Raw genomic sequence first — 105,514 nt, forward strand, 5'->3', positions numbered from 1 at the left:
AGCCTATGCCAACATTCCCGTGAGTTTCTCTCTATTTCCTCTCCATATGAAAAGACACCTCTACCCCTTTGTTTAAAGGAGGAGAGAGATAAACACATGGGAGTGGTGGGTACAGGAAACTGCTTCCCAATTTTGAAATAACTGAGTAGCAGCCGTTTTAAAATTTTTATATTTCATATGATTTCACTCTTGCTTTTTAATGAACACATGGTTAATTTGATAGGTAAAATAGTAATTACATGTTAAAAATAAAAACACCATCCTTATTCTTCTCGTAATGGCCTCACCACCACCACCACCCGACCCGCCACCATTGCCACCACCCGCCCCCACCACCACTTCAACACCACCACCACCGCCACTACCACCACAACCACTACTTCCATGGCCACTGCCACTACCCCTTCATTGCTATCATCACCCTTCCCAAAGAAATATAGAGAATCTATTCTCGTCAATTGAACTACCAAATTGTTGTGCATGTCAACCTCTTTCCTCTGGTCGTGTTTTTGGATTGTGCTGCTGTTATTACTGCTCTGAATGGTTCTTCCTCTTCTATTGATTGGGTTGCAAAGGTTACTCTAGTGGACATTGTTTCTATTTTGGCTTCAAGCTAGAATGCTTTCTTTCAGTTTATTCCTAGGACCTCTAATAAAGAGGCTCACTTGTCGGTCACGGGGGCTCTTTGATGGGGTATTTCTCGATTTTATGGCAGACTCAGCCACCCATTCTTGTATCTGCTATTGCTAGAGGAGGCTCTGACTTTTCTTTTTAATTTCAATGCAATTTTCCCTTGATAAAAAAAATACAACTATTAAATGGATTTATTATTCTTGAATTATTTCATACTGATACAACCAAAACAATTTCAATTTTCTTTGACCAAAAATCTATTTGTGATCTAATTTTTAATAATAGACTTACCCAAACAAACAAATGTATTACAAAGTCCCCAAAACAACATTCTATTGTGTGCTGCTATTTTGTTTGTTGACAATTTTGTCCCCAACAATCGACGTTGCAACAAAAAAAATTTTTTGTTTGGATTGCAAGTTTGCAACCAACAATCGATGTTGCAACAAAAAATTTTTTTTGTTTGGATTGCAAGTTTGCAACCAACTAAAACCACTCAAATGTCAAAGAAAACGCTTCCTTCTTTCCTTGAGCACAATCTTGATGGCAAATCCCATTGTAATATTGCGTGTAATATTCCTTCCCTGTGGAAAAAGCTATTCCCTTATCGGTAGATTTTCTGAACCAGAGAGAATTAGGGTAAAAGGCACGATCGATCAATTGAGTAGTCAACCAAAGAAAGACATCTTCATCTCGAACTGTCGCATTGCACAATTTTAGGGAATTGGAGAGGATTATTTTTCACCAAAGAATCTCTTGCTCTCGATGATCTAAACAAGTCCGTCAATATAACATTACTACAAAATTGTTTACCCAAAAAAACAAAAAATTTCGTACAAAATCATTTTTTATGACCTTTTATCCATTGGTCATACCAGTGTATCCATATCAAATTGATTAAAAATTGGGATCGGCCTCGGGCCCTCGCAATATCGATCCGATCCAACCAATATAAGCGGATCTGATCCAAGAGTACAAACCATGAGAGGCCCGTCCTCCCACTTCAGAAATTGGTTGGGAATTGAAATAATTGAACAATTCCAATTGGAAACAGGAATCAGCCGACCTCAAATTCCAACTAATTTTGGAATCTACCAGGAAAGGAAGGGTCTTTGATCTCCATTTTTGGTCGAATTCTTTCTTTCAGTAGTAAAATAGCAATAAATAAATTAATAAAATTATCTCAAAATCTTCAAAATCTATATAAGTCTCTTGAATCAAAAACTCCAAAAAATAATTTTATCTATAGAAATCTTTACCTCATCTATTCGATTCCAATTTCCTCAGTTTCAAGTTTGTTTCATAATAACAGTATTATTGTGGGTCTGGAATTTTTATCGTCTACGATTTCCTGCCCGATACAGTTCCTACAGTCCTCTAACAAAGGGGGGGGGGGGTTGGACCCCCCAGGCAGAGTGTTTGATCAAGGGGTGGAATGGTCATTTAGCCCCCCCTTGTTAGAGAATTATAGGAACTATACCGGGAAGGGAACCGTAGGCAATAAAGATCCCTAGATAAATAGGAAATGTTATAGACACAGGTGGTGTGAGGTGTAGTAAGATCGAATAATTATCACCTCCAATTCCTCCAGTTCCTCTAATAGGGGGAGTGGATCCCATCTGGGATAGTGTTTTCAGGTAGGGGATAAGGTGGTCATTTCCACCCTCATATAAGGAATTGGAGGAATTGAAGATGACAACGAATTTAAAGGGACAACGTTTCAATAAGACCTAGGAACTCGACACATGGAAGAAACGATATCCAACGGTGCCAAACTCGATTAACTCGATTTTATTTTCTTTTTTCGTTGAATTTAGAATCATTGGATGTTACGCATTCCACGTGTTGAGCTACCAGGCCCTAATTGCACCTCACTGGCCGAAGAAGGCGCTGGAGAGGATTTATTTCCAACAATAAGTAGCCGTCTGCAACGATTGCGACTGAAAATCATTCACACCAGCAACCTCTATTCAACACAAACATCACTCTCTTAAATCAGAATATCCTTTTTGGCTCCTCTGCTCACCAAATCCCAACATAAAGAAAATAATCCCCCCTGCCCCCCTCCCTCCCCTTCGTTTCGCCCGCATTTGTAGCTTAAAATATCCATCTTTCACTCATGTTTCACTCTTAACCCTTCCTTAATAAAGGTTTCTTCATTAATCATTCATTATATATAGAAGAATAAAATAGGAAAGAGCATTGAAAGATACTCCTCACTCACAGCAGCTACAAAAGTTCTTAGATTTCATAAAAAAATAAAAAGTGAAAGCTTACTCGTATCTTGCCGTTCTGTAGCGAGGGGAATAGATAGAAACAGAGGCAGCAGCAGCTTCTTGGGTGGTTTCCATCTGAGGTGAACGGAGAGGAACTCCATAGAATACATGAAAAATTTTAGGGTTAAGGTTAGGGTTACTAGAATTAACGATCAAAGGTCAAAAGATTCAAAAAAAATGTGGGGAATTATTCTGTAATCTGTAAGAGGTGATGACGTCAGCACATGAGTCATGAGCTCATCCGGACACGAAACCGGTATTCCAAACCAGTTGAGGAACGTGATCCAAACCGTTCTTGGTAGCGGACCAGGTGTCAACATGATATTCCTCGTTGTGTTGCGAGTTACACGCACTGCGAGACAGCGTGTGTGTGTGGCGTACAGGGAACTGAGTCTTTCTTACTGTGGGGGGCCGTTTATGCGTTTGAGACTTGAAAATTGAAACCGAAGAAGAGAAGAGAAAGGGAAACACAGAGAAATCCTCCACTTACGGGGAACTTGTCTTCACAGAGCTCTCTCCCCTCACTTGTCATCTTTTGTTTTGACAGATAATTAGAAGATTAAATCTTGATTAATTACAACGGTCTAAGGAGAAAGTAAAAGATCTAAAGAAGTGAAGCAGAAGAGTTCTACTAGTCTGCCTTTCTTTGCTTTCACTGCTGTTTTTCTGACTTTGTTTTTAATTCATTCAAAATGGCGAGCTCAGTCGAGAAGGAAACTCAGACGGGTGCCCAGGACGAAGTTGTCTCAGTAGAACTCCCTGCTCCTCCTGGCTGGACAAAAAAGGTTTCAACTTCTCTGCATCTTTATGCACTGTTTGTAATTGTGCTTTCTCCTGTGCCCTTGCAGTAGTCAACGTCTCTTTGAATTACTGATTTCTTTGTTTAAATTTCACCTTTTTTAAAAAAAATTATGTGGAATTCTTTCTGGGTATTCGAATTTCCTTAATATTGTCTACTTGTTACTGAAATTTTGAGAGAGTAGTGAGAGTTTACTTGCTAGGGTTTGTAAAGGAGTACCCTACTTTCTTTTTTTTTTTGTGGCTTTTTCTTATGAATTTCTGCTACAGTTTTCTTTTCTAGTTTTGAATTTTGCTGGTTTTTAAAATATTTTCTGACTTTATGGTTGGAATTGCTAAATTCATAGCGTGCTAGCTGCTAGGGTTTTAAAACGTCATACCGACAAGAGGGAAGTGTAAGTAGTTTTGGTTTCTCTTCCTGAAGCTTCTTGGGCTGAATATCTACTCTATTAGCTGAATTGTATTCCCTTTGGCTTGACTGGTGTGAAAGAATTACTATTTGAAATGTGAGTTCTGTTTAGCAAAACCACAGAATTACATTATGTGAAGTTCTTCTTAGAGTGTAGCGTTCTTGCTAAAACATTTCTTTCTTTCCACAGCTTACTATGCCTTTCCCAGTTTTGTATCTCTTTTGTAAAATGTGCACCCCCCCCCCCCCCCCTTTCTCTCTCTTTTAAATCATGTCTACAATTAATAATATCTCCCTTTCATCCGTTGTGGTCGAATTTTAGTGGAAGTTTCAATCAAATCTGGTTAAGATTTTGTGTTGTTCCTTTATGTCCTGTTATTCAAATTTTAATGTCTTAGGAGTTAGACTTAAAAGCAAGTACCAGCTACTACTTGAATATTTGCTTGGGAACACCATATAATGTTCGAAATTCTGAAATTTGTATTGTCCAGATTGTGTTATTATTATGAGAGTGTGAATATGGATGTAGCTCTATAAGTCCATTTATAAAAATCCTCTTTTTGATGTTCTTTAGTTTGTTAACCTCTCTCAAGTTTGAGTGTCTCGTCTCATCAACTTATGAAAAGCTATGGCCAAGGATTGACCTACCTTTTGAACATTTATTTGGGTGGACAATGACGTTCTGAGGTCAAGACACCACTCCTTACATCTCCACACATAGCAGTAGGTTAAAGATCAGGTTTGACATTTTGGCTGGTAGAGAAATGCTAGTGAAGTTTTTGGATATATGAGTGAGTAAAGTATCATAAGGTGAGGTTGTGAGATGCAGCGGGAGCCCTCTGATGTTAAAATTTAACTCGTAAAGTGAATTTAAAGTTTTTCTTATTGTTTTAGATTGTTGACATTGTTTTCCTTTAAGCACATGCATAAGAAGAAGTCTGATGAAATACCTTTTGCTTGCATGAGGAAGAAGCTTTTGCGATTGGTGGTTGCTTTAGAGGTTGAAGAGTGTTTGATTGATGTAGAGGGCTATTATTTCCAGCAATATCTAGTTCAGCCAGGATTTGCAGCTATGAGGCTGAAAACAAAAAGATTAAGCTTTCTCAAATTTTATTACATCATATTTTTTATCGATATCCACAATCTATATTACCTATAAACGTATTATATAAAAATGTAGTAAGAGTAGCTTGACCTCTCTAATCTTTGGTGGATGTGTCAAAATATCAATGCTTCTCTAGAAGGTATGCTTATATATATATATATGTATCTATATGTATGTCTTGCCAAACCTAGATGGAATTGTGCAATGGATGTTGAGATGGAGGCATTTCAAAGTGAGGTAAGGAGTTGGTTCGATGTCGCTGGGTTTTTAGTTTAACCTATATAGAATTGTTGAACGATTGAGGGCCTGATTGGTTGCTAAAGGTTATACATAGACTGATGGTGTGGATTATTTTGAAACTTTTTCTCCAATTGCTCGGTTGAATTTGTACATGTTCTTATATCTCTCACAGTAAACCTTGACTGGCCTTTGTTTTAGTTGGATATTAGGAATGCTTTCTTGTATGGTGGTCTCCATGAAGAGGTGTATATGGAGCAACATCTCAGATATGTTGCTTAGGGGGAGAATGCTACTAAATTATGTAAACTCCATAAGGCTATTAATGGCCTTAAGCAATCTCCAGGGCTTGGTTTGACAACTTTATTAAAGTTGCTATTGAGTTTGATTTAAAGCAATGCTATTCTAATCATTCAGTTTTTGTTCATAGACAAAATTCTGGTGTAGTTATTTTAGTAATCTATGTTGATAATATAATTATTTCTGGCAATGATTTGGTTGGTATTGAAGATGTTAAGCACCTGATTAAGCATTTTCAGATTAAAGATTTGTACTTCCCTAGTATTGAGGTTGTGAGGAGCAAGAAGGGTGTTAGCCTATCTCAACAAAAGTACGTACTAGATCTTTTCTCAAGAAACTGTAATGTTAGGTGCTAAACCTGCTGATGCACCTGGATCTGCATTTGAAGCTGGGTATTGGTGATGGTAAGACCTTTGAAGACAAGCACAAGCACAGAAGGCTGGTTGGCAAGCCTATAAATTTGACAGTTAATAGGCTAGACATTTCCTTTGTTGTTGGTGTTATTAGCCAATTCATGGAGGAACCAAAACAGGTACAATGGAATGCACCTTGTAGAATACTTCGGTATCTCAAAATTCTCCAATTAAAGGACTTATTTATCAACCTCATCAGAATTTGGATATCATGGGATATTCTGATGCTGATTGGGCAAGTGTTGAAGAGAATAGGAGATCTACTGGTTATTGTACCTTTGTTGGAGGAAACTTGGTAATATGGAGAAGGAAGAAACAAATCACTGTGGCTAAATGTGGTGCTGAAGCTTAATATAGAGCTATGGCTCATACAACTTGTGAACTCATGTGGGTGAAATTTCTCATGAAAGAACTTGGATTTTGTGTTAAGAAACCAATGGAAATGTTCTGTGATCATCAGGCAACAATTTATAGCCAATAACCCAATTTTTAATGAGAGGACAAAACACATTGAAGTTTACTATCACTTTGTGAGAGATGTTCTGATACGTAAGATCATTTATACTCCATTTGTTAGTTCGTCAAATCAACTGCGTGACATCTTTACTAAAGTTTTGTTTAAGAATGTGTTTATGACTTTGTGTTTCAAGCTGGGCATGGGTGATTATATGCTCCAGCTTGAGGAGGTGTGTTAATATTCTTAATAGTGCACAAGGGTATATTTGTACCTAAAAGTTTTCAACAGTGAATTTTTTGTAGTTTCAGGTTTAAAAAATATAAAGTGAGAGGTTGACCTGGATAGAATGAACCCTATTATCTCTTTGCTTCTTTTCTTTTCGTCTCCTCCTCTCTTCGATGAGTGGTTTACTGTTTAGTAAAGCAACAGAAATTTTAATTACTTAAATGGATTTTCTTATTGACACCCCTTAAAAGAAGTTGTGTACCCAGTGCACAAGGCTACCGCTACTGCGGGTCTGGGGAGGGTCGTAATGTATGCAGCCTTACCCTCACTTCGCAGAGAGGTTGTTTCCCGACTCGAACCTACGGACACTAGGTCGCAATGGAGCATTCTTACCGTTGCACTAAGGCCCGCCTTCAAGGTGTCAAATAATTAATAATTTGTATCCTTATTGTTTTGCCCTCTTAGTAAAACACGTTTCTTTAAATGATGGTAAAATCACGTTATTCACATGTGTACTCAAAAAGTGTGCGAGACCATTACACCTCTTTGAAAATGATAATGTTAAGTCACTTTCCAATAATTTTGAAAATCCTCTTTTAGCCTCGACGTAAAGAACTTTCAGGAATAAGACAAGGGGGTTATTAAAAGAAGGTTACATGTTCCAAATACACCTATACAGTTGTCATTCAGATAATCCCCTACTTAAAAGACAGACTAAGATATTTGGAAATAGGATTGGAAGTTTATAAATGATTGGAAAAGGTTCGTCTTTCAGAGGAGGTATCAATTCCTCTTTTATCTCTTTTGGATGATATACTAGATTGTGCATTCTTTCTTTTTTATCTGTTGTTTCTTCTTGCATTACCATCCTTCCTTAGCTTTCTTGCTTGCCATATGGTCAATATTACCCATAAAACCCTATCCTTTTTCTTTTCCTTTTGCTTTTTTGGAATTGAAGTAAATAGTAGCAGCTTGATACTACTGGCTTATATGATGCATAAATGCTACCCCTGTGAAACTACCACCTGGGGGGGGGGGGTGTACAATTTCTTTTTTTACTTGTGAATTATAAGATGATTCATACAACAGGATATTTCTAATTTCCATGCTGGATCTCCAAAAGGGTATGTTGATCTTTATGTTGGGGGTGATAAATCTGGTCACAAAGGTGTACTTTGAGGTTTATGTGACCCTTGGCTGTTGCAAAACAGAATCTCGAATTGGTCTTTTGATGCACTATTTAGAAATATTAAGAGGTTCTCATGGGGTAGGAGACAAATACATTTCTGTCTAAATGGTTTTAGAGGACATGGCATCTCTGCCAAGGATTCAGTGGGTTAGTTTCATTATGAAAAATTGCTTCTAATTTTATTTTTGTGCCAGGGTAGTATTCTGGCCATTGGAGAAGTGTGCTTTGGGAAGAGTACTGTTGGTATGGCACTCTCATGTTTTTGTTGTCGAAGTTTATCTTATGTCATTGAAGAACTTGTCTCGCCTATTTTTTATTTTTTAAGTCAATGGGATTTAGATCTTCATATGTGGTTGCTTAATTTTTTTGACACCCTTCTTCGGTTGATATGGATGTAACAGTTTCTCCTTGAAATCTTGAATAAGCTTGTAAATAAATACTGAAGGGATTGCTGGGTGATGACCTGCTGGAAAACTTTATACTTAGTTGCAAACTCAATATTAATTTACCCCCTTCTCCACAAGGAGGAGAAAAAGGGAAAGGAAACCTCTATCCCCAATCATAAATACATAAGAATTCCTAAGTAACCAGGATCCGTTTCTTTGTAGTTGGTTTTATTTAAACAGTTCTTTTGAGTAGAAATTAGTGTACGACTGATTTAAAAAATAAAAATATTGTATTTAAACAAATTTTAATTTCTAAACCCTCCCAAATCTAATCAAAAGCACAATGACTTGCATAGCTCCAGTTAAAAGACACTGCAGTCTAATGTTACTGCTAGATTTTTCCTAAACATATCCTGCTTGTGGAAACTGAACTTTGAAACATCCCATAAACCTTCCTGGATTATTAAAAGGGAGCTCCTATGTCTCATTCATATAGAATAACTTGATTCTCAATCTTGGCTTCTTATATGTCAACATCACAAATGGGAATTGTGTCAGTAGTAGCAGTGATGCAGTATCGCTTCCGTGGACCGGGTTGAATCCGATCCAATCCCAGACTGAGAACTGGGTCCAGATTTGGTTGGGTCTTGTAGGATAATTAAATATTTATTTTCTATATTTGGATGATATGTGATCTTTTTATTTTTTGGAAGTTTAGATACGTAGGATATTTGGTTTCCCAGTTTGTGTTGGTCTTAGTTTCCTAGTTAGGAGTATCTAATTTTTAGGAGTCTTTTTTTTTTTTTTTTATATATATATAGGTAATGCAATGGAGTATAATGTACAGTTGATTTGAGAATGGAATATTGGAGTTGTTTGTGAGGTTGCCTGCTTGGCTTGACAGCCAGTGGCTGTGGTTCTTCTTCCTCTCCACCCCTGCGTGATCCTCTTCCTGTCTCTCTTCTTTTCTTCTTTATTCCCCTTCCTCCCTTCCTCTGTGGTATTTGCATTCTCAACCATGAGTTCAGTTCATCTGATTCTCATCATATCGGATTGGAACTTAAAGGAGGTAATCCCTGTATTAGAAACAACCCACCTGGTTGAGTTGGGATCGACATCTGGTTTCAGTTGATTGTTGTAATCAGAGCCTCAAACCTCATTCTTGATATTCCGCCTGATTTGATCTCAGAAGTCCACTTTTAACATGCAACTTGGGAGTTGGGATTGATGTGGTCTTGAATCAATAGGACTGGGATTTGAGTTTATTCCTAGATTCCCTACAGATTTGGAGTCCTAGAAGAGGGTCTGGTTTGATTGCAGGAGGACCTCCCATCTTTTTTTATTTTTATTTTTTTAATAGTGTTCGTAGTTGAAAACAACCTCTCGGTTGTTATTCAGTCCCATTTATATTTTGTTTTCCCTTCTCTCTTATCTCTGTTTTGTCCTTTTATTTATGATTAGTTTTGTCCTATTCTATCTTTTTTCTTTTGTAAGGTTGAAGACATCCCTTTCCCCCACAATATAAAATTCCTTTGTGGTTATTTCCTTGATTTCCCTTATTACCCTTTCCTCCCTTCTTTTGTTATTCTTATTTATCCTTTAGTTTGTTTTCCTTCCAAGTTTATCTTTACTCTATAAGTACTAATTCACTTTAAATCCTCTCTCTTTTTACAAACCAGGGGGGTGATCTGTTATGCTGGGCTTCACAGAGAGAATAATAGAAGAATTAGAAGGAGGGGGGAAGAGGGAATTCACGTTCTCACACACTCACGCAGAGCTTCACTGAGAAAATATCATTAATCAAATCTGAGTTCTCATAGCACGGTTACATCTATTGAAATAAAAGAAACCCAACAAGAAAGGAAACTAACTTTAACTTGGAAACTCAAATGAATAAGGAAACTAAATCTTAGTAGCTTTGTAAAACTGAAAGAAGAATCTTACATAGCTGACCCAAACAATTAAAAGACAAAATAAATAACTAATTACTTAATGCCAACCGTTGTTGGACCAAAAACCCTTGGACTGGTTCTGTTTGGGTTTGGGTCTCCAGATCATATCATGCTAGTCCAACCAGCCAAGTGATATTGCATCAATTCTCCTCCTCTGGAAAGAACTCGACTCCGTCGAGTTTGGAAAAGGACCAAGAAGGCCGTCTGAAGGAACACGTTGGAGGAGGAATGATCTCGCTACTTTCTTGAGATTTAATTTCAGGGTGATCCTTAGTGGAAAGAAGCTTCATGGTTTTGTTGCCGTGCTTGAAGGAGTAAGTATTCACAAACCCGCAATGTTGTGCCTTCTTATCAAACAACCACGGTCGACCAAGAAGAATATGACAGACCTTCAAGGGGAGGACGTCACACTATACTGTATCCACAAATTCACCAATAGAGTAGGTGAGCAAACACTTATCTGTAACCTTGAGATTAGTGTTGTTCACCCATGCAACTTTGTAAGGAGTTCGGTGTGGCTCTGTCTGCAATCCTAATTTACAAACAGCTTCTTCAGAGATGACATTAGTGCAACTACCTCCATCAATCACCAGACTACATAACTGGTCGTTGCACTTCACACGAGTCTGAAAGGTACTGCTGTAGTGCCAATCTTCATCCTCAGTGACTTTGTGAGTAGTCAAAACAGGACGAAGAACATAAGAAGGATATCGCTACTCATCATTGTCATTGGTGTCGACTTCACTTGGTCCAAGTTTTGGCGGTAATTCAACTCAACATCAAAGTGCTTTTTTGGAACATAAGAGATAAAATGATCCTTATCAATGTAAGCCACCAAGCGGTTGGGACACTAAGTAGTAACATGTCCGTATCCTTTGCATGTAAAACACTAAATGGCAGCTTTTGGCATTATAGAAGAGTTGTTGAAACCACGCCGAAGTGGAGAATATGGCTGGATAGGTCGTGAAGATGACCTGTCTAAGTCATGCTAAGATGGAGAATAGGGTCGATTAGGCCGTGAAGATGCCATAGATGAACCAGTAGTCTGTGGTTTGCTAAATGAACCAAACTAGATTGCCACTCCACCTTTGATATATTTATGGTTCTGCCATTACCTTCCTACTATTGGCTATTTTGCATTTGGGTAGGGGCCCATGGCGAACCTAAACAGGGTTTGTGGAACTCTGGATCACATCAAGCAGTTTACTGGGGCTTGGTGGACCACATAGTAGAAGCATCTGCTTTAATCGCCTGGATTTCAGGCTTGAATTTTTTAGTTTCAGCTTGTTTTCTTAGCAGTTAATCCTAGCTTTTGGATTAGGGGCATGGATGTGCACTTGTTACATAACCATGATTCAAGATATTAGTAGCAACCTCCTTTGTTGAGATCCTCTTTTTAGTCTAATTTATTGGAAATTGATTTCATTATTTTGATTCTTGTTTTGGAGAGTTCATGTTGAAAATTTAATAAATTTGGTGATAGGCAATGATATGATGATAGTATCTATTTATGGAATATATGACAAGGCAACTTGAGAGCTTGAACCCCTGATGGCTCTTCATGGGAAGAAATAAGTTTCTTCTACTTGGCGTGATCCTGTTTACGATATCTTTTACTTCCCTTTTTGGTACACACCAAAATGAGACAGTCATGGACTATGAAATGCTCTTTATTGTGATACCATTTGCTTTATAGACTCAAACTGCTAAGCAATTAGCAGATCTATATAGTTATTTGGATAGAATTAAGATTAGGAAAGAATTTATTGTAGGAAGAAAAGGGAGGATTGATCAGCCAGCCAGACACTGAACATACTGATGGAGGATGTCATAAGAGTATATACTGTAATAATAGGTTACAGGAACTTATTACTGACATGTTTACGTTCACAGTGTAAAAATGCCCTTGATGACTTAGTATTATTTGCAATTTGTCTCTAATTTCCCATTTCAATCATTACTTGTTTTAGCAAACTGCATTTCCCTCCCTATCTAATAATTTGAGGCCTGTCTTTGCTCTTTTGTGGTGGTCTGCAGTTTATGCCCAAGAAAGGAGGGACACCAAAGAAGAATGAGATCATTTTCATTGCTCCAACCGGGGACGAGATCAGTAATAAAAAACAGCTGGAACAATACCTCAAGTCACACCCTGGTGGTCCTGCAGTATCCGAGTTTGATTGGGGAACTGGTGAGACACCCAGGAGATCCGCAAGAATCAGCGAAAAGGTCAAGGCAACTCCACCACCGGAACCCGAGCCTCCAAAGAAACGAAGCAGGAAATCACCTGCAGGTTCGAAGAAAGAAACTAAGGAGACAGAAGAGAAGAAAGAAGATAATATCATGCAAGATGCTGAGATGTCTGAAAAGAATAATGAGGAAACAAAGAAAGAGGATTCTGTTGGCAAGGAAATTCAAGGTGGGAATGAAGACAAAACTCATGAAGATACACAGCCAACCAAGAAGTGTAGTACTGAAACAGAAGAAGATGCACTGGAAGGAACCCCAGTTGAGAAAAAGATTGAAAATGACACTGAGGTAATCAAAAAAGATACTACAGGTACAGAAGCTGAGTCAGCTGAAAAGGTCCAAGAAGAGAAGGAAATTCAAATGTCAGATGCAGCAGCAGTGGCCACCATGGATGATGCTAAAGAAGAAATTAAAATGGAGGAACAGGTCCCAGAAAAGGTGGTGCAGCCACAAGCAGCAGCTGAGAAAACTGATGGACCAGATCATGGGGAACAAGAGAAACCAGAGGAAATGAGCAGTGAAGTGGAGCCAGGAGAAAAAGAGAAACTCAACAAAAGTGCAGCTGAAACTGTGGAAGAGATCAAGGAGAAACAAGCAGCGAATGGAAACAATGAGGAACAAATCTCGACAGTTGAAGAGAAAGGCAAGAAGACGGAGGGGGAAGTGATGGAGAATGGCAGCCGAAACAGTGAGGTTGGTGAGTCCAAGCCTCGAGAGGTTAATCAAATGGGGCGAGTTGATGCCCAGCAGCCTCCTACCCCCTCAGCAGTGAGCTGCTGAGTGTCTTTCTCCCTTTACTGTCCATGGCCTCTTCTGCCCCTTCTTGGGTTCGTTTGGATGACTGTAATATTAATGTTGATGTTGGATCTGATTTATACATGTACCTTGGTAGGGTAGGCCTTTGATGCAGCAAGTAATGTTGCATTTAGTTGATGTTAATTGTACCTTTTTTGGTTCCTTGTAAGAGATGTTAATTGTACTTTGTAGTGATCCCTGTAATAGTAGGTTTCTGACACATCTGATATGTTCTGCTATAATTGTGTATCCAGTTAATTCGCATGGTCCCATGTAGCCTTCTGTGTTCAGGTGGTTTCATAACAATCTCCTTTGTTCTCTTTTTCCAAAAAAAAAAAAAAAAAAAAGGTAAATGGCTCTTGGGGCATCCATAGTTTATAGAATAGTTCGACCCAATGCTTTATTTCTGTCCTAACCTTCCCTGTTATTGTAGTCTGCTCCCGATGAGAGAAAACTCGCCTTCTTATGACACTACTTCGGAGCCTCAGATCCCTGTCTCCGCCACTATGACCACCACCGTTCACCACCACCACCCAGCCCCATCTCACATCATTATCCCCACGTGACCACCCACTCCCCTTTGTTCCTCCCCAAACTCCACTCCCCTCCCTGCTTCCCTACCCTTCCTTGCAACCTGGCCTCACCCTCCCAAACCTGAGTTTTCCTTCTTTCGCATACAATTCAGCATCGTTATGACAAGGGTTATTCGATCCACCAGAGAACCAACTCCGAACAACATCAACAGTCTCTCTTTGAGACTCATCGACCCATCAACAATCTGTCTCCAAACTACCACATTAACACCAGTGAATTCACCTCTCCAGACTCCAGTGCCCTCAACATCGCTGAGTTGGCCTAAATTCCTAACTTTCCTGAAATCTTTCCCACAGTACCAACAACACCAATCCTCTTGTCAGTTGCACTTCTCCAACAAAGCTCCTTTATGGAATGCCCATCAACCATATGTGGGCGAGAGAAGGGACAACAAAAGCAGTGAGAGTAGAGGCCACGTTGTAGGCTTCTGGTTGACGTTGATTTTTTTATGCCAATGGCGCCATATCTTGGTGGGGGCGACTGCTGCAACACATGTTACCAAAGGCACCCTAGCCCATGAGTGCCACCACCTGTGACACGAGGGATACGAGACACGGATGACCAATACCACCCCCACCCCAGCCTCTGCCCTACCCTGCAACCTCAACCCCACGTAGCATCGCAACCCCACCCCACCCTACCATCCCATGCGCTAGTCAAGCCTCACCCTCTTCCCTGCGCAACCACCCCCACCCCCTCCTCTCCCTTGTGCTGTTGCACCCCGCCCCCATCCCCTCTTCTTTCCTGTGTTGTTGCAACCCCACGCCACCATACTTATCCCTAGCCCCTGCAGTTGTAACCCTCCCCCACCATCCCTGTCCCTTTCGCCCACACCCCCACCCCACCCGGTCTCCTCGCCCTGCTCCCTTTCAATGTCACCCTCGCCCCAACTACCACCCACCTCTTTGAAACCCCTAACCCCCTTCTTGCATAACACACCCCCACCCCTCCCCTCTCGATGGTGATGCAACAGGGAGCAGAGGGAAGGGAACGGGACAGAGAGCATGGAAGGGAGTGGAAGGGAGGAGTAAAATTGGAATTATGGTAAAATAAGGAACTTCAAATGTAATATTATTCAAATGAGATACCTCAAATGTAACAATGGTGAAATGTGAGGTACCCAGAACATTAAATTTTAAACGTTCAGTACCTAGGTGCATTGCCAACAAATGTCATTTACCCAAAAAAAAAAAAAAAAAATCTCTTTTGTTGTTCCTCTTGATATGAAGTGTATCTTCATCAGTTAAAAGTATGCATTTTTCCCACAAAATGCCATCGTTGAGAAGGTTCAACTAAGTTGATATTCAACCTACTGGAGGCTTCTGCATTCAAGGAATCTTTTGTTCAGCCGCCCAAAATAATGCCATGGGTTTTTCATTCCCACCAGAGGGCCCTGCAGTAAAAGTTCTACTGGAATGTTCTTAGGTTGGGTATATTTAAGCTGTACAGAATTCGTGAAACCAAGCCATTCTCCATGCTTGGCTACTTAGTTAGCAGAACTCAAGCCAATTGCAGAATCTAACCATCCAGTCTAGGAAAGCTCCTAGGTGGATTCATCAACAAATCTGATGCATTGATAGCACAGGTGAGCAGTCTGCATTATTATTTCAGTATTGCACAAGGAATAAACTCCATAACTTTCGTCACTCAGCCATAAAAATGAGCTTTAACATACAGTATTTTCCACACATGGATTGGTAGAAGTTTTTCATCACAACAAAACAATGGAAGTAGTGCAATCCTGAATGGGTTCATGAGAAGTCTAATAATACATGAATATATTCTCAAGCTGTTGTTTGACGTCCAAAACATAATCAGCAAATCTGGTAAAGCTTGTTGGTGATTACAATTTACAACAGCCAGACCATGAGCAAGTCAAGCAAGCAACTGAAACTTGTACAAAAACAAAAGAAATACGTCGGTTGACCATTAGACATTTGAATTAAAAGGTTGTTTATGGTTCAAGAATGTGAAGAAATCCAAAGGATAATTGAAAATCCTCTAGGAAAAGGACGGGAAAAAGAATTAACAAAAGTAAGAATCCTGCTTCCTATCAAAGGCCTTTAAGCTGTTCAACCAGTCCAGTCAGCGCAGTCCATTTCTCCAGTGCACTGGCAGAAGATACAAAAGCTCTTTTGGAGGATTCAATGTCATTTTGGATGACTGCACAGGGAGGAATTCAGGACAGAACATTACAGATGAAATATCAAAGTATTACGATAGTAGAATTGCACCTGAGAATGGTAACCTCACCTGATGAAATTAAGGAAGCCAATGACAAATTGAATGAATCGACTACAGTCTTTTCTTCAGGACTGGAGCTCAGCTGTCACATACAGGTACATAAGCAAAGCATAGTTGCAAATTTGTAGAAGAATAATGTGAGATTGAACCATCATGATAAACCTATAGAACAATATATAAGAAGTGTAAGTATTGAGAACTGTCACTGACCTTGGAGAAAGCTACATTGACCTTTCGAACCCATTCTGCATCTGTACTTGACCCGAGAACTGAACTTGCTACTGAGAGTTCATTATTGTCTATGGCTTGACCCACTTTACTGAGCTTGTACACAACCTCTTGCAGATAAGCTACAGCATATAATTTAATTTTGAGCGATCAAGGCAAAATCATAGAAGTCAGACCAGTTCTAGAGGTTGGCTGAAGAAAGCATGAGTCCTTTTAAGAGGTGAGAGTTGTTATTGTTTAACCTACTCGTCATGGTTCAAGAAGTACTGCAGTAGTGCCCAAGGAGAGATGATTCTAGATTAGTTTTTTCAGAAAGTTCCTTCTTTTGTTTTTTGGTATTACACCTTTGGGGATGGGGAATTAAGCTAGAGTATGCGAAACGGTATCAGTGCTCACGCCACATACTGTGTATGCAGCCCAAGAGACTCGAACTCTGAGGCTATTCCGTAGAGTGGCAGTGCAAATGCCAATTCACCCAAGTGGTTATTGGTGTTTCTTAGAAGAAAGTTATTGCATTGGGTTCTCTTGCTATGACTCTCTAGCTTCTGAATTCCAGTTTAAATAATGATGGAATTAAGATGTTTGCATATCTTATAAAAGATTTAAAGTAGAACTTATGATGTACTCCGAGAAACATGCTTGAATGCCTGAACAGTTAATCTGTTTTGTAACATAATAAGACAAATTTGTATCTTGATAGGAGTTCCCCAAGAAAAACAAGAATAAAGACCAAAAATTTTGAAGCAGTGAACATGAATAAGATACTCCCTTTAGAAATAAAAAAGGCAACAATGGGACTGGACTACAAGTGGGAGCAGGAAGCAGGATATAAGGGGAAGGGAGAAGGCATACCTCTTGTGTTGGTGGTTTCACAGCAATTGTTAACAATGACAATGTAATGAAGATTCAATCAAAATCACTTACATGTGTAACAAATGGGAAGAAACATTTAGAAATGGATTTCAAACTTGAGTTCCTATATCTGCGTATTGGATAGGGACTGAAGGAGGCTTCTTGCCCAAAGCACATCCATTGCCTCCATTATTTCATTTGTACTACAAATTTGATCTACCATGCTTTACACTGTCACATTTGCAGATCTGGGCTGCCCATTTCTCTTCCCAGACTGGTGAGGACTGGAACTCAGATTTTACAGTGGATATACGCAATCCCACCCAACCAAACTACAGGATTAACACTATTATATTACCTCATCCTTCTCTAGTTCCTTAAGCAATCTCCCTCTACCAATCTTGTTTTCCAAAAGGTAAACAAAGAAATTTAAAAAAAAAAAAAAAAAAAAAACCACTGCCATCCATACCTTTGCTATGAACCTTAACTCATCGTATATCAAAAAAGGGTAGAAAACTGTGCTACCCTTTAGGTCAATTTATCAGGGTTGAAAAGGGGCAAAGATTTCTTGCGTCTCATTCATCAAATATTGAAGCCAGTATTTTTTTTTTGTTGGGGGAGGGGGGTGGGGGTGGGGGTGGGGGTTGGGGGGAGGGGTTCCATACGTAAAACAATGTTAAACTCAGAATTGATACCACATTTTACGGAGTTGGTTTCTCTCAACCAATTTCATCATCAGAAGAAATATCTAAACAACATGCCCCGTTAATCAGTTAATACTTGAGAATTGCGATCTCAATGGAGCACCCAGTGGATAAATCGAATTTTAGATAACAAGAAACAAGCATGAGTATCCATCCACCAGAAGAATCATAAGAGCAGGTTTTACATACCCAGAAGAGCAAAAGGAAACCTAAGGGGGAAAAGAAAGAACCGTTATCAAATTAAACCCAGTTGACCCTTCCATATATGCATTTCCATCACCAGAAGGACGACTCCTAAAGTACCAATCCCGGTTTGTAAAGTGTAATCCATTACAATCAAGTATCACCTTTCATAATTGGGTATAAGTATAACAGACTGACCAATCATACCTAAAAATAAAACATACAAATTGAGCTCAAGAAAAGAAAAGAAAAAAGGGGAGGGGGGGGGGGGGCTATTTGCAGTCAAAATGTGTCTAGTTCTTTAAAGAAACAAAGTGGATTGAGGAGCCAAACCTGTTTCTGCTTTGGATGCCTTGATGACTTCTTGCTTCTCAAGCCTCTTTTTTCGGTCTTTCTTGACCCTTTCCAAGAGCTCCACGTCATCGTCAGCCTCCAAGATAGCAGCGTTGGCATGGGAGAAGCCAGAAAGGGAGAAAGTGGAGGCAGTAAGGCAGATAGCGAGGCCTCGTCTTGTGAGAGTTGAAGAAAGAATTTGGAACTCAGAGGCTTCCTTGCAGAGAGCAACAATAAGAGAGTAGTGACGGTTCACATTGTGTTTGAGAGAATAAATGGTGGCCGGAGCTGCTGTTGTTGTGGTCGTCGCTGAAGAAGAAGAGGTTAATAGAGAAGTTGGGGGAAGTGAATTTGCAGTAGAGAGGAGGATCTTTGCCATTGTTTTTTTCGGTGGGAAAATAATAGATGAGGGAGGTATCAGGAATTGGAGTAAGAGGATAAGATTACTTACTTTTGAGTGTTCGTGTTGGTTCCTTGTCCCCTGATTTGCAGTAAATTTTCAAATGATTGAGGATGTTTTAGTAATTAAACTAGAAAAGGAAAATGGTCAAGATGGCGATTGATTAGGGTGCACGAAATTTTTTTTTCATTTTTTTTTTTTTGGGGTAGGAACGCAAAACTTCGAAAAGGCTCCTGTCCTGCAGTGGAGCTGGAGCGTCCAGCCCAGCAAAATTATAGCAAAAATAGGGGTGGGGTGGTTATTTCACAAGGGCTGCAACAGGTCGGGTTGGGTCGGGCTTTTTAAAATCGTACCACAAACTACCAAATGTGCCACACACTTCTTTATATCGGTAATACCTTCTATTATTTAATAAATAAAGAATTTTCTTCAGGGCCATCAAGGTTAAAAATCAAGATCAAAATCAAGGTCGGGCTGAGCCCGAGGTCTCAACCCTGACCCAACCCGACCCTAACTCAGGACCAAGAATTTCTGGCCCTAACCCGCCCTCAAGACCAAAAATCTTAGCCCAGACCCTGTTCGGGCTCAAGGCGGGTTAGGGCCGATAGGGCCAAACTTGCAGCCCTAGGCTGGACACTCCAGCTCCCGCCACTGCAGGACAGGAGCCAAATCCGCGAAACTTGGTTCTAAATTCTAATAGAGGTTAAGAGGGACGTGGTAGGAATTATTGAAATCTACGGTGTAATTGAAATGAAGAACAAAGATTAGAATGAGAGTAGGGGTGTCAATGTGGAACCAGAGGTCCAGAACTGAGAATAGAAACGGAACCAATCCGCTTGGAAGATCCACCCATTAATTTATTGATCGGATTTTAGATCTAATATTTGGAATTGATTAACTTATTGGTCTAGGCTGGTTCTGTCCTGATGCTCCTAATGGTTCTAGAATCGATAGACCATTTATGAGCCACTAGAATCGAAACCATTAAGGAACTGTTTCAAAGTTAAAAGAGACACATCCCTAACACTTATTATATATAATCCAAGGTTTGTAGAGGATTAAAAGGTGCGAAGCTTATAGGGATTTATCTCAAGCAAGGATTTCTAGGTCCAATTGATGAATTTAGGCCCATCTTATCTTATATTAGAAGCACAACATTTCATCTCTCAGGATACCTTGGCAGAGAAAGTGGCATGTATATTTTTTAAGGACCACACGATACAGTGTATTATCTTAAGGTACAAGGTTTCATGCATAGCCGTGTATGATGTACGATCGTGCGCCTCAACTATTGGATTAGGTTAAGGATGCATGTACAATATATGAAGGTGTCCATCCATTGGTTGAAAGCACAACCTTGCATAAAACCTCTCCCTTCATCTTAATACAAAAACAAATGAAATAATAAAAGCAAATGTTTCAAAATGAGAATTTTGGACAATATTAGAATGGCTGGAACTGATTAAAAACCGAAACCAGCCCACCCATTAGTTAACGCTATTGGATCTCAGGTTTGGAAAATTAGCTTATTGGTCTGGTCCTGATCCCTTAGGGTCGGACCTGTTAAGGAACCGGACTGATTGCCTAGAACTGGACCAATTTACACCCTTAAATGAGAATAACAAAATTGACTCTGTAGCACGGTATAGGAGTTTAGACTTTAGATTGGGTGCTAAGAACTTTTTATTTATTTATTGGTGGAGCAGCATGTAGTGCTCTAGTTTATGGGTGTCTACTAAGACAATAAACAATCTGTATCATTCACTTGTGGTGACATCTTTGTGCAGTTTTAAGATTTTAGAACAATTAAAATTTGTGAAATGGATTTATACACTAGCATTGTATATTGGCATATATATACTATGTGAGACGATGTATAAATAATTAGGTGTCGTATACATCATTTTTACTTCAAATTTTTTACTTACTCTTCCTTATCATAGAAACAATGGAGATGGAAAGAAGACCGAATTTATGATTGAGAAATCTCAAAAATGAACTTGCAGGCAGTCAAGTTAGGTGAATCGAACTAATTTCGATCTGTCGATTTAGTTCAGGGCATCAAGAAACTCAAGAATCAGTCAGAATTGGCATTTAGGCTGATCAATTCCGCCTATTTCAATTCAATTTTTAAAAGTATTGGTCTACTCTCATTTTATTTTTGTTTTTCCGGTTAAGTATTTGTAGTTATTTTTTTTAAATGGTAAAGGAAAATAATAGTAACACAAGATACTTATTAAAAAAAAAAAAAAAAAAATAGTAACACAAGAAAAGCTTATGTACATCTAACTGAACTGTTTCTCTTCATTTAGAGTTAAGAAATAAAATAGAAACCCAACCTCTCCCTTGTAATTGGATCAAAACTGTCACCATATATAATAATTGGTTAATCCACCACTGCTAGCCTCTTATAGTCTCTTTTAGATCTACTTCTATGGAAGAAAATAAGGGTTCCTAGACAAACTGCTCCCTCTTTGCAGATTTTTTTTTTAAAAATAAATAAATTCCATTCTTACTAAATTTATTTGTTGACCAGATATGTCTAGGAATAGATTAAGAATAGTTTGAATGGTAGATAAATCAGTATTAGAGGTTCTACAAACGATAAATTTGTCATTAGCAAAAAGAAGATGAGTAATTTTCGAGGCATTCCAACTCAGTTTAATTCTTTTATACCTATTTAAATTCCTATAAATAAACCTTCCACAACCTAGATAATCCTTCCATAGAAATAATTTCTAGTTTTTTTTTTTTAATTAAAAACTTACTTTGTAAATCTTAACATCTCACTTGGTTGTCCGTGATAGATTTTAGGGTGCATATGGGTTGGGCCTGGGTCCATGTTCAGCTCAAAGCCTGACCCAGTAGTACAAATTTAGGCCTGACCAATGTCATGGGCTGGACCATTAATAAGACCCTTACTCAGATTATTAGAGTATGTTTAAAGAGTATATGAGTCTGATCATTGCCTTCCCCCTCTCCCCACCCCCCTCCCCAAAAAAAAAGGAAAAAAAAAAAAAAAAAAAACGTGTCAAATATAGTCTTGATACATATGTTTTAACAAAGATGGCCTCAATTAAACACAATTTAAAAAGAGTATAAAATACTAATCACTTATGTCTTCACCTGCTTAATTTATTCTCAAGCAGGTTTACACTTAATGGTTAACAGGCAAAAACAGGTTTACACTTAATGGTTGTCAGCATACTACAAATAATGGTTCTCTATCTCATCCTCTTTGAGAATCTTTCTCCTCTCAGTGGGTCCTCACCAAGCTACCTTACTCCTGAAGAAATATAGAAATAGAAAACAAGAAACTGGTCCAACTCTACACTAGCTCCTAACACCCTTAGCTACAACCCTTAAGCACAAAGCTTGGAGGACTCACAGGTAAAGGCTTATATTCCTGATCACTTTTGAGGGGAGAAAAGATTCTAAAGGTAACTAACTCACTATGTTCTTTGCCTTGTATAATGCAATCTTATTCCTGACACGTGGAAGAAAATTTTTCCAAACTACCTCCCCTAGACAAGAGTAAAGGTATGAAGAATTCAATTCCAAAAAAAAAAAGAAAAAGGTATAAAGAATTTATATACTTCTATATAGTTTTAAAAACCTTTAAAGAAAAGGAAAAACAAAGATTCCATCTAAGCATGTCAAAAATATTGTAAATAGCATGTGTTTTATATGTACTTCAAGTGCATAGGTATAAAATCCCCCAAAAAATGTTCAGTATTTTCTGTATTTTTATTTTCAAGAACAACAACTGAAGTTTCTTTTCTTTATAAATTTTTTTTTTCTTTGTCAGATTTGTTTGACCTTTCCACTAGACCCATAACTAGGGATGTAAGTGGATAATCGAAAATTAGTATTTGGTTCATGTTCGCATCCATTTAGAAGAATTCACATTCGAAAAATAGGTTTACGGAAACTAACAGAATCAATTTGAAAGCTAATCGGATGCATATACGAATATTTCAATTTCAAATCGAATATTATCTGATCTGTTTAGGTCCGGTTTTATAATATTAAAAGATCCTTATTAAATCATGGTGTATTACAAGTAATTGAAAAAATTAAATATAAAAATAGATTCAAGAGTCTATCTATGTAAATCAACTCTAGTGCAGTAGTGATTTAGTCCTTCAAGATTCTTGGTCCTACTGATTGTACATTGGACCTATAAGTAGGAATGTAGCAGAAAAGACATATACAGTGCATGCAAGTTTGGAAGTCCATTAGAAAAGAAGAAGAATCTTATGATCTTATCACAAACGATTCAACATAAAAGGTAGAATCGATATCAGTTGCATGGATTATATATACCTTTATTAGTTGGCATTGGAAAAAGGATCTCAAACTCATCAACTAAGTAAATAAAAAGACAAGCCTTTTTAAGTGTAACTCCACTAATCCATGGTACCCCAGATCGATCATCTTAGTCATTAAGCAAACTCCTATGAGAAAAGAACGCGGTTTCAAGCTTTTCTCAATAATTAGTATAAAAGAATATGATTAGAGCATGGATATTTAAACTTCTTTTGTCAACCTAATGGTTTCTTATTTTCTTAATCTCTAAGCTAATCCAACAACTAAAGGACCCTCCAACAGTCCAATTTGATTATGTTTGTCTTCTTCAATTAATGAATATCATTTATCCTTAAAAAGAGTTTGAAAGGGAAAACCTTTTAATTAAATAGTGTTTAGTGATCCACCAATCCCTGTGAGACAACCCAACACCCACCTCATCATCACAAGCAAACAAATTTCCCAAGGATAAAACTTGAGTTGAAACTCAGTGGCTTCCTTTGTTAGGTTGTTAGGTAGGTAGTGGACCATCTAGCCAAAGGCCATTCAATTCATATGTAGCCTTAAACATCTAATTAACAAGGAAGACTATGTGAACCAATGCAATCTCAAGCACCTACGGCTTTAGGAATTGGTATCGGATATGGGATCGGTCTTCGTTGATACTAATCCGGATCAACCCGTATCAGACAGATTCACCTCTGGTTTTAAGTTTTAAAAAAAAAAAAAAAAAAAATTTATTTTTTAACCTTTGGTCCATACCTCCAAAATCGGTATCATCAACTATCGATACCAATATGGATCGAGCGATTCCAACAATCTAATACTAATTCCTTGATCCGTGATATGAAATACATACCTTAACTGCATTGAGTATTGTAGAAGACAATGAGGACAACTCTCCTTCCAACTTGCTTTGAGAGTGACATTTTATTTAGTATACCTATGTTATAGGAAAACTCTAAATCGAATTAACTGTTTAAATGACACCTCTATAGATAAATGTATAACTTATAACGATCTTTTTTTGATTGCCTCCTATTTTATTTCAAAAGTTCTTTAAATCATGAACAAATATAAAAAAGTTTTCAAAATAATTTAAAAGTGACTTATCATTTTATTATTATCAAAAGCTACCATTATCTTCTACTCAAAAATAAAAAAAATATCATTATCTTGCATATTTTCAAATACACATGTAAAATGGTAGGATTTCCTTTTTACCTTTTTTATCCATCAATCTCATTGTTGATGCTTTCAGTGGTCCAATAGTGATGTAAACATTTGGTCATGTGGTCCTTGAGATCCACATATGGTCCATCTCAAGTCTAACTATTTATTACATGCTTTCATAAAGTGTATACCTTTAAGCATCTAGGGCAAGTTACTAATTAATACTATTCCCTGCCCCATCCAAATACTATATTTGTCTACCTTTTTTCCAAAACACTGGGGCTAATAGAAGGTGCAATATAATTAATTTAGGGAAAAGGATCCCCACAATGCTCGTGTGTTGATTTCATCCTACGTCCTTTTCCATTTCATGTCATAGACCAAATGTCTTTGTATACAAACCATTTCCCGCAATGCTTATTAGTAGAAAACTACACTCTGGTGTCATAGGAAACCTCTTTCCATAAGTTTATGAATGAGACCACTCTCTTTAGTTGCCACTTAGTTGATGTTTGAGAATGATTTGGAAATTACTTCATCCCTAATGCTTGTGATGACCATATGACAAGTCAATCAGTACCATGGTCAAGTTAAGCCAGGATTCAGCTAAAGCTTTGTAAAATAATATGGACCATCAAACATAGTTTAGTTCAACATAATCCAACCAAAGCTACAAAATGTTTAAACAAAACAATAATGTGATTCAACGTAACTAGTACATTATTTCACAGAAGCACGACATAAATAAAGGGATTGGGTTCTCTGTCCGAGAGTGTAGCATACGCTGGTGCCTCTAGAGCTACGTAACTCAATAATAGTGACAATGACGCAATTGAATTAAGGATACATATTGTATTGCATTAGTTATAATTAGATTTAATTCAATCCATTAATGATATGAATTCTCTAATATAAAATCGCAGTTATGGTGTACCTGATTTAATTCAATCCATTAATTAATGTCACATGATTTAAGCATAAAACAACTAATAATTAACCAAATAATCGAGGTTTGCACAGTAATAGATATTTGGCTCAAGTGCCCAACCCAAGGATCAGGATCGTCTCCAAGGAGCCAGCGCCCAGGGTGTTGTTAGGGGGCATCCAGTAGTTGAGTTGTACCGCACACCTAAGAATGTGTACGGCACAGCCCAACGGCTGGCAGCACCCTGGGCGTGCTGGGCTCCCTAGAGACGAGCTAAACTCTTCGATATGCACCTAACTTAGACTGAACACATCTTAATACAATGAACTAGCTAGTGTAGGTGGTATCGATTTTAATAGTTGTATATAGGAATTAACAAGCATTAATGATTCACCCAATTAAGAAAAACCAAGCATTAATTATGATGGTAATATACTAAAGCTCTCTCCTCCACTATTGTCACATATGCTACGGTAACCGTATTTTTTTAAAACAAACATATTAAGTTATTCAATATTCAAATAAGCTCCCTTCAACCAAAAAATAAAAAATAAAAAAAAGCTCCCACGTGCAGTCATCACAACGGTCACAATTAGGAGTAAAATTGATTAGTGTTCTTTCTCCCAATTTATTATAATTTTATTTTATGTAAAATTTATAATTCTCTCCCCGGCCTAACCCAGCCCATGCATCTACCTTCCCCCTCCCCATGATGAATTAGGATCAGCTCAACCCGACCCTAAGCGCAGGTCAAGGTTGGATTTTTCAGGCCCTAAGTTAAGGTCGGGTCAGGCCTGGGCTTGGGCCTAACTAAGGGGACTCAGGGTTGGACTGGGGTGATAAAAAACCCGACCCAACCTGACCATGTTACAGTCCTACTCCAAACTGTAAGTCAAGTATCAATCGATTTCCGTATCAGCCAATCTATATTGATATTTGAAACCATGTTTTTTAACACTATAGAACTATAGTGTACCATGATCACGGATCTACATTAATAAAATTGAGTATTTGAGTTATGAGAGAGGGTTCTCTTAGCAAGTGGCATACAGGCATAATGAAATACACCAATGAGGTGTGATGGAATGATTTATGCATAGGAGCGACGAGAGATCATTTCACGTGAAGAATAGAGAGATAGAAATATAAAATTTTTTTTTCCCTTTTCTCCCCCACCCGAACCTTTTTGGTTTAACTTTTTTTCTTTTCTTCTTAATAAGCCCCCCACATTAAGATTAGAACAGTCGAGAGAAAGAATTTTCAATAGCCATATCACTATATTAGTGGGTTGAATCAGCATCTAGAAGATGAATAGGACAGGCCTCTCAAAGAAACAAAAGAGAAAAAATATCTTGAGGTACTGAATATCAACAAAATAGACCAAGTCTTCAAAAGAAACTTGAAATATCTTTCTGCCAAGTGGAAAATTTTTATGAACCGCCATGGACCTTATTCTTCAGAGGACCTTAAAATGATATTTTTGCCCTTATAATGATACAATGCATAATAGAAATGTATAATTTAAATTTAGGGTCCATTTGATTGCTAGAGAAATTAAAGGGAAGGGAAGTAAAAATTTTTAAATCTAAAAAAAAAAATTTATAATCTTTATCCCACATGATTATATTACTAACTCCAAATCATTTTATATTTGGTTATAAAAATTCGTTTTACTTTACATCTAAATATCTTAGATTTGAAAAGTAAAATAAAAATTACATCTAAAAAGTATCATTGTTAAATATGATAAGGAATGTAAGTACTTTATACAGTCATGTTAGATAATAATTACTAATATTCTTTTTTTAGGTTTGAAAATTTTTTATTTAAATTTTATATGAAGTAAAATAGATGATTTTAATATTAGAGGGTCGTGTCTTTTCCTAATAACCACCAAAATAACTAATAGGTGTGTTTGTTGAAGGATATATTTAAATGGTCAACAAACATATCTTGTGGGAAAGAACATGGTTTTTTGGACATGTATTTTGAAGACATCCCTTAGTGTTGTCTTTTCTTCTCCTATATATAGAGTAAGTTTTGCCCATTTCTCTAACAATGTAGAGACAAACTCAACTTCAATTTTTCTTGGTTTTCTCTATTGTTTTGTTTTATTCAATTGACCACAACTCTGAAGTATCCTGACATGGTTTAGTCAGTGTGTGCACGTCTGTGGACTAAAGGGTCAATAGGGGCTGTTTTATATTGGAAGACTAGTTCTCACCAATCCTGTTACTCCAGCAAGGGGGAATTAAAGTCTTAAAGAGTGACCGATAGCACGACTCAGCCCCAGTGATTCCTTTAGTTTCTCCATGAATTTTCTGGTTTGTGACGCTATACTTGGTGCTTAAATTTGTCGTTGTCTAATTCAATTTGTCTATAGTTAAGATAAGTACTTCATCCCCATCATGTATGCTTTGAATGAATTTTCCAACAATTTTCATTTTTCTGCCCTTTAATTTCTCTTGCAACCAAATAGACCCTAAGTTGAAATGTACATTTCTATTATGTATTGTATCATAAAAGCAAAATGTCATTTCATGGTCCTATGAGGAATAAGGTCTATGGCGGTTCATAAAAATTTTCCAGCTGCCACAAAGATATTTCCAAATATCTTTTGAAGACTTTGTTTTATTTTGATGATATTCATAACCTTAGATATTTTTTCTCTTTTGTTTCTTTGTAGTGTTAAAGGTGAGAGGACTGTTCCATTCATCTGTAGATGCTGATTCAACCCACTAAAATTGCTATTGGAAATTCTTTCTCTCCACTGTCTTAATCTTAATGCATCATTTATTTGGGGGCTTACTAAAAAGAAGAAAAAACCCCCACCCCACACAAAAAAAAACAAAAGAGTTAAATCGAAATAAAGGTGGGGAAAAAAGGGAAAAAAGTTTTATATCGCTATCTCTTTACTCTTCACATGAAATGACCTCGCAACGCTTCTATGTATAAATTATTTTGCAACATCTCATTAGTGCACGTCACTATGCCACTTGCTAAGAGAATCCTCCCTCATAACTCAAATACTCAACTTTGTTAATATAGATCCATGATCATGGATATATTGTAGTTTCACGATGTTAAAAACATGTTTTCAAATATTGGTATTGATTGATTGATACATAAATCAACTAATACTTGGCCAATATTGTATCAATATAATGGTTTGGTTAGATAATGCATGATTACTAATGCTTTATTTTTAGGTTTAATTTTTTTTCATTTTCCTTATCTTTAATTTTTCTTGTAACCAAATAGAATTAGGAAAAAGTCTCTCTGAACATGAGGCATAGGAATCGTCCACTCACATTAGATTTTTTTTTTAAATGAATAGAGAATGTCATGTGAGTAGGTGATTCCTACACCTCATGTTTAAAGAACTTTTTTCCTTAAACTTATTATAACACATGAAAAAATGAACCGACAATCTTACTAACTTACTATTAGATATCTGGGAGATGGTTTTGATTCGCCAAAAAATATCATATTTTTTATTTTTATATTGAACCAAATATCCTCCAATATATTGCATGAACTATTTTGATAGTCCAAGTTTTAGCATGCACCCTCTTGATAATCATGGATTTTAAAAACCTATTTTTCTTGTCAATTGATCACACACTAGGGCTGATAATTGACGTATGAATAGAGGGACCATTGGATCAACCTGTTCATAAAATAGCAATCCTATTAAATCTATATGCTCCTCCGTTTAATTGCAAAGGTAATTAATGGAAGAGAAGTAAAATTTTCAAATCGAAAATAAGAACCTTCGTAATCATTACACCATGTGAATATGACAAAGTTCTCCTCCACCCATAGAGGACAATTCACCCTCCATCTTAGGGTTTGCAAACCTCTTCTAGGGTTTTAGTATGTTTCAAAATACCTTCTCGATGCCCATTCCCACCTTCTCCTTCACCGTGGGTGGAGGGAAACTCGGTCCACTTGATTATATTATGAATTCTAAATCATTTTATATATGATTATTAAATTTCTTGAATCCAAATGTGTTTGGATTTTAAAAATAAAATAAAAAATTACAATTCAAAAATATCATTACTAATAAAAATTTTAAATTATTCATCAATTCATCATGTTAGGTAATGGTTATAATTTTTTGTATTTTGTGTTTTATTTTTTTATTATTATTTGAAAGTGTTCACTTTCAAATTATTTGATCAGAACGGTCAAGTATTAGAGTAAAGACCAGTCAAATGTACTGGATAAGAAAACTTGGTATCACAGTTCAGATTGGAGGCTGCTGATCCTGAACCAAATTTACTAGGGGGGGAAGATGGTTGGTATCAGTCGGTATCAAATGGAAAACAGTTTAGGGTTTTAGGTCATCTCAGTCTTGATCTGCTCGATCTTGCCCTGCTCAGTTTTATACTTGTTTGAATGAACCTTAGGTCGGTTATGGCTGTCAAAGACTCAAAAGTAAACAAGTCAAGATGATTCTTCGATCCAACAACTAGGGTTTTAGCACAAGTTTTTTTGGGTTTACGAGTGGTTGGTTTTCTGGGAATATATATATCTTTTTCCGTTGTTAATGCCAAGTGTGGATGTGCGATTGTGCGTTACCCAGCAGTGACTCACAGCACTTATAGAGAGAATGGTGGAAAATAAAAGGAAGACGGGAAAGCGAAAGGGAAAGGGGAAGGGAAAAAGAAAAGTCAAAAGCCCTCTTCCTCTGCTTATGAAACTAAGAAGAATTTTCTCTCTCAACTCTTATAAAGTTTGAGACTCGAGGAGACGTTAATTTTTCAGTTTTAAAAGATCACTCAAACCAATCAGATCGATTGGCTGGTTTTCTTAGGTTGGTGGCGAAGGCCGCAGCTCTCTTTCTCTCTCTCATTTGTTTCCCAACGATTTCATCTCTTCTCGATTCTTAACTCCCTAATTTAGTAGTTTTGCACTTTGCTGGGTTTATCACGAAAGGTATATCTATCTACTTCTGTTCTACCTAAATCTATTAATCTGGCAGAACTGCAGGAAGAGAGAAAGAAAGCAAGATAAGTCTCGATAGGGAATGGAAAGAAGAGAAGGTTTACTTTGGGTTTGACAGGAGTAAAGGGAATCTATTAGAACCCCTCAAGAACAAAAATTCCCGAAGAAGTGGAAAATCTTGGGTTTTAGGAATAAGGGAAGGCGAAGGTGAAGGTTAGTCTGTGAGGGTGCAGAACAGCAGAAATCTTTTTTCTTATGGTCTATGGGATGCCAGCAACAGAAGTATTGTATCCAAAGGTGTTGGAGTCCGAGTCGACGTTATTTTCTTTTCTGGGTTTTGCTCTTATTCTCCGCCTTCGACAACCTGCATTTCCCAGCCACAATTACAATCGAGATCCCTCTTCTTTCTACTACTTAATACTATGGAGTTTTCCTTCTCTAGTTCCTCTTCTAAATCAGTGAGGATGGTTTCGCGTTCCTTTCTCTGCATTCTTCCTCTTTTCTGCCTCGGCTTCTATCCCAATGGTATGTCTCCTGCTTCTCCTTAACTCTACTCTTTCTCCTTTCGTTTTTATTTTTAAAGGTGGCTTGTTTCTTGTCTTTTCATTTCTTGGCTTTATAATTTGGAATGTAATCTGCTTGATATGTTGAATTTTCTGAATTAAACACGGATTCCAGATCCCCTCCCCTCAAAAAGAAAAAAAAATTATATAATTATACGAGTTTGGAGAGCTTTGTTTGTCATCTATAATCATGCTTATTAGTAGAAATTTTAAAATTTGAGTTTTCAATGGATGAATTGGATACGATGTTGTAGAATAACTTTTCTTTTTGTGCTTCAGTTTCAAGCTAATTTGATTCAGCTTAAATATATATATTCGTCCTTGGATCTCTCTCAATGGTGATTCTGATGGCTGAACTTCATGATTTTAGTTGGCTTTAAGTACTCTTTTTAAATTTTCTCCATACGTGACTGATAATTCATTTTGTTTAGACTTAGAAGTCTTGTTTTTTGGTCCTTCAATGAACTATGTAAACTTGGCCTCTGATCTGTTATAAAATTCTTCTTGGAGAACTTCTAAGTAAGAAACTAATGATGCATCTTGGAAGTCATTTCTCTATTCAGTGATTAGCGAATCTATTGTGACAGAATTTCTGATTCTTACACATATGCCTTTGCCATAATTCAAAATTTCTCCTTAAACAAGCTGGAAAAAGAAAATGGAAGGAAAAGTAGTTTCATTAGCTTTGATATTCTCCTTGAGATTGAAGTTCTACGATTATTGTTGAAATACAGTATATTTTACTTTCTGGTACTGTAATAAGTGTAATGTCATTTGTCCTCGATTCTTGTAACTGGGATAACAACAACAACTCAGCCTTATCCCAACTAAATGGGGTCAGCTACATGAAGCCTTTCAAAAAAAAAAAAACACTTGTGATTCTTGACTATACTGCAGATTTTGATATTATTATGTTTATTGTGCACCAGTTCCGATTGTGCAAGCATTTACTGGGACCTATGGAATAAATTATGGCAGGATAGCTGATAACATCCCTCCACCTGAAAGCGTTGTGAAACTTCTTAGAGCAGCGAAGATAAAGAATGTTAGGATATATGATGTTAATCACAGTGTACTGAATGCTTTTAGTGGTTCTGGGCTTGAATTAGTAGTTGGACTTCCCAATGAATTCCTGAAAGACATGAGTGCGAATGAGGACCATGCCATGAGTTGGGTAAAAGAAAATGTACAGTCATTCCTTCCGGGAACACATATCCGTGGAATTGCAATTGGGAACGAGGTGCTGGGGGGCAGCGATCAGGAACTCTCACAGGCTCTTCTGGGTGCAGCAAAGAATGTTTATAATGCCATCAACACGCTTCATTTGGCTGATTTAATTCAGATCCAAACTGCACATTCACAGGCTGTGTTTGCTAATTCCTATCCTCCATCTTCATGTGTTTTTAACGATAATGTCATTCAATACATGAAGCCACTTTTGGAGTTCTTCTCACAGGTCGGATCTCCTTTCTTTCTCAATGCCTACCCCTTTTTGGCCTACATGTATAATCCCAAGGATATTGATCTTAATTATGCTTTGTTCCAACCAAACCCTGGAATTTATGATGAGAAGACTAAACTCCATTATGATAACATGCTTGATGCTCAAATCGATGCTGCTTACGCAGCTTTAGAAGCTGCTGGATTTGGAAAGATGGAAGTCATAATTTCAGAAACTGGTTGGGCTTCTCATGGGGATACAACTGAAGCTGTGGCCACAGCTAGCAATGCTAGAACTTATAATTATAATCTCCGTAAACGGCTTGCCAAAAAGAAGGGGACCCCTCTCAGGCCAAAGATAGTGGCAAAGGCATATATATTTGCCCTGTTTAATGAAGATTCGAAGCCTGGGCCGACATCTGAGAGGAACTTTGGATTGTTTAAAGCTGATGGCAGCATCGCATATGATATTGGGTTTAGAGGGCTCCAGACTTCGTCAGCATCCTCATCAATATCTTTGACGGTATGGTTTCCTTTGTAACTCTACTGATTTCCATTTATGCTATTATGTTTTATTGCCCAGATACTAGAGTTTTCCATTTTCCAATTGAAAATGTCAGAAAGAAGTGAATATTTCTTTGGAAAAGTTGAGCACAGGGCTCACCTTATCTGGTCTTTCTTGTTGGAATATAACAGGTTTTTGGAGAAGAAAACATAATGTCAGAAAACATTTTTTTTTTAAAGCACTAATAGAATATGAGGATACTGAACTGTAGAGACAGTCATCTAACATTAATTTTACAGAAAACCTGATGAGAAAATCCATAGAGAAAAAAGGAAAGAAGATAAGAGTGATTGATCAATGCAGTCGTACCTAGGGTTACTATGCAATCACTCTTGGGGTTTCTAGGTTATCATACTTTCAGGTTAAGAATAATTCTCCAAAGAAAGTGCAAAATATTCCATTCACCGTGTAAAAGATTAATGGAATATAGATAGATTCTTAGGCTCCTAATCACATTATGATTAGAATATTTTGGAAACCACCTTAGGTTGATCCTTTCAAAGTATTTTAGACCAGAGCTTCTCCAAATATACTCAGATTCACAAGATCTTGGTCTAATTTGAAAGGTAATTGAAAACCTTTCAAATGAGACTACAATCATGCAAACGGGAAAGCTTTGATCCCTTGTGTTTAAGACCCAAATAAAAGTAACACAAATAGTACTGGGACTCAATTTAGTTTCCAAACAAAATAACACAACAAAAACCTAGCTTTAGACATAAGCTGTTAAGCCAAAACTAACCCAAAAACTTTGGAATTTTCCCAGGGGCTGGATCGTATGGAAAGCAATTCCTCATGCTATCCTTCGAGGAAATATGGAAAGAGAGAGTGAGAAGGATTTTTGAAGGGGAAGCAAGAAAACTACAAAGATATGTTCAGAAACAATTTCTTCCCTCATTTATTGGGCTTATGGCTGCAGAGACTGTGCAGGAGTTGAAAGAAACTACCAAGATATGTTCTACAATAACTTCTTTACTCATTCAACCAGATTGGAAGAATATTATTCTGGGGGAATTAAATCAGTCTATAGTTATTTTTACAGCTTTTGTAAAGATATGTAAATATTGGAGTTAATGAAAGAAACACACCAAAAGTATGCTTATAAAGCTTATTTTGATTTAATATTTATTTAGTGGATTCGACATATATTTTACTGGTCATTTTGAAAATAGAGAGCGTGGGAGGGCAACCAAAATAACACTAAAATTCACCAACTCAATTGTCCTTTAGAAAATATTAAACCAAGATTACCATTAGTACCTTTGTCTATCTAAATGTAAGAGAATATTTAGTACTGATTATTACTTGATTGCCCTACATATTTTTTTATATTTCATTCAAACCAATATAGGTCAAGTTCTAGGATCGTGAGTTTTAAATCCTTTCCAATGTCATACAGGTATGACTGGATTACATTATGTTGCATTCCACCCCCCCCCCCCGGCGGCGCGGTGTGGTTTCTACCACTAACTGTGTGAATTAGCTGTTGCTAACATCTTCCTCTTTTCCCCATCTTTTGGCTATTTTTTTAGTACCTCCATATATCTTCTGTTTAGACATGGCCATGTTCTCTCTGACATGTTTAGGTTGACTAGTAGTGAAGATGTTTTAAGAATGGAAGATTGTGCAAAATGGTTAAGTTGTGTGAAGATGCTGAATAGGAAAATAAAAGGATTGCCTATTTAGAGAAGACTAGAGGAGATGTTCTTCTTAGGCAAAACAAGTCTAATGTTATAGACTTGTAGAGTCTCATGGGCTCTCAAAATAAGACTTAACATTAAGAGTGGAATAAGGAACCATGGTACATCTAGTGGAAGAGGGATTTGTTTAGGTTCGATGACAAGTCTGAGATCATTAAATTAGTTTTCTAGTGCAAGAGAATGTATATGTAATTAAGGTATGTCTATTTCCCCTACAACTTGATAAAGATAAGAATAACAGTTTGGTTGTCATAAATTATGTTGTAGCAGGTGCACCTTCTTCCAACCAAGCAGTTGGGAACAGGCAGAGCTAGCTACTTCCACCTAATTCTCATTGTTGCCCAAAAGCACGAGTCAATGTTTTCAGAGTATAAGTTGTTCCTTCTAGCTCTTATTTCTGTCCCAGATCAAAGTCATGTTTTAGTAGCTAGAGCTTAGCTAGCTCTTGCTATCATCCCACCAAGCTTATTCCCATTTCAACAGATTCATTTCTGGTTAGATAACACAATGCTTTGGATTCAAATATGCAAAATCTTCAATTATAAGCCAAAACAACCCATGTTCATGAACTGCTTTCAGTACCTTGTTGCTGGTAATGATTTATTGTCGGTGGAATCACAAGACAGATTTGATAATCTGAACAACTTTTATCCATATGGAAATGTTTAGCTGATCAACTTAATTATAAAATAACTGAAGAGCATTGAAGATAGAAGAATAACCTAGGTAAGTTGTTCATACTTAGGGGGTGCATATACCACTATATTCTGTCATTCTTTGTATTGATAAATGGAAATTCAGGAAACACTGTTACCCGTCAATTTATTGTGTTAACTCATTACTTAAAAGTTGTAAAGTGCATCCTTTTTCTCATATTCCGATCAACAATTACAGGATATTTGGAAACGAGGTTGGACAGCACCCTATTCCATGGTTTTGATGACCTGTGCTGCAGTGCTGTTTCTAGTATAATGTCATCAGCCAATTTATTTAAAAGCAAAAAGGGAAAACCCCAAAGGTTCAAGAGGTCTCACTCTTCTATTCTGTTCAATGCCAAATTGGCAGCATTCTGAAGCACACAAAAAGGATCCATATAGTTTCTTAAAACATTCATGTATAAACCCATTCATCGATTCTTGTATGCATAATTGATCTTAAGACAGTTATGGCTGGAAATTGCTGATCAATTTTCATTCATTTCAGCAAAATATGTGCCCGACAAGAATTTCCTTTTTTTTTGTAAATCTGTTTCATCATTATGGTTTTGTTCTTGCACTTCAGGGCATCTCTGTCCAACCTTTGGGCATGATGGAATTTACAGTGGCTTATTTACATCCTTTCAGCTACACTTGAGTGAATGTTAATATAAAATCAGGCTAATCAGGCTTAGTATTTTATTTGTTCGGAAAAGTCTCTCTGAGCAAGCAGCGTAGGCTTAGTATATGGTTTTTTTTTTCCCCCCCTCCCTTATTTGTTTACATATATTTTGATCCAAATTCCGGAATCCGAGAGAAAAATGACAAAAAGGGTTTGTTTTCATGCCTGGACTTGGTTCTTTCTCTTCAGCCATCACAGATTTATTAGCTTATCTGTTTAACTGAACTTACCTTTCAATCAAAGGCGGTGTTTTCATGTAATGGAGTATTGGATTGGGGGCCCATCTTGTTGCAGAAATAGCTTACTTGATTAGCTTTTGTTCGTCACTGATGATTTTTGCTTTTAGTATTTGAAGATTTGGACGGTGACATAAAAAAACAAAATGGGAGGGAGATCAAATATTATGGAAGTAATGTATTGTAGACTATGCCGGTGGTGGGAAGAAAAAAACAAGGGATCGAGAGGGCATATTTAGTTGATGGAGTCATGGATCTGTAGGCATCTAAATAAGTAGAGACAGTGACAATGGAAATTTCTTTGTTTAGATGCTCCCTCAAGGAATTCAAAGTCTTTCATATCCAGCCAATTTTACTTGGGACCCACTTATGTTCTGCCGTGTGGGAAGGTCTTCTTCTATCATCCCATGGGGTGGGGTGGGGTCTGGACTCTTGACTCTTGACTCTTGAGAGGGGTTGAGTTTGGAGTAGGTTCTAATCGGTGGCATTTTTATGCCCACAGGAGTCAAGATTCGTACATAGTCATTTAGCGTGAACCTTTTATCATTGCTATGAAGAATATAACTCTTAAATGTCTTTATGCTAAAAGGAAATACTTTCCACATAAATTTGCCATGTTGAAAGCCTTACCCTCTAGGGACATCGGTCTTAGACTGATGGTTGGGACCACTGGTTGTGGTGATGCTTGGGGTATGTTGGTCTTGAGTTCTAGACCGTTCCTCCCCTATTGTCTATAGCAAGTTTGGTCTTTTTGGTAATAAGTATTGGTCTTACATGGCCCCTCGTAGTCCCTTCTTGGGTTTATCGCTTTATTCTAGCATCAAAGAAAAGAAAAGAAATTTTTACTGTGTCTATTTGTAATTTCTCTCTCTTAACACCCCTCCCCCCAAAAAAAAAAAACTTTACAATTCTTTTAATTCTATTGATTGCAAAGAAGAGAGAAACTGCATCTTGTTCTTTATTTCTAAGAGAAAAGATTCTTTGAAAATATTATCTTTGCACACGTATGTGTCTATACTTCCTCACATGAAATGATTTTGTTGCTCTTCAATCTATGATACTATTTTATCGTATTTCATTGGTATGTTACCTGCTGCTTGCTCATAAAACCCTTTCCCTTTTTTGTAAATATGTTATCTATGTCAAATGCCTTACAAAAAAAAATAAAAAAATAATGTAATTTTGTCGTATTTCATTGGTATGTTACCTACTGCTTGCTCATAAAACCCTTTCCCTTTTTTTAAATATGTTATCTAAGTAAAATGCCTTACAAAAAAAAATAAAAAAATAATGTAATTTTGTCGTATTTCATTGGTATGTTACCTGCTGCTTGCTCATAAAACCCTTTCCCTTTTTAAAAATATGTTATCTATGTAAAATGCCTTACAAAAAAAATAAAAAAATTATGTAAGATGCTGTGTTAAGGCTGCATTGGCTGCCACTGAGTACCTGACATGAATTCATGTCATTTTTAAATTCCAAAGCCTTGACATAGTGGATTCATGTGCAAATGACGCCCCACTCGATGCCCCTCCCCGATCTCCCATTACCCTGTATGTAAACAAAAGCCATACTTCTGGATAAAGAACACTTCCCCTATTAAAAATTTAGCATAAAGGTCATCTGAAGTCGTAAAAAAAAAAAAACAAACACAACCCAAACCCACTAAAAAACAAACAAACACACAATTCTATTTTTTTTGGGTTTCTTACAAATGCCTCTCTGTAACTTTTTTAATTGCAAATTTTCCTTTACTTTCAAAACAGTGAGCACTTTGGTCCAGTCTATTAATTTGGGACATTAGACGTTAGTTTCAGGGAATCTAATGACCAAAATAATACCCTTCTGATAAAAACCCATCAAAATTAAAGAATAAAATGATCAATTGCCCTCATCTTCCCCAAATGATTTAGGGTTTGAAACTGAAAAATCAAACCCTAAACCATTTGGGGAAGGTGAACCCTAAAATCAAACCTCCAAAACTGAAGTAGAGGTATCACTGAAGGTTGAGGGTTTAAACATTCATGGTAGGTGAGGCTTGGAGCCCAAATCCATTAATGAACTGGATATGGGTTTAGCATCTAAACAACTAAACCTGAAAGACTCTAATGAGCCCATAGGGAACAAGACCCATTGCCACGCCTAAAGGAGTGTTTGGTTCGGTGAACCAATTGGTGCTGCACCAATAGATTCATGATTCCAAATAAAAAAAATCGTTTGATTCAGAATGATGGTGAACCGATCCAGATTCATGAATCTACCTGATTCACATTTTTACATGTAAACGTGAATTATATTTGGGTCCACTTATATAGGTGGACCCATATTTGATTCAAGAAAAAGAAGTCTATAAATACCCTCTTATTTCTTATTTTGTGCAACCATGCGAAAACGTTGAACGAAAGCCTCGACTCGTTCGTCGTTACCGAAGGAGAAGAAGGCTGAAGAACGAAAGCCTTTCGTCGTTGCCGAAGGGAGAAGAAGGCTGAAGAACGAAAGTCTCTCCCTCGTTCTCTCTTTAGCTCTCGCTCTCTCTCTCTCTCTCTATCTTTCACGCCGTCGCCTTCAACCTCCAGAAACTCGATCGCTGCTCTCTGATCTCTACTAGCCATCGCCTTCAACCTCCAGGTACCAACTGTTCTCTGCTCTCTGCTCTCTACTTGCTGCTCTCTGCTATCTCTCTCTCTCTCTCGTGCTCTCTGCTATCTCTCAGTCTCTCAGTCTCTCAGTCTCTGTCCCTCTCTCTCTCTCGTTCTCTCGTGCTCTCTGCTGTGTCTCACTCTCTCTCTCGCTCTTCTCTTAGCTCAGACCACCGATGTATATTTTTTTTAGAAAAAAATTTATGCTTCTCTGTCCGATTTAGGTTTTCTAGTTATTGATTAAAATTTTTGTTGTGTTTTTCTTCCAGGTGGATTAAGGAAGACAGTGAAGACCGGGTCAGGCAAGGCAGTTGGTTAAGGTGATTTTCTTATTCTCTTCTCTCTCTCTCTCTGTATCATCCTTTTGTTTCATGAATTAGAATTTTTTTTTCTGTAAATTCTGGTTTCAGCCTTCAACTAATGGATACATATCTGTAATCTTTCTCCTTCTAAGGAACCAGTATTGCGCCTGTGTGTGAGTGTGTATAGGGGCAGCATGGGGTGGGGGTGAGTGTGAGTGTGTGAGTGTGTAGGGGCAGCAAGGGGTGGGTGAGTGTGTGTGGGGGCAGCATGGGGTGGAGGTGAGTGTGTATAGGGGCAGCATGGGGTGGGGGTGAGTGTGTATAGGGGATCTAGGTCTGAACTACATTGTTTCTACTATGCTCATAGGCTTTTGCTGTTGTTCAATCCTGCAAGTCCCTTTTATATTACCCATCGAGCAAGTTAGAATTACTTCAGTTTTTCTGACCTTGCAGATACTCTGTTTTATGTTACTTTCCTGAAACATTGACATAACTCTGGAAAAACTGATTTGTTAGCCCTAAAACTTCACCCACCGACTATGTTGTCCTTGAGATTTTAACAACTTAAACCATTTGGGTGAACTATACTTGTATCGTTTTCTTGTATGTGAGTCTTTAGCTCAAACCGGTAGAGCAATTGGGAATGCCCCAAGATATGGTGGTTTAAATTCATAGTATACTCATTGAATTTTTTTTATGTTTTATTATTATTTTTTTTTAAATTGATTGTTTGTTCTTTCTCTACATTCATGTTTTTTTTTTTTAAAACAATGCAAAGTGGGTATATGTTGGAGGCTTCACAGAAGATAAGCAAGTAATTTTTGTGACTCAATTCGTTTGTGTTCTTAGTGACATTTCTTGCTTTCATTCTTAATGTACATTTTTTACTTTCATTTAGTTCTTGGTAGTGATATGCACACTCCAACATATGCACAGATGTGTCACATCTTCTTGTATCTTGGTTTATACAAATTGTATTTCAGTTTGATATTTTTATGCTTTCTATCTTTAGAAAAATAGAAGGCAAGGAACCACCTCATGGTTGCGAGAGCGTTTGCTCTAACTTGGTCCAACTTATATCAAACTTGGACAGCGACCCACAACTAGGTTTTATATATTTCCATGAGAGTTTGTGGATGAGCTCACTAAGTTGCATGTATTTATCTTCCTGGTATTTGTGATGATTTTGAGCATATCACATCTCTCACTTTTCTTCTGTTTTGGGTGATGACAATACCAAGTTCTATTGGATTTTTACCAGAAATAATTAAATCATGCTTTGACCTACCAATTTTATATGGCTCTTGTCTGATTTGATTGTGGATGAGCTGCACTTGCTATGGTGAGTGGATGTGATGGTATGCTATTTCTGTCTTAACCTTCCCCCTTTGTTGATCCAATAAGTCCTTTATGCTATATATGTCTAATCTCAATTCCAATTTTCAAACTGCACCAAAGAAGGTTAGTTATCTATAAATGAGTAAAAGAGCTGGAACAAGGTTTATGGCTCCCCCCCCCCCCCCCCCTCATGTTTTCAACCATTTCATCTCAGCTTAGTAAGGGTACATATCAGAAGGTATTTTTATTCAATTAGAATTACTCTCATTTGTTATCTCATATGTGAGTCTTTATGGGGTGGGGGTGAGTGTGTGTGGGGCAGCATGGGGTGGGGGTGAGTGTGTGAGTGTGTGAGTGTGTGTGGGGGCAGCAAGGGGTGGGTGAGTGTAAGTGTGTATAGGGGCAGCATGGGGTGGGGGTGAGTGTGAGTGTGTGTAGGGGCAGCAAGGGGTGGGTGAGTGTGAGTGTATGAGTGTGTGTGGGGGCAGCATGGGGTGGTGGTGAGTGTGAGTGTGTTAGTTTCATCTTGCTATCATCTTGCTTTGATATTTTAACCACTTACTCCCCCCATTAGGACCTCTAATATATGTTAGTTTCAGCCCCATTAGATTTGGGATTTGCAAGTTCTAATCACATTTAGTCTCTGAAGTAGATGGAGGAGGATCATCTACTCACCCCATTAGGATTTGAAGTAATCACATTTACCTTCTGCAACTCCCATCCAGAAGGTAACACCACATTCCTTTATGATGATGTCAAAGGAAAAGAAAACAAAAAGATAGATTGATCCTCCATATTCAGTTTGAAATATGCATGAGTTATGAGTGAGATTCTATGAAGTAAGAGGATGGAATTGCGAAATTCAAACTTGCAAATGTCAAATTTTACTTGTTGGGTCAAAGTAGTGGAGAAATTGTTACTTTTGTGTTTTTCCCCCCAAATTTGTGCTGCACAATTATTTAAATTGATGGGAATCACAAGTCGTTGGTGGGTCAGTTTAATGGTTTTTCTCTGTTGTTTGAATAATCCTAGATGTTTCCTAGGTCTGGATGGCACAGCATATGATGGTTTCACCATCCACACACACCACATGGACAGAGGACTTCCTCAGCCCAACATATGATGGCTTCACCATTCAATTTTCTTCTTTGGGAGTTTCTTATCTCTTCTTCTGCAGATCACAAGCACTCTGTATAGCCTGATTCTTGGATAGCTCATGAATGACACATTGCCCATTTTAAAATTTGAGAATAGGGGATGAGTGATGATAAACCCGTAAAATATATACAGAAAAACATCTGAAAAAGTAAACTTTTATTACTTATTATAGATTAATTAACATTTCTTTGCAATCTTTCCCTTATTGTAAGTAATATTCTTCTTCTTCTTCCTTTTTTTTTTTTGCATCTTTATTTTCTTTTCTCTTCTCCAACTTTGATGCTCTGTTTTCTTTAATGGGTATGTCTGAGAATCAGGCCAATCTATGTTTGCGTTGGACCTTAATAGGAAAATGCTTGAGAGTCCTGGTGGTGGGGAAAAACACCAACTTGTCCTCTTCAGCTGGAACCCATGTGAAGCCAGTGATTAGGTGATGAAGGAATATTAAGATTTCAACTCTAGCTAGTTCATTACCTGGGCAGAGGCGTGGACCTCCTCCGAATGGTGTGAACACATTCCCTGTTCCTGTGCTTCCTCCTCCCATAGAACCCGAATTGCTCTGTTTTATTTTGAGAAAGAAAATAGATTATTCCATACATTATTAAATTTATGAAATCACTTGAAATTTAAGAATGAAATCCCTACAGATATAGTAATGATCATCTCTACTAGCAGTCATCATAATGAAAGTAGAACATATGGCATGCATGCAACTGTGGTGTTGTAGGAAAGTAAAACAGGAAGTCATGATGTTAAACAAAACAAAACCCAGTCTAGATACCCTCCATAGTCTTGGACATGAAACTTTACTATCGGACAACACATTCAGTACCTACTCACCCAGTCACTGAGTACAGATTGGTCTGTCCATGTCATTTTTGTTTCCTTAAGGCAGATCCACCCCCACCCCCCCTCTTTTTCTCTCCAGTTTACAAGTGATGAGTGGAATAAAATAGCATCCGAGCAAGTAAACTTGGACCTGAAACTGTTCAGTATGTCTTAGAGAATGCCAAGATGAGTCCAAAAGTCATGAATTTTGAGGGGCAGGTGGCACAAGTAATTGGATCTCCATTCAGTGAGGAGTGTTAACCAAACAGAAAAGACAAGAGAAACGGTAGAGATCAGATCAGTTGTGGAGAAAGATGGCTCTAGTCAATTGGACCAGTATTTTAGTAAGAACAAGGAGGATGGGTGGAAGTCTGAGATTCAAAATATGAGTACACATAGTTCAGCTTAGCCGTACATTGAATGGATTTTTTGGACAAAATTAATGGGTTTTTTATTTTCTATCCTGTTGTGTGGTCCCAATCAAATTTTCGTTTCAGGAATTTAAGCCAGAATGAACTGAAATGACCATAGTTGGAAATCATCTTGGGGAAAGTGTGTTAAAGGTGGAAATGAGTTTACTTGCTGTTGTTTTTCCTTGATTGTATTGCTTCAGTAGGTAGAAATACCCTTTTGTTTCCATTGATAAAATACTACTTGATGGGTCTTTAGCTCAAATTGGTAGAGCACTTGGAACATGAGCATGTTCCAAGAGGATGGTGGTTCGAGTCCACCAAGGCCTTCTTTATTCAATTGTTCATAGCATAGTCAGTTATGCTACTAATCCACACAAGAACCCAATTTTAATGGCATCTTTAAAATTTGACATAATTTTATACTTACTTTTGTTATGTTAATGAGATATTTTAATTTTATACTAAGGTTGGTAAGAAAAGGATTTTACAAGTCTGTTTTTGGTATAATTGACAAAGAAATGGTATTATCGTAATTAATATCAAATAGGGAAGATATTTTAATTACAATGTTTATTTTAATCTTTATTATCTAAAGTACATTATTCAAGATAAATATTATTAAAATTGGTCACATTATATTAGTTGTATGCAAAATTCTTAATAATTATTTCATTTTCTAGCCATAGAGTAGCCAATCTGATGGTACGATCTATCTGAATCAAACAGTTTTTCATACAGATTCAATTTGAATCCAACTGACAGAATCAAGAAAACCAAACAGTTTTTCATATAAATCCAAATAGAATCCAACTGATAGACTCAGGGTAACCAAACAGTTTCTCAGGATGATTTAACTAACAGACTCAGGGTAACCAAACAGTTTAATCTGTCAGGACAATGGATCCATTGGTGTAGCACCAATTGGTTCAACACCAATATCAATGCAACCACCCATTGGTTCACCGAACCAAACACGCCCTAATGGATGCAATTCTGGCCCAAGGGGAGTGGACAGGGGCCAGGTCACGATCGGGAGGTATTATTGGGCTCGTGGATATGAGAATGAGTGAGAAGTGAGAACTGGGAACTAGTCCTTCTTTGGGCTTTTGATAATTAATGTCACTAGGGGTGCCCAATCCATGCAAAAGGGATTTTAGCTTGTCTCTAGGGAGCCCAGCATGCCTAGGGTGCTGCCAGCCGTTGGGCTGTGCCGCACACATCCCTAGGGGTGCACCAAGATGTGTGCAACACAGCTCAGCCACTAGATGCCCCCTAGCAGCACCCTGGGTCTGGGCTCCCTAGAGACGATCCTGATCCTGCGAAAGGCAAGAGGCACTGGAAGACCTTTCTTATCTCTTATATGGGAGAAGGTTCTTTGACAAGCAGCAAAGAGGAGTGCACTAATAAGGTGTGACAAAACAGTATTGAACATGGAAAGGCAGTGAGGCCATTTCACATTAGGAGAAAGAAATAAAAGTACTAGTGTACCCTGCCTAGTGGCTCAGAGAACTTTTTCCCCTCTTTTATATATATATATATATCCAAAACTTGGTGGATTATGAAGATAAGAAGATATAGTAGTTTCAAACAAAGACACAACATACCCTTGAACTCAAGAAACAATGATTTTGGATCAGGTGACTCGGCTCTCAATTAGGGGCCATGAGCCATGAGCCATGAGAGAAGAGTTCAAACATAAGCCATCAATCTAAGAATCATCTTTGCAATGATCTAAAATGGACACACTCTAAAAGTATAGTTCATATCCCCATAGGGATTCAAAGTGTAGACATCTCATTTTGTCACTATAGAGGATACTCATAGTAATGATGAAAAATTGTTCGAAGACCAAAGGAAGGCTCATTTTTAGGAGGGAAAATATCTATCCCCTTCCCTCTAAGTTTGTCTAATATCAATCCAGTACCCAAGTTTTGAAAAATATCTATCCCTTCCCCTACTTTATAAAGATTAAATCGATTGAATCAAATCGATTGATTCAACTAATCCATTTCTGAGTTATCAACTTAGCCAACAGGGAAAAAAAGAGTGAAGAATCAGAAATATATTTGGCATATGTTTCGCAGGAGGGGTTTCGGCGGTGTGGTGGTGGTGGTGGCGGTAGAAGAGGATCGGAGGCGGCAGGGGTGGCGATGATGGTGGTGCTAGCGGAAGAAGAAGAAGAAGCAACACAGAGGAAATGGGAGAAGAAGACGAAAAGGGAAAGTAGGGAAGGGGGTAAAATTGAAATAAAGTTATGTGAAAGGTATTTTGGGGTTTTACAAATTTTATACATTCCACATCATTCCTTAATGGCATTTTTTAACGGTTAGGGTTCGGTTAATAGAATCTTTATAAAATAGGGGAAAGGTAGATATTTTTCAAAAGTTGGGTACTGAATTGATATTAGGCACACTTAGAGGAGAGGGGATGATATATTCCCTTATAACTTCCTAGTTGGAATTATCGAAACCTTTCAAATAATTGACGAAGTCTATTTGTAAAGTTTGTAAAGGGTTGTTGAGGTCATCTAAGCAAGCTGGTTTTCCATCTTCATTGATTTTAAAATCAGTTTCAAAAAAATGCAAATTCTTCTCATCATCTACTTTGGAAGTTCTAAATTCTAAGAGTATATATAATTGATTTCCTACAAAGAATTAGCATTGGCATATATATTACTTTTAATTAACTTTCCGATCAGATTCTTTTTTGAATTGATTAAGCAGCATTCTTCCTAGTTGGAGTTTTTAATGTTCAGAAATGCTCGTCAACTGCGTAAAAATTAATTTATCCAAAAAAAAAAACTGGGTAGAAATAAATAAGATTAAAGAGTTACGTTGTTGCTTAAATAAAATTGACTAAAAAAAGGGATAGAAGGGGACGGGGAAGGGGAAGGGGAAGGGGAAGGGGAAGGTGGGGGGGAGTCCTGGTCTGTTTGATATTTTGAGGAAATGAAATGTACACAAGAAGAATACATGAACTGGGGATTAATGTTGTATTATTACTAGAAAGTGTTTAGGAAATTCAAAGGAGACAAAAAGGGTTTGAATCCTATAACAGTATACCACCTTTAATCTAATCCAATTTCACATGCTTACCCCCAAGTTGTCCCCCAAAGAAACTTTTTATAATTTGGGTAAACAAAAAAACTAATCATAGTTGATCAATAAAACTAAGTCGGAAAATTTTCTTGATTAGAATAGGTAAATGTTGTGCCACAAAATTTAATTCTACATTGAAGACAAGAAATTTTCATATAAGTGGTGGCCATTCTTCACATGATACAACACATTTTAAAGTCGTATGACCAATCTTAGCAAAAACATATATATGATTATGCAGTGAAAATGTGATAATATGGTGGCATGCACTTGTACAAAGAATAACCCAAATTAAGGCCCCAACAACCTCACTATTTATCACAATGCAGATCCATCTACAGTTCAGAGCCTCTCTCTCTCTCTCTCTCTCTCTCGTGTTTGTCGTGTTTGTTTAATTTAATGAAGTGGAGATGTGACTTTATTTCTTCTTTCGATTAGATACGGAAATCTTACCGAGTCTTCGATTTCTCCTGTGCATGTGTGTGTATTTTTCAAGTTGTTTATGATCAAAGGAGAAAGGAGGACAGAAAAGCTTTTGACTTCTACGGTTAAATGAATCCTAAGGAAACATATTCGAGGATGGCAGGACTCAGGAAGGTTAAGATTTTAATGTCCACCCACGGAACCCAAACAGCTCCTGAGAACTGAACTGCACAGAGAGAGAGGGAGAGAGAGAGAGAGAGAGAGAGAAAAGGACGAGGGAACGACCAGTCAGCACTAGCCCCACGTGCCTCCGTGAGGAGTGGGTGAGTGTAGGGTCTAAAAGAACGAGAGACCGAGAGAAACGGCCCCGTCCATGGCACGGCGGCATAGGCCAATCTCCCAGAAATATATGATATGAGAACCCTTCTGTCAAGATAGGACGAAAGTTACGCCATTTGGAATTGTTTTTTTTTTTTTTCTCAAGGGACCCCACCCTTTATGATGGCCTTATAGATGAACAGAAACAGAAACCCGAAACAGGAAACAGAAGAGAGGAAGAAGTCTCACGTCAAGAGAAAGAGCAGCAGGGGTGACCTAATATCTCGAACACAACAACAGCAAGAAGAAGATGAGTAGACAAGTTGTTTGGGCGGTCGCAGCCGTTGTGGTGGCTATAACGGCTTTCCACCTGCAGTGCGCGGTGGCCAAGACAACGTATGTGGTCGGAGACAGCTTGGGTTGGACAGTCCCTCCTGGTGGTGCCGCCGTCTACTCCTCCTGGGCTTCCAACCATTCCTTCATCGTTGGCGACGTTCTACGTACTGATTTCCATCTTTACCCTCTACCTTTCCTTCAATTCCAATTCCCACTATTATGAAAAACTGATTTTTTTATTATTATTTTTTTGTTTGTTTTCGCTTGGGGGCCAGTGTTCAACTTCACCACCGGAGAGCACGACGTGGCACAAGTAACAAAAGCGGGTTACGATGCCTGCGACGAGAATGGTAGAACCATTGGTTCTATTCAAAATACCGGCCCCGCAAGTATCACTCTTTCCTCCGCTGGCCAGAATTACTTCATTTGTACTTACAATAGTCACTGCTCCCTCGGCCAAATGCTCGCCATCAACGTCACCACTACCTCCACACCTGCAACTGCTCCGGCCAACTCCGCCGCCCCGCCAGGCCCTGCTACTCCCCCTGTCACCGTCGCTGTCCCACCACTATCTGCAACGCCTCCGGCTACCCTCGCTGTCCCTCCACTAGCTGCAGCTCCTCGTATCAGCCCAGTTGTGCCACCAGTATCTAGCACCAGTTCCCAATCCAATGAAACCTACGCCGTCGGGGACAGTTTAGGCTGGACCGTCCCACCTGGTGGCGCAGCTGCCTACACTACTTGGGTTGCCGGCAAAACCTTCCTAGTCGGAGACACTCTTTGTAAGTATTACACCCTTTTCGAGCCCTTCTTTCTCCCTTCACTCCTGAATGATGGTGTTTGGTGCGTGTGAATTAAACTCAATTTCTACTAAATGTAAATGTAGTCTTCAACTTCACCACCGGAAAGCACACAGTGGCGGCAGTGACAAAGGCAGGATTCGATTCGTGCAGCAACAGTAGCATCAACGGGTCAATTATAACGACGGGTCCAGCAAAAGTGGTTTTGGAGGCGGAAGGAAAGCACTACTACATCTGCACCATCACAAGGCACTGTCAGTTGGGCCAAAAGCTTGCGCTTAATGTCACCGCAGGCACCACCTCACCGTCCCCATCTCCATCCTCATCATCATCACCGTCTCCACCAAGCTCTACACCCTCCTCCTCCTCCTCCCCCTCTAGAGTTGGCGTCACTACCTTTTCTGTTACTTTAATGACCACTACCATCTTAGTAGCTTTCTTTCTTTAAAAAAATCATAATTTTGACCGTGGATCTGAGATTTTATCCCTTACACTGGTTGCTTAAGCTTTTACATGAGGAGCTTAGAGACTCTTTACGAGTGTATGTATGTATGTATGTATATAGTGTGATTCGTTTTTATCTTATTCTGATTGAGACTCAGATTTTGGAATAAAGACTTCATTTCATCCACTAGCCTGAAGTTAAAGGAGGAGCGAGGAGCTTAGACCTTATAGTATGTATGTGTGTACACTAAGGTTACTCTAAGGTTGTGTTTGGTACGCATTCTTTGAATGCATTTTATGGCGATTTCGCATTCTCGAATGATAAAATAGTTGTTTTTATTATTCAGAAATGCAAAATCAACCTAGAATGCATTCCAAGAACTCATATCAAACACAACCTAAGGCTACATTTGGTATGCATTCTTGAAATGCATTCCAAGTTGATTTTGCTTTCTCCAAATGATTTTTAAAAAAAAAAAATTTGTTTTTATCATCCACGAAATCGACTTAGAATTCATTCCAAGAATGCATACCAAACAGAGCCTAATACCCTATAAATTTTGTTGCTATACTCCTGCTAAAAGTCTAGCAGCTAAGGAGATGGAATAATTCACTTCCCCTTTGGATTCATAAATAACCTCCTAGGTTTTAGTATTTCTAAAATACCCGTTAAGATCCCATTTCCTTGGCTGCCATCCTTGTAGCAGGAAAATTCCTACTAGAAGAATAGCAACAAAATTTCATCCACTAATACCATAGTTAGAAAGGTCGCATACAGCAAAATGGGTATTCATATGGGAAGAAATTTTGCTGCTACACTTGTAGCAAGAATGTTCTAGCTACAAGGCTGGCAGCCAAGGAAATGGGATCTTAAATGATATTTTAGAAAATACTAAAACCTAGAAGAGTATTTATGAACCCAAAGGGTAAGTGAATTACACCATTTCCTTTACTGTCAGCTTGGTAGCAGGAACATTCCTACTACAAGTGTAGCAGCAAAATTTTTTCCATTGATATGTATGAATATTACATGGATTACATGTCAATAATATATTTTAAGCATTCGGAAAAATATGTTCGACAATAATTCGAAATGCGTTTAATACATTTTTTTTATAAAAATATGGACATATATTCATTATGCAATGGGTACATCACTTACTAAAGAAATTAGTATAGTAGTAATAGCAAATAGATTATGATTTTAATTATCAAAAAGAAATCTAACAACTGAAATAAATATACTATAATAGCTGAATTTCTAATCCCCTATTACATTCTGCAATTCTTAATACTTTGAAGGAAATAACCCAAATTAAATTGCCTTACTAAAATTCTTTCCATATGTATTTATGGAGAAATGTTTCATGCGGCTGAGTATACTCTCCATGCCCAGACATAGAGGGGTGAAATTTCTGCTCCATCCCCCAAGAAAGGATGAAATGACCGCCCGCATGATGCTCTCATGCATGCTCCTATTGGCTCTTGTACGTGCAAGGGCCACACACCGCCACAGGAAATACTTCCACTATATTTATAATTTCTCCAAACCCCCTAAGAAAAAAAAATTTACATTTTTCATTTCAAGATAAAACAGAAATCGCATTTTATTACTCTTTTTACTCATGTTAACTAATGAGTAATGAGTGTACGGTTCCATTATAACTAAATATTTATATAATGGACTCATTTTTTTGTATAATTTACAAATGGATTCTTTGAGTCCCAAAATTATGGAGAAAGTTTTTCTACACCCATAGTATAGAGTCCAGCCACCATCCTAAGGTCTTAAAACACACCCGATTGGATGAAGTCGATAATACCCTCCCCTGTTGCATGATACCCTCTCATACCCATCTGAAAATCATGGTCAAGGGACTCTCCTTCATCGTGGCTTCGGAAAAATTCAGTCCCAAAATTATTACTAAAATGTAGAATTGAGGTCATTTGAACTTGGACTAAAAGAGTAAACTCTCCAACCCCCACCCCACACAAAAACATAAAGATAATTTCTGTAATATGATTACACAAACTTTAATTGTGGATGAACAAAACTAAATCTATTTCTCCTAGTGGCGCAGCCTAGACGAACAAATTGAGCTGAGAGAGAGAGAGAGAGAGAGAGAGAGGTCAAGTTGGGCTCTCTAAAGGTCCATTTTTTTAGTTTCAAAGGGGAATTTGGACCAAAACTAAGCCCATGAATGAACCTTGTGTCTGAAACTTCAGGCGAGTCCAATATGTTTAGGCTCAAGTTCGGTCGCTGGACTTGGCATAAACTTAAGGACGTGTTTGGTTGTGTAAACCAAGTGGTGGTTGCGTTGATATTGGTGAGGGGTGCACCAGTGGATCCGTTGTCCTAACAGATTAATTGTTTGGTTACCCTGAGTCTGTTAGCTGAATCTTCCTGAAAAAACTGTTTGATTACCCTGAGTCAATCAATTGGATTCAACTTGAATCTGTATGAAAAACTGTTTGGTTTCCCTGAGTCTGTCAATTGGATTCAACTTGAATTTGTATGAAAAACTGTTTAGTTTAGATAGATCCTATCAACACATTGGTTACTATATGGCTAGAATATGAAACAATTATGAAGAAATTTGCATGCAACTAATGTTTAAACTTGAATTAAAATGACAATTAATAGAGTTCATATCCAATAACTGTCCTTGTCATCCATTACATGAATAAAATATAATTAAAAAAATTCCTATAATATAAGAATGGTCCCAATATTCTGTAGCTAAAGGAATTTGTGCCTTGGTGGATTCAAACCACCATACCCTTGGAACATGCTAATGTTCCAAGGGTATGGTGAAACATATAAGAAATGATTCCAATATTCTGTAGCTAAAGGAATTTGTGCCTTGGTGGGTTCAAACTACCATACCCTTGGAACATGCTGATGTTCCAAGTGCTATACCAATTTGAGCTAAAGACCCATCAAGTAAAAGTTGGAATTTACAAAAACATGAAACTATCAAGGTTTATTGTGGGTGAGGTATACTGAAAGTGACAACAATTTCAATATTTTTGTTTCACAAACATTCTCCCCTCAACTTCCTCAAAAGGATCCTATCACAATCACTTCCTTCTCATAGATCCTTCCCACATATCACCAAAGACCTAGAAATAGGAAGAATCCTAGAACAAAACTAAATATATTTTCTAACACTCTACCCCTCCATTACCTAACAAGTTCCCTATATTTATGCAATCCAGACTCCATTTTGAATTATGGAGAGGAACAAACTTACACATTTCTCCACAAAGAAAAGGTAAATTTTGAAGGTTTTGAGAAGATACACTAGACAATTTTCAGGAGAAGGTTCTCTAATGAATAGAGGAGCACACCAATGAGTTGTGTCTTGCGATAGAATGATTTCATACATAGAAAAATAGCGATGTCATTTTATATGAGGAGGAAAGAGATACAGAGACTTCACCAAAAAAAAAGGAGAAAATTACTTGGGCACCCCCTAAACTATGGCCATTTTACTTACTATCACCAACGTTTCAAACAATTACTTGACACCCCCTTAAACTTAACGGTGTTAGTTTGTTGTTAGTGTTTAAATAAAAATATCTATTTTACCCTTATGAGTTATTCAACTAAAACTTATGAAGTTAAATGACCAACTCCGTTCTTGCTCTCTCTCTCTCTTGTCTCAGCAATACTCACCATATCTCCACCATTCCCACCAGAAATGTCGACGGAATAGCTTTATAACATCATTAAGGCTCTGATCGGAACAAATGATTTCAGAAGCTTGGCAGATGTTGCTAGAAAAAACTCCGTTTGAATAAGGAAACTTCAAACTACTTTGAACGCGATCTCGCTATCTTAAAGGAGATATTTGCCCCACACGACAAATTCACCTTCAGGAATCAACAAAGCAATAAAAGTAAAACACCGAACTCCACTTAGAGATACTGAAATGCAAGAGAGAGAGATAATTCGTTTGAACACAGAACCTCTATTTTATAGAAGTGGAGCACCTCTTCTGAATAGACATATCTATTTATTCTGTGTCCATTAGATCGATTGTCATCCGATCTAACAGTCCAGATTAAACCAAAGATGAACCCGTTCACAACAGTCATATCCTATCAAACGTGACCGTAGGATCTTCTAATCCGACGAATCTGATCATTTCAACAAGTGCTAAGTGCTAAGTGCGCCACTAACGCCTCTACTGCTCACGCCACGCGTGTGTGCCCGTCCTTGCATATACACCGTAGAATGTCTCCCTTTTCCAATTTAATTCAAGAGATAAAGAAGGTAATATAATAAATACCATTTATAATTCTTGTAGTTTTTCGATACGGGACTAAAGCACTTTTTCCAAAATAATAAATTATTTATTTAATCTCTCATTTTATTACAATCTATCTAACAGATGTTCTCTCAGTTCCACATCCATCAACCTTCCCCATGACTGCAACCTTCTTCATCCATTGGACGTGTCTCCAGCTCACTCAATCATGACTTCGACCCATCAATTATCCTCTAACCATAGCGTCCCTCAAGAACTCACCTTTCTGATCTTCAGAAGTTACCAATTGGTTCTTCGTCGTTCTAATGCACCATGCTCTTGCGCAGAGTTTCCGATCATTCTTTCAGTTTGTTTGTGCAATTTTCGCGTTCAAGATCCATTAGGAATCTCTTTGCTCGTTGATGGCTTGATTGGGCTTTAGCGCAGCAAAAGAATTGAATCAAATTAATATCTTCATTGGGTCAATGGTATGTCTTGGCATTCTTTGGTTCTGAAACCCTCATGATCTTGAGAGAGGTTTGTAAATGGTTTCTCTTTGTATCATTTTTTTTTTAATTTAGGAATTGGTTGGACAAAAAAATAAGAAAATTGAGAGAAGCCAAAAGCAAATTCCTCTAAATCATCACTCAAGGAAGAAGACAGACTTATGATTCAAGGAAGAAGACAAACCCACAAGCGTAAGTGGAAAGAAAAAAGGAAAAAGAGGAAGAAAAAAAACAGAACACGGAAGCAATTTTTACGGCTTCCCTTGCTGTAATGCCAAGATCCGCAGATCATTAATAAAATTCCAAAACAGAAACGGCAAAAATGGAAGAAGAAGAAGAAGGGGGTAAATCTGTCACTTTAGCATCCTTTAAGGGTAGTTTAGGCATTTACAAAATATGTAACCGTCGTAACAGTGACTGACTAATGGATAGGGTTACTTGAAAATAATGGTAAACTGTAGGGATGTTTAAATAATTGTTTGAAAAATTGGAGAGAATAAGTTAAATGGCCATAATGTAAGGGGTGTCCAAGTAATTTTTTCAAAAAAATAAAAACAAAATAAATAGACAAAGAGAAGCTTCTATCGGAATCCGGATCAACTATCTACATGGGGATGGGTGGGGACAGATCTGACCCCTCCATGAGGGTGTGGTTCCCACCCATCCCCATGTGGGTAGCAGATCTGAATTCATTCTAGCATACCCTTTCCAAGCAGGTTAGAGAACTTTTTCCTTTTGTTTTTCTAAGTAGAACAATTGACACGCCATTTACGTTGTCCTATTCAATCTTTGTGTTGAATCCTTCCCACCCCTCCAATGCTGGTTGGTCCTTTCTCTAGAAGGAATTCTTAATAATAAGAAGGGAGAGGGTTCCCCACACCACCAATGTAGGAAAAATCCCCCATGTCACATCAAAGACAATACGAAGAATGCTATCACTTACATAGACCCATATGATCAGGGGAAGAGAATGGAGAGGGGAAAACAATGTGAGGCTCTCTATGGTACATAAGACACTTTTTCCCTACTTGAAATTCTTTATCCATGGTAAGGTTCGAAGCCTAAAACTTGTGCTTTTACAGGGTTTATATAGTAAATAGATGCCATAATGGCAATGTGGGTTGCTTATCTACACAAACAACTAAGCTGTAACATGCCCCAGAATAGATCGGGTAATATTACGGATCCGGCTCCTCTCTAGGGAGCCCAGCGCCCCGGGAGTGCCCATGGGGGCATCCAAGGGCTGGGCTGGGCTGTGCCGCACACATCCTGGCACACACCCAATCAGCCAATGGGATGTGGGCTGGGCAAAGCCCAAAGGCTGGATGCCCCCTGGGCACTCCCTGGGCTTTGGGCTCCCTGGAGAGGAGCTCAATCCTAATATTACCCATACGGTAGGGGGTGTCAAAGTGTGAATGATGAATCCGAAATCACACCAATAAGGAAAGTTCGGTTCGGTTTTGGGTTGTATTGATTTTTTATTTGGGTCAGTTTCGGTTTTGGCTTGATTTAATATACATATTTATACAAAATTATGGGGCAGGGGGAAATCTGATTTTTTAATGGGTTTTGGGTTCTTATGTGGGTAGTTCCGTTTGGTTTTGGTTTCGATCCAAGTTTTGAGCCGGCTTCAGGTTCTCTTTCAACTTTTGTTGAGGTTTGTTTCGATTTCAGAATCGTAATACCCCAATCCGAAAGGATCTTCATCCCCTCAATTTGCCTGCCCCTCAATTTTCTCAATTCCATCTAATAAGAGGGTGGAAATGATCACCCTATCCCCTACCTGAACACACTGCCCGGAATGAAATCCACCTCACGCTATTAGAGGGAATTGAGAAAATTGACGGACAGAAAAATTGAGGTGATACTTTTCCACACCATTTATGGCAGGACTCTAAACTAACATAGTAACATATCAACGATTTTTTTTATTTTTTATTTATTTTTGGTAAGACATATCAGCGATTGAGGGAATGATCTAGATTGGACATATATCAATTAATTTGCAGACTCAAATTCAATAAAATATCCCCATGAACAACCCATGTGGAATGTGTCCAATCATATTCTCTTTTGAATTGATCAAACTCCCATTGTATATTGTACCCAATATGTTGCAATCTTTCCTATCTTTATCGCTCATTTTAAATGCCACATATGCTTAAGATCATTAGACCAAAGTAGTCGGAGTTTTTTTTAGATTGAGAAAAGTTCTCAAACTCTGGCTATAAATTAAGAATAAAGACTTATTTACATTGCCTACATAGAATTGACTTAATAAAGTAGTAGGGGGACCTCATGTCTCCAATTGTATTAGAGTTGTAAAGTCTTAGAGAAATTCCCCTGATGATGTACACACGGTTTAAATCCTATAGTAAATAATGGCTATATATATATACATATATATATGGGAGAGTGTTCTTTGCGTCGGGGGGCAGGCTGCGCCTAGACACATGGGGGTGGGCGCAATGACCACCCTACCCCCCTGAATGACAAGCCCATGTGTCTGGGTACAACCTGCGTTGCGACACAGAAAACATGAGCCATATATATATATACCCTAGCTAGTTTGCCCTCACCTCACTCCCAAATAAAAAATTGAGATACTCTCCGTAACCTAAGCATGGTTACGTAGTTGTAGCCATTTGACATGGATTAAATACAAGCCAATTATATGAGTGCCATTTTTTATTTTTTTTTTTTTTGGGGGGGTGTTAAGATATGAGTGTCTGAATGACACCATTTTTTGAATTGGACATCTTTTAATTATTCTTTATTTTACTCTAAAAGTCTTTGAGTGAAAACAGACAAAGCAAAACCGACGAATTGATGAACATGTTCTAATAAGAAAAGAAATGGAAAAACCTGGCACAAATTTAGTTCAGGTTTAACTCTAAAGTCAAGTAAAGAATAAAGAAATTTAAGGCTTTTGCACTAGATTGGTTCGTCTGGGGTACTATCACACTGTAATACTGTACAGACTTAAGATTACATATGTTGATGAGTGCACCACACTTAAGAATTCATCCGTCTACCCAACACCTAAAAGGATAAAAAGATGGTACTGCCCATATTTTTATGATTGAATTCTTAAGTGTGCATGGTCTATTGGGCAGTGCATTACACTGGAGAAGATGAAAGCAGAGGTAAAGTAAAAACTATCGATTGGTATTTCAGATTAATACCAATCCCATACCAATACCCATCTTTAAGACACAAAGAGGGTAAAAAAGTATGGAAAAAAGTATGCACAGTCTCTTACCCTAATACAAAATTTCAAATTGCAAAGTCTCTCTCTGTGTCATGTTTGTTTAATTTATTAATGTATAGGGTCACGTTTATGATTTTTATATCCTCCATTCCAATTAAAATTACTATAATTAGATACGAAAATAGAATATTCAATAGATCCCATTTTTTCCAGGTCTTGGGTTTCCCTTTGCATGTGTTTGCCTTTTTTTTTTTTTGTAAATTGTTTCGGTAGCGATCCAAGAAAACCCAACAAATAATCTCTTGACTTCAAGGGTTGAATGAGTCCAAAGCATTGAACAGCTCCGGAGAACTGCTGAGACATATTGAGAGAGAGAGAGAGTGTGTGTGTGTGTTGTGTAAATCGTGGTTCATGAAATATGAGGGTACTAGAAAGAACAAGTCAGCAGTGGCCCCACGCGCATTCCTGAGGACTTGAGGCGACCGAGTTTCGAAATAATAACCAAATTTGAATAACTGAAATCAAATCGGATTATATATTTATGGGGAGAATGTCCTCTCTGCTGTAGTGCAGTTTGCAATCAGACACATGGGCAGTATGTGTAGGGGGACAAGGTGGTCATTGTGCCCACCCCCATGTGCTTGGGTGCAGGCTATGCTGCGGCACAGAGAACTACATACCATATTTATATTTCCACTATATAGATATTGGGTATATAAAATTGGAGAAACGATCACACTCTAAGCATGAATCCCATGACACAACCACTTTGGATATGAACACTTTGTCTCATGGAGTCATGGGACTTCCACCTTTTCATAGGGCAAGGCAGTAATTTTCTAAGGCAATTAGGCGATTATGTATCTAAGTGGTGGAGTCAAACCTAAAGTACGATCGGTTAGCATTCTTAAACCCATAATTTTGTTACCAAAATATTAAAGTGAGAAGTTATAACTTTTCCCCTTTTGTATTACTTTAAAAAATTATTTAAAATAGAGAAAAAAAATTTTCAAAATCATTTAAAAATGATTTGTCTTTTTTTATTTTTGTTTGGTAAACTAAAAGTGACTTCTCTTTTCTTTTTTTTCTTTTTTTTTTTTTTTTTTTTTTTTTTGGTAGAAACTAAAAGTGACTTGTCATTAGGTTATAAATAAGCATATGAAACGTGGGGATTATCATCATTTGAAAAAAAGAAGAAGCAAGGTTATGCTTTTTTTCTTCCCAGCAATTATGGTTATAACAAGATTTTTCCATAAATATTCAAAAAAAAAATGAATTATTCTTATCACAAAGGTCTGTTACTTTTTCAAATGCCACAAAGAATTTATCTTGTCACAAGGACAAGTGATGTTTTCATTTTGAGCATTCGATATATAAAGAAGACATGGTCTAGATCATTTTGTTAAAATGGGAACGGCACAATTTTATTTTATTTTTACTTAGTACAATGTATTTAAAATGGCATAGAATAAAAACAGAAATGTCAAGAAATACGATCAATCATTTCAAAAACAGAAAATGATATGATAAAGAAATGACGTTTAGAACACGTTTTAACTAACTATGGTTAAGATTAGTCACATGTCAAATATCAAACCCTTAATCAATCAAATATCCCATTTTGCATTGGCACACATCTCGTGTATGTCCATGAACGTATACCAATACTCTGGTCATTACTTTGCACTCTTCCAACTCTGAATGGAATAGACAGTTTAGATTAAAAAAAAAAAGAGAGGGGGTCGTTGTAGGTTACATGGATCCTATACCAATAGGGGCCAATGAGTGTGTGTGTGAAAGCATCTAACAAGGGTGGGAATTTTCATTTCATGGGAATAGAACAATCATTTCGTCTTTCCTATGCCTGGGCGCAGGCGCCACACAACTTGGCAGCCATTTTCCAAAATAAAACAAAAAGTATGACGATTTATCTTGAAGTTTTCAAAATTTTCACTTTCATTTGTTACATGGATAATTATCCTAAAAGATGTATAAAAGTAAGGATTCGACTCCTCTACTTCCACCTACCCGGTACTGTTGTGCGCCCCCACACACAAGCTCGATGAAAAGTACCACCTTACCCCCGCTTGGGCAAGGCGCTCTGGCAGGGGTAAGGCGGTACATTTCATCTTATTTGTGTGTGGGGCACCACAGCAGTAGGGCCAGGCGGAAGTAGAGGAGTTGAATTGACAAAAGTAATGACAGTTACTTGTTACTAAAATGATGAATTTTGAAGTCTTAAGTTGTAGCCTTCTTCTTATTGCCCCTTGTCTTAACTTCTTTTATATTTCAGGGGAGCAAAATAACTTTGTTGATTCCTTAACAAGGAAGGCATTGTCCGTAACGGGTTCGACAGTTTGACCAGATTTTGATCCATGGTTATGAACCTGTGTTCGATTCCACCCATTTGTACTACACGTTAAACCAAATAAAGTACTTCTACCCGAAAAAGGGTCACACACTGAAGAAATTCTTTGTTCACCGCTCGATTGTCCATTTACATAACTCTTGTTTTTTGGTAAATTCCATTTACATAACTCGAAAAAGAAAAAATCAAAAACTCCGTCCACAGCAAATGAAAATCTCGCAGAAAGCCCAATCCTTTGGCTCAAGAAAGGGAAAATTATAACAGGTTCCCACGTCTGCATCATTGAGTTTTAATTTTCGAGGGCGACCCTGAGACATTCACGAATTTCACGCTAGTGAGAGGGAAGGATTTCTAGTAGGGATGTAAATGGATATTCGTAAATTCGTATTCGATCCGCATTCGTATCTGTTTAGGAGAATTCGAATTCATCCGAAACTAATCGGATACGAATATGATAATCCCCCTATCCGATCGATTATTATCCGATTCATTTAGCAGTCCAACGGTAATAAAATATCTAAAATATAACTATGTGTCTGTCTATCCTTTTAAGTTACCTTATTGGATTTTGTTATCTTATTTTTATAAATTTATAAGTTAAGATAATGTGATTCTTTTTCTAGATTTGTTATTGATTTATATATATTATTTTATGCAATGTGTTACATGGAATTACATATCTATTAAAAAATCAAAAGTAAAAAACATAAGAGAATAAAAGACTAAGAAGAGTAGAAGAAATGGTAATACCTGAACTCTCAAGTTTCAATCCTAACCTTCATCATAAAAACAGTAAATATGTCAACGGATAGTCGAAAAATCGTATTCAATCTGTATTCATATCCATTTAGGAGAACCTGTATTCAAAAAATCATTATCCGAAAATTATTCGAATCCGTCCGAATACCGATAGGATATTATCCGAATCCGTCCGAATATAAACGGATACGAATATGATAATGCCACTATCCGACCGAATTCGATCCGATTACATCCCTAATTTCGAGTCTTTCGACACTTTCGAGGCAAAAGCCTGAATCTTATTTTATCGGAATGCCCTCACAACACCACCACCCAGCCCTTTTTCTATAACCAAATAGAGAAACAACGCTATCCAGGCGTGTGCGATGTACGTGCCCCTGCCCCTAGACACAGGGGTGGATGAAATGACCATCACACCCTCATGAAAAAACAGAATTTTTCAGGGGTAAATGGTTAATGACCATCACACCCTCATGGAAAGACAGAATATTTCATGGGTAGACAGTCATTTCGTCCACCCCTGTGCCTAGGGGCTGGAGCAGCGTAACCCACACGCGCAGGTAGCAATAATAATAATGGGCAAAAGCTCCACGCGATCAGGCAACGTTCATATGGCAACCATATATCTATATAAAGGAAGCAACGATAGACGACTAAGACGAGACGACCCCACCCCTCTCCCGTTAGTTTTACTCTCTCGCTGACGCTCACCCATCACTGATTTACTCGGAAAGAGAAAAACAGACTCAAGAGAGAGAGAGGGAGGGAGGGAGGGAGGGAGGGAGGGAGTCACTCGCGAAGAGACCAGCAGCAGAGCCTGTCGTAGAAGAAGAAGACGACGATGGGTAGGCAGGTTGATTGGGCGGTCACAGTTGTTGTGGTTATAGCTTCTCTTAATCTGCAGTACGCCATCAGCCAAATACCTCCATCACTACCTTCTTCTTCTCCGGTCAATGCTGCTATTCCTCCTCCTCCATCACTACCTTCCACTACCCCCGTCACCGCTGCGATTCCTCCTCCTCCATCACTACCATCGACTGCTCCTGTAACCGCTTCTATTCCTCCTCCTCCATCAGTACCTTTCAGTACTCCCGTCACCACTGCTATTCCTCCTCCTCCATCAATACCTTCGACTCCCGTCAACGCTGCTATCCCTCCTCCTCCATCAATACCTTCGACTCCTCCCGTCAGCGCTGCTATCCCTCCTCCTCCATCACTACCTTCCACTCCTCCGGTCAGCACTACTGCTCCTCCAGTCCCTTCTACTCCTCCTCTCAACTCCGCCGCCCCTCCCCTACCTGCTACTCCTCCTGTCTCCCTGACTGCCCCACCACTAGCTCCCGCTCCTCCGGTTAACCTCTCTGTCCCGCCTCTAGCTGCAGTTCCTCCGGTTAGCCTCTCTGTCCCGCCACTACCTTCAGTACCTTCTATCAGCCCAAGTGTCCCACCAGTTACTAGCAACCGTTCCCAATCCCCTGTGACCTACACCGTCGGAGACACCTTGGGATGGACCGTCCCTCCTGGTGGCGCCGCTGCCTACACCGCTTGGGCTGCTGGAAAGACCTTTTTCGTCGGAGACACTCTTTGTAAGTGTATTTAATCCCTTCTCTCTTCTGGTGATTGATTGGGTTTGGTGCTTGTGATTCAATTAACTCAATTTCAACGATATTGCAGTGTTCAACTTCACCACAGGGAACCACGATGTGGCGATTGTAACAACATCAGGATTCGATTCTTGCAGCAACAGTAGTATCATCGGGTCTCTTATAACGACCGGCCCAGCAAAAGTGGTTTTAGATACGGAAGGAGAGAAATACTACATCTGCACCTTCACAAGGCACTGCCAGTTGGGTCAAAAGCTTTCGATTAACGTCACCGGCACCGCTTCGCCGCCCAGCGCCCCAACCCCATCCTCACCATCTCCGCCCAACTCTGCACACAACTCTAGAATTGGAATCACCGGCTTCTCTATTACCTTATTGACCACAACCATCTTAGCTTTTATTCTTTAGATGCAAGATTTTATCCCATACACACTTCTTACTACCATTTGTGAGTGTCTGTATGTGTGTATGTATGTATACAGTGTGATTCATTTGATATGATTCTGATTGATCAGCCACAGATTTTGAAATTATGAATAAAAAAAAGACTTCATTTCATTCACTGCTCTACGGTTCAATCAGTTCATGTTTGTGTTAGTGGATGATCTAAGCTTCCGTGAGGGAGTTGTTTATGGATCCCAAGAAGAAGAAGAAGAAGAAGAATTGGTCATGAACCTCTAAAGTCTCACTTAATTTGTGTGTCAATTGACCACAATACTTGTGCCTTCATATTTCAATGACGACTAATTTGCCATCTTCCTATTTCAATGACCACAATACTAGAACTACCAATTAACTACGACCTTTATTCTACCAAATTGAAAACTTTATATGTTTGTACTTCCTGGAACTTGTAGTTGTTAGTGGGCGCTAGTCTAAATCGACTGGCGACTTGGGTTCAACTCCACTTATCTGCTTGGAGTCACTCATCTTGGATTTAATTCGTTTTTCACTTAAATCTTTGAATGATCCGGTCTTGTGATTGTGGGGTTTGCAAGATTTAGATCCTCTACTACCAAGCTGTCCGGCAAGACAATGTAGCCAACACACGGTGAGGTGCACAATATCCGCCTTACCCCTGTCCGAGCACCTTGCCCGAGTGGGGGTAAGGCGGATATTGCACGCCTCACCTTATCTTAACAGCACAGTCTTATCGGGCAGCTCGACAGTAGAGGATCCAAATTGGGGTTTGCTTGGGCTTGAGGGAGTAGTGTATACCATCGTTAGCACACTAAAAAAAAAGTGGGCCTTACCAGTCTGGCTCTCCCACTACAACGAAAAAAGACACTTCTTAGTTTGATATGGGAAAAAGATCCTCTCCAATTCAAACTACCTATCCAACCGCAGGGAGGATCTAAACACACATCCCAATACCTGGGGAAGAGGAGTTAGATGCCCAAGTAGTTAGAAAGGATCTAAATTCAAATCTTCTACTGCCAAGCTGCACAGCTGGACTGTGCTGCCCAAACATAGTGAGGCGCGCAATGATCGCCTTACCCCCACTCAGACAAGGCATTCGAGCAGGGGTAAGGCAGTCATTGCATGCCCCGCCGTGTCTAAACAGCAAGGTCATGCCGGGCAGCTCGACAGGAGAGGATCCAAATTCCGCACTCGAGAATTAGGGTCACCGGCTTCTCTGTTACCTTGTTGACCACTACCATCTTCGCTTTCATTCTTTAGATGATAATTTTGACTCTGAATGCTTTGACTTTATTATATAAACAGGAGGAATATTAGAGTTAGAGTATATTATTGTGTTATGTAACGCTATGGGTGGATTGTGAATTGTGATGATACAAAAACGGGACTTCCTTTTACCGGAAAAAAAAAAAAAGGGGGGGACTTCCTAGGAAGGAAAATCCTCTGCATCGCACGTTGAGGGATTATATACCTTCCAACGTTAATAATGTGATTCCATCATCTTATGGGCATCCGCATTGGGGAGATTTCTCGGGGCCCAGCCCAATCATAACTAGCTCAGTACATGACAAGGTATCTAAGAATAATATATTTTGTTTTATTTCCTAATCAAAACCCAAACAGTCCAGCTCCAGCCCAAGCAGGTGAGCCGCAAGCCTGTCTGTAACCACTGCAGATTCCCAGCTCCCAACCACTAAACCCCAGCCCAAGCAAAGGTCTAATCTACCCTGATGACAACAGGCGGCTTCGTAAGCCCAGTCCAACTTTAAGATGGGCTTGAACCTCAAATCCGATGAAGTTTTTGATAGAGCGCATTACCATCCCTCCTAAAACTAGGGCCACACGGCCCACACCTAGAATTGATATATCCGAGCCCAGGAAGTAAAGACAATTTACCAGCCCACAGGTGCCAGTACTACACTACGTATTGCTCATATGGTTCATTAATGTTATAAAACCTTTCCTTTTTATCCATTTTAAAGAAGAAATTTTAGATTTTGAAGACTGAAAATAGGGCTTGGGAGGGAACAGGTGCAGTATACAATATAATTATATATTTCTGGATGCATACTCTTACATCTAATAAGTAGAGATTTGATCCATGTGAAGAGATGATGTGGCAATTCCAAGTGTAGATTAGCTAAGGGGTTCATTTCGCACGTGATAAATTTGTATTAATATCAGCCTCCTAAATCAATGTACAATAAGGAGAAGTAATAATAATGACTCTAGATGTATGTATTTTTCCTTCACCCACCGCCGAGGGGAACTTCAGGACAAGATTGCTTCACTGTAAGTAGAATCTGAGGGCATCCTATAATTTTCCATTCCATTAACTTCAAACTCCTTTTTAGACCACTTGTCCAACTGGGCTAAATCTTGACCTATCAAATGGAAGTGGGTTTCTCTCACATGGACCCATCCATACTCTGATGTGGCAAGTCATAACAGTTTCCAAAATGGATCTTTATCCTCTAAGGTTCCCTGTCCGATACAGTTCGTTCGGTTCCTCTCATAGGGGCGTAGAAATGATGACCTTACCCCCTACCCGAACACACTACCCGGGTGGGATCCACCCCACTCTTATTAGAGGCACTAGGGAGGCACTAGGGAACTGTACCAGGCAGAGAACCTGAGGATAATTTTTCATCCCATTTGCATCACTTCTTTCACACAACTAATTCAAGGTAAAAAGGCACGTCCAGGAGTGCAGGCCCTATGCCCATACACAAGATAGAGCAAAATGATCGACCTACTCAACCACCCCCCCCCCCAAAATGAAACATGGAAATCTCACCACTGTTGATGCTTCCATGTGAGCATTGGTCCCGCGCTGGTGCAGGGGCCATGCTCCTAGACAGAGAAGGGGTTCTTCTAATTCTATAATGGGAGACTGTTCTCTATGCCGCAACACAGTCTGCCGCCCAGGCACATAGGTATCCTGTAGGGGGGGGCAGCGTGGTCATTGCGCCCACCTCCACGTGCCTGGGCGCAAGCTGCGCTGTGGCACAGAGAACAGTGCCCTTCAATTATAATATCTCAACCCAATAAGAAAAATCAATCCCTTCAGTAAAAACTACACATTGGTAGGTGCATCTTGAGCAGTTGAGCCTACACTCCTAACCAAAGGTAGGTGTCGGATGAGCCTCCACCTAAAAAGTCAAATCAAGGACCCCCATCAAGCAAATCACATGTCATTGTTTTGGCTATAGTCATTAAAAGGAACTTCTGTACTACATCAGAAGTTATTACAGAACCTATGAACTAATAAGGTCCAGGCTGAATTCACCACTCTTTCATAATCAGAAACTACAATGGCACTTATCTATATAATATAGAATCATATACCGTAAATAGAGATTTTATCAAACAAACTCCAACTTCCCATCAATGTTCTTTTAAACATGTGGAAGCAGATCCTTCAAACAAAGGCAGATACAAGAGAAACACCAAAAACAAGCACAACAACACTAGTCATACCAGAATCCTGAAAGAAAAGGCTTTTCTAGCTTGAAATTTTCTTGTGCAATGAGGTATTGCACCATCCAAAAAGGAAAATAGATGATCTAGACGGCACGTGCTCAAAACCTCACATTAAGGATCAGAAATGAGACTGAATCACATCAAAGCAGGAGGTAGACTAGGAAATCTCATAAGCTTAATCATATTTCCCCAACAACATTCTATTTCTAACTCAAAAATTTTGAGCCTCGCGCTAACAGTACTTAATTGTTAAGGCAAGACCTGCAAAACTTCATGCCACCAACCACTTCTGCAGAACTATAGCTTACAACAACTCAGCCTTATCCCAACTGAATGGGGTCGGCTACATGTATCCTTGCAGAGTTATAACTTAAGCAATAAAAATAAAGCATCGAATTCAAATACTTGATCTGATTGCTTCACTCTCCCCCTTCCATTGAACATGTAATGCTTCACATATTATGTTTCATTATACATATTATGTACATCGGCTTGTCTTTTATTCTAATGTTGCAGTTGAAGATGTATAGTTTTTAGGTTCACAGGCTCAGTGTTACTGTAATGCTATGGAAGCAGGTACCATACCCGGCACACCCCACCTGAAAGGGCTTTGAACAGACTAACCGGAAAGTTTCCAAAAAAGCAAAAGATAGGAAGAGGGACTTGCCAGGAAAGAAAGGGGAAAAAACAAGAACCAACTTCACTCTCTCACTCACCCTTCACACACAAATTTTGTTTGCATACACTGTACACTACGTTTATTCCAAAATACAAAGTGCCAAAGTCATTTGGACGTACAGCCTTAAGGTTCTAAAGGTGTTAAGTGTTCCTATGACAGTGGTCAGCAGTAAGTACAGCTTAAGGTTCTAAAGCTATCAACTGTTTCTATGATACAACATTCTGTTCTGATGTAAATGGTCTGTTCATAAGTTAGTAATACTAGTTTGTCAGCAACTTAGTGTTCAAACTCAGAATCCCTATTTACTCTTCACATTCCTGCCCTGATGCTCATACTCAAGACTAGAACATAGAATAAGATTGAAAAAAGGCCCCGAAGGCAAATTTACTGAGCCACATCAAAATTTGAACAAATATAAACTACAGGAAAAGATTTCCTACAAGCCTGGCTTCTTTAATCTTGCAAGAAACTCGTTGGATGGAAATTTTGGTTGTTTGTGAATGTTACCATCCCCAGCAGAGTCACTAACAGGAGCCTTTCGCTTCCTATCAATTGCTTCTGCATTCAGACCTTCACCCTCAGAACTCAATTTACTTGAGCAGAATTCCAAGGGGTCATCAGGATTATCTCTGAAAAGGAAACAAAGTTCTTTACCCATTTGTGGAGATTGATCATTGGCCTTGCTCCCTTCTCGCGAACTACTGGAACCAACATCTTCAACCTGATGAGGCCATTCATTTTCCACTCTTGTATCAGAAGCCGGTGGACCTAGCCGCAAGTATAGATCACACTCAATCTGAGGTCGTTTCTCAGATTTGCCCTTGAACTCTGATTGAGTAGTTCTGTCTGAAGCATTTACACCAGCTTCACAGGAAAAGTGATACTCCAACACAGGCATTGCAACAGGCTCCACAGAGGACTGAACGCAAGGTATACCAACAACCGTTTCATGGTCTGACTTTTGGGGAACTTGGACTTGCAAGCTTAATTGGGGCTTCCTACTCTGAAGAGGAGTGCCATAACACAGTGGGCTAACACGACCTAAATTTGATGAGGGGGAAGCAGGAATCGGTAAGGGTTGGTTAAGGCCAGTTGAAGGAAAGTTCTCAGAGGAAAGGGGGAATTCATGGGTGGAGGTTGGGTTACTGTCAGGAGTGACGGGACTACTAGATTTTGAGCGTATGCCAGTTGAATTCAAGGTTATGGGTCTTGTGAAGGTGGAGTAGCGGGGGATTAGCTGCGGACTGTTGGTTCGGTTGCCTGATTGGAGAGGCAGTGACCCTTCATGGGTCGTTTTGTCCGGAACTCTGAGATTGGCAGAGTTGGGTTGATCTTGCGCGCTGGGGTTCAGGTAAGACCTCGGGTTACTGTGCCGTTGGCTCCGCGATGCTCTTCTCGGAATGCAACCCAGGTTAAGGGCGGCTGACCAAAATAGGGAGAAAACGAGAGACAGACGAATTACACACTGAGTACCTCCTTTTCAAAATACCGTCTGTTTGCAAAAGATTTCAAGACTAAGCCAAAATATTCCCACAGGGACAGCAATCTCACAGAGTTGGAGAAACAAACAAGAACACTAAGAAGGAAGAAAGCCAAGAACGAGGTCTTGTACCTTCGATGCAAGGCTGCAGATATTCTCCCGTCTCACTGCCCTCGTCCCTTCGTATGATCGTGTTAATGGCATCATTCACCCGGTCCCAGAGCGTGTTGAGATCCATGTACTCCGCCTAGAGCAAGGGGGAAAACATCAGAATGACGACTGAAACGTAAACGAGATACCCAATAATAACTCTGAATCCAAAACCCACAAGAGATTAAAGAGCAACGAGTAAAAAATACCTCAGAATTGGCCTTGGAGTACATGATTTCCTCTGCTTTAAAAACAACGATAGGTAGCTTCTCCTGCCATTCCTTGTTTCTCTTAGTAGCAGGGCTATGGATCTCATTGGCGACCCTAATCAAACAGATGGCATATACTGAGAAACTCAAACGAAGAGAGAAGAAAGAGTAGGGTGAAAAGAAGGAATAAGCAGACCTAAGTATCTCTCGAATGAGAAATCCTCTCATGGGTTGGTGCCTATCACTGTGCCAAGCCCTCCTGACGCACTCATAAGGCCTTGGGCCTGGTCTCGGCATCTTCAGTAGTTACAGTTCTTGCTCAATAACAACTTCTGGTTGCTCGATTGTCTCAAGCTCTTATGTCCTGTTTAATTCAGTCCCCCCACATGGGGTATCCTTTGCTGGACTAAAGCAGTGAGAGTCCAGACCCCAGAAAGTTCAGATTGAAGCAGTTGCAGCGGTAGCGCATTAGGTAGGTGGAGATTGGGGAAAGAAAGAAAGAAAGCTAAAAAGAAAGAGACTCAGAGAGATAGAGAGAGGGATTGGGTGGGTAGGGGCCTGGGGGTGAGTGGTGAGGTAGAGTTGTGCTTTTATTTTCTTGTTCGCTTTGGGGGTTTTGCCTTTTCTCTTCTGTCCTTTCGACTCAATAATTTTAAAGGCTTTGTGTTGTGTCCCCCACACATCCACATGCCTGCGCCCCTGCGGGGACTGGATTTCTCAATGCCCTTTCACTCTCTCTTTCCCCTGCCATTCAATAAAATTTCATTTTTGAGACAGTTTCAGCATCATCATCATCTACATCTATCTAGTCACTGTCGGTGCAACCTAACCAACCCCAACCTCTAACATCTCTACCTCTCCATTTACGCTATTACCGGAACATCTTCCCCACCACTCATCCACTTGTCCCTGAGTGGAGTGGACCCCCACCCCCTCTCCATGACCATTGATCATGGCCGTGAAAATCACTTTTGTGTATCAAATTGAAAGTTTCACCTTTTCCCTGAAACAAAACCCTCAAGGCCTCTCAACTTGAGTTTGTCAAGTGTGAAACAGTGGATGGATAATGGATTGTATTATGACTTTAATCCCCTTTGGTAATTGGGTAATTGACGTAATCCAATCACATCTGAAGATTTTGGTTGGGCTTTTCATGGGCTGTCGACCATCCTTCAATCCTATGGTTGATATGGTTGATGTAAATCCCTGAGAGCCAGAAGCTGATCAAATGTTGGGACCCGATTTGTCTTCACCCAAGTTTTCTCTCATGGATCTCTTTGAACATTGAAGGGCAATTTCGGCATTTTCATACAGTAGGCAGTAGAGAGATTATGCCATTGATAGGAATCTCTTCACTATGTATGAAAAAATTCTCAACTTGATGTTTTACATGATTTCACATGATTAAAATATTTATTGCAAGATATTTGTTTTTAATGATCAAGAATTATACTTTTAATGATCTAATCATAGATCAGATTTTACTATTATGTTTATCATTAATAAAAATATTAAATGAACGATTATTATATTACGTAAATAAAAGTTTAAAAATACCAAAAATTAATTGTTGAATTATATATCCTTTCAATTGAAATCTTTAGAATTGTGAAGTGTTTTTTTTTTTTTTTTTTAGGTAAGGGTTGGTGTTCTGATGTTATATCGAGTTGTACCATTGTGTTTGCTATGATTCAAAATGGTAATTGAATAGTCATGATCCAAATCACTTTAAAAAATGTTAAATCGTTATGGTTGAATTATATCCTTACAATTAGAAACTTTTGATAAATATAAAAATTGGGACACTTTTGTCATTTTGTCGTCTGGTGTTAACACTTTCTTAACATCATTTGTACTTAGATATCCTAAGCAGAGGTGCAACAAGGCCGTGTTGGGCCGGGTTTTTGAAAACCCAGACCCAATCCAAGGTCCCAAGGCTCAACCAAAGCCCGACCCTAGCCAAGCTTAACCTTATTTTATCATTAAACCATTTCGTTAGTCTAATAACACCCCCACTTCTTTATGATAGATAGACCCAAGGGAAGTTAAACTCGTGACTTCTTATTTATAAACTCTTATTCCCTTTGTCTCTTCTTAAATTTCAACTGTGGGATAAAAATATATGTGCCCTCTCTTTAGTCCTTTTTCCTTCTTACAAATAAAATTAAGTTTCTACGGATCGGGCTCAACCCAAGGCCTCAGTATAGGTCTGATCTAACCCGGGTCTAGAAATCTCAACCCTAGCCCATTCTTCGGGCCAAAAAACCCATCCCAAGTCCTATCGAGCTTAGGGCGGGCTTTTGGTTATGCTTGGGGTCACCCGACCTAACCTCAAGTGTCATTTTTAGAATGAGCGAGAAATCACTGCTTGCTCATGTAACCTCTACACCAATGTAGGGGCCAATGAGAGTTTGTACAAGAACATCAACATAGATGACATTTTTTATTTTATGGGGGTAGAATAATAATTTTGCATATTGTTGTGTCTGAACTCACAAAGGCTTTTTCTCTTTTAAAATTTTAGAAATCTTTAGTGTGATTTCATGAAACATTGGATACTTCAAGTATACTTTTTTTAATTAAAAACAAGGATTTTTTATTTTTTTAATTTTTTTTTGGGAATTGTGGTTTCTTGCATGATGGGGGTCTATTCCTTGATTTCATCGAAACCCACCGCCTGCCTCTTAAGTCTCAAAACCGATCATGTGTCTATGTTGGTTAACTCTGTACCCAAATAAGCAAAACCCGCCTCTTCGTTCCCTAAAAAGTCTCATAACCGAACATGTGTTTATGTTAGGAAGTATCAAATAGGTACCCAAACAAGCAACTGAGTAAGCTGGCACAGAGGGTCAATACAAGATAGGAATTTGTATGGATGGCAAGGGAGGGACCAAACGGGCCCATGGTTTTAAAAATAATTTGGATCGAAATTGGTTGAGTCAGGCTAAATTTGAGACGATTCGACTCAAAATTTATGGAGATCGATCCAATAGCCGATTCCAGGTCTTAAAAACTGGACCTAGAGACTTCCAATCGGGTACATTAAGATGTCATTTTGTAATTATTTCATTTCAATAGGTGTTTCTGTCTTTGTTGGGTGTGGACATGCTTTTTTATTTTCTTGTTTAGCCTCTTTGGGTCTATTGGGTCCATGTAGGGCAACATAAAATGCATGGAAGGGTTTTTTGTTCTTTCTTTTTTGTGGTCTCAGATCTCAAGGTTGTATGAGGCTGGATCAAATTCTTTCTCATACGCCAGATGATGCACATATGAAATCTACTCTCTCTTGGATTCGATATGTACGGTATTTGACATATGAGAATGGTTGTCATTTGAGAACCTAAACCATTCTCAGGTTGCATCACAACAAAAGGAGAAGAAGTATTGAACCTCAGCCCACCCTTGCTTGACCTTGGCTAGCCACGGATCTGTTGTACAAGGACACGTTGTCACTGATCATGTACACACTAGCACTTTCTTACAAATCTTTATCTGCTCTATTTCTTGGGCAGGTCCATTTCCCCAAGTTCCTCTAATAGAGGGGGCCGAAATGACCACCCTACCTCTACCCAAACACACTGCCCGGGTGGGGTCTACCCTCCTCTGTTAGAGGAACTTGGGAAAACGGAGCGGACAAGAAATGGCGCAAATGAAAATTCCTCTCTCTATATATTTCTTATCTTCACATGAAATGATCTTGTTATCCTCTTATGTACAAAACCATTCCAATTTCCACCTTATTGATGCGCTCCTCCATGTCACTTTCTCAAGAACTTTCTCCTTTTCTTTTAGTTGTCTTATTTTTTTATCTTGAAAGGTGTATTTGATCAAAGAAGAAAATGACCAAAGGCCTACTAAAGCCCTGTTTGTTTGATGAAAAAGTTGGATAAGAATAGGATGTGGGATATTTCGAAATTTGTTTATATAAAATTTTAAAAACTAAAGTTGTTTATATGGAATGGGTGTAAACTAAAAGTGTTATACCCGTACCCCGGGATATAATTAAATATCATTTCTTCTCGTGACGTGTAGATACCGCTGCCATGTATCTGGTGACTGTTCTCCATGATGGTCAAACCTAGCTACAAAATCGTTGACCACAAGACGGTTTGCCCGTGGAGGAAAGATTCCTCAACCGAGTGGGGAAAGTTCGTGGACGGCGACTTCGCCGACTACCCTCCAAGTACCAGCCCGGGAAGCGAGGAGTTCAGAGAGAGCATCCGGACCGTCACCTCAGCTGGATATTTCGTTCGGTGATGAGCTTAGCGTTGCCGTGGCGAAGCTGTTCGGGGTCATGGGTAATAAACCATGACAGGGGGAAAAGTAAGTTCTAGCCTCAAGTCTTATTAATTATTCTTCCCTTGGTAACCTCGAAGTGCGGGTCCGGGCTTGAACCGCTCGAGCTATTTCATGAGAGAAGGGAATAATTTAAGTTCGGGTCCCGCGTACCTTTAGGAAGTACATTGGGGACTTAAACCCATCTAAGAATGGGCTTTTCCCTAATTGAGGTTGTGGGCAGGCCCATATAACCTATTGACCCAATGATGGGTTATTCCATCCATTTACCCACATAGGACTAATGGGTTGACCCATTAGGCCTCATGACCCATTTGACTAAGGGTACCCATAGACCCATTTATTATAAAAGAGAGGAGGAGGGGGAGAGAACATTACTTCTTCTTCAACATCCTCTTCTACCCTAAATCGTGGAGGAGAGAAAGAGGAGAGAAAGAGGAGAGAAAGAGAAAGAGGAAGGAGAGAGAGGCTTGGAGGAAGGTGGAGACCCCATCTCTTGGGCGTAAATCGTGGAGCTCTCATCTTGGGGGTAGGTAAGCTTCTTCCTTCTTCTATTTTGGATTTCAAAAAGGGGTTGGGTAATGGGAGAGCTTGACCTAGATCTCTCTTGGAACCTAGGGAGTAGATGGAGCTTTAAAGCCAAGCTATGGTGGAGTTAGTTCACTCCATTATGAGCTCTAATGTGAGGGTTCTCATTGCCATTTGGGAGATTTAAGGTTGGACCCTAAGGAGCTTAGGATAGAGTTTTCTAGAAGTCCTTGTGCCTTAAAAACCACTTGAAATGGGGTCCTTGGAGGGGAATCCTTCGGATTTTGGACCCGAAGGTGTGAGGGTTACATGTGATTTCGCACTGCAAGAAACCCCCTGAAACTACCTTCCCGAGAAGGATTCGTGAAGGTCGGATTTACACTTCGGATTGCTTTTTCAAACCACATCCGCATCCGACCTTGACAAAAATTGTCCCGAGCCCCCGTGAAGCTCGGATTTACACTTGGATTGATTTTCAAACCACATCGCATCCGACCTTGACTAAAACCGTCCCGGTTTCCTAGGATTTACATGTGGTTGCGAATTTGGGCATGAAACCACTCCCGCAACCACTTCGTCTCGAAACCTTATACTTAAGTGTTTATGGGAGATCTTTTGGGGATCCGTTCCTTTCGCTCGTTTAACCTTATTCCACTCTTTGTATAGGTTAAAATATTCACTTTTGTGGCTTATTGTTTGATCGAGGACAACGATAAACCGGGTGCTTGGCGTATACGTGGTGAGTGGGTTTGGTTGTATGGGCTTGTTATTATTATTGCATTATATATTATGTACTCATTATAATTAATAAGCATGTTTGCGCATATTGCATAATTTTATATCTATTTGTTATAATGTTGATTGATAATGTTGTATCTTGATGGGTCTCGGTGCTGCGGTGGGTACGGTGTGAACCCGAACTCTATAAACATTTATGAAGAAATTATGTTGAATGTCATGTTGAATCTGTATGCGCCGTGCCGTCTTGTGTAACCGGGCACTAAACCGGATGAAAAGTTGATGCGCCCGGATTACCTCTCGGGACGATAGGACTTGCATGTAGTATATTTATGGCTAGGATTTCACACCTTTATGCTACGACCCTTACCAACAGGGGTTTAGGTGTTGGGTAATCGCACACCGGATTCTCGTGGAGGTGGGAGAGGCACCATGGTAGTATTGGTTATCGTGGGTCCGCCACCGAGTGGTCTTGGAGGCTTCGATCGGCGTAGGTCCCACGTGACAATTGAGGTTTCATTGTGGCGATAAGTTAAGTGACCCACAGTGTCTCCCGAGTTGTCACAGAGCATATGCCATTGACTTAGTTGTTTGTTAGGTGGAAAAATGGACTTAACATGTGCATGCATCATTGGACTATGTGAATTGCGTGTTTGTGCATTCCCATCCCCTCACGCTCGGTGGAGCTAACCCCCTCGTGCGCACATTTTTTAGATTATGGTGCGGTGACGGATATCTCGCGGACTTGGAGTTCAGCCCTCGGGATACGATGAGATCGGTGAGGAGGAACCGGAGGCCGTGTTTGAGGAACATGGCGACGGTGTCCTTGCGATGATTGTGCCTACGGGCCGTGAGGATATTCGGGACTCGATCCCTTTTTGATTACTTTTGAGGCTAAGGCCTATGGTGAAATACTTACTTGTAATACCATTTTTGATAGTTATTAGATGATCATTGGAAATGTAACTAATTACGTATTTATCATCTAGCTTTGAACATCTTGTAACTATTCGATTTATACGCTCCGCAATACTACGATCCTTGGAATGTAATATTCCTCTTTTCGCATTCTAATGTTACATTGTGTTAATATTGGATATGACCGTGCGTTGGGACACCGTGTCGTTGATCCGGGCGGTTTAGTAGGATGACACGCGTCGTCCTAGTCACCCTTTATATGATATTATATTCCTTGTTGGAATAGGGCGTGACAACGTGGTATCGAGCGAGATGCTCGCACACCATTGCCGTCTAGCTGGATTTGTGATTTACTCTCCACAATAGGTTGCTAAGTTAAAAGCTTCCAACAATGCATAATTGGAATGTGTGTGAATGCTAGGGAGAAGACTAGCTTAGGAGAAAGCCGAAGACAATAGCAAATAATAGGCACAAAGGTGGAAGGAAAAGACATGTGTTTATATTTATATATATATTCCTTAATTCCAGTGTGAAACATTTCCATAAGCCAAACGAGTGATTACAACAAAATTCAGCTGAATCAGACTTCAAATTCTTACAACCAAGAAAAAGAAAAATAAATTTGTTGCATGGTAAGACAAAAAGCTAGGGTCCATTGAGAGCATGGTGGGAATGGACGGAGGTCTCTGCTCCATCTCATCATCACTACTGGGCTCGTCCCTCGTGCCCTCATCATGGAGGTAGGAATGCAAGTCCTCCATCCTGCTCGAGGCTCTCCATGCGTCCTGCTCGATGCATCGAGCCTAGTGTTCACTCCTTCAAACCCCCGAGCCATGCCGGTGCTCATCCGCCCCGAGTTGCAAGAATCTTGTCGATGTCGGACCCACTAGGAGCGACTTGGGATGAAGAGGCCGCATGCACGGCCGGCGAGGAGGAGGCTCCTGCACGAGGCTCGGCCCGTGACCCCTGCTTGGGACCAATGGCTCCCCATCACTATATGCATCCATCGCACTCGCATCCTCGCCCACTGCGTTACGATCTAGAGGTGGATCTTCGGTTAAGTCTTGATCCTCCTCACTCAAGTCAACTCCAAAATGCTGAAAAATAGTGGTGAGCAACCTCCCATAGGGTAAATCTAAGTTCCTCCCGGGATTTCGCCCGCATGATCCATAGTCCGCATGATAATGTAGGGCGGGCGGATGGGAATGCCTTTGTAGAGGTGATAGGCCACATAGCCTACGAAGATGGAAGGCATGGTGCGGTGACCTGCTATAGGCACGATGTTGTCCGCACAATCCGGCTCGATATCCTGGGAGAATTGGCAAAAGAAGTCTCGAGGCACTTTCTTCTCGAATGCCCCACGAGTAAGCTCCTGTATAACTCCTGTATGCCTCTCTCCCGAGAAAGGAGTAGGGATTCTTCCATGGTGCGCGATGGGTCTTCTCTCCCGGATAGCTACATTGAGGATGCCCGCCAACCGTGCCCCTGTGAAGGATATGGTGACTCCTTGACATAAGAGAGGATCCGGTAATCTCGCGTGCCTAGGTTCTCGGTGTGCAGGTTGGCGTAGAAGTGACGAACGAGCTTGGGATAGAATGGCTCTGGAAGGTTGAGGAGGTTGGACCACCCCAGTGCTTCAAATCTCGGCCCTACCTTGTAGGCCTTGAGGTCTTCCAGCACCACATCTCTTCCCTCCAAGATATTCTTAAAGCGAAAGTGGTCTTGGTACATCTCCTGTTTCTCTAGGTCTTGGAACCATTGCGTATCCAAAGCAACGGGCAGTTTGTTCGGCCCCGCGCCTTGTTCTAGGAGCCATTTAGATTCCCTAACCTGCAACCAAGGAAGGCCAAGAATACGAAATATATTAAGTTAATGCTTGGATATTAAGGCCTAAGAAGATATACAATGAAAAGAAACAAGGCAGTAGAACCTAGACCTTGATGCATGGCCAACATGTAGATGCAATCATAGAGGATAAAAGTACATGGCCACATTTATGCTTAGAGAGCATTATACAAGCAATTAGTTCAAACAAAGTTGGCTGAATTGAAAAAAAAATTATACTATGAAACCCAAAGAGGAAATTTTCAGTTTTGTGTTTGGAAGTTGAATGACATGGTAAACAATATACATACATGGCCATAGTACACCTAACACATGAAGTTTATACTAAATACCTAGTTCAAGCAATATATGGAGCTAAATTGTGGTAAATAATGCTTGAATCTCTAAAAGAAAATTCAGATGTGATTCTTGAAGTTCTAATTTGCAAGAAATAAATAAGTAATGGCTTGAGACAACCCCAAATTATATACACCAAGCCTACCTAGCAAAACCGAACTTGAATTGGGCAAAAAGACATAGAATTTCGGTTAGGGTTTGGGGATTTCTCCAAAATCCAACCCAAACCCTTGGTGATGGTGCAAGATTGGGGAAATGCCCCAACTAGGTTGCATATGAAGGGAAACGAAGGTAGGATGGACAAAAATCCATCTAAATAGCTAGGAGAAAACAAAAAACCCAAATCTTGTAAACCCGAAATGGATTTTGGGGTTTCTCCATAATAGAAGTCGAAAGAAGAAAGAGATAGATCGATAGAGAGGGAAGAGGGCATACCTGAACTCGATCGGAGCTGTTGTGCGTGGATTGAGTGCCAAAAATCCACCTAGAAGGGAGAGGGAGCAAGGAACGAGTGCGGTTTTGGGTTCTCCGGAGCGTAGGGAGTGTTTGGAAAAAGAAATTTGGGTTTTGAAGGAGAGTTCGAGTGAGAAATTGCTTTTTAGGCCATGCGGTTTTACACTCGGATGCAAGATTTTGAATCCGACCGTGAATCCGCATGATTCCGAGACCAGCCTTTGGTCCGTGAAGGTCGGATTTACACTCGGATGCGGCCTAGTGAAACCGCATGTAAATCCGACCCGCCGAGAAAGGGTTTTTGACCTGTTTTGCTTAACCAACTTGTTTCTAATGTTTATTACCCTCATTATTGCTTCCCTTACCCCTCGTGTAACCTATGTTTACCTTTGCAAATCGATTTTTGATTGGTTTGCTTAATATTGCAATTGTGCCTATAACTGTGGGTGTTGACTGTAACCAGGTGTGAACCATGGTTAATACACGGTCAAATGCCAACCGTTCTCCTGCTAGGGAAGAGGCCGGTGAGGCTTCGAATACGGTTCTACCGGTAGCACCGCCAATTAGTAATAATGCGGATGTCGCCGCGTTGTTGAGCAATAGGTTGCAATCCATGGAACGAGAGCATAGGGAGGCGCAACAAGAGCAGCGCCAATTTATGCAAAACATGACGGCTATGTTCCAAGCCTTTGTTAGGGAAAGGCAGCCAGTGCCTCCTCCCCGTGCAAGTCAATCCTCCCCACCTCGCCCCCGTGGGTTCTGCTGTACCTAGTGTTCCTCGGCTCAAGTCACCGCCGAATTCCTTTGACACAAGAGGTGCCGCACCTATTCTACCTTCCACTACGTGGCTCCTTCGGTCCAAGCGGTGACTCGGCTTGGGTGGATGCTTGCTAGGTTATCGGAGAGATTTGAAACATCGTCCTCCAACCTTCTACAAGATGGCCCATGATTCCTTTTTCCGGCAACATTTATAAGGGATCTTGAGAGAATCTTTGAAGTGATACGATGCAATGACACGGACAAGATCCGGTGTGCTACCTACCAGCTCCGGGTGATTCTCGATGCGTGGTGGCTCTCCTCTAAAGACCATTTTTGGGCAACTCACCCAGAGGCAACTTGGGCTCAATTCAAGAAGTCTTCTTCAAAAATTTCTTCCCTCAAAACTTCCGTGATAGGAAGGAGTCCGAGTTTATGAGCTTCTTTCAAGGATCCAAATCGGTCCTTGAGTACCAGCAAGCTTTTGAGGAGCTGTTTTACTTCGCCCGGTACACATGAAGGCCGAGAATGTGAAGGCTAGGAAGTTTGAGAAGGGGCTTAGACCTAGCATTAGTACTTCGTGGTGCTACATAAGTACCCTACTTACGCCGAGACCGTCCAGGCCGCTAAGGTGATTGAGGACCAGAGAGAGAGAATTAGGGCCATTCAGTGGTAAAAGGCCCATGACCTCTCACGAACCTAGGGGATCCACAAAATTCCAAAGGAGAGGATCTTACACTACTACTTTTCCGGTCCGATCCCGGAGGTCGGATGCGGTGCAAGTGCCCAGGCCTACCTCAACTCCTCACTATGGTTCCCGAGACTCTCATATGTTACAATTGCAAGGAGTCGGGCATATGGTTCGAGACTGTCCTCATCCGCGGATGATAGGTCCTCCAGTGCGGCTACAGAAGGCACCCCAAGCCAAGGCGTTGTGCGTTCTCTTCTTCTCTCGGCCCATAGATCTCAAGGTCGGGTGTATTCTGTGACAAATGAAGAGGCCAGGCCGATCCCAGTGTTATTACGGTAATGCACTCTACTCTTAAGATGTGCATATAATAGCTTTTGTTTCTATGATTGGTTATCTCGTTGCTTGTCAGTGTCGTTCTTGTTTGCTCTCACCGCTTATGCTTTATTTGATTCGGGGCATCACACTCTTTTGTGTCCCCTAGTTTTGCTAAGAAGATGTTCATTGAACCAAAGCTAATGGCCCAAACCGATAGTCGATACACCAACGGGTAGCAAGGTTGAACTTAACTCGGTTTGTGATCCTTGCCCGTATGTGTGGGTGGTCACGGACTCAAGCAAGCTTAGTATCTGCTGGATATGAAAGACTTTGATGTGATTTTGGGAATGGATTGGCTATCAACTCACAAAGCCGCCTAACTGTTCGAGAGAGGAAGGTTCTATTCAAACCATTGAAGGTGAAGAGTTTGTGTTTATGGGTACTAAGCGGGAGAGACCCAAGAAAGTTATCATCTCGCCCTCCAAGTACGGGTTGTTGGCAGAGGGATGTCGGTGTTATCTAGCATCCGTGATAGACACAAGCCAAAGCGCAGGCCTTTGGAAGAGTTGTACGTGGTGAAAGACTTTCCGGATGTCTTTCCGAGGATCTAACGCGGTTGCCACCGGATCGCGAGACGAGTTCATGATAGATCGATTCTGGTACAGCCCCAGTATCAAGGCACCTTACAGGATGGCCCCAACCGAGCTAAAGGAGCTACAAGAGCAGTTGAATGACCTGTTGAAGAAGGGTTTCATTAGACCCAGTGTATCTCCTTGGGGAGCACCGTGTTGTTTGTGAAAAAGAAGGACGGTAGTATGCGTCGTGCATTGACTACCGTGAGCTCAACAAATTGACAATCAAGAACCGGTATCCTTTGCCTAGGATCGATGATCTATTCGATCAACTACGGGTGCGAAGGTGTTCTCGAAAATTGATCTCGGTCAGGTACCATCGATTGAAGATCGAAATAGTGATATCAAGAAGACAAAGCATTCGGATCTCGCTATGGTCATTATGAGTTCTTGGTCATGTCCTTCGGGCTGACCAATGCCCCGGCCGCTTTTATGGAGTTGATGAACCGGGTGTTCCACGATGTTCTAGACAAGTATGTCATTGTCTTCATTGATGACATCTTGGTCTATTCCAAGAGCGACGAGGAGCATGCGACCATCTCCGCCTAGTATTGCAACGCCTAAGGGAGAAGCAGTTGTACGCCAAATTCGTAAGTGTGAGTTTTGGCTACAACAGTGGCATTCAGGACACCTTGTTTCGGTAAGGGTATAGAGGTTGACCTGGCAAGGTGAAGTCGTGAGTTGGTAGGCGATACCCAAGAATGTGGCGGACATTCGTAGTTTCTGGGACTAGTGCTATTACGGGAGATTTATTGAGAACTTCTCAAGGCTCTCCGCTCCTATGACACGACCGACCGAAAGGGAGTGAAGTTCGAGTGGTCGATAGCCGTGAAAAGAGCTTCCAAGAGCTCAAGCGAGGCTGGTTTCCGCTCCAAGTACTTACCATTCCTAATGGTATGGAGGGATGGTAGTCTACTGATGATGCATCTAAAATGGGCTTGGGTTGTGTTCTAATGCAAGATGGGAAGGTAGTGGCCTATGCTTCTCGGCAATTGAAGGACTATGAGAAGACCTACCCGACCCATGATTTGGAGCTTGCCGTGGTTTTCGCTCTAAAGATCCGGAGACATTATTTATATGGTGAGAAGTGCGAAATATACAAGTGATCACAAGAGCCTCAAATACTTCTTTACGAAGGAGCTCAATATGAGGCAGCGACGGTGGTTGGAGTTGTTGAAAGATTATGATTGTACTATCCATTACCACCCAGTGCAAGGCAAATGTAGTAGCGGATGCGCTGAGCCGAAATCTCGGTCCTTGTCACGGCATCACTAGCGCCGTGAGAAACTCATCGAGGAAGCTAGAAGGATGGACCTGGAATTCTGGTTGATGGTGTTACCTTATCTCTATCACTTTATCAATACAATCCACACTGGTAGGGCGAATTCAATCAGCCCAGGCTTCGATGAGGAGATTCAAAAGGTTATTGAGGCTATCAAGGGGGACACGCTGAGCTGGATTTTACTTTAACAGAGTGGTGTTCTCATGTTCGGACAACGGCTATGTGTTCCTAGTAACCCTCGATTGAGGAAGGAAGTGTTAGCGAGGCCCATGACTCTCCCTATTCTATTCATCCGGTAGTACGAAGATGTATAGAGATCGAAGGAATATTCTGGTGGAGTGGAATGAAGAGGGATGTGGCTGAGTATGTGGCAAAATGTCTTACTTGTCGCAGTGAAGGCGGACGACAACGACCTCATGGCCTCTTACGGTCATTGCCTGTTCCAGTGGAAGTGGGAGCATGTTACCATGGATTTTGTCACGGGTTGCCCCGCACGCCTAGAGGTGTCGATACCATATGGGTTGTCGTTGACAGATTGACAAAGACGGCTCACTTCATCCCCATGAAGATTACCTATTCGATGGACAAGTGGCTCGCTTGTACATTGATAATGTAGTTCGTCTACACGGAGTTCTGTCAAGCATCATCTCCGATCGGGATCCCGATTTACATCTAAGTTAGGGGAGGGTTTCAAGGCAATGGGTACACTGTTGAGTTTTAGTACGCCTTCCACCCTCAAACCGACGGACGATCGGAGAGGACTATTCGGACATTAGAAGATATGCTCGAGCTTGTGCCATTGATATGCAAGCGTACGGGACGAGCATCTCTCACTTATTGAGTTTGCTTACAATAACAATTACCAGGCTACTATAGGCATGGCACCGTTTGAGGCTCGAGATGGGAAGAAGTGTCGGACACCGTTATATTGGGACGAAGTAGGTGAACGGCGCATTCTTGGACCCGAGTTGATTCGGGCAACATGCGAGAAGGTGGACTTGATTCGTGAGCGGATCAAGGCGGCTCACCAGGAAGGGTTATGCGGACTTGAGACGGAAGGACCTTGAGTTCACTGTTGGCGATAAAGTGTTCCTTAAGGTATCACCCTCCAAAGGGGTGATGCGTTTAAGCAAGAAGGGCAAGTCGAGTCCGAGATTTATAGGACCTTTTGAGATCCTTGACGGATTGGACCGGTGGCATATCGGTTAGCACTCCCTCCATCTTTAGAAGGTGTGCATGACGTCTTCCACGTATCCATGTTGAGGAAGTATGTCCATGATCCAAGCCATGTATTGACGCATGAACCACCGGAACTTGCGGCCGACATGTCCTATAAAGAGCGCTGAAAAGATTTTGGACACAAGGTTGTTCATCTTCGCAACCGGCCCATTCATTATGTGAAGATAAAATGGTGCAACCATCCGGAAGAGGAAGCTTCTTGGGAGGCAGAGGTAGAAATGCGGGCAAAATACCCTTTTCTTGCCTATCTACAAGGTACGTCAAATTTCGAGGACGAAATTTCTTATAAGGTGGGGGGATGTTATACCCGCACTCCGGGATATAATTAAATATCATTTCTTCTCGTGACGTGTAGATACCGCCGCCATGTATCTTGGTGACTGTTCTCCATGATGGTCAAACCTAGCTACAAAATCGTTGACCACAAGACGGTTTGCCTGTGGAGGAAAGATTCCTCAACCGCCTGGGGAAAGTTCGTGGACGGCGACTTCGTCGACTACCCTCCAAGTACCAGCCCGGAAGCGAGGAGTTCAGGAGAGAGCATCTGGACCGTCACCTCATGGATATTTCGTTCGGTGATGAGCTTAGCGTTGCCGTGGCGAAGCTGTTCGGGGTCATGGGTAATAAACCATGACAGGGGGAAAAGTAAGTTCTAGCCTCAAGTCTTATTAATTATTCTTCCCTTGGTAACCTCGAAGTGCGGGTCCGGGCTTGAACCGCTCGAGCTATTTCATGAGAGAAGGGAATAATTTAAGTTCGGGTCCCGCGTACCTTTAGGAAGTACATTGGGGACTTAAACCCATCTAAGAATGGGCTTTTCCCTAATTGAGGTTGTGGGCAGGCCCATATAACCTATTGACCCAATGATGGGTTATTCCATCCATTTACCCACATAGGACTAATGGGTTGACCCATTAGGCCTCATGACCCATTTGACTAAGGGTACCCATAGACCCATTTATTATAAAAGAGAGGAGGAGGGGGAGAGAACATTACTTCTTCTTCAACATCCTCTTCTACCCTAAATCGTGGAGGAGAGAAAGAGGAGAGAAAGAGGAGAGAAAGAGAAAGAGGAAGGAGAGAGAGGCTTGGAGGAAGGTGGAGACCCCATCTCTTGGGCAGAAATCGTGGAGCTCTCATCTTGGGGGTAGGTAAGCTTCTTCCTTCTTCTATTTTGGATTTCAAAAAGGGGTTGGGTAATGGGAGAGCTTGACCTAGATCTCTCTTGGAACCTAGGGAGTAGATGGAGCTTTAAAGCCAAGCTATGGTGGAGTTAGTTCACTCCATTATGAGCTCTAATGTGAGGGTTCTCATTGCCATTTGGGAGATTTAAGGTTGGACCCTAAGGAGCTTAGGATAGAGTTTTCTAGAAGTCCTTGTGCCTTAAAAACCACTTGAAATGGGGTCCTTGGAGGGGAATCCTTCGGATTTTGGACCTGAAGGTGTGAGGGTTACATGTGATTTCGGACCGCAAGAAACCCCCCGAAACTACCTTCCCGAGAAGGATTCTGTGAAGGTCGGATTTACACTCGGATTCGCTTTTTCAAAACCACATCTCGCATCCGACCTTGACAAAAATTGTCCTGAGCCCCGTGAAGCCTCGGATTTACACTTGGATTGAGTTTTTCGAAACCACATCTCGCATCCGACCTTGACTAAAACCGTCCCGGTTTCCTAGGATTTACATGTGGTTGCGAATTTGGGCATGAAACCACTCCGCAACCACTTCGTCTCTCGAAACCTTATACTTAAGTGTTTATGGGAGATCTTTTGGGGATCCGTTCCTTTCGCTCGTTTAACCTTATTCCACTCTTTGTATAGGTTAAAATATTCACTTTTGTGGCTTATTGTTTGATCGAGGCGACAACTGATAAACTGGGTGCTTGGCGTATACGTGGTGAGTGGGTTTGGTTGTATGGGCTTGTTATTATTATTGCATTATATATTATGTACTCATTATAATTAATAAGCATGTTTGCGCATATTGCATAATTTTATATCTATTTGTTATAATGTTGATTGATAATGTTGTATCTTGATGGGTCTCGGTGCGGTGGTACCGTGCGGAACCCCGAACTCTATAAACATTTATGAAGAAATTATGTTGAATGTCATGTTGAATCAGTATGCGCCGTGCGCCGTCTTGTGGTAACCGGGCACTAAACCGGATGAAAAGTTGATGCGCCGGATTACCTCTCGGGACGATAGGACTTGCATGTAGTATATTTGTGGCTAGGATTTCACACCCTTATGCTACGACCCTTACCAACAGGGGTTTAGGTGTTGGGTAATCGACACGGATTACGTGGAGGTGGGAGAGGCCGATCATGGTAGTATTGGTTATCGGGGTCCGCCACGAGTGGTCTTGGAGGCTTCGATCGGCGTAGGTCCCACGTGACAATTGAGGTTTCATTGTGGCGATAAGTTAAGTGACCCACAGTGTCTCCCGAGTTGTCACGAGTAGCATATGCCATTGACTTAGTTGTTTGTTAGGTGGAAAAATGGACTTAACATGTGCATGCATCATTGGACTATGTGAATTGCGTGTTTGTGCATTCCCATCCCCTCACGCTCGGTGGAGCTAACCCCCTCGTGCGCACATTTTTTAGATTATGGTGCGGTGACGGATATCTCGCGGGACTTGGAGTTCAGCCCTCGGGATACGATGAGATCGGTGAGGAGGAACCGGAGGCCGTGTTTGAGGAACATGGCGGACGGTGTCCTTGCGATGATTGTGCCTACGGGCGTGAGGATTCGGGACTCGATCCCTTTTTGATTACTTTTGAGGCTAAGGCCTATGGTGAAATACTTCTTGTAATACCATTTTTGATAGTTATTAGATGATCATTGGAAATGTAACTAATTACTGTATTTATCATCTAGCTTTGAACATCTTGTAACTATTCGATTTATACGCTTCCGCAATACTACTGATCCTTGGAATGTAATATTCCTCTTTTCTGCATTCTAATGTTACATTGTGTTAATATTGGATATGACTGTGCGTTGGGACACTGTGTCAGTGATCCGGGCGGTTTAGTAGGATGACACGCGTCGTCCTAGTCACCCTTTATATGATATTATATTCCTTGTCTGGAATAGGGGCGTGACAAAAAGAAAGCATGCATTACATGTTAAAATAAATTAAGAGTAAATTACTCTCCCCTCCCTTTGATTATGCTCTAATGACAAACCCATCCCTTGGGTTTTGGGTAATGATTCTCCCCTTCCTTGCATTCTTTAGATTCTATCAAATGTACCCATTCCGTTAAAAAGGACTGTTAAGTATTATAAAAAGACTATATTACCCTCTGACTCCCTTCTTCTTCTTCCTCTTGCAACTCCGCCCCCAATCGGTTGATTCAAAAATAGAAAATATAAAATCACTTTTCATTATAAATTGATCATCCCTATCCATTTAAAAGGAACGCTACCGATCCATAACTCATCGTCTCTCCTCTTCCTACTTTGAGATGTCCATTGAGGATTTTATGTTATCAGTCTCTGTTTCTTGTCAATTCTTTACTAATCTCAACAAATCCTAGCTAATTCGAACAAACCCAGATTAGATTCTTTATAGGGCCTTCTTTTTTTTCTTATTTAATCCTCAATTGCAGATCACTCTGTAGTCTTTACAGATGGAATTCTCTTTCATAGTGCAGCATAGAAGAATTCCAGAACCACAGGGTTAGGAATTAGAACCAGATTAGAGAAAATTGATAGTCGGAACAAATCTGGTTGGGGCAGAACCTGGTCGATACGGTCTAATTAACAGGGATAATATGAGAGTAAAATTTGATTACAATACAGTGGCTGATTTGAGACATATTGAGATTTCCTGTTGGAGTTAGGAAACTTGAAAACCCAGATGGAAAACAGAAATTTGTAGCAGTGATTTAAGGGCTCAAAACAATGAACTAATAATGGTATGATCTAGTGATTAAACAATAATATGTGCAATTAAAGCAATAACTGAAACCAGATTCAGAAAAATCAGAATTGAAGAAGTAGCCTTGAAGTAGATTTGTGGAATATCAAACAGAAACCAGAAAATTATATATAAGCGGAATCCTTGATTAAAGAGGCAATTCAATAGCTGGTTGCGAAGGAAGAGAGAGAGAGAGAGTTATGATATTGGAGTAACCTAAAGTAGGGTGATTGAAGTGACCTAAACTATCTTCCTCACTTCACCTCATCACCGTGACCCACTCCCTTTCCAAGACTCCCAAAAACGAAACCCATCATTCTCACTTCACTTCACCTCAACTCAGACGATCTTAATCCCTTCTTGTTTCTTATATTTTCTAGGTCTCTTCTGTTTGTCCAAATTCACCATAATTCTTCTTCGTTGCGAACACCCAGATCAAGAATGTGGTGGTTTATTTCTCCGGTGACTTTTCCGAGGAGATACGTCAGATTCGGGAAGCAATTGAAGGTCTGGATGCTGGCATTCTCATTAACAACGTCGAAGTTTCCTAACCCGGTTCTTTCATGGTGGCGGCGGTGGCTACGGAAGTGAAAGTGGTGGATACAACCGTGGTGGCGGTAGCTTTCCTAGAGATGCTTTTAGGGTTTTGATATGGTTAGAGGGTATTATTGGAATATCACAAATAGATGGGTATTTTAGGGTTTTATTGAATATATTTAGGATGATGTCATCACTTAACAGCCTTTTTAATGGAATGGGTATGGTTGATAAAATCTAAGGAATGCAGGGGAGGGGATAGTCATTACTCAAAACCTAGGGGTGGGGTTTATCATTAGAGCATAATCAAGGGGAGGGGAGAGTAATTTACTCATAAATTAAATAATCGTTTCGTCTGCTTATGTGGCAAGGGAATTATCATCCCTCCCTTCTTCAAAGTCCTACCATATTTGTAGGATTTTATGAAAAAAATAAGAATTTTCCTAAAATATATATTTTTTTATTATTCAACCACACCCTTTATTGTATTTTTCTTTCCTTGCCTTGATCCCATTACATGTATGGCTCATGACTCTTCCTTTTCCACCCCTTGTTGCCCACCAAACAAACTCGGCAATGAAAAGTTTATTGCTTAATTTGCACTTTTTACCTAGTTTGTTTGTCTAGTCATGTCGTGTCAAAATGTGATGTGGCATTCTTGATCATTGAATATTTAGGAAATGATTTGGATTCACCATGTGTTGAATTTCTTCATCAAATTTAATCATGTACAAAGAGATATTTTCGACTTTCGTAAATAAGGGGCGGAAGTTAACGATAGCATTTCCTATTCTAGGAGTTAAATCATAGTATATCACCTTCAAAAAGAAATTCAATATTCTCCTCGGGAGGCTGGAAACTTCCTCTTTTGTGCATTTGTTGTAACCAAAGTGATGACTTGAGATATTATAACCTTTTTTTTTGGATAGGTAAGGGTGGGGGGATGTAGGATGTGAACCAGGAGACTTGAACTCAAGACCTCCCGGTAGCAATGGCCTTTATGAACCACTAGCTACCAAGTGCACTAGGCACTTGACCTATATTATAACCTTCTTTTGACTATCGTTCATCTTATTAAGTTTTTAAACCTAGGATAAAAAAAAGTTTTCAAAATAAATTTTTTTTTTTGGGTAAAAAGAAGGTTATTCATTCATGTGCGCCCAACGCCAAACAAAGAAAAACCAAACACATAAGACAGATGGATAGCATGATAAACACAAGGTATGGATATATGGTATCCAATACCAAGGAGTAGAAATCAACCCGATCTCACATGCCATTGATTGGGTCGTCCATGCTAGGGGATGGGTCTCAACCACTTCCCTAGGTAAACAACTGTAGACACAATTAATAATTAGCACATGCACAAACGTGCCAAAAGATGGGACCAAAAAAATGCCAAAGAGAACAGGATGACAAGAGGGGATGTCCATGCCAGACATGACCATGTAATTTCCACAAAAGACTGACAACTTATGTGATCCCCACTCTCTCCGACCAACACTTTCCCAAAACGTACGGTTGGTGGCGCTGGTGGTGGAGGGCCAGGATCTTGTGGCAGAATCCTTGACTAGGACTAGTATGAGCCCACACACCTCCCAAAACCGGGAACCGAAGTAGTACAAAATGACCGGCAAGACCAACCACCGAATACCAGAACCACTGGTAACACCGATGAGACTGGCAGTGGCGACGGGAGATCCAGCCGCTGACAACACCGAGAGTGAGCCATAATCATCATGGGCTCGAGGAGCCGTATCTTCCTTGTGTTCTTGTGAAGAACCCCCATCGGAAATCAGGCGGAAGCCCTTAGAATAGACACCAAAAAGTTCCTTGTTGCCGAAAGGGAGGTTGAACTCGAAGCCAAAAGCATGCTGCCCTTGCCAAAAGGAAGGGACACAAGGCTTACCTACCTCATCTAGGTTATTTGGCTCAAGCCAATCATTGACAGCACTACCACCGGTGATGACCTCTGGTGAGACTTCGGAGCATAGGCCGGTCCACGAAACCAAATTGGAGATGAAAACGAGGACTTTACTGGTACAGGTGCTGAGTAAATCGAAAACTGAATCCTCAAGTAACGCCCACTACAAGCAAGAAGAATGCATCGGCAAGGAGGAACGAAGGGCCAGGAGAGATCGCCTTGCTTCGTTGTCATCGGCATCATTGTCATCATCGCCAGCAGCGGCGGCTTCTTCATCATTGGCGAGGCCCATAATCATGGTTGAAAAATTGAGGAGGAGATGGGGAAAAAGGAACCATGCACTAACGGAGAGACAAAAGACACGCACTAATGGCGGAGACAATAGACGCGTACGGCGGCGGAAAGAGAAAAAAACCTAATGAAAGTGATTAGAAATGATGTACCATTATATCATACTAAGAGTTATTATTATCTTACACGTTTTTCGAGTACATATGTGAATTGATAAGATTTTACCCTAATTGAAGAGAAATCACATTATACTAAATTGAAAAAAAATAATATTACATTTTCTTTTAAGGAAGAGATTCATGCACGACTGCTCCAGCCCCATTGATGATTCATAAAATAAGGGGTAGCCCGGGTATTTCAATGGGACCACTGTCCCCATCCAATGGTTTTGTGGGCAACTATGCACCATGCACGAAACCTTTGCCTTTTATTTTTCACCAACTTTGATTACAACAAGATTTTCTCTCAATTAAATCAACACTAATGCATTGTGATGTACGTCGATTGTATACAATGGTTTTTTTTTCTTTTGATATTTCCTTAAGGGAAAGTGTTCTTTGGCTGGGACCGTGACTCCTATGCCTATGCAAGATCCAATCAGTGCCACCTTTTGGTTCAATCCATGGAGACAAGAAGTCATGTTATTTGGAGGATCGAGGAGAAAGACCAACACAAGGGTGCAAGCGTAGGAGCCATGCTTCCAAACAGAAAACTTTCTTCATTTCTATTTTAAGCCCTAAAAAAATCCTTGCCACTTTATCATGGTAGCAAGTTTCACCGCTTCAGCTGTGGGCAAATCTTGCAATGCTATTGAATAGGTAAGTAACCGCTATCAATACCAGACCAGGATCCTCTGAAGTACCGGAGGGGCAACGGTGCACATCCAACGACACAGCAGAGGCCACGTGGCACACATGGCACACATGGCCTCTGTTGTGTCATCGGATGTGCACCACTGCCCCGCCGAGTACTGCAGAGGATTTTAATTCATCAATACCCACCCCCTATTGGAAGATCTATAGAGAAGGTTTCACACAAAATCTAACAGTTATAACCTATGGTGAAAGGATTCTCCTTCATCATGGGTATAGGAAAACTCTGTCTAATTAAAAATTATTTGAAGGGCAAGAGATCTTTACTTGGTCGCATGATCTCTATACAAGAGTCTAGGTCAATGGGGGAGCACGCCTGAGTTTCTACTTGGAGGGCAGAGGTGTCACTTCACGGTGCCTTGTGAGAGGACGTAAGAAACACCGTCAAGTAGAGATCTTTTTCCCTTATATTTGAAAATTGAGGAGGAAAGTTTGTAAGAAGGTGCCAAACTTTGGCTAACTATATGTAGGGAAACGAGTAATACTAATTAAGAAGCTCACTAGTGCTATTCCATTGATGCTACCAAGGTTTTAAAACTTGGTATCAGATCGAATTGGTTGAGCCGATTCTGATTTTGATTTGTGATCGATCTTGATCGATTAGAATTAGAATTGACGAGGACCGATCCAGATTTTGATGCCGGTCTTTTGAAACCTGGATATTACAATTAGGAAGGTTAAAAAGAAAAGACTTAACAATTGACACATGTTTTAAAGATGGGATTTTCTTATTGACATCCCTCAATGTATCAAATGGTTTGTAACCATACTTTTTGCCTTTTTTGGTATTTCAAACAATAGGGTAAGCAAGTAGATATACCCAAGTTATGTAATAGAATTACTAATCAGTCTTCTCATGTCTAAGCCAACTAATTCCTAACAATCTACGCGCCTTCTTGTACTTCCAGCCAAGAAAGGCAACGCAGTAGCAATTGTTGAGTTAGACAAACAGTAGTCATATAATAGGCGGATGGGGGACTTATTCTGAGCCAATTATAAACCATAACCCCACTGTTTTTTTTCAATGAAGATGATAAAGTCATTTCATATGTATACTAAAAAAATATACATGATAATGACATATTTTGATAATGACATAAATGTCACTTTCAAAGTATTTATGAAAATCCTTTTATATCCCTATCTTAAATAACTTTTGAAAATAAGATGAGACAATTAAAAGAAGTTGCCAATTTTTAAAAATACCTATAGAGGAGTCAATTAGACACTCCCTTTAAAAATAGTTAATCAAATAAACTAAACAAAATTTAACACTTCATATATCTTACATTAATATTCTAATCTAGAGGTTATGAAATTAAATTCATTAATTTAGAAGAAGATCGAACCATAATTTGTTGTTTCACTCTTCCCTTATAATTCTTTTTTGGTGGGAATACCCCTTTACCAAATATACACTTTTAAAATTTCTCTTGGGCAATTAAATTTAATTGAAAATCTGAAAATCTAAAATAATTCCAGACCATTCTATTATACGTAGGCCCTAGTTCAGAAATGGACCAAAAAAGTCCCACAGAGGCGAGTCATGACACCTAGCCCGGGCTGCCAAAACAGGCAAATCGACCTCGTGACACTTGAGTCTTGACTAATCAATATTTTTGTCTTGAAGAAGGTCTAACCCTCAATTAAAAATTAAGAAGAGGTTTTCCATTCACCAATACCAATAGGTGTTGGCGGAAAAGTTCATATACAAAGGGCATTTAATGTGGAGAGAAAATGTGGGGTCCGTGGCATGGAATGCGAGAGGACATGAGATGGAATCTGCACACTCACACTCAGGTTGTAAGGATCTTTTTTCCTTTTAATATTTTTACCGAACCCCATACATATATATTTTAGGAGAGCCATAGGTAGCAAGACAGAGTAGGATTACCAGTCCCCCTTGCTTCTTGCACGAGTCTTTGGATGTCGATATTTTGTTCTTCTTCCATCTGTCACCCATTACAAAGCTTTCACCAAAGGCGGTTAGGTGTATTTTCTTTTGATATTTTGATTAAGACTTGTATTCTTTATGGTGGTACTTGTACACCATTGAAGTGAGGCAAGGTGGGCGAACATACTATATGTTATGCCACGACGGCAGAGGCAAAGGGCAAGTAAGAGAAGAAGCAGTACGAGCATTGCAGCAGGGCAAGAAAGAGCAGAAACAATACGAGCATGCCATTGAGCCAGCTTTGCCAGATTGGAGTCAGCTCTGGCGTAAGTGCACAGATAAAAAAATTCAGTCTGAACCTATGTATCCATCAAAACTGTTTCAGCCCAAGCCCACCTAGATTCAACTAAAGGAGTTGCATCCTCACCCCTAAAACCTAGAGTTGTAAACGGATCGAATATGGATTGGATATGTAATGGATATTTCTTGATCGGATACAGATACCCCTAAATAGATACAAATGTGAATCGAATTTAGATTTTCAATTATCCTTAACTTATGTAACCCAAATCTTCTTCTCCCAACGGATATATTCACTCTCAATCCATATCTCTCAGTTGTCTTAATCTCATGATTCTCATTTCCTCATTATCTATAATTTGTTGAATCTTCAAAAAACCTCAAGATCATTAGTTACTTAATTTTTTATTATTAATTGGACATCTATTCGGATCAGGTAAATTTGTTAACAGATTATTTGAGTTCAAATCCAAATGCCCCTAAACGGATAAAGATACTCCTAAAAGAATACAAATGCAGTTCGAATTCGGATTTTTAAATATTCGTTTACTTGCCTACTAATACCTAAGTTTGAATTACCAAAGAACCCCCATGCTTTTAGGTAATCCAGCAACTCTTTTAGCAGCTATCTGAAGTCTGGAATATATAGAGCCCACTTGTGTTGTGGCTACCGAAGTAGTGTATTGTATGGGGGCCCATATCCCAGGTAAGGGTGGCAACAGAAGAATCTCCTGTCCTGCAGTGGCGGGAGCTAGAGCGTCTAGCCCAGCAAAACTACCTAAAAATAGGGGGTGGGGTGGTCATTTCACATGTGGAGCCCAGGTCAATGAAAATGCTCAAGCATTGGTTTTTAATTGGATGCGATTTTTTGTTTTACTGGAATTGAGCAGTCTTTTCGGGCACAAAAGCATTGCTTTGTGTTTAAATATAAGAAACTTTTTTTTCTCTAATAAATATTAAACAACATTAAGTTCTTAACCCAACTGCCCCTGGTGGTGGGCCTTATATTTTTAAGTCCACCAGCACATAACAAATCCCTTTGTGTCACCAAAGATGCTGCACGAGGTTACACGAGACAAATAATGCACACATGAATAATATCCCGAATTTTGGTCTGATTAGTCAACGATTTTGCACGGCTGTCATCTTTTTTAATTTGGATCCTTTGTTGTCGCTGCCCGTGTGGTTGGTGTACAGCCTCACACAGGCAGGGGTAAAATGACCGTCCTATCCATTGTCAGAGCACTCTGCCGGGGTGGGGCAATCGTTTCATTTGCTCCATGACATTTCTATATTGTGTACTAATTTTAAGGGAAGGATTTCCTCTGACGCTCATATGCAGTTTCGAGCATTGGAGGGGGGTGGTATTATGAGAAACTCGTCAAATATATGAGGGGGTATTTAGGAGATTTCCACGGGATGGGGAATAGTAATCTCAATAGGGATAATGCGCCTGTGTATAGTCTTGGGTTTGTGCTGGCATTGTGAGAATCTTTTCTCATAATTTTAAACAATATTCTGTTAATTAAATATGATGAGAACAATACGACCGACTAGCATATCAAGTGAGGGTTAGAGTCGATAGACACTTGAGAGCTGGAGGTTGTATTTTTCTATTATGTATTTAATAGTATTTTCATTTTCTTCAATAGAAAAAAAATAATTTGTGACATCAAAAATTTCCTCTGAAATTGGTTTGCGTGGATCAAGAATTCATGGACAGGAAATTGCCATGAAGACGATGAGTAGAAAATATGGCCTTCCACCACCTTCAAATCATCTAATTCAAACTGGTCCCACAAATGAAGACCCTAAGCTATTTGATTTATCAAATTTTTGGTTTTTTTGCAAAGGATATTATTAAATGGGAACGCATTTTTTTGTATGGAGCACAGCCTCTATGTCAGTACAAGGGCTAATGGGAGAATACGTGGAAGCATCAAACGGTAATAATTTTACATTTCACGAGGCTGTGTTTAAGCACAACACTCATATTCCTAAACAGATTTCTTTTTCTTACTAATTGACTAAAGAGAAACTCACACATATAAAACGAGGGCTTGGCATGCCCAAAGCGTTATTCAATAAAAAAGAGGTGACAGAGTGGGGAGGAGTAGATGACGATTAACACCAAAGCTAACAAGGGCATTAGCCTATGCGTACAAAGTACAGTTCCTCTCTAATAACGTAACGATTATAATCGATTTCACACCATCCATGAGGTGTGATTCCCATGCCCGAGAGGTGTGTGTGGTCTCCACATCCATGTATGCTGCGAGATTGATTGTAGTGGTTAATGCCTATATTGCCTATAAGTTATTTGATTTATTAATTTACTTCCTAAAGTAAAGCAACTCATATTCTGATTTACGAAATTCAATTTGACGAGTTCAGATTCTTTCCAATGGATCCGGTTTTTCCATGATCAACGGCATTAGCAGATCTTTTTACCTAAACGGATCTTGATTAGGTGGTGAACTGTGAGGAGAGAGAGAGGGGTAGTAAAAAGGGATAAAAGTGTGACCTGATCACCTGCATGTAAGCCACGTGTAATAAAAAATTCTGAATCAACCACGAGGGAAGGGTGGTGACAAACTGGGCATCTCCTGCCTCTTTAAAGCATGTTATATAAATAATAAATTCTCTTTCCAATGAAAGATTAAAGAGTTTTTTAATATAATCCCATTATTTGTACTATACCATACCCTACTACTCTCCTGCCCCACCGGAAACCTACGATTTTGCTCAGCTTCTGCCGCCGATTTTCCCAACCTTTGACCCCACCCTGTCCGACCAATCCCACCTCACAGTTCGCTCTCTGTCACACACACACACACACACACACACACACACACACTCTCTCTCTCTCTCTCTCTCACACACTCACACAGTCGGTTTGTGATCGCGTAAGCGGCGAACCATCCAGAAGGAAAGTTAGAAAAGATGATAGCTCCGACGCCGTTTTCTCTGTGCTGTGCAGTCCTTCTCTGCCTGCCTATGGCGATCGTTTTCACAATCACCAACCCAACCGCCATCACCATAGTCACCACAACCCACAATAACAGCATCAATTACCCAGCAACAACTTTCATCCCGATCGGTGACGATAAGAAGAAATACGACAACAAACACAAAGTCGTCGTATCCCCCTCACCGCCACCGCCACCGCCACCGCCACCGCCGCCACCACTACCGGAAGACGACGAATCCCTCTTCCGCCTTGCCGCCAGAACGAATCGAAAACCATGGCCCCATGGCTCACCAAAGAAACTAGCCTTCATGTTCCTGACCACAACGCCTCTCCCTTTTGCTCCGATTTGGGAACTCTTCTTCAACCAAACCAATACGAAGAAGAATAAGCTCTTCAACATCTACACCCACGCGGACCCATCCTTCCATTACGATCCACCCTTCTCCGGGGTATTCACCGGCCGGATCATCCACTCCAAACCGACCCAACGGTTTACTCCATCGCTAGTTTCAGCGGCGCGTCGACTCCTTGCCCACGCCCTTCTCGACGATCCAGCCAACGCCATGTTCCCTCTTCTCTCAGCTTCTTGCATCCCTCTCCACTCCTTCAATTTCACTTACCAAACCCTAATCCGTTCGAAGAAAAGCTTCATCGAGATCCTCAGCCACGAACCGGGCTCGTACGGTCGATACGCCGCGCGTGGTGAAGATGCCATGCTCCCCGAAGTACAGTTCGAGGACTTCCGCATCGGGTCTCAGTTCTTCGTCTTGACACGTCGACACGCGAGGCTTGTCGTGAAGGACGAGCGACTCTGGTCTAAGTTCAAGTTGCCGTGCGTTCAGTGGGACACATGTTTCCCTGAGGAGAACTACTTCCCGACATTGCTCAACATGCAGGACCCGAATGGGATTGTACCCGCAACACTCACCCACGTTAATTGGACGGGAAGATCTGACGGTCACCCTCGCACTTACAATGCTTCTTCTGAAGTGGGGCCCGAATTGATCCTCTCTCTCAGACATGGTAGGCCGAGATACGGTGATGTTGGAGTCGTGAACGTTACCAATTCCTCGACCCGGACCAAAGGAGATGACCCGTTTCTGTTTGCACGGAAGTTCTCGCCGGAGTCTCTTCAGCCGTTGATGAGAATAGTTAATGACGTCATCTTCCGAGACTAAATTAAGTGGCAAATTTGTAAATTTTGTGGATTCAAATACAAGGAAAGAAAATATATAGAAGCTAAAAAAAAGATCTCTTAATTTTTCGTAACCTGATAACGTTCTTTTTTTCCTCGGGGGAAGGGAAAGTGTCGTCGATGGTCTACACAACGTGTCGGATTTCCCGGCGAGTTTCTTCCGTTACGACTGGACACGTGGAAGTTACTACAAGTTGGAGATAATTCACATCACTCCTGAGAAAGTATACTTGATGTCATTCCATGTGCATTGCCTATTCTGATGGGTTGTTTAATTGAGGTTTAAACAACCCATTAGAGATTTAGAGGGGAGGGAAGGAGAGATTAGTCATTACGCACCTACATACTTCATCCATAAAATACAAGAAAGTAGGGGGAATTGTTGCTGTATATGCCTTCGTGTCGTTGGACCTGGGCCTCCAATTGATTGTCTTCCCTCGAGTGGTGGGCCTTCCGTATTGGATTTTGACGTAGGCAACTTAGGTCTGACTGTTTTGGTCAAAGAATTATCTATCGGACTAGTGGGCCCATGTCGAGCTAAGTTGTGAATTTTTGTCCAAAAGAAGCCATTATTAAATTCTTGGGCAGGAGTTTTCTGTACCCCACACTACCATGTGTCTTGTCTATCTCTCTCTTCCTTAAAATAAAGAGATAGAGATGTCTTTTCTCATGGGGAGGAGAGAGACAGATTCATGGGAGTGCCGGCATAGGTCACACTCCCGAACTGAGATTTATTTCCTTAAACTCTTTTATGTGAGTTTAGCTATTCCCTCATAAAAGAATGGAAAATATACACATATCATCCCTGAGGTTTGACGAAAGGATATTTTGACCCCTCATGTTTGAAAAATTCTGCGTACCTACCTGAGGTTTGCAAACGGTAACAAATAAGTGCATTCCGTTAGTTCATGACTAACAGTGTTAAAATCAAGGGGTAAAGTTGCAAAAATACCCCTTCAAGAAAGAAAAAAAAAAAACCTACAACTCATCTTCCCCAAATCGATTGGGGAAGATGAGTTGCAGGTATCCTTGAAGGGAATACCATGGAAGCCATTAAAACTTGGGATTTCCAGTTAAATTTACTAGAATTGAGTCAAACCATAGACCATCAACCACAGAGAAATCAGAAGCATATCCATTCAAAACTATGGACAATGTAAGAATTTGTGGTTTCGAACTCCGAAACTCCACCCCATCTGTGGTTTCGATCGGTCTAATTGTCTAAAGCCCCATCCCATTTGTGGTTTTGAACTCCGAAACTCCACCCATCTGTGGTTTTGATCTCCGAAACTCCATCCTTCTCTAACTTAGATTTCAAACACGTTTCCTGTTCTTGAGCTTAATCGCTTGTTTCAGTGTTTTGGAGTTGAAAGAAATTTTTTGTTTCTTTTTCCCCACCTTCTACTGGCTACAAGATTTCAGTCTCTGAATCCTATTCGATAACCTTCCTGTTTGGGTTTCGCATCCTTAAACTACCCTTCATTGTCACTACTGACTTCTGCGGTTTTTGTGCTCTGGAAAAAAAGAAGACATGTACATTAAAGAGGTTTGCTTGGAGGGATTCACCTAGGCAAACCGATTATAAACCAATTAGGGTTTTACACCCTTGGAAAATTAATATACTGAAAATTAGGGTTTTGCACCCTGGGGCTAATCCATGGGAAGCCATGGGTGCCCGTATTTAAATTTTTAGGGTTTTACATGGTTGCCCATGAACCGTGGTGCACCCTAAATTCATTATTTCATGTTCCCCATAATTATGGGATCCGAACAGAAATAAAACAAACATCTCCGTTCCATCACATGGAGGGAGGGATCCATCCCATGCCCGAATGCGCAGCGAAAATAAATCGATTCGGGTTTCTTTCGCATCCCATGAATATTAAAAATTAGGGAGAAAGTTCTATGTCCGGGAGTGTGGCCTACACCAACATTCCCATGAGTCTGTCTCTCTCCTCCTAATATGAAAAGACACCTCCGCCCCCTTGTTTTGAGGAGGAGAAAGATAGACACATGGGAGTGCTGGCGTAGGCCACACTCCCGGACAGAAAACTACTTCCCTAAAAATTAATAACAATCAAAAGAAATTAACAGAATGTTGCTAACCTGGTGAGCCTCAAGTGTTGCTCTTCCAATAGACAGTGGTTCTTCCTCCAAGAAGCACTCCAAGCAAACAGATCTGAACCTCCAATGGTGCTATCAAGGTTCTCCAAGCCAATCCGAATATATCTCCAACCAGACCTGGGTTTCTAAAACCCTAGCTCTCAAAACTAGAGAGCAAGAAGAAGCGATCACAGAGAGAGAGAGAGAGAGGGAGAGCCAAAACCGTGGGAGGGGGTGGCTATGAAAAAACGTGAAAGCCTTGCTCCCCTTCCTGCGTTTTGGCTTCTATTTATAGATGGGTTTCCAAAACCCTGATAGGAAGAATCCCTGTGAAAGTCTGACACTCTCTCTCCTGATTGGCTTTATTTATTTATTTGAGATAGGCTTTATCTGTTTATCTCAGATAAGCTTTATCTGTTTATCTCAGAGTTCTTTACTTGGTGAAGAAGCAGAATCTAATAGGGAAAGTATTAATTAGTTACTTTATTTAATATTTATGGATAATTATAATTAGCACCATATCCAATAATTAAATAAAGAACCAATTAAAATAGCAAATTCCAAATAACTCTCTATATGATAACAATTTATCATATACAACCCCCCCCACTAATCAACACCATCATTATGGAATCTATGCCATGTACACATGTACTACCAAACCCCAATCCATAGTACATGTCCATATAAGAGCGTCTCTGCATCTGATCGGGTCCCGCAAAACTCGATAAAACACTTTGTTCAAATAATTATACATAATCTATTATTTTATGTAAAATAGATTTTTGCAAAACCCTTTCCAAAACGGCATTGGATCTAGATTCCGATCTGACCATACATAGATAATCTTTATCTTGGTTTTCCCCAATCGGGCAGTGGTAACCATGTTGAGTAACTCCTTCACTCATAAAGTGTTCACGCATTCCCAGAACATCGACTTTGACTCGCTTGAGTTTCAGTCATAGATGAACCAAAAAATGCGGTCACACTTAGCAGTGACAGGGTTCCTTCAGGCAAAAAGGTGTCGGTGACACATGTCTATCCCTTCCTACATCTGACGGTAATACATGAGGGAATCGACAAAGTAGATTCTTCGCCAATACACACATCAACATGTGAGTACTCGCATTCGTACCTTGACATCACATGTCTAGGCATACCCAATGCGACGACCATATGATAAGGGTGCCTAGCCCAAACCCTAGTCGTGACTACCATTTTAAGTATAACTTACGGACACATAATGCTCAAAAATTTTATATCGCATGTGATGATATTAAACTAAAATGTATAAAAATTCAATACAAAGGTAAACCGGGTTGAACCGAACAGAACCGAACCGAATTTGATGGACACACATATCCAACAATCAATACCTAGAGAATTTAGCTCATCTACAGGGAGGTGTGCGCCCAGGGTACTGCCAGGGGGCATCCAGCGGTTGAGCTGTGCCGCACACATCTCGTACATGCCTAGGGATGTGTGCGGTGCAGCCCAATGGCTGACAATGCCCTGGACATTCCTTGCTCCCTGTAGACAATCCTGATCCATACCTAAAACCATGTCCAAGCCTCTTATTGATGTGAACTCCATAGTTATGGACATCAAATCAAGCTTCTTCAAGGTAGTTTTGAGTCTTGTGTTACCCTAATTAGGGTCAATGGGAGTCCTCACTCCCGGAGGATTTTCTCAATATTGTAATTCAGTTTTTGTTCATTGAGGCTTAATAAAATTACTCTCCACCGTGGCTTTGTAACCTCAAAAAAAAAAAAATCTACGTCAACAAACTAGAATTTTTTGGACATTGTATGTCCTAATGCTTTTTATGAATTTTTGCATTTTTTTTTTTTGGAACAAAATTTTTCTTCACCGTATGGTGAAAGTTCAACTACCATCCTAAGGTTCACAAAATTCCTATAGGATTTTAATATGTTCTGAAAATATCCCATACCATCTTGTGTCTCATCGAGAAGCCCTGGATTCCTATTCACCGTGGCTAAAGGAAAATTTGATCCTTTTTTTTATAGAATTTTTAGTTTGGGCAAGAGATCTCTACTTGGTCGCATCGTCCCTACACAAGCGTTTGGGCCAATGGGGAGCACTCTGGGTATCTACCCAAGAGGTAGAGGCATCATTTCATGGTGTCCTGTAAGAAAGCGTAGGAAACACCATCAAGTAGAGATCTTTTCCCTTTTAGTTTTATCTCTTAAGCTTTCCAAATCCTTTTTTTAATGTGTTCTTTAAATCCAGGTTCGTTAACAAATATACAGACACAACCCATGTCCCATGTAAAACATAAACTTTGAAAAAAAGTTCTCTGAGCCAACCACATGGTATACTAACACGCAAAAAAACATCCTTTACAGTATCCTAATCTTGCGGTGCATTGCAGTGCGGGCCTGAGAGCTTGACACATGGAAGATGCGATATCCAACGGTACTGAGCTCAAGAAGAAAGAAAAAAAAAAAAAAAACTGCCTTGCATCAAACTCACCATTGGATGAAGCTTCTTCCATGTGTTGAGCTCTCAAGCCCACAATGCAGTATACCACAAGATGCCCGCATTGTAGTGGATTTTAATCCGACTAACACCCTCTTTCCTTCTATCTCCCCCTTACGTATAAGAAAATGACACCTCTTCCCTTATGTACGCTCCTCTACTCCCTCCCTCAAGAGCCCTCATCCATAAACTTTTCAATGCGTAGGAGGACAATCTAACCTTTAATTTTTTTTGATAAGAAATCTAACCTTTAATTATTATATACCAAATGATGGACTTTTATTACATGTTCTAATATAGACAAGCTTCTTTTGCCAGGCCACCTAATTCTGTCATGTACGTGGTATGATAATGTTTAGATTCTAACATATTGGACATGTAGCTTGTCTAGTTATTATTATGGCAATATGTTTTGATTGGCTCAAATTTTTTGCTACCTACCCGATTAAATGTGACTCAAATTTTGTAGATAACCGGACCCAAGGTCCGGCGCATATGTGAAATTTTAGCCAAACTAGCATTGATGAAAGTGACACAATATAACTCACCTCCATCCCCAATTATTCCTAGTGATTTATCTATTCAGGTTAATCTTGAAAATTCTATATCTGATGTGTTTAAATCATTATCTAAATTAAATTTCCTTATCTTGATTTACATAGGAACTTCTAACCCAATCCTAGATAGAGTAGGGTGGATTTCCTACATTCTGTTAGAAGGACATTGTTTTGGTCGCTACAGGTTTTTTGGACATAGGTCATTTTTTTGAAGTCCATGATTATAACTTTGTCAAAGGGTCTTGATCATACTATGAATCTTAATATGAAGATTAGGGAGATTTGGTGCTTTAATTAAGGACGGCTTGATCTTGTACCTGTTCCAAAAATTTCCTGGCCTTCACATTTGGTTCCAAAACTATTAAAGATTTCGAATACTACCAATGAAATTCCTCCATCATATATATCATCAGGACTGTATCTTGCTGATTCTCACTAACTTTTTTATTCACTTTGCCATAACAAATAGGCAACAATTTGTATTAAATGGAGACATTGTAAATAGTGCTCTTTCTTAATTTATATATATTTGTTTTTTATTATAAAAATAGGTAAATTACACGTCACCCTCTGGTTTTCAAACGATACTCAGATCACCCCCTGGGTTTTTATAAAACTCAAATCAACCCTTGATTTAGACCTCAATATGACAAATTAGTCACTACCGTTAGTTTTATGCTGTTAAGTGATGATGTCAGCCAGTTAAATAAATTTAAATTCCTAAACTACCCTTGACATCCAAACATAGATTTTGAAGGGTAGTATTGTAAATTTAATTCTAATGTTTTAGTACAAGGGTAAAATAGTCATTTCACACCAATAACTAACAACAGACTAACACCGTTACTGTAGAGGGGGTGATTTGAGTTTTTTCAAAAACCAGGGGGTGATTTGAGTTTCGTTTGAAAACCAAAGGGTGATCTGTAATTTACCCTATAAAATATATATATATAACTTTAAAAATTCATGACTAGAGACTATTGAGAGAGTACCTTGTACACTAAGACATGGACTACCGAAGAAATACATGCCAATACGTTGGGTGTATAACTAATGGGAATGTGTTCTCTAGTTGGGAGTGTGGCCTCTGAGCTAGTGTGGAGGCCACTGGAAATGCGCATAGAAACATCAATAGGGGCGCAACACACTTGCTCTTGAACAAAGATCTTTTTCCTATGATTAAATTTGGTTATGAAATTTATATATGGGCAATCTAGACCATCCGTTATCTATCCAATGGTTGAAATTGTTATGTCTTCTCACCATACGGTAACAACTTGGTGGACCTCCAATAGAAGGTTATCTTGAACAGACCATGTTTTAGCAATTTGTTAACACTTCATGCTTACTGTTACTATTGTTGTTGGTGTTATATTATTATCAGGGGAAGAGAACGCTATCTGGTGGCGTGCACATGGAAACAAGCCCACGCGAAATGACTGCCACGATATCAGGAATTTTTGCAATTTCGTGGCGGTGTGGCGGTCATTTCACGTGGCCTTGTATCTCGGCATATGGGCCGCATGCCACACGCGATCAAGTAGCATTCTTTCTCGCTTATTATTAGTAGGGAAAATGTTCTCTGTTCGGGAGCGAGCCTATGCTTGCGCTCCCTCCTTCCCTCCCTTGAAATTTCCTCACTGCCTCCAAAAATGATTCTTTTCTAGAGGCACTAATTGGGTATTTCCTACCAGCATAGGCTACGCTCCTCAGATAGAACACTCTCTCCCTTATTCTTATTATCAGAGGTAGATATTCTTTTTTATTTTATTTTTTTTACCGAAACCAAAGGTAGTTTATTTTTTATTTTTTATGAAACCCATATAACAAAGAAATATGATATGTCTAAAAATCACAAGACAAATCTAATAATACATAATATTGTCTAGAATATTGACATACATGCATAGACATACACGGAATGCATGCCAATACAAGAGGGAATTAACTGAATCTATAAAATTTGATATGTACGTGGCTTATCTAAATTATGTCATCTCTATCCAACGGTCAGAATAGACACATCATCTATTCTACCACATTGTACCTTAGTTGGCACTGGGCTTATATGGGTGGAATATTATCTAAATTCCAGTCCATTTATCCCGGATATGGATGTAGTGACCTCCGATCTGATAACATCCAACCCATTTATGGCATATCCAATTAATAATTGGTCAGATATCTTTAAATTGAAGGATATCATTTGTGTTTTTTTTTTTTACTGCTATTTTATGTAGATAGTCAATAAGTAAAACATATGTAATAGGAGGTAAAAAGTAAAAACACAAGCCATTTTAATTGAATATTTGATTACCAAATCCATAACCATATATTCAAATGGATTATAATACGGATATCTTTCCATATCCTTTAGATATTTTTAATTGGATATTGATTATTTGGTTGTATTTGCCAAATTGTATCAGTATCGGCCGATGCCCGATATCTATTTTTATCATTTTTATTGATTTTTAAAATCTTATATCACTTATCGTTACCCTATTGGTGATTTCATCATTCTCGATCCCGATACTGATTACTAAAACCTTGCTCCTCACTCAAAAACCAAGTAAAATTTTGTGAAAAAAAAAGTAGGGTTGCAATTTGTGGCTGTTCATACCAAAAAAAAAAAAAAAAAAACTTGTGGATGTTGTAGAGGTTGGAAGTCACAATTGAAAGCCCAATTTCGAATGTAAAAAGGGCAAATCCAAGCCCAACTAGGGGTAATAAGAGAAGTGAAGGCCTATTAAGCACGGCCTTTGTATGGGCAAGCTTGGACCAAGAGCTTCTGTGGTGGGCCCCCCTTTGTAGCTTGAGCATGAAGAAACCGTTGTTTTTAGGGCTGGGTCATGGCTTGACATCAGGTTTTCTGTTCATATGTCCAAATTGGTAGCTAAATAGTCTTGCCAAACGTAGAGGACAAAAATGTATTATTTAAAGCACAAAGTCTTGATTTTTTTTTGTTTGGTAAACAATTCTTGAAAATTTTTACTTCCACAAGAATGCAAAGGGGAAAAGGAACAATTCATGGTGGGCTATACAACTGCACGAGGTTACTCAATTCCCCCCTTCGGTAAAAAAGGGTGTTAAAACTGCTAAGCTATATATGATTGAGGCCTATTCATAGTCATAATTTGTATAAAGGAAAAGGCTGGGCACAATGCCTGCTCGATCACCACAAGTTTGTGCCTATTGGGTCTGGGTCTATGTCTCTTTCTTCTCCTTTTGAAATGATCCCCCTTGCCCTGCTATATGATGCCCCATCCCAAAACTCCATTGGTCCCACCCGTTAGCTTGGCTTTCATAGGCGGTGTGTCTATGTCTCTTCCTTTATATAAAGGTAGCTTATTATTGTTCTAATTTCAAGTCAAAAACCCATTTTTTTAAGGGGTTACATAATAGGAATTATAAATAAATAAATAAAAGGGTGGGGTAGGTATTTATACACGGGAGATTCTCCCATCGATTCTGTCAAATAAAAGGTGGGGTGGGGGGGGGGGGGGGAGGAGAAGGGTGTTTATGTCATTTTAGATGTGCATTTAGGTCAATCTGACTGTATTTAATGTCGATCGTGTAATACACAAATACATCTATGACTCCTGAAAGCCCAATAATTGCAAGGGCCCTGCTAAGCCCAGACTTCAGCTAAGTTTTTATGTTTATATTTTTCTGGTGAAAACTTCTAGCAGGTGTTGTCTGAATTGCAAACTTAGCACCTATACGCCAAGATATCATTGGGAGTAGTAGTGTAACCCAAGCCAAGTTTCCCAACAAAAGCTACAATTCAAAAAGATAAAGAATCTCATGTTGGGTTTTGAATTAGGAGAAAGTTTCTCTGTATCCACGTTTAAGAGAATCGAGGGTTATAATTATTGTCCCTATTGTATAAAGTCTGACACTGACCTTCGAGTCACATTTGATGATGATAAAGACAAGGTATCTCTTCACCTTCCGTGAAGAAGAGAAATTAAATCCATGAACTTATGGTAATTTTAGTGATGGTTTGTGATTTTAGATGGCATCATGACTTGTGGGGATATCCCATGTTGCATGTTGGTGGAGGAAGTGGTCCATGTCAAGTGTGGCAGCATACTCCATACCCCCTCACCTCACCACCACCACCACCCTGGATCAGGATCACCAGGGTGCCAAGGCATCAGTGGTTGAGCTTTCGTACATATCTCTAGGGATGTGTGGAGCTCAACGACTGACAACATCCTGGGCGTGCTGAACTCCGACTTGGAGAATGCTATGGACACAAGGTTACCATTGGAAGAAGAAGAAACCACCAGACCATTTTGAAGCCCAAGTTGTGATTTCTCTTGAGATTGAGATTCTGACATTCTGTAACTTCTGCATATGTTGTTATTAAGGATCGAGATACAAGTCATGAAACCCACCACCACAGGAATCCATCCATTCCTGCAAGCCACACAATGGAAAACCCATATTCTTCTATATTTCCTCTTTTTCTTGTCGCTGTTTGCTTCCATTCTCTGGAGACGAGCTAAATTCCCACCACCCCTACCAGTTTTTCTTACATTTGTTTTCTCTGTTCTCCACCCTATGTCAAACTAATTGGATTAACCAATCAAAATTTGCTTCAATTATTATGCATTGGACAGAGGCAAAAGCCTCGATAATGGTCAAACGATAGTAAAAGATCAAAGCAAACCCCATAGCTACTTGTACTAACATAATTCAATCTCTCTCTCTCTCTATCTAGTGTTTTTGTACTGGTTGTATTTATGAGTCCTTGTAGATTCCTTTTGTTCTTTCTCTGATACAAAGATCACTTGCTTTTTTCCTCTTCCTTGAGAAGATGGATAACTTGAATTAGACAGGGAAATGGTCATAAAAAAAGTAATGCCCTTTAGGTCATAAGTACCATCTATTATTCCTCTTTTATCTATTTTTTGGTGGAACCATCTATTATTCCTCAAGGCTTATGGACATGCGAGAGCCGAGAATGGTAATAATGTTTTGGGG

At 39.8% G+C, this 105,514-nt stretch overlaps 7 protein-coding genes and 1 long non-coding RNA gene across 11 annotated transcripts; 5 read left to right on the forward strand and 3 right to left on the reverse strand.

Annotated features, from left to right (window-relative positions):
• Positions 1-3,501: 3,501 nt before the first annotated feature.
• Positions 3,502-13,658, forward strand: LOC122651412 (methyl-CpG-binding domain-containing protein 11-like). Its single transcript, XM_043844794.1, has 2 exons — positions 3,502-3,694; positions 12,418-13,658. The coding sequence occupies exons 1-2, from the start codon at positions 3,602-3,604 to the stop codon at positions 13,405-13,407; spliced, it is 1,083 nt and encodes a 360-aa protein (XP_043700729.1). The 5' UTR covers positions 3,502-3,601; the 3' UTR covers positions 13,408-13,658.
• On the reverse strand, positions 13,417-13,728 carry LOC122651413. Its single transcript, XR_006331449.1, has 2 exons — positions 13,608-13,728; positions 13,417-13,572 (listed from the first exon to the last, which is right to left on the reverse strand). It is a non-coding gene; the product is annotated as an uncharacterized LOC122651413 (long non-coding RNA).
• Positions 13,729-15,727: 1,999 nt separating this feature from the next.
• LOC122649554 (thylakoid lumenal 16.5 kDa protein, chloroplastic) lies at positions 15,728-18,981 on the reverse strand. Its single transcript, XM_043842748.1, has 4 exons — positions 18,561-18,981; positions 16,471-16,610; positions 16,270-16,342; positions 15,728-16,179 (listed from the first exon to the last, which is right to left on the reverse strand). Exons 1-4 carry the CDS (start codon positions 18,937-18,939, stop codon positions 16,070-16,072), a joined length of 702 nt encoding a protein of 233 aa, XP_043698683.1. The 5' UTR covers positions 18,940-18,981; the 3' UTR covers positions 15,728-16,069.
• An 11,401-nt stretch (positions 18,982-30,382) lies between these two features.
• On the forward strand, positions 30,383-35,797 carry LOC122652692 (glucan endo-1,3-beta-glucosidase 14-like). 3 transcript variants are annotated; one of them, XR_006331631.1, is made up of 4 exons: positions 30,385-30,844; positions 31,812-32,845; positions 35,482-35,669; positions 35,710-35,797. XR_006331631.1 is itself a non-coding variant. In XM_043846507.1 (3 exons), the coding sequence occupies exons 1-3, from the start codon at positions 30,742-30,744 to the stop codon at positions 33,717-33,719; spliced, it is 1,203 nt and encodes a 400-aa protein (XP_043702442.1). In that variant the 5' UTR covers positions 30,383-30,741; the 3' UTR covers positions 33,720-34,002. The 3 variants fall into 3 exon arrangements, 2 of the variants coding, with proteins under 2 accessions (XP_043702442.1, XP_043702441.1); XM_043846507.1 differs by lacking the exons at positions 35,482-35,669; positions 35,710-35,797 and adding an exon at positions 33,654-34,002 and having other exon boundaries at positions 30,383-30,844; XM_043846506.1 differs by having other exon boundaries at positions 35,482-35,797.
• Positions 35,798-47,027: 11,230 nt separating this feature from the next.
• Positions 47,028-48,301, forward strand: LOC122650953 (uclacyanin 1-like). Its single transcript, XM_043844309.1, has 3 exons — positions 47,028-47,217; positions 47,329-47,835; positions 47,940-48,301. The coding sequence occupies exons 1-3, from the start codon at positions 47,028-47,030 to the stop codon at positions 48,299-48,301; spliced, it is 1,059 nt and encodes a 352-aa protein (XP_043700244.1).
• An 11,937-nt stretch (positions 48,302-60,238) lies between these two features.
• Positions 60,239-61,409, forward strand: LOC122650954 (proline-rich receptor-like protein kinase PERK2). The gene is made up of 2 exons (XM_043844310.1): positions 60,239-60,983; positions 61,072-61,409. The coding sequence occupies exons 1-2, from the start codon at positions 60,239-60,241 to the stop codon at positions 61,407-61,409; spliced, it is 1,083 nt and encodes a 360-aa protein (XP_043700245.1).
• Positions 61,410-65,815: 4,406 nt separating this feature from the next.
• On the reverse strand, positions 65,816-67,801 carry LOC122651536. Of its 2 annotated transcripts, none has more exons than XM_043844950.1 (4): positions 67,622-67,801; positions 67,423-67,531; positions 67,196-67,310; positions 65,816-67,005 (listed from the first exon to the last, which is right to left on the reverse strand). In XM_043844950.1, the coding sequence occupies exons 1-4, from the start codon at positions 67,717-67,719 to the stop codon at positions 66,020-66,022; spliced, it is 1,308 nt and encodes a 435-aa protein (XP_043700885.1). In that variant the 5' UTR covers positions 67,720-67,801; the 3' UTR covers positions 65,816-66,019. The 2 variants fall into 2 exon arrangements, with proteins under 2 accessions (XP_043700885.1, XP_043700884.1); XM_043844949.1 differs by having other exon boundaries at positions 67,423-67,537; positions 67,619-67,801.
• A 26,299-nt stretch (positions 67,802-94,100) lies between these two features.
• LOC122650956 (glycosyltransferase BC10) lies at positions 94,101-95,426 on the forward strand. Its single transcript, XM_043844311.1, has one exon. The coding sequence runs from the start codon at positions 94,141-94,143 to the stop codon at positions 95,344-95,346; it is 1,206 nt and encodes a 401-aa protein (XP_043700246.1). The 5' UTR covers positions 94,101-94,140; the 3' UTR covers positions 95,347-95,426.
• The last annotated feature ends 10,088 nt before the right edge of the window (positions 95,427-105,514 follow it).

The sequence above is a fragment of the Telopea speciosissima genome, chromosome 2 (genome assembly GCF_018873765.1).
Source record: "Telopea speciosissima isolate NSW1024214 ecotype Mountain lineage chromosome 2, Tspe_v1, whole genome shotgun sequence".
NCBI lineage: Eukaryota > Viridiplantae > Streptophyta > Magnoliopsida > Proteales > Proteaceae > Telopea > Telopea speciosissima.

What these genes read in the sequence shown, in the direction of transcription:
- LOC122651412 (XM_043844794.1), top strand. Translation starts at nt 3,602, where the DNA reads ATGGCGAGCTCAGTCGAGAAGGAAACTCAGACGGGTGCCCAGGACGAA. An exon ending in CTCCTGGCTGGACAAAAAAG is followed by an intron (nt 3,695 to 12,417) that starts GTTTCAACTTCT and finishes GGTGGTCTGCAG; the next exon opens with TTTATGCCCAAGAAAGGAGG.
- LOC122649554 (XM_043842748.1), bottom strand. Translation starts at nt 18,939, where the DNA reads ATGGCAAAGATCCTCCTCTCTACTGCAAATTCACTTCCCCCAACTTCT. An exon ending in GGCATCCAAAGCAGAAACAG is followed by an intron (nt 16,611 to 18,560) that starts GTTTGGCTCCTC and finishes TATATGCTGTAG; the next exon opens with CTTATCTGCAAGAGGTTGTG. An exon ending in TCAATGTAGCTTTCTCCAAG is followed by an intron (nt 16,343 to 16,470) that starts GTCAGTGACAGT and finishes TGTATGTGACAG; the next exon opens with CTGAGCTCCAGTCCTGAAGA.
- LOC122652692 (XM_043846506.1), top strand. Translation starts at nt 30,742, where the DNA reads ATGGAGTTTTCCTTCTCTAGTTCCTCTTCTAAATCAGTGAGGATGGTT. An exon ending in CCTCGGCTTCTATCCCAATG is followed by an intron (nt 30,845 to 31,811) that starts GTATGTCTCCTG and finishes ATTGTGCACCAG; the next exon opens with TTCCGATTGTGCAAGCATTT. An exon ending in CCTCATCAATATCTTTGACG is followed by an intron (nt 32,846 to 35,481) that starts GTATGGTTTCCT and finishes CAACAATTACAG; the next exon opens with GATATTTGGAAACGAGGTTG.
- LOC122650953 (XM_043844309.1), top strand. Translation starts at nt 47,028, where the DNA reads ATGAGTAGACAAGTTGTTTGGGCGGTCGCAGCCGTTGTGGTGGCTATA. An exon ending in CATCGTTGGCGACGTTCTAC is followed by an intron (nt 47,218 to 47,328) that starts GTACTGATTTCC and finishes CTTGGGGGCCAG; the next exon opens with TGTTCAACTTCACCACCGGA. An exon ending in CCTAGTCGGAGACACTCTTT is followed by an intron (nt 47,836 to 47,939) that starts GTAAGTATTACA and finishes ATGTAAATGTAG; the next exon opens with TCTTCAACTTCACCACCGGA.
- LOC122650954 (XM_043844310.1), top strand. Translation starts at nt 60,239, where the DNA reads ATGGGTAGGCAGGTTGATTGGGCGGTCACAGTTGTTGTGGTTATAGCT. An exon ending in TTTCGTCGGAGACACTCTTT is followed by an intron (nt 60,984 to 61,071) that starts GTAAGTGTATTT and finishes ACGATATTGCAG; the next exon opens with TGTTCAACTTCACCACAGGG.
- LOC122651536 (XM_043844949.1), bottom strand. Translation starts at nt 67,719, where the DNA reads ATGCCGAGACCAGGCCCAAGGCCTTATGAGTGCGTCAGGAGGGCTTGG. An exon ending in ACTCCAAGGCCAATTCTGAG is followed by an intron (nt 67,311 to 67,422) that starts GTATTTTTTACT and finishes CCCTTGCTCTAG; the next exon opens with GCGGAGTACATGGATCTCAA. An exon ending in TCTGCAGCCTTGCATCGAAG is followed by an intron (nt 67,006 to 67,195) that starts GTACAAGACCTC and finishes TATTTTGGTCAG; the next exon opens with CCGCCCTTAACCTGGGTTGC.
- LOC122650956 (XM_043844311.1), top strand. Translation starts at nt 94,141, where the DNA reads ATGATAGCTCCGACGCCGTTTTCTCTGTGCTGTGCAGTCCTTCTCTGC.